This window comes from Oncorhynchus tshawytscha, linkage group LG05 (genome assembly GCF_018296145.1).
Source record: "Oncorhynchus tshawytscha isolate Ot180627B linkage group LG05, Otsh_v2.0, whole genome shotgun sequence".
NCBI lineage: Eukaryota > Metazoa > Chordata > Actinopteri > Salmoniformes > Salmonidae > Oncorhynchus > Oncorhynchus tshawytscha.
Window position 1 is genome coordinate 60,049,493 of NC_056433.1, and position 144,179 is coordinate 60,193,671.

Below are 144,179 nucleotides of genomic sequence, written 5' to 3' on the forward strand. Positions count from 1 at the left end.
TATCAGGGAAAGGTCAGGTCCTTGCCTCATCTTGAAGTAGATCGTCATATCTACTGGAGAGAACATTACAACAAATGGAAAGGCCTTTCCTCTCACTTTGTTCAACAACCTTTTTTGTTCTCAGGTGAGAGCTCACGATCGGTGAGTTAACTGGTGCATACGGTCATTTCTGTTGTGACACCTTCTTCCCCATTGGCTGACTGACACGGAACAATTCACGTCACTGCCTGAGAAATACCCCATTGATGTAGTGTGAAATGAGAGAGGAGAGTTGTTTTAAAACAGTGTCTGTGACAACCAATGTCTGCTTCAGATCCCTACACACCTACCACTGTGTCATGATCAATAAAGATCTGATAACTGAGAACTTCTTATCTTACAGGAGGAAAAGAACACAATTTCAATACATTCCTGATACTTCAGTGCCACATACTATTTTTCTGCTACACACTGTACTGAACACATGTTTCATAGGTCTAAGAAGTGAGGAAACATCCTTTACATCTTGAGTTATTCAACTTTGTTATTAATCAAAATGCAACTGGTGAACGTTTGCACTGTACGCCAGCAGTCCCCATATCTTCCTTGTCTTGTTGATTTGGCAAACATATTGCACTCCTACAAACACACACTCTTAGAAAAGAAGGTGCTATCTAGAACCTTTAAAGAACCCTTTTTGGTTCCAGGTAGAATGCTTTTGGGTTCCATGTAGAACCCTTTCCACAGAGGGTTTTACATGGAACCCAAAAGGATTCTACCTGGAACCCAAAAGGGTTCCCCCCCTGGGACTAAAAAGGGTTATCCTATTGAACCTTTATTTAACTAGGCAAGTCAGTTAAGAACAAATTCTTATTTACAATGACAGCTTACCCCGGCCACATCCTCCAGGACGGCGCTGGGCCAATTGTGCGCCGCCCTATGGGACTCCCGATCACGGCCGGTTGTGATACAGCCCGGGATCAAACCAGGATCAAACAAGGGTCTGTAGTGACGCCTCTAGCACTGAGATGCAATGCCTTAGGCTGCTGCGCCACTCGGGAGCCAGCTGAAGAACTCATTTGGAACCCTTTTTTCTAAGAGTGCAGATACACACACGTACAGATGCACACTCAGTACACGACCTGACAGTGTGCTTCAAACTGAGGACCCCTGTCTTTCTGATACCCAGTTTTGCTGTCCATCTTCCTGCTCTTCTTCTACAAGTCCCGGCCCTAACAGCGGTCATCCTCGTCCGTGTCACTCAAGAGCTCACAGGCAACCACAGAGCTGGCCTGACCCAGGCGTTTATGGAAGTGTCCGTTGGGGACCTGCCAGTTGTGTCTGAGCTGGGGGGCAGAGCTGATGGTGTTGGCCCGGCCCAGACTGGTTGCAATGGCCGCCTCGAAGGTCAGAGTCTCATCCAGGCCTGAGGAGTCTGGGCTGTGTAACTCCTCGTGCAGGGTCAGGTACGGCTCCGAGATGTACCGGTGAGGTGAGTGGTGCGGGTGACTGACCCCTAACCCTGGGCCACCCACCCCTATTACCACCCCCACCCCCGCTCCTGACTCTGGGGCTAGCCTCTCCCCCTCCTCCCGCAACGAGGGATCCTCCGTCTCTCCGGGGGCCTCCTGGGTCCGGGCTCTGCCCTCACTGGCAGCAGGGGGGGAGAGGTGGGCTCGGCACACCAGGGGGGAGTAGGAGATGTGAGGGCGTGGCCGCAAGGGCGTCTGGGGGAGTTGGCGCCGGCCGCGGGGTGTGCTGGACAGGTCTGGGCTGCCTGAAGTGTTGCCCTGCAGAGAGTAGAGACCTCACACATAAACCAAGCTTCAATGGTAGTAGGGACAGTGTTTGATAGATAAAGCCAGGAATTGAATAATAATAGGCTCAGGGCCTACACTCACCTGTCTGTGGAGGGCATGTGTGCGTCCCTCGCTGGGGGAACGGGACTGCTTGCGTTCTTGTGACGGGTCCTGGCTCCGCTCCTCAGAGTTGCAGCGGGACACGTCGGGAGACAGCAGGTGACGCCTCTCTTTGGAGCGCCCCCGCTCATGATCCACTGGTTCCCTGAGGTTGCACCTGATTCCTGAGAGGTAGGGGGAGAGAAGGGAGCTATGAAGAGGAACACAGTATAGTAAATACACAGCCATCAGGGGGCATCTGAAACTGATAGCTTCTACTATTCTTCAATGGTTTTAAAGTATGAAAGGGGTCAGGATCAGTGAATGGACCCTAAGCAGAGGCATATTGAAAACATTCCAGCTTTAACCAGAGTGAAGGAAAAGATGCCACTTAAACTCAGTGGCTGACTGTTACTGTGTGTAGTATACCTCTGATGCTCCTCTGTCGTGGTCTGTTCAGACGGTCAGGACTGACCCTCTTCAGAGAGTACTCCTCCTGCCACAGGCCATTCACACATTGATCCCCAATAGTGGAGAAGGAGCGCTTCATTGATTTGCTGCTGTCTGTCCCCACCTAGACACACACAGATAAACACATACACACATACAGTAGACACACACACATATAGATATACAGACATATACACACATATACATTTGGTTGAGAGAATGTGAGAGGGTAGAAAGTGTGTGGAGTTCTAATCTGAGTTCTGAGCAGAAGACTTTCTCTCATCCACAACACACATTCCATGTTTAACACATGGTATTTATATTGTGCTTTTCAAGGACCCAAAGCCACTATCCATATTACCATGGACTAAAAATACAACGTTTGGGAAACATGGCACACTGACATGTTTGCCACGCAAGGATTAACTAGAAACCATCAAAGTACGCCATCCACACTGTCAACAACCATTGAAGGTAGCAGCTGAAATCAGATGTATATACTGTAGCAACCTAGTTAACACCCAATCCTCCTCCACTTCATGGCTGATTGCTGTATATATGTGGCTGCACTGCTCCAGTGTTCAGTCCCTCTGAAGCCCCCACAGAGGCTGTCTGCCTCGGTCCTGTTCTCTCTGAGGCCCCATGGGTAGAGGAGGGGAGGTGAGGGGCTATACAGTAACAGGTACCTGTGTGTCTACAGCCAGCCGAGGCATAGAGGAGGCTCGGATAGAGACTGCCCGCCCGGGCACCCTGAGTGGGTCATCCTGCCTGTTAGTGGGGCAAAGGTTGCGGTTAAACTCTTTGCGCTCCGGAACCTATATAGTCAGAGAAAGAAGGAGGAGAGAGAAACACAGCAGAGTTCTAATGTGTGAAAACAGAGTTGGCAGCAATGACGTCAGAGGACCAGCAGAGGGCTACTGTACCAACACGTCACAAGCAGATGTAGTATGCTGACTGAGATTTTGTACAGTATTGCTATCGAATAGCCGTACACCCTCTTTATTCAGATCAAAAGCACTGGCTGAGCACAACGGCAGCCAAAGCACTGTGTGTTGGCAGTGTAATGTATTCATTTTTCATTATTCATTGTGAATCTGTGTGAGTGGTGACTGTCTGGAGTGCTCAGAAGTACTGTGGGTAGGAGTACCACTGTCAACGAGGGGCTGACAACCAGGCGGGGCAGGGCAGATAGGAGGGGCTGAAGGAAAGAAGGGGGCAGTGTCTACATGCGCAACAACGGCTTAAAGCTTAAAATGGAGCTTGAATAACTGAAAGCCATGAAGCGGAGGCAAGAACCAGTCACAGGCATGCAGGAAACCAAAATGCCCCACTCTTCACTAAAGAGCTGAGAAGAGCTGAGAAACCATAACCACGAAATATGAGCAGTATCCTCCAACATAACTCGGTACAGCTGCTCAAAGAACAGAGAGATGGATGGAAGTGCCATATGGCATATAGCTCTGTTGATGACAAAGGTGCCAAATACCAACACAGCATAATTAAACCACAAAACCATGAGAAGAGTGCTGACACCAAACCACCAGAGACAAGCCGCCGTCTCTGTCCCTGTTCCATTCACACACTTACAGAAAGTCACACGCTTTCATGTCGTCAAAGTCACACTCCCCACAGTGCCAAAACTCAGCAGAATCACAACAATCTTGCAAAAATAAGCATAATACGCATGGTTCATCAAAGCCTATGGCGGAGAAATTATGATACCATTCAAAGAAATGGGTGAGTAGTGATAAATGCCTTAAACAAGGGACACTGTGTGGAGTGAACAGCATGGTGAGACATTGCCATGGTGAAGTTGAGAATGACACAGAAGGGGCCAGACAGCCGTATCATCGACTGCAATCCAGCTCTGCTAGATAGAACTGGCTTGGACTGTGTAGAGTTAACTAAAGTAGGTGTGTGTTTGAATGACTTTGAGTGTAAGGTAAGAGTGTGCATGACTCACAAATGAGTGACCAATCTGTTCTGGGTCTAATTGCTATGATGATTTGATGATGAATCAGAATATACTGGCACCATACATCAAATATTTCAACACAAATCACAAATCAACACCCTCCCACAACCACCCCCCACCCAACTAGTGTCAAAATACCGAATATTGATTGGGCCGGGCCTCTTGGGTAACAATTGGTGGATAGAGACAGCTAATTGGCTGGACAGTGACACAGAGATGGATGGGGGAGTAGATGAGTCAGAGTGAGTCCAGTCAGACGCTGCCTCTCCTGGGAGAGACAGCCTCAACCCCCACTCCTCTCCTCCCCATCTCTCTGGATCACAACCACAGCCTACCAGACCATAATGCAACCCTTCTCACTCCATCCTATCTCACTGGAGGTTTACCCATCAAAAGTCTACTCATGCATTATGTTTGTAATAATAACACAATTATTTCCCCATTAAGTGTGTAACACAGTAATACATACATTTAACATACAATGTGACATAATGTATTGTACTGCTTGGTTGAGGGAGCTTGCAAGTAAGCATTTCACTGCACCGTTTATACCTGCTGTAAACTGTGCACGTGATGAATCAACTTTGATTTGATTTTGATTATAGTGCGTTGGGTGAGTGTGTTCATGGGGGTGTTACAGTACTTGAGACCAAGTCCTTACCAGTGTGTGGAGCTGGTGGTGGAGCAGGTGGTGGTGGTGATAGTTGTGGTAGTCCTCCTCTCTGTCCTCTAAGTCCTGGGACATGGGCTGCATGAACATCTCCTGAGGGGATATGGGACTCAAGGCCACAAATCCTCCTCTGGTCCTGATGGAACAGATAGGAAGCCAGACAGACGCTCAGAGAGGCATGCCTATATAGGATGAACACATATCTATTAACTCCATCTACAGGCACGCACACACAGGATCGGGGACTTCAGGAGTAGGGCTGTGACGGTCATGACATTTTGTCAGACGGTTATTATCATGCAGCTGGTTATTGTGGCTCAGTTGGTAAAGCGTGGCACTTGAAACGCCAAGGTTGTGGGTTCATTTCCCATGAGGGACCAGTATGGGAAAAAAAGGTATGCACTCACTACTGTAAGTCTGCTAAATGACTAAAATGTCAATGTAAAAAGACAGTCGGTCTCACTGTAATTGACTGTTAATTAATGTAAACGTGTTTAGCATCTCCAGCCCTCCACGCATATGAGTGGCATACAAGCTGCCGATGAACACCTTTGGAACATCTACATTTAAAAAGTATAATAAATCAATTTAATATACACCTTCACAATAATTCCATTATATATTTTAGCCAAGTATAAAGAAACATTATGATATGAAGAAAATGTATTTCAGAAAACAGAATAGGAGTAGGCCGACTGTGTCACGCCCTGACCTTAGAGAGCCTTTTTATGTCTCTATTTGGTTTGGTCAGGGTGTGATTTGTGGTGGACATTTTATGTTTTGTTTTCTATGATTTTGTGTTTCTATGTTTTGGCCGGGTATGGTTCTCAATCAGAGACAGCTGTCTATCGTTGTCTCTGATTGGGAACCATACTTGGGTAGCCCTTTTTCCCTCCTTTCGTTGTGGGTAGTTAACTTTGTTTGTGGCACTAATGCCCTGTAAGCTTCACGGTTGTTTTTTCGTTTGTGGGTTTGTTGGCGACATTTTGAAATAAAAAGGAAAATGTACGCTCACCACGCTGCGCCTTGGTCTTCTTCCAGCAACGGCCGTGACAGACTGTATGTTTTCTGGCTGTGCGCCATAAGCTGTAGGCTTGTTCATTTAGCTTACAAGATATGCTTATAAGTCCTGTTCCATTATTTTATATGATTTTATAGTGAGAAGAATATAATTGAACTAGGAGAATAAAATAAGATATTTTGACCATTCCGGAGCATAAAAATCATTTGAAACAGGTCCTCCTATACACAAGAATTAGAGTTATTTGGCAACTTTAGATACAAACCTTAGAATGTCTTAGAAATGAAAACATATATAGGCTGCATGATGCGGCTATAAGCAATATAATCTTGTCTTTACTAATATGTAAAATGAGTTCGGATTTAGAATGGCCCATTATGAAATGGGCAGGAACAAGGACATGATAAAAATACATGTCATCTGTATGCACTGGAATAGCGAATGGAGGCCCTGTGCTTTCCCACTGGTCCGGTAGGCTACTTTGGTTTTATAGCGGAGCTATGCTTAATATGAGCAGCTGAGAAATACATATAAGTAAACTTATTTCACTCCATGCATCACTGTTTGAGGAGCATGCGCTTGCTGTGTGACAGGTGATATTCAGCCCAAACTCTGTATGCAATGGGCTATCCAACCCTATTCCTGCAGCTACCCAGTGCTTGATTTGGGATACCAAGTGAATGAAATCTGTTCGGGAACATCAATGGTAACATGTTTTTGCAAACAAAACATATTTCACTGAACTGTTGACAGCCCCTCTGCATGCTTGAGAAAGGAATAAAGGAGAGAGGAGGAGATGGAAACGCACGGTGGTGAGAGATTCTGTAGCTAAAAGGTCATGTGCCACCCAATTCATTATACAAATATTTTTTTTAAATCCCTATTACTAGGCTATTCAAAATCAAATACAAATTAACTTTAATTGTAGGCTACCTGTAAGCTGCCCTGCCCTGCACAATGAACCAACAGCATCGCCTAGGGCTCTCTACCAGAATCATGGATAGACATTTTGGAGCAGAGCATAAGGTAACCACTCTCAAAGGCGATTACTCTAATTTGTTTAATTTTAAAGTATAGGCCAGACAAATTATGCACCAGACATTTTAAATCAGATTTGTTTTATGTTTTTCTGCCATGGGTAATATGCGGTAGGCTATATATTGTATAACCGCACAATCATAATTTTATTCAGTTTTTTTCCCCAGGCTTGAGCACATAAATCTATGCACATGTATATGCTCTAATATGTGTATAGGTGTTTTGAATGAATCATCAACTTAGAAAGCACTGTCCATTTCATTATATTAGGCTTTGAAATAACATCCACAACTACCATGTTTTACACTTAATGCAACCTGCTGTTGAACTTCTGTCTTCAAACTGATCATCACAGTGAAGTCAGTTTTAAAAGCACTATACTGTTTTGATGATAAGTGTTTGTTGTGATTTTAAATTGCATTTGTGATGATGTTAGAGGGCCCTGAGTACCAGGCCAGTAGGATCTGATGGTAGTTAGCAAGTTGGGTACTGTCAAAGCATGTCCAGAGTGCATAAGAGGTGATTACCATAACTTGAAGCTAGGGGGCACTATTTTTATGTTTGGAAAAATAACTTTCCCAAAGTAAATGGCCTATTTCTCAGGACCAGATGCTAGAATATGCATATAATTGACAGATTAGAATAAAGTTTCCAAAACGGTCTAAATATTGTCTGTGAGTATAACAGAACTAATATTGCAGGCGAAACCCTGAGGAAAATCCAATCAGGAAGTGCCTCTTATTTTGAAACCCTTCTGTTCCTTTGCATGCCTATCCTCAATTTAAAGGGATATCAACCAGATTCCTTTTTCTCTGGCATCCCTAAGGTGTCAACAGTCTTTAGACATAGTTTCAGGCTTTTATTTTGAAAAATGAGTGTGAAAGATCACATTGCGTAAGTGGATAGGTGGGGGCTCTCAGAGTGAGTTTTTGCGCCACAGAGTTGTTCCATTGTTCCTCCCGCTGTTATTGAAAGACCTACACACTCGGTTGATATATTATCGAATATATATTTTAAAAACTACCCAAGGAATGATTATAAAAAACGTTTGACATGTTTCTGTGGACATTATGAAGACTATTTGGAATTTCCGTCTGCGTTGATGTGACCGCTCTTTCCTGTGGATTTCTGAACATAAAGCGACAAACAAACGTCGGTATTTTGGGTATAAAAATAATCTTTATGGAACAAAAGGAACATTTGTTGTGTAACTGGGAGTCTCGTGAGTGAAAACATCCGAAGATCATCAAAGGTAAACGGTTAATTTGATTGCTTTTCTGATTTTCGTGACCAAGCTTCCTGATGCTAAGTGTACATAATGCTATGCTAGGCTATCGATAAACTTACACAAAACGCTTGGATTGGTTTCGCTGTAAAGCATAATTTCAAAATCTGAGATGACAGGTGGATTAACAAAAGGCTAAGCTGTGTTTTGCAATATTGCACTTGTGATTTCATGAATATTCATATTTTTTTGTAATATTATTTGACTGTTGCGCTATGCTATTCAGCGGTTGCTGACGAAAATGATCCCGCGACAGGGATGGGTAGCGGTCACGTGGAATTTTACTGCGGTCATGACTCATGACTGCCGGTGTGGGGGTAATACGGTCAGCACAACAGCCCTACTCATGAGTAAAATAACATATTTACAGGGCAGATCCAGGGCTGTGGGGCAGGAAAGGGAGGGCTTTGGCACTGCAGAGGATCTCTTGAGGCAGAGAGGACGCGTCCATACGCTGGAACATGGGAGCGTGTTTCTATAGAGGGTGAAGATGAAACAGGTACAGCATGTGAGTATGCAAACTACTGTTAAGAGGAGGTGGTTTCCTAACTATACTATACATAGAGGTATATACCTGCTCCTCCAGCTGTTGCCTGAGCTTCTTGGCTTTGCTCTGCTTGTAGTAGTCCATGATCATCATGGCTGCATAGATCTTCCCAATGGTCATATGACTGGCTGGAAGACCAATGGCATAATGTCACTCATTTGGAATTCTTTGAAATTCATAACTCCTGGAGTAAATAGTCCAATTACATTGACTAATGCCAGTGGGACCATACATTCTGACTGTCACCTTTGTGGATGGGGACGAGCAGGTCCAGGGTCTTCTGTGAAAGGTGTGACCAAATGACACTTATCTCCTTCTGTAGATCTGAATCCATCTGACCTCGGTCCTCCCCTCCTGGAACCACCACAACAACAGCAGATCAAGCATGCAACTTATGGAGGAAATTGATCAACAGTGTGTGGAGAAAGTAGAGAAAAACAACAAGGTTATACTAAGTATATAGCATGATAGCTAGTGACCTCTGACCTCTGGCTATCTTCACCTCGAGGGCGGTTCGGATCAGGGCCATGAGGGTGGAGGTGAAGTGAACCGACATCTCTTCATCCACAGGCATGTTCATTAGCACCAGCCTCTGAGGGTGTCCATGGAAGGGACAGAGGGGGAAGCAGGAAATATATCTCATCAAACAGGAGACAAAATGATGCAAATGGGAGGAGCTAGCCATCTGCAGTCTTAATGTAGTACTCAAGTCTCTACTTGATAATATGTTTTCACTGTTTAAGCTAAACTTACAATATAAGGATAAAAACACATGTGATAAGACAATACTCTAATAAGAATGACATAGTAAGAACAGCCAAGAGACTCTCACAACACAGCATGCACAAAGAGGGTAGGTGCATCTCTGCCATTGCACATGCACACATATCACAAAATAAATGACAGGGAAATGATATGTGAAAAAAAGCAACAGAGTGCAAGGGCAGAAGGCACATGCATATACTTATAGGAAGTCATCAAGAAACACTGATTGAGGAAGATTGTATGACATTCTGACACTGTACAGTGTGGCTCTATGAAGTATATGTCAGGTTTATGCACCCGTTTCAAAACAGCTGCATTCTTACTGACTGTAAAAGCCATTTACTCCACAGACAGCTCTTAACACACAAAACATAAATTAATTACTCAGTCAGTTCTCTGCCAAGATGCAAACCAATAGAAAAAAAGAAAACACCAAAGCACAATGCTTATTTCTTTTTACAGTACGTATTGTCATCCACCAATCAAAAAACACCATTGTAGATTCTCTTACAGTTGAACAAGCGACACATTACGATACGATAGACAACAACAGCCATTTCCCACACTTCATTTGGAATTGGGATGATCCGGTATGACAGAGAGCAAGGTTTTAGTTTGCCGTCTCCATTGACCTAACATAGAAACTCTGCCTGTCTGTCTTTGGTCTACCTTATAAGCCACTTTGGATGGACATTTCTTGCCGAGGCCTAGAGGTGGCGACATGAGGGTCAGCATTTCATACATGTCAGTGTAATGAATACGCCCGCTGGGGAGGAGGCAGGGAGCAAGGCAGATGACGAGGAGGAAGTGCAAGGAAGGCATTCCCAAGGAATGGAGGAAGAAAGGAATATGTAAAAGGGAAGAGATATCAGAAAGAGGGTTATTCAATGGCATTACACAGAAAGAGGAAAATGATAAGATCAGGTTGTGGTCTTTCTATGCAGACCTGGCATAGAAAAGAGGGAGCAGAAGAAATCTAACATGACCAAAGGAATGACAGTAGGGTCCTCTGTGGATCTGGCAGATACTTACATCACATCCTAAACCTGTACTGCTGACACTTGTCAGGGGGGGACTTACAGTAGGCCATGAAGTCACCACCATAACACTTTTCGTCCTTCTAGGACCAGTCAGCTAACCCAGAGGTACCAGATCCAACCAGGCACAGAGAGCCAGGGTATCACAGAAAACTGATTTTGTGTAGTTGTTAACTTTACACTACATTTTCCAATAGCTCATTGCTCTGCATCTACAGAATGAAGTGCATAATGTTCTGTAGGTTAGAGGAACACCCATCTCTTTGTATCCTGAAGCCATAGCCCAGTCATTCTTTGGCCTGGAGCAGAGCCAGAGCTGGCCTCCTCCAGCAGTGCAAGCAGGCCATAGAGCAGTAGTAGTAACTGGTAGAGAGGAATGGAGGGGGCGGGGGGCAGAGCAAGGATCCCAACGTAGGAAGGGGTTGAGGGAGCGAGGGATAGTGGTGGGGGAGCCAAACCTTGTAGGCCACCCTGTAGGGGCAGTTCTTTCCAAAGCCCAGGGGAGGTGAAATGGTGCGTACTACTTTGTACATCTCCTTATAGTGAATCCTTCCACTGGAAAGAACATACATTTATGTAGTTAACAATGAACATAGAGATTCCGCTTTGCTGAAGTTTACCAGAGCCGAAGTGCCAGCATTGCCCTAAGATAAATAACCTGGAAAGCAAAGCATCAGGACACAATAGACAGCAATTAGCCAAATATGCAATACTTTTCATATCATGAGATGTTTTGGACATTAGGGCTATATGGTGGTCTTTGTAAGTAGGTGGGAGTAACATTAGAATAACTGTAAAATAGTAGATAATTCACATATGTGCTGCTACTTTGTATGTGTTCTGTTGCTGTTGGGCCTCTGACTTACCAAGCAGCTCGGTCATATTCACCCCAGATACGAACAAATTCATCCAGGTGGTGAGGCCCCAATATCGATGAATCCCGGGTGAGGTACTCAAAGTTGTCCATGATTACAGCCACAAACAGATTCAGCATCTGAACAGTGATTAGAGGAGGTCATAGACAAGGAACTACAGTATGTGTGTATGAAAGTGAAATATATATGCATGTAGGTGTCTCCTTCAACTTCTTCCGCTAATTTCTGGTAAGAGTAGAACTCTTAGAGTAGGACAGTAGGACTCTTCGACTAGGACAGTAGGACTCTTAGAGTAGGTCTCTTAGAGTAGGACAGTAAGACTCAGAGTAGGACAGTAAGACTCAGAGTAGGACAGTAAGACTCTTAGAGTTAGGACAGTATGACTTCTAAAGTAGAACAGTAGACCTCTTAGAGTAGGACAGTAGACTCTTAGAGTAGGATAGTAGGACTCTTAGAGTAGGACAGTAGGACTATTAGAGTAGGATAGTGGGACTTTTAGAGTAGTACAGTATACATCTTAGAGTAGAACAGTAGGACTTTTAGAGTAGGACAGTAGGACTCTTAGAGTAGGACAGTAGGACTCTTAGAGTAGGACAGTAGGACTCTTAGAGTAGGACAGTAGGACTTTTAGAGCAGGACAGTAGGAGTCAGAGTAGGACAGTAGGAGTCAGAGTAGGACAGTAGACTTAGAGTAGGATAGTAGGACTTTTAGAGTAGTACAGTATACATCTTAGAGTAGGACAGTAGGACTCTTAGAGTAGGACAGTAGGACTTTTAGAGCAGGACAGTAGGAGTCAGAGTAGGACAGTATGAGTCAGAGTAGGACTCTTACCAGAAATGAACTGAAGAAGATGAAGGAGACAAAGTAGAAGTAGGCAAACTCAGTTCCACAGCGCTCCTCGTGGTCTGATGTTAGAGCTAAGGGGTCTGGCTCACACTTCTGCCCCCCTAAACATGACAGCATGATCTCCTGCCACGACTCCCCCGTGGCACTCCTGCAGGCAGACAGCGGTGTGTCGTTCAGTGACTGAAAATGAGCCCCGGTTTGCCACTGTGTGACACATGAAGGATATCCAACTGTACCTGAATAACAACATCAGAGCACCAAAAAAGGTCTTGAAGTTGTTGTGTTGGTTGATGTGAGTCTCCTCATCCAGTCTGATGTTTCCAAAAACCTTGAGGAATATTCAGGCATATATCATGAGATATGTCCTGACTCAGTCTTGTATACAGACAGATTCATACCATGCAATGACAAACTTAGAAAGTGGCAGAATAGATAAAGAGTGTGAGCAACACCTTACCTGCATTCCGATGATTGCATATATGAAAAAGAGCATGGCAATGAGCAGACAAACGTAGGGGAGAGCCTGAAAGAGAAACCCTGTGTCATGACACAGTAACAGATGTTACACACACACACACACACACACACACACACACACACACACACACACACACACACACACACACACACACACACACACACACCTTCAGTGTTATGTGTCCCTATCCAGTGCTGTACTGTACTGTGCGTGGAGCTGACCTTAAAGGACTGGACAAAGGTCCAGAGCAGGATGCGAATGGTGTAACCCTGCCTCAACAGCTTGATCAGTCTGGCTGCACGGAACAGCTTCAGGAAACCCATGTTGAAGGTCTCAATTGACTTCAGGGAGATGAGAGAGTATGTTTACAGCTCAGTAGCAGTGCACTGTATAGAAATGTTGACACAATCAGCCATTCATTGATTGATATTCAGTAATGCTTTGTTACCTGCAAGTCTACCACTATTTCTGTGATGCTTCCCAAAACTGTGATGAAGTCAAATATATTCCAAGTGTCTCGAAAGTAGTTCTGAAGAAGAGGGGAACACATCCATTCTTCAGTCAGTAGATGTTAGTAGCATTGCAAACAGGATCAGATCATGATGTCATGGACAGTAAGGCATTAACTTGTTCCTCACCAGAAAGCCAAAGGCCATGATCTTGAGGACACACTCCACAGAGAAGAGCACAGTGAAAGCTGTGTTCAGGTGTTTCAGCACAGCCTCATATGCTGGTGGGGCAGAGTAATACTACCACCATATAGGAGATAAAGAGAGACACCATTAAACACCATTGGAATGACCCCAAATTACTGGGATGCACAGACAACCCAAAATAACACAATGAACCTAAACACAGACCATCTTGCTCAATCACCATACAACTGTAGATCTATGGCCACAGGTTCATAGCAGATTTCCTCTGATACATAAATAGCGTAACATTAAGCTGAGGCTATAAAAGGAGTCATTCCTCTGAGTTGTACAGACAGAGTTAACGAGGCCATGTTAAATACTAGCCGGTGGATATAGATCAATATTTAATAGAGGCTGAGTCATCCTCTCCTTCCGTCTGACTGAAGGCCTTTTCTTGGAATAAATTGAATGCTCACAAGGACGGGAATGGAAGAAAACCAGACCGTTAGCTAGAGAACAGCACAGAGCAGAGGGACATGCATCTTACAACCCCAATCAGCTACAGCTACAGGCGCCATAATACCTTCTGCACCACAGGGACTAGACTTCTGCTTTACAAATGGGATTAGTTCAGTGTATTGTTTGAATGTGATCATTATCCACACCTTCATCATCAGGACAATGGTGTTGAGTGCAATCATGGCCAGCACAGTGTATTCGAAGGAGGGGGAGACCACAAAGTGCCAGAGGCGGTACTGGAACGTCTGCCTGTTCTGAGGCATGTAGCGGGTCAGGGGTTTGGCACTTATGGCAAAGTCAATGCAAGCCCTCTGTAAGGGAAAACACACACGAAGGAAAGTTGAAGAACACTTTGTTGGGAATAAGCATGAAGCGGTTAGCTCTGGGAAAGTCCTTATATTTTCTCCTTGAAGTAGAGACACTGCTGTATGGACTGCTGGGAACATTCTGGTCAATATTGACTGAGGGATACCTGGTGGGAGAGACTATGTGAGTCTGGAGGGGAAATCTCACTATTCCTGTATATTTACCAGGCATTTTCCATGAGCCAGTGTGCTCCTCTGTGTAATAACCTGTCAAGACTGAGCGAGTTAAATCTAAAAGCGCAGACGGGGTAATTTTGATGTGTGTGCTACATTCCACCAGCAAACCATATCAATAACACATACACTGAGCTGGTGTGTTCTAGATTATCACTGGAAAGTCTACAGTTAAAAAGGAATGTCTAGGTTCCATTTAGCTTGTTTTATGATTCACTGTGTTTGTGTGTGTGTGTGTGTATGTGTGTTTGTGTATGTGTGTGACTCCATCACCTCGTTCTTCTCCAAGCTGCATTCCTCCATCATCTTGTCTCCCTGCTCCTGGAAGGTGATGATGATGAGAGCCACAAAGATGTTGACAAAGAAGAAGGGGAAGACCACAAAGTAGATGACATAGAATATGGACATCTCCATCCTGTTGCCCCTGCTGGGACCTCTGTCCTCCTCTGTCACGTCCACAGAGTGCTGCAGGACCCTGGACAGACACACAGACAGACCACAGTGTACTCAGCAATGGACTTTCTGAAAGATATTTCAGTCTAACTTATGTACAGTAGTGACATAGTAAAAGAAAGTAGTCTTGTGCGAGTCAGAACTGCTCATAGTGTTTCTGTAGTGTGAGGCACAAATACACCCCGTGGACAGAACGCTAGTCTATTGCAGTCTTTAGTATGACTCGGCTAGGGATCGAACTTCCAACCTTTCTATCTCAGGCAGGTCACTCTAACCACTAGTCCACAAGGTGTTGTTGTAACATAGTGGAAAGTGTGTATGGAGAGAGTGAGACTTACTGTGGCCAGCCCTCCCCAGTGGAGACAGTAAACAGAGTGAGTAGGGCCCAGACTATGTTGTCATAGTGGAAGTCATGTCTCCTCCAATCCCTTCTCTTCACTTCCTTTTTATCCTTCTCATAGTCAATGTAGAAGCCTCTGAAAGGAAGAGACAGACACACAGTGTACAATAGACATTCAGTGGACAAAGAAGCAGTAAAATACATAACCATACTGTAGGTCTCCAATAGGTCTCCATCCACCACAACTACAGTATGTTAGTGTTCTGTAAGGCCCAGTGTATGAGCGTATACAGGCAGCTCAGCAGACACCTACTGGCAGTCCTTCTCTGTGTCTTTGGATCCGTCTGTGCAGTAGAAGAACTTCCCTTTGAACAGCTGCACAGCGATGACAGCGAAGATGAACATGAAGAGCTTGTAGACGATGAGGATGTTGAAGACGTTCTTCAGAGAGGTCACCACACAGTCAAACACTGCCTACACACACAGGCAGAGGATGAAGCATGAGGGAAGGCAATTGAAAAAGAGAGTCAAAGAAAGTGATACGCTAAAACTGTGGGGGTTCAGCTTTCGTCCAGTTAGCCAGGGATTTGTTGAGGCTTACTTTTATTTTATATAAATATTTTAATTTTTTTTCCCAATTGGTAGTTACATTCTTGTTCCATCGCTGCAACTCCCATATGGACTCAGGAGAGGCAAAGGTCGAGAGCCGCGTGTCCTCCGAAACAGGACACCGCCAAGCTACACTGCCTCTTGACACAAAACTCACTTAACCCAGAAGCCAGCTGCACCAATGTGTCAGAGGAAACATTGTACACCTGGTGACCATGTCAGCGTGCATTGCACCCAGCCCACCACAGGAGTCGCTAGAGTGCAATGGGACAAGGACGACCCAGCCGGTCAAACCCTCCCCTAACCCAGATGATGCTGGGCCAATTGTGTGCCGCCTCATGGGTCTCCCGGTTGCTGCCAGCAGCGTCACTACAGATCCTGGTTCGATCCCAGGCTACACATGCGATGCAGTGCCTTAGATGTTCATCAAAGCTGGGACTGAGAGACTGAAAAGCAGCTTCTATCTCAAGGCCATCAGACTGTTAAACAGCCATCACTAACACAGAGAGGCTGCTGCCTACATACAGACTCAAATCATTGGCCACTTTAATAAATGGATCACTAGTCACTTTAAATAAGGCCACTTTAATAATGTTTACATATCTTACATTACTCATCTCATACTGTATGTATATACTGTATCTGATACCATCTATTGCACCTTGTCTATGCCACTTGCAATCGCTCATCCATATATGTATTCTAATTCCATTCCTTTATATTTCTGTGTATTAGGTAGTTGTGGTGTTATATTACTTGTTAGATATTACTGCACTGTCGGAACTAGAAGCACAAGCATTTCAGTACACTCACATTAACATCTGCTAACTATGTCTATGTGACCAATTAAATGTGATTTGATTAGACCTTTTCACCACTCGGGAGGCCCTTAACGCTGACTTCTAACTTATTTTTTATTTTTTATTTCACCTTTATTTAACCAGGTAGGCTAGTTGAGAACAAGTTCTCATTTACAACTGCGACCTGGCCAAGATAAAGCATAGCAGTGTGAGCAGACAACACAGAGTTACACATGGAATAAACAATTAACAAGTCAATAACACAGTAGAAAACAAAGGGGGAGTCTATATACAATGTGTGCAAAAGGCATGAGGAGGTAGACGAATAGTTACAATTTTGCAGATTAACACTGGAGTGATAAATGATCAGATGGTCATGTACAGGTAGAGATATTGGTGTGCAAAAGAGCAGAAAAGTAAATAAATAAAAACAGTATGGGGATGAGGTAGGTGAAAATGGGTGGGCTATTTACCAATAGACTATGTACAGCTGCAGCGATCGGTTAGCTGCTCAGATAGCTGATGTTTGAAGTTGGTGAGGGAGATAAAAGTCTCCAGCTTCAGCGATTTTTGCAATTCGTTCCAGTCACAGGCAGCAGAGTACTGGAACGAAAGGCGGCCAAATGAGGTGTTGGCTTTAGGGATGATCAGTGAGATACACCTGCTGGAGCGCGTGCTACGGATGGGTGTTGCCATCGTGACCAGTGAACTGAGATAAGGCGGAGCTTTACCTAGCATGGACTTGTAGATGACCTGGAGCCAGTGGGTCTGGCGACGAATATGTAGCGAGGGCCAGCCGACTAGAGCATACAAGTCGCAGTGGTGGGTGGTATAAGGTGCTTTAGTGACAAAACGGATGGCACTGTGATATACTGCATCCAGTTTGCTGAGTAGAGTGTTGGAAGCCATTTTGTAGATGACATCGCCGAAGTCGAGGATTGGTAGGATAGTCAGTTTTACTAGGGTAAGCTTGGCGGCGTGAGTGAAGGAGGCTTTGTTGCGGAATAGAAAGCCGACTCTTGATTTGATTTTTGATTGGAGATGTTTGATATGAGTCTGGAAGGAGAGTTTGCAGTCTAGCCAGACACCTAGGTACTTATAGATGTCCACATATTCAAGGTCGGAACCATCCAGGGTGGTGATGATGCTAGTCGGGCATGCGGGTGCAGGCAGCGATCGGTTGAAAAGCATGCATTTGGTTTTACTAGCGTTTAAGAGCAGTTGGAGGCCACGGAAGGAGTGTTGTATGGCATTGAAGCTTGTTTGGAGGTTAGATAGCACAGTGTCCAATGACGGGCCGAAAGTATATAGAATGGTGTCGTCTGCGTAGAGGTGGATCAGGGAATCGCCCGCAGCAAGAGCAACATCATTGATATACACAGAGAAAAGAGTCGGCCCGAGAATTGAACCCTGTGGCAGGGTTCAGTATAAATAGCATACACTTGTCCAATATGATCCCAAACTGTTGTTGCTACATGAGTGATTGGAAGAGGACTGTATTACCCTGTAGATCTTTATTTCACTTTCCATTCCCAGGACAATCAGGTCTATTGATTGCAGTGTGTCTGGTATCAGCTGACTGACTGACTCCCTGGTCCACTCACACAGATATCAGTCGGACTCATTTCCTCATTCCCCTTGACAGATACACCCCCCCAGCAGAAATGGAATGTGTGAGGTTTGGGAAATTCAGTCTTGACAAACTGTTTTCATGCTCGAACGCTCAGGTTTATCACCTCATCTATCAATCTTTTCTCTAGCTGATTCTCTGCTGCCTGGAAACCCTCATGTGGAAATAGGTGTGACAAAATGGATGTGTGGCAGTGGCTACTGACCTGATACCGTTATACCACACACATAGACAGTACTGCAGCCTTGATAAACCCTGAACAGCCTGATAGAGCTGCCCTGTATAGTCTATCCCTCCAACTGTTGACTGGGGCAGGCACTGTTAACATGGGAAGCAATTGCTGAGAAAGCAAATGGAAAAGGTTACCTTAAGTTTCGGTAGTCTCTTGATGGTCTTCAGGGGCCTCAGGACACGCAGAACCCGAAGAGACTTGATGGTTTTGATGTCCCGTCCTTTATTATTTCTACAAGTAAAAACACATCGAATGAAGACCTGATAAACTCACTCCAACACTAACCATATTACAGGAGATGTATTGCTGTACTTTACATCTCTGATTAGAAAGAGATACAGTGCCATAAAAAAAGTATTTTCTCCTTTTCTGATTTTCTCAGTTTTTCATATTTTTGATACTGAATGTTATCAGATCTTCAAACAAAACCTATATTAGATCAAGGGAACCTGAGTTCACAAATAACAAAAAAAAGTACACTTACTTTTATTTATTTAATTAGCAAAGTTATGCAACACCCAATTCCACTGTGTGAAAAAGTAATTGCCCCCTTACACTCAATAACTGGTTGTTCCACCTTTAGCCGCAATGAATGAAACCAAATGCTTCCTGTAGTTGTTGATCAGTCTCTCACATCGCTGTGGAGGAATTTTGGCCCACTCTTGTATGCAGAACTGCTTTAACTCTGCTGCTACTGCTAGTTTCAAGTCCTGCCACAATATCTCAATTAGGATTAGGTCTGGAATGACTAGGCCATTACAAAATCTCAATATTTGTTGCATTTGAACCATTTTCATGTAGACTTGATTGTGTGTTTGGGATCATTGACTTGCTGCGTGACCCAGCTGCAGATGGCCTGACATTCTCCTGTAGAATTCACTGATACAGAGCAGAATGTATCATTCCTTCTATTAAGGCAAGTCGTCGCTAGACATAAATGGGACCCACCTCGTCCAAAAAGTTGACTCAAGTTTGCCAAAAAGCACCTGGATGATCAGCAAGACCCTTGGAAGAAGGTGCTATCGACAGATGGGTCAAAAGTATAACTTATTGGAGGACATGGGTCCCATTATGCCTGGCAAAAACCAAACACTGCATTCCACAGTAAGAACCTTATACCAACGGTCAAGTATGGTGGTGGTAGAGTAGAATTCTGCTTTGTATTAGATATTTCTACAGGTGAATGTCAGGCCATCCATCTGTGAGCTGTTGCTGAAGCGCAGCTGGGTCAAGACAATGATCCAAAACGAACAATCAAGTCTATATGAAAATGGCTAAAAGGCAACAAATTTGAAGTTTTGGAATGGCCTAGTCAAAGTCCAGACCTAATCCCAAATGTTGTGGCAGAACTTGACACGAGCAGTTCATGTGAGCAGTTCAGAATTCCTCCACAGTGAAGTGAGACACTGATCAACAACTACAGGAAGTGTTTGGTTGGAGTCATTGCAGCTAAAGGTGGCACAACCAGTTATTGAGTGTAAGGGGGCAATTCTTTTTTCACACAGGGGCATTGGGTGTTGCATAACTTTGTTTATGAAATCAATTAAAGATGTATGTAATATTTGTGTCATTTGTTCAATCAGTTTCCTTTATTCTAATTTTAGGTTTAGGTTGAAGAACTTATAACATTGAGTATCAAAAATATTTAAAAGTAGAGAAAATTAGAAAGGGGGCAAATACTTTTCCATAGCACTAAAGAGGAAAGACAGGATGCTGTTGACAACTGTTAAGAAATGAGCAGAAAGAAAGGGAGTGAAGAAAGTGTTTTTACCCCAACACATTCCTGGCAGTCCCACAGCAACACAATCCACAGGAGCAGAGGACGACAGAGAGAAAGACATGATACTGAACATGTACATCTCAGGGTGGGAAAAACATGTATATCACAAAACAGAGTGAAAAACTATGCTATGTCCAATCCAGTCAAGCTACACTGGCAGTTTACAGTCTAGCACTGTACACTACACAAACCACTACACAGGAAGTTATAACATATGCAAGGTCACATGACTCACGTGAGGGCGAAGGCCACCAGAGCTCCGACCACCACGATAAAGTCTAGAATGTTCCACAGGTCCCGGAAATAGGAGCCGTCATGGAGAATCAAGCCCTGGTCTATCATCTGTCAAATACACATCTTATTAAGTCATTTGAAAACAGCACTAAATATTGGCATAGGGTGGCCTCACTGTTAATTAGCAAAATACTGTACATTCTGTCTATCTGACATTACATTTTCCCTGGACTACCCACTGGGCACAGACGTCATTCACTGAAATGACATGGAAACAACATTGATTCAACCAGTGTGTGCCCAGTGGGTAACAGCTTATGGCAAACATGTTCATGTACCATCTGTCAAATCCAACTGACACCACTACAGTATGGTATGTCCACTGTCATGTCAATATGACACCGTTTTAAAACAGGATTCCTGCTGATTGAATAACTCACCTTTATTATCATTTCAAATGTAAAGACACCTGTGAACACGTAGTCAAAGTAACGCAAAACCTGTGGGGTAAAAAGTAGACAAATATATTAATACATTAATCACAATATTGGACTCCAGGGGTTGATGAAGAACATTTAATTATTTGCCATTAGCTCATACATTACAGGAGAACAAAAAGCACTTATGACCAGAGAGAGACTCTGAGACACTATGTTTAATGTGCTGCATCTGTTCTTCACCACTGAACTAGGGACATATTTTGCTTTTAGGAAACCAACTTCTCTCTTTAATGGTCACATTGATTACGTTTACCCCGAAGGCCTTTTATTTCTAAGACGATGCTTTTAAGTGGTGCCCTTCTGATGAATATGTGCTTTGATTATCTTCCTTGCATATCACACAGGCCCATTTCACTTCCAACTCAATCTGCCTCAATCACCAACATCCAGAGAAGTCCCCCCATTAAGTCACCGTGGGAGACCCTCACAAAGCAGTTTAATTAATGCTTTCATTTAGTCTTTCAGCTAGTACAGGGCCAGATATGAGACCCCAGGCACACATTCCCAAGGATGAGTTTTTACTTGAAGGAACTTCTGTAACCACATACAAAACAATGGCATCAAAAAAAATGATGTGCTATCTGTTTGGTTTGTTGTCGTATGAAGAGGCTAAAGCAGAGGCAGCTGTAGGGAATGTGATGTGATGATTCTACACCCCACAACACCCTCCTCTCCTCAATCTGGCTCCTCAGTGTGAGCAGAGAGTGACAACTCTAATATAGATCAGATAGAGTGTCAGACGCAGACACAATCCCCGTCAGTGGGCGCACGTTCGCACCCCTCGTTATGCTGAGAGAAAGATAACACAGCAGAGGAAAACAAAGCAAAACAAAAGCAACCACACACCAAAGACAATAGCCTAGCCACCATTGTGGAGAAGGACAGTTAGAATAGTGAGGCTCAAGGTCAGCGAGGAAAACAGCCATCTGTTGAGTCCATGTAAAGCCCAGTGACCAGACTGGCTCTCACTTTGTTCCAGTTAGAGGTGGCTGACACGGGGTCCTCTGCAGCCAGGGCGATACTGCTGGCAGCGATCACCAGCAGGATGCATGTCTCAAAGTAACGCAGGTTCACCACATAGTGACAGGCCCGGCGGATCCTAGAGAAGGAACAGAGGACACAACCGCTCTGACTGAGAAACATCTGACAGAGCAAGACTGATTTGAGTGTGTTGTTTCTATATCTCTATCATGTCTCTGTTAGATTGTTTGGATGATGGTGTTAGGTTGATGGTGTTAGGATGATGGTGTTAGGTTGATGGTGTTAGGTTGATGGTGTTAGGATGATGATGTTAGGTTGATGGTGTTAGGTTGATGGTGTTAGGTTGATGGTGTTAGGTTGATGGTATTAGGTTGATGCTGTTAGGTTGATGATGTTAGGTTGATGGTGTTAGGTTGATGCTGTTAGGTTGATGCTGTTAGGTTGATGCTGTTAGGTTGATGCTATTAAGATGATGGAACTAGGATGATCAAATCAAATTGTATTTGTCACATGCGCCGAATACAATGCTTACTTACAAGCCCTTAACCAACAAAGTAGTTAAGGAAATAGAGTTAAGAAAAGATTTACTAAATAAACTAAAGTAAAAAAATGTAATCAAAAAGTTACACAAGAAAATGACATACCAATAACGAGGCTATATACAGGGTCAATGTGCAGGGGTAAAGGTTAGTCGAGGTAATTTGTACATGTAGGTAGGGGTAAAGTGATTATGCATAGATAATTGACAGCAAGTAGCAGCAGTGTAAAAACATAGGGGGGGTTCAATGTAAATAGTCTGGGTGGCCATTTGATTAGTTGTTCAGCAGTCTTATGGCTTGGGGGTAGAAGCTGTTAAGAAACATTTTGGACCTAGACTTGGTGCTCCGGTACCGCTTGCCGTGCGGTATTAGAGAGAACAGTCTATGAATGACTTCGGTGACTGCAGTCTGACAATTTTTGGGGCCTTCCTATGACACCGCCTAGTATTTAGGTCCTGGATGGCAGGAAGCTTGGTCCCAGTGATGTACTGGGCCGTACGCACTACCCTCTGTCGCGCCTTACGGTCAGATGCCGAGCAGTTGCCATACCAGGCGGTGATGCAACCAGTAAGGATGCTCTCGATGGTGCAGCTGTAAAACGTTTTGAGGATCTGGGGACCCATGCCAAATCTTTTCAGTCTCCTGAGGGGGAAAAGGTGATGTCGTGCCCTATCCCCACATGATGGCACTACGATGATGGTGTAAGGTTGATGGTACTATGATGATGGTGTTAGGATGATGGTTTAAAGTTGATGGTGTTAGATGATGGTACTAGAATGATGGTGTTAGGATGATGGTTTAAGGTTGATGGTACTATGATGATGGTGTTAGGATGATGGTGTAAGTTTGATGGTACTATGATGATGGTGTTAGGATGATGGTTTAAAGTTGATGGTGTTAGATGATGGTACTAGAATGATGGTGTTAGGATGATGGTGTAAGGTTAATGGTGTTAGGTTGATGGTACTATGATGATGGTGTTAGGACGATGGTACTATGATGATGGTGTTAGGATGATGGTACTATGATGATGGTGTTAGGATGATGGTACTATGATGATGGTGTTAGGATGATGGTGTAATGTTAATGGTGTTAGATGATGGTACTAGAATGATGGTACTATGATGACGGTGTTAGGATGATGGTGTTAGATGATGATACTAGGATAATGGTACTAGAATGAGGATGTTAGGATGGTGGTACTTGGATAATGGTACTAGAATGATGGTGTTGAGATGATGGTACTTGGATGATGGTGTTAGGATGATGTTGTTAGGTAGATGGTGTTAGGGTGATGGTGTTAGGATTATGGTGTTAGGTTGATGGTGTTAGGATGATGGTACTAGGATGATGGTGTTAGGGTGATGGTACTAGGATGATGGTACTAGGATGATGGTACTAGGATGATGGTGTTAGGTTGTTGGTGTTGAGATTATGGAACTTGGATGATGGTGTTAGGATGATGTTGTTAGGTTGATGGTGTGAGGATGATGGCTGTCTGTCATGGACACTCTTTTTTTGTCATTTCCAGTCACAATTTACAGACATGTTTACGTGCTGCTGTGCGTTTTGCTGCTAACCTTACTTTGCTACCTGACAACTTTACGGTTTTTACTTTTTAATTAACGTTTATATTTTTAGTTTTTCCCTTTTTCGCTCTACTTTTCTTCATTCAACTTTTTCACTCCGGAAGCTTTATCTGGACGTGGTTCGTCAGGACCTCCACCAGCCGAAGCTAAGTAGTAACATTAACATGAGGCCTTCTAATTGCAGTCGCTGTACTCATAATATACAGGAGAACGATTGCCTTATGTTGAGGATAGCCGTGCTGCAAGCCCAGCTTCAGACGCAATCGTTAGGCAAGGGTAATTTCAGTGTAGGAAAGGATGAAACAGTGTCTGTGCCACCAGTAAGTACAGATAGTAGTATAAATCCCCTCGCACGGTCCCCGCAGCCGGACAACCTTCTCACGGCTTCTGGAGGGAAATAATGTAGGAATGCTCAGCCGGTGTCGCTCATTCAGCCGACAGAAACTTTCAACCAGTTCTCCTCATTAAGCTGCGAGTTGGAGTCAGAGGCCAAGCCTTTTCTGGTCTCTACTCCTCCTGTTACGGGGTCTGAGACGTTGAAGCCTCCCACCATTAGCTCTGACAATTTGAAAACCCTAGTCATTTGGCGACTCCATTACCCACAGTATTAGACTTAAAACGAATCATCCAGCGATCATACACTGTTTACCAGGGGGCAGGGCTACCGATGTTAAGGCTAATCTGAAGATGGTGCTGGCTAAAACTGGCGAGTGTAGAGAGTATAGGGATATTGCTATCCACGTCGGCACCAACGATGTTAGGATGAAACAGTCAGAGGTCACCAAGCGCAACATAGCTTCAGCATGTAAATCAGCTAGAAAGATTGGTCGGCATTGAGTAATTGTCTCTGGCCCCCTCCCAGTTAGGGGGAGTGATGAGCTCTACAGTAGAGTCTCACAACTCAATCGCTGGTTGAAAACTGTTTTCTGCCCCTCCCAAAAGATAGAATTTGTAGATAATTGGCCCTCTTTCTGGGACTCACCCTCAAACAGGACCAAGCCTGGCCTGTTGAGGAGTGACGGACTCCATCCTAGGTGGAGGGGGGCTCTCATCTTATCTACGAACATAGACAGGGCTCTAACTCCCCTAGCTCCACAATGAGATAGGGTGCAGGCCAGGCAGCAGGCTGTTAGCCAGCCTGCCAGCTTAGTGGAGTCTGCCACTAGCACAGTCAGTGTAGTCAGCTCAGCTATCCCCATTGAGACTGTGGCTGTGCCTCGACCTAGGTTGGGCAAAACTAAACATGGCGGTGTTTGCCTTAGCAATCTCACTGGAATAAATACCTCCTCCATTCCTGCCATTATTGAAAGAGATTGTGATACTTCACATGTCAAAATAGGGCTACTTAATGTTAGATCCCTCACTTCCAAATCCAATCAAAATCCAATCAAATTTTATTTGTAACATACACATGGTTAGCAGATGTTAATGCGAGTGTAACGAAATGCTTATGCTTCTAGTTCTTATCTGTTCGGAAAGATATCAGTTTGTTTCTGTGGATGGTTTGTCCTCTGACAAATCAACTGTAAATTTCGGTGTCCCTCAAGGTTCCTTTTTGGGACCACTATCGTTTTCACTATATATTTTACCTCTTGGTGATGTCATTCGGAAACATAATGTTAACTTTCACTGCTATGCAGATGACACACAGCTGTACATTTCGATGAAACATGGTGAAGCCCCAAAATTGCCCTCGCTGGAAGCCTGTGTTTCAGACATAAGGAAGTGGATGGCGGCAAATGTTCTACTTTTACCCTCGGACAAAACAAAAAGATCTTCTGATAAATCTGACAATTAACCTTGATGGTTGTACAGTCGTCTCAAATAAAACTGTGAAGGACCTCGGTGTTACTCTGGATCCTGATCTCTCTCTCTGTTTCAAGGACAGCTTTTTTCCATCTACGTAACATTGCAGAAATCAGAAACTTTCTGTCCAACAATGATGCTGAAAAGCTAGTCCATGCTTTTGTCACTTCTAGGTTAGACTACTGCAATGCTCTACTTTCCGGCTATCCGGATATAGCACTAAATAAACTTCAGTTAGTGCTAAACACGGCTGCTAGATTCTTGACTAGAACCTGAAAATGTGACCATATTACTCCAGTGCTAGGCTCTCTACACTGGCCTCCTGTTAAGGAAAGGGCTGATTTCAAGGTTTTACTCCTACATATCTTTCCGATTTGGTCCTGCCGGACATACCTACAGGTACGCTACGGTCACAAGACACAGGCCTAGAATTTCTAAGCAAACAGCTGGAGGCAGGGCTTTCTCCTATAGAGCTCCATTTTTATGGAATGGTCTGCCTACCCATGTGAGAGACGCAGACTCGGTCTCAACCTTTAAGTCTTTCCTGAAGACTCATCTCTTCAGTAGGTCCTATGATTGAGTGTAGTCTGGCCCAGGAGCGTGAAGGTGAATGGAAAGGCACTGGAGCAACGAACCGCCTTTGCTGTCTCTGCCTGGCCGGTTCCCCTCTCTCCACTGGGATTCTCTGCCTCTAACCCTATTACAGGGGCTGAGTCACTGGCTTACTGGTGTTCTTCCATGCCGTCCCTAGGAAGGGTGCGTCACTTGAGTGGGTTGAGTCACTGACGTGATCTTCCTGTCTGGGTTGGCGCCCCCCCTTGGGTTGTGCCGTGGCGGAGATCTTTGTGTGCTATACTTGGCCTTGTCTCTTCAGTAGGCCCTATGATTGAGTGTAGTCTGGCCCAGGAGTGTGAAGGTGAATGGAAAGTCACTGGAGCAACGAACCGCCCTTGCTGTCTCTGCCTGGCCGGTTCCCCTCTCTCCACTGGGATTCTCTGCCTCTAACCCTATTACAGGGGCTGAGTCACTGGCTTACTGGTGTTCTTCCATGCTGTCCCTAGGAAGGGTGCGTCACTTGAGTGGGTTGAGTCACTGACGTGATCTTCCTGTCTGGGTTGGCGCCCTCCCTTGGGTTGTGCCGTGGCGGAGAACTTTGTGCGCTATACTCGGCCTTGTCTCAGGATGGTAAGTAGGTGGTTGAAGATATCCTTCTAGTGGTGTGGGGGCTGTGCTTTGGCAAAGTGGGTGGGGTTATATCCTGCCTGTTTGGCCCTGTCCGGGGTATCGTTGGATGGGGCCACAGTGTCTCCTGACCCCTCCTGTCTCAGCCTCCAGTATTTATGCTGCAGTAGTTTGTGTCGGGGGGCTAGGGTCAGTCTGTTATATATGGAGTATTTCTCCTGTCTTATCCGGTGTCCTGTGTGAATTTAAGTATGCTCTCTCTAATTCTCTCTCTCGCTTTCTTTCTTTCTTTCTTTCTCTCTCGGAGGACCTGAGCCCTAGGACCATGCCTCAGGACTACCTGGCCTGATAACTCCTTGCTCTCCCCAGTCCACCTGGCCTCTCTAGAGACAGCAGAAGAACTCTCTAGAGACAGCAGAAGCGGTAGAGATACTCTGAATGTGATCGGCTACGGCAAGCCAACTAACATTTACTCCTGAGGTGTTGAGCTGTTGCACCCTCGACAACCACTGTGCTTATTATTATTTGACCCTGTTGGTCGTCTATGAACACTTGAACATCTTAGCCATGTTCTGTTATAATCTCCACCCGGCACAGCCAGAAGAGAACTGGCCACCTCTCATAGCCTGGTTCCTCTCTAGGTTTCTTCCTAGGTTCTGGCCTTTCTAGGGAGTTTTTCCTAGCCACTGTTCTTCTACACCTGCATTGCTTGCTGTTTGGGGTTTTATGCTGGGTTTCTGTACAGCACTTTGAGATATCAGCTGATGTAAGAAGGCCTTAAAAATACATTTGATTTGATGTTAGGTTGATGGTTTTAGGATGATGGTGTTAGGTTGATGGTGTTAGGTTGATGGTAATATTATAATGTTGTTCGATTGATGGTCTTAGATTGATGGTGTTAGGTTGATGGTTTTAAGTTGATGGTGTTAGGTTGATGGTGTTGAGATGATGGTACTATGATGATGGTGTTAGGATGATGTTGTTAGGTAGATGGTGTTAGGATGATGGTACTCGGATGATGGTGTTAGGACAATCTAATAGGAGTAGCAGAGAGGAGCAGAGGGAGACTTACGGGTTGCCAGGTTTGAAGATGAACATGCTGTCAGGCGTGACAATATTGGCTGGGCTGGTCAACTGTTCCTCCTCTTTCTCAGGCTTGGATGCCTCCATGTCTTTACTGTTACCTGGAAGAGGTAGAGAATGGGGGTGTGCTGCTGTGCTCTGATTGTGGTACCATGCTGTGATATCAGAGATATCTCCAACCCCCAAGAGATGGAGGCTTTGATACACCAAGGCATTTAATATACCTCACAGCTGAACTATTTTTAATGTGAGTAGAGCACACTGAATGCACATATGTGATATAATAAGGACACACTTGAAGGTGTTACCTGTGATGGGGGTGAGCTCTAGTGAAGACTGAACATTGGTCACCTCTATGTAGATACTGGAGCTCAGAGGGGACTTATCCTGGATCAGAGTGGTGGCGTTGTTACCAGTATCACTGTCTCTTGTCTGGCCCTCTGGGAGCTCCGGTACTGCAGCCTGAAATGGCTGAATGGGGGGTGGTTCTGACTGTGGACCCTCCTCCCTGTTCTGCAGCTCAGGACCCCCAGCCTGGTTAGGGTCACCCTGTCTGTGGAGGAGCAGAGGGACAAGGGACAACATCTGGGCTTGGAGTCTGGATTCACTGGGGATTTGTTGCATTTTGGGCACCCTGAAGTCTGATACATTGAACATAGCAGAAAACTGACTACTGAGAGTTTACTATACCAACAGAGTCTACAGAATACTATACAAACAGTCTACTATTTATTGAACTAATAGAACTAGCTGTACGTCAGTGTCAGTTCCTCCTCACCTGTGTTCAGCTTCTCCGGTCTCAGAAGGCTGGCTGGTCTCTCCCGTGATACAGGCTCTCCTCTCCTTGTCCTGTCGTTCCTCTAGGGTCTTTCTCTCCTTGCTGACAGAGCGACTGCTCCCCTCCCCCTGGGGTGAGTCCAGGCCTCTAGCCCCAACCTGGGCTTCGTGGTGCCCTGTGCCCCTTGGCCTCCTGAGCCTCATCCCTGCCATGTCAGGGGTCAGGGTGTCACCAGCAGGAGGGCGGAACTTACGCACTGCTCTCTGCCTTCTCTCCCCATTTAACCTGGGGCTCCTGCGGCCATTGAGACCTGGGTGGCAGTGGTCGGTGTCATCAAGCTGGCCCTCTGGGCATGGCTCAGATTCAGTGGGCTCCGGAATGGACACAACTGCGGACGTGGGGGGGTCAAGCAGGGGACTGTCGATGGGTATGGGTGGCTCTGCTAAAGGGACGGACAAGGGGGGCTCAAGGACCCCCATGGACAGGGGTGGCTCCTCTAGAGTTTGGTCCATGGGCTTGGGGGGCTGAGCTGTGGAGGCCGTAGGATCAGCCGTGGGGTCAGCCAGCTTCAGGCTGCCTGTGGGTGTGCCTGTGGCTTTGAGGTTGTGGGGGCATCCAGGGGGCGCTTCCTGCTCCTCACTGGGGCTGCTGAAGAGGATCTCTCGGCTGGACATCTGCCGGTGCCTGCGCAGTTGGCTGGTTCTCTGCTCCCACACAGACATGGTCATCCGTCTTCTCCTCTCTCCCCTGGACATGAAAGAGTTAGAGGAATTCAATGGCGGGCAGGGGGGCCCCTCGGCGAGGCTCTCAGCCTCCTCCAGAGAGTAGGCAGGCCGGCTCCTGTGTATCGCTCTTTTCCTGTACAGGTAAGGTCTCCTCCTCCTGCTGAGAGAGAGGACAACAACACTGTCAGGATGAGCAGTAAGGGAGATAGCAACACAGTACTTGTCTAAAACAGTGATATACACTGAATGTTGTAAGCCCTACTTTTTATTTTAAACCAATTCCAAAATGTGTTAGAATTGTTTTTTAATTAATTTTACTTGCTTGTGTACAAATGTTTGTGAAATATACATTTATAAATAAAACATTTGTACAAAACCAGTGAGCAGTTGGAACACATTCAAGAAAAGGCAATCTAGTCTGATTTTCAAAGCTTGGTAAAACAAGATCCAGAATTTTAATTAAGCATTGATGAAAAACAATTCACTGGATCAATGAAGATGTTATGTAATAAATTAAGCAAAATGTAACTAGGAGGTTGTAATAACTATAATGAAAGTGGGAGATGTAGAAACCAGTGGAACTGATATTAAATGCAGAGCCAAGTACTGTAAGATTCTGGAAGTAAAACGAGGAATGTAATAAAATGAGAACAGAAGATTTACCCAGTTAAGAAAATCAGGCAGTTTGTTTTGAAATTGAAATGAACAGACAGTGTTAATACTTACTCGTACTTGTACTCTTGTGTGGTCCGTGTTATCAATAAGCGATTGGTTGAAAACAAGACATTAGTGCTTTTGTGAGCAGAGACAAAACAGGCCCTGAGACACAGTTCAAAACACATGACCAATTTCAATGGATCACTATTAGACTATAGTCTACTGCATTGTATTTCTGTATAGCCAAAATCATTATTTTCTGTATTACCAAGTAGGAAAATCCTCTTAAATTATTCAACCAAATGAATATTGCCTAAATGTTTTGTATTGTGCCTCTAGCCAGGCAAAGCGCCACATGACAAACAGGATGGCAGCAGTATTAGATCAGAACAACATTAACATCAACAGGTGCAACATATAAAATATTCAGGAAGTTTGAAATGTTTAAGACATTCAGAGATACAGTATGGCACAGGAATAAAACACAGAAATGGCCTTCATTGGCACAAACAGAACAGAGACGGAGATCGTTTAGGCAAAGCAACCATATCAGTTTGCATTATGTGTGCAGCGCTCCTCTCCAAAGTTGTGCCAGGGTAACATTCTCATTGGTCATGCTGGTCAGAGAGAGACATGCACCCACCGCTCTCTACATTATCAGGAGTCTCAGACATGCTTCAACCTTTTTCACTTAGTCAACATAATCATCATCATCATGCTCTGAAGGTCAGTTGTGCAAGAGCCCCCGGAAGGAAGACAGTTACAGCATTTCACCCCAAACATCACTGACATGATGCAATGCTACCAAAGTTCAAAGTTTTCTCCAAACACAGATGCTGGAAAACCCTATGGTATTCAAATCTCATCAATGTGATTCGACAAGTGCCTGACCCTGAATATGTCATAAGGTACACTGCAAAACCCTGCACGTATATCTATGCCTCAACCTGGGTGAACCTAGATGAAAAACCAACAACTTCAAGATACTGAGGCAAAAATCCTGCAGCTTGATCTTTCCGCATAAGCAATTCATAGAACTGTTTATATTTGTATCACCACAGCTCTGCCAGTCTTTACTCCTGCTGTACTAACGTATTGCCAACGAAAACTAATGCTGCACAGCATGAGACCAAAATGTTTCATTATGAAACATTTTTTATTATTTCCCCGTGCATGTGGTTTGAATGACCATGCAATATGCTGTTCATTTTCAACATGCGTACCATCTCTCTATGTTGCACCATGCCCAAGTACATGCACTTCCACCAGACAGACTGGGTGTCAGACCATTCATATAGGAAATCAATACCGTGGGCTTTGATGAAATAACATTATGACTCTTGTCTCTTATAACCCAACATGGCATGTCTAGATTACTTCCTGACACTTGGTAATTCTTCTACTTATTCCAAAAACATAATGATTACAAAAAAATCAGTATTATGAAAGTAAGGGTGACTAAGTACTGCAGTATATTTCTCTAAAGGGAATGATATATTAATTTGGATGCCAGTAATGCTGTCTCTATGACAACGGTATAGGCTCATCCCTGCAGATCCTGGGAAGACTGCCGGTAGCCATGGTGACACACGGTTGAATTTAGAGCAAATTATAGAGGTACAAGCTAAAGCAGACCTATAGACCTTATCAGGAAGGGCATATCAATACCTCTTTAGTTGTTCAGTTCAGTTGTTTCCAGTACATATTTTCAGCAATATAAACGTCATTATGAAGGGCACTACGACTGTCTGTGGCTCCATTACAAGGCTCCAATTACAGTAGCCTGTGCCTCGATCAAACTGACTAAATCAACTATAATTTACCAGTAACACAAACTACACTAGTAACACCTGCTCATCCATTACATAGACTGACCAGGTGAATCCAGGTAAAAGCTATGATCCCTTATTGATGTCACCTGTTATATCCACTTCAATCAGTGTAGATGAAGGGGAGGAGACAGGTTAAAGAAGGATTTTTAAGCCTCAAGACAATTGAGACGGATTGTGTATGTGTGCCATTCAGAGGATGAATGGGCAAGACAAAATATTTAAGGGCCTTTAAACAGGGTATGGTAGTAGGTGCCAGGTGCACTGGTTAGGGGTGGCAGGGTAGCCTAGTGGTTAGAGTGTTGGGCTAATAACCGAAAGGTTGCAAGTTCGAATCCCTGAGCTGGCAATGTTCAAGTCTGTCATTCTGTCAGCCTCAACAACTCCCTTCCTTTAGTGTTGTCTGTGCTGCAGCAATAGCCTCTGGTGGGATTACACAGTGTTAGTACAGTTAGTTAGCAGTCTATTAGAGTCCTGAGGGAGACAGAGAGGAAGGGGAACAGGCAGCAGGGGTACACACACCACTTACTGTGATGACATCAGGGAAGACATGGCCCCAACTTCCTTGGCTTTTTGGAGAGCATGTTTCTGATTGAAAGCAGCCTCTTCGTCCTCTTCGTCCTAGATATAAGATTGCATAGAACAGAATAAATAATCACAGATGCTTTTGAGAGCAGGTATCATCTTCAATTATGGGAAGACTAGTGAATTGTTGAAAGGATTTTTTACCTTGGTTAGTTCCTGGGCATTAGCCAGATTGTCCACAGCAATGGCCAAGAAGACATTCAGCAGTGTGTCTGGTCGCACTCATGTCAAGGACCTACATGTCTGATCTACAAAATCCACACATCAGACATGTAATCTAATCATACTGACAGTGTGAAAAGTGATTTGCTAGCTGAGAAAGGATACAGTTACCAAAGAGTGTGAGCACAATGAAGTATATGGAGGACCACATTCCTGACTTCACTCCTCCCTGGGAGCGGATCCCATTGTACATCACCTCATTCCAGTCTTCTCCTGTCAGGATCTAGATATACAGTGCCTAGTGAAAGTCTACACACCCCTTGCACAGTCTTCAGAGTTTTCTGCCTTAAAAACAGATTACATTTGGGTTTTTTCATACAGATCTACACAACCTACTCCACATTTTCAAAGTGAAAGAAGGTTACAAAACATTTGCCAAATTAATAAATAAACAAAAAAGCTAAGATGTCTTGATTGCGCATGTCTTGGCACCCCAGAGTTAATACTTGGTGGGAGCACCTTTGGCAGCCATTACAGTTGTTAATCATTTTGAATAAGATTCTACCAACCTCTTAGGAGAACATACTGTGCATTCGGAAAGTTGTCAGACCTCTTGACTTTTTCCACATTTTGTTATGTTACAGACTTATTCTAAAATTGATTAAATTAATATTTTTCCTCATCAATCTACACACAATACTGTCACACCCTGATCTGATTCACCTGTCACCTGATTGTCTCCACCCTACTCCAGGTGTCGCCCATCTTCCCCACTATCCCTTGTGTATTTATACTTGTGTTCTCTGTTTGTCTGTTGCCAGTTCGTTTTGTTTTGTCAAGCCTACCAGCGGTTTTCACTCTGCTCCTGTCTCTCGATTGTTCCCGTTTCCTAGTTTCCCCGCTGTTGACCATTCTGCCTGCCCTGACCCTGAGCATGCCTGTCCTGACCCTGAGCCTGCCTGCCGTCTTGTACCTTTTCCCTGCCCCTGTTGGATTAATAAACTGTTGTTACTTCGACGTTGTCTGCATCTAGGTCTTACCTGAAACATGATAGTACAAACTGGCCATGACTGAACCAGCAGACTTGGACCAGCTGCGCAAAGCCATCTTCTCCCAAGGAGCCACAATTGATAGGCACAAGGAATTGCTTCGTGGCCTTATGGAGGGGGTCCACACCTTGGCCGAACGTCATGACTTGGCGTTGGACATTTTGCTGGAGCAATTCCGCAGGTTGGCTGAGAGGCAGCCTACTATGACTGTAACCTCACAGCTCCTCAGTAACTCAGCTGTTAGCAGCGTCGCCTCACTGGTCACTCCGCCTTCCCGGGAGCCTATTCGGGCACCTGTCGGGCGTTTCTAGCTCAGTGTGCCCTCATCTTCGAGCTTCTGCCCTCCTCTTTACCCTCGGACCGCTCTAAGATAGCGTACCTTATCATGCTGATGTCCGGGACGGCGCTCACCTGGGCTAGAGCTGTATGGTGCAACAGCTGGCCATATGCATCAGTCTGGATGAATTTGTTTGGAGAGGTCAAGAAGGTGTTTGATGCCCCATTCTCCGGGAGAGAGGCGGCCCGGAAGCTACTCCAGCTTCGGCAGGACTCCCGCAGGACTCTAGCACTACTCTGCCCCGGGGATGACTGTACTCTCTGTCGGGACCAGAGACCAAGGCGATGGAGACCTACATTGGGGACTCCCTCGCTGTAGGATTCATCCGTCCTTCTTCCTCTCCCGCTGGCGAAGGGTTCTTCTTTGTGGAGAAGAAGGACAAGACCCTGTGCCCGTGCATTGACTACCAGGGTCACAATGACATAACGGTGAATACCCGCTACCCCTCATCTCCTTGGCCTTCGACCCGTTCCAGGGGGACACTGTGTTTTCCAAGTTGGATCTACGGAACGCCTACCATCTGGTGCAGATGTGGGAAGGGGACTAGTGGAAGACCGCCTTCAACATGGCCAGCAGTCACTACGAGTTTCTGGTCATGCCATTTGGCCTTACCAACGCCCCTGCTGTGTTCCAGACTCTAGTTAACTTCTTGGATATAGGGGGCGCTCTTTTAATTTATGGATAAAAAAAACGTGCCCGTTTTAAGCACAATATTTTGTCACGAAAAGATGCTCGACTATGCATATAATTGGCAGCTTTGGAAAGAAAACACTCTAACGTTTCCAAAACTGCAAAGATATTATCTGTCACAGAACTCATGCTACAGGCGAAACCAAGATATATATGGCTGTGAATGCGCCGGGAATGAGCCTGCCCTTTCTATCGTTTCTCCAAGGTGTCTGCAGCATTGTGACGTATTTGTAGGCATATCATTGGAAGATTGGCCATAAGAGACTACATTTACCAGGGGTCCGCCCGGTGTCCTTTGTCTAAATTGGTGCGTAATCTACAAGCTGCACGCAGTCATCCAGTGATTGAGAGGAGAGAGGAGGCTTTCAACGAACGATATATCATGAAGAGATATGTGAAAAACACCTTGAGGATTGATTCTAAACAACGTTTACCATGTTTCAGTCGATATTATGGAGTTAATTTGGAAAAAAGTTAGTCGTTTTGATGACTGGTTTTTCGTTTTTTTTTGGTAGCCAAACGTGACGCACCAAACGGAGCGATTTCTCCTAAACAAATAATCTTTCAGGAAAAACTGAGCATTTGCTATCTAACTGAGAGTCTCCTCATTGAAAACATCTGAAGTTCTTCAAAGGTAAATGATTTTATTTGAATTGATTTTCTGTTTTTTGTGAAAATGTTGCCTGCTGATGCTAACGCTAAATGCTACGCTAGCTGCGCTAGCTGTTACACAAATGCTTGTTTTGCTATGGTTGAGAAGCATATTTTGAAAATCTGAGATGACAGTGTTGTTAACAAAAGGCTAAGCTTGAGAGCTAGCATATTAATTTCATTTCATTTGCGATTTTCATGAATAGTTAACGTTGTGTTATGCTAATGAGCTGCGGGGATAATTACACTCCTGGATACAGGTTTTTTTCGTAGCTAAACGTGACGCACAAAACGGAGCAATTTCTCCTAAACAAATAATCTTTCAGGAAAAACTGAGCATTTGCTATCTAACTGAGAGTCTCCTCATTGAAAACATCTGAAGTTCTTCAAAGGTAAATGATTTTATTTGAATGATTTTCTGTTTTTTGTGAAAATGTTGCCTGCTGATGCTAACGCTAAATGCTACGCTAGCTGCGCTAGCTGTTACACAAGTGCTTGTTTTGCTATGGTTGAGAAGCATATTTTGAAAATCTGAGATGACAGTGTTGTTAACAAAAGGCTAAGCTTGAGAGCTAGCATATTAATTTCATTTGCGATTTTCATGAATAGTTAACGTTGCGTTTATGATTGCGTTTATGGTAATGAGCTTGAGGCTGTATTCACGATCCCGGATCCGGGATGGCTCGACGCAAGAAGTTAACGATGTTCTCCCGCTCCACCCAAGAACCAGTGCTCCATGTCCGACAGGTTTTCCAACGCCTCCTGGAGAACCAGCTGTTTTTAAAAGCAGAGAAGTGCGAGTTCCATCCTCCTTTTTCTGGGTTACATCATTGCTGCAGGGAATGTACAAATGGATCCCGGGAAGGTGAGAGCGGTGGTGGATTGGCCCCAGCCTACTTCTCCCCTGTCAGCACTCACCTCGCCCAAGGTTCTGTTCATGTGGTCTCCAGCTGCTGACCAGGCGTTCCGGAACCTCAAACATAACTTCACCACAGCTCCCATCTTGGTTCATCCTGACCCATTCCGTCAGTTCTTGGTGGAGGCCAATGCTTCGGATGTCGGTGTGGGGGATATAATGTCCCAGCGTTCTGCTCTGGACCTCAAGCTACATCCCTGCTCCTTCTTTTTCCATTGCCTCAATGCCATGGAGAAGAACTGCGATGTGGGGAATCGTGAGCTTCTCGCGGTGAAGATGGCATTGGAGGAATGGAGGAACCGGTTGGAGGGTGAGGGACGGCCGTTCATCGCGTGGACCGACCACAAGAACCTGGAGTATCTCCGCACCGCCAAGCGCCTCAATTCCAGCCAGGCTAGATGGGCCCTGCTGTTCACATGGTTCAACTTCTACCTCTCTTACCGGCCGGGATCCAAGAATGTCAAGCCGGATGCGCTGATAACTGGATGTTCATTCCTGACGCCGTCCTGGAGTGGGCCCACTCCTCCAGGCTTGCCTGCCACCTGGGCTCCCGTTGGACCCTGGCTTTTGTGCGACAACGCTTTTGGTGGCCTACCATGGTCCCTGATGTGTCTGCATAGAACAAGACTCCTCTGCAAGCTCCAGCTGGTCTCCTCCAACCTCTGCCTGTTCCTCACCGTCCCTGGTCTCACATCTCCCTGGACTTTGTCATGGTCTTCACCCATCTGATGGCAACACCGCCGTCCTGACCATGGTGCATCGGTTTTCCAAATCCACTCACTTCCTTCCTCTCTCCAAACTACCCTCTGCCAAAGAGATTGCCCAGCTCATGGTGCAGCACGTCTTCCGGACCTATTGTCTACCAGTAGACATGGTCTCTGACCGGGGTCCTCAGTTCTTGCCCCAGTTCTGGAAGGCATTCTGCACCCTCATTGGGTCATCGGCCAGCCTGTCCTCTGGGTTCCACCCCCGTCCAACAGCCAGTCGGAGCGAGCCAACCAGGAACTAGAGACTACTCTGTGCTGCCTGGTCTCCACCAACCCCATCACCTGGAGCCAGCAGCTTGTGTGGGTCGAATACGCCCGCAACACCCTTCCCTGCTCTCCCACTGGCCTATCACCTTTTGAATGTTCTCTGGGGTATCAGGCCCCGCTCTTCACTGAGCAGGAAGTAGAGGTCAGCATAAATTCTGCCCAGATGTTTGTCCACCGCTGTCGTCATACCTGGAGGAGAGCCCGGTCGGTCCTCCTCAAGACCACCTCCAGGTATCGACGACAAGTAAGATTGCCACTGGACCCTGGCTCCCCGGTATCGGCTAGGGCAGAAGGTATGGCTGTCCACATGGTTTATCGGCCAATTTCCCATCTCCAAAGTCATTAGCCCCTCTGCTGTTCATCTTCTGTTGCCCCTGTTGCCCCGTTTGTCGTGCCTTCTTCACGACTGTCTTGGTATGTTCGGACCATGATAGTTCGTTGGTGATCTGGACACCAAGGAACTTGAAACTCTCGACCCGCTCCACTACAGCCCCATCGATGTTTATGGGGGCCTGTCCGGACTGCCTTTTTCCTGTAGTCCACAATCATCTCCTTTGTCTTGCTCACATTGAGGCAGAGGTTATTGTCCTGGCACCACACTGCCAGTTCTCTGACCTCCTCCGTATAGGCCGTCTCATCATTGTCGGTGATCAGGCCTACCACTGTTGTGTCGTCAGCAAACTTGGAGTCGTGTTTGGCCACACAGTCGTGGGTGAACAGGGAATGCAGGAGGGGACTAAATACACACCCCTGAGGGGCCCCAGTGTTAAGGATCAGCGTGGCAGACGTGTTGTTGCCTACTCTTACCACCTGGGGGCGGCCCGTCAGGAAGTACAGGATCCAGGTGCAGAGGGAGGTGTTAAGTCCCAGAGTCCTTAGCTTAGTGATGAGCTTCATGGGCACTATGGTGTTGAACGCTGAGCTGTAGTTGATGAACAGTATTCTTACATAGGTGTTCCTTTTGTCCAGGTGAGAAAGGGCGGTGTGGAGTGCGTTTGAGATTGCGTCATCTGTGGATCTGTTGGGGCGGTATGCGTATTGGAGTGGGTCTAGGGTGTCCTGGAGGATGCTGTTGATGTGAGCCAGCCTTTCAAAGCACTTCATGGTTATCGACGTGAGTGCCACGGGGAAGTAATCATTTAGGCAGGTTACCTTCGCTTCCTTGGGCACAGGGACTATGGTGGTCTGCTTGAAACATGTAGGTATTACAGACTCGGTCAGGGAGAGGTTGAAAATGTCAGTGAAGACACTTGACAGTTGATCTGCGCATGCTTTGAGTACAAGTCCTGGTAATCCGTCTGGCCCAGTGGCTTTGTGAATGTTGACCTGTTTAAAGGTTTTGTTTATATTGGCTACCGAGAGCGTTATCACACAGTCATCCAGAACAGCTGGTGCTCTCGTGCATGCTTCAGTGTTGCTTGCCTCAAAGCGAGCATAAAAAGCATTTAGCTCGTCTGGTAGGCTCGCGTCATTGGGCAGCTTGTGTCTGGGTTTCCCTTTGTAGTCCGTAATAGTTTTCAAGCCCTGCCACATCCGACGAGCATCAGAGCAGGTGTAGTAGGATTCAATATTAATCCTATATTGACGCTTTGCTTGTTTGATGGTTTGTCTGAGGAAATAGCATTTCTTATTAGCGTCCAGATTAGTCTCCCGCTCCTTGAAAGCGGCAGCTCTAGCCTTTAGCTCGATGCGGATGTTACCTGTAGTCCATGGCTCTGGTTGGGAGTGTACGTACAGTCACTGTGGGGACGACGTCATCGATGCACTTATTGATGAAGCCGATGACTGAGGTGGTGTATTCCTCAATGCCATTGGATGAATCCCGGAACGTATGCTAGTCGGTGCTAGCAAAACAGTCCTGTAGTGTAGCATCCGCGACATCTGACCACATCCATATTGAGCGAGTCACTGGTACATCCTGCTTTAGTTTTTGCTTGAAAGCAGGAATCAGGAGGATAGAATTGTGGTCAGATTTGCCAAATGGAGGGCGGGGGAGAGCTTTGTATGCATCTCTGTGTGTGGAGTAAAGGTGGTCTAGGATTTTTTTTCCCACTGTTTGCACATATGACATGCTGGTAAAAATGTGGTAAAACTGATTTAAGTTTGCCTGCATTAAAGTCCCCGGCCACAAGGAGCGCCGCTTCTGGGTGAGCATTTTCTTCTTTGCTTATGGCCTTATAGAGTTGGCTAAGAGCGGTCTTAGTGCCAGCTTCGCTTTGTGGTGGTAAATAGGCGGCTATGAATAATAGAGATGAGAACTCTCTTGGTAGATAGTGTGGTCGACAGCTTATCATAAGGTACTCTACCTCAGGCGAGCAATACCTCGAGACTTCTTTAATATTAGACATCACGCACCAGCCGTTACTGACAAAAAGACACACACCCCCACCCCTCGTCTTCCTCGAGGTAGGGTCTCTGTTCTGCCGGTGCATGGAAAATCTCACCAGCTCTATATTGGCCGTTTCTTCTTTCAGGTACGTCTCGGTGAAACATAAGATGTTTCAGTTTTTAATGTCCCGTTGGTAGGATCATCTTAATAGTAGGTCATCAATTTTACTTTCTAACGATTGCATTGTGAGTTTACTCGCTCGTCTCCGGCTTCTCAGAACGATCCCCGATCTGCGTCCCCTTTTCCAGCGTCTTTTCTTTACGCAAAAGGCGTGGATCTGGGCCTATTCCAGTGAAAGCAGGATATCCCTCTCGAAGGACTCGTTAAAGGAAAAAGTTTCTTCCAGTCCGGTGAGCAATCGCTTTTTTCGTTATTTTCGGCCATAAGAGCGGTAGCAGCAACATTATGTACACAATAAGTGAAAAAATAAGTTACACAAAATGCAAAAAAAGAACAAAATTGCACAATTGTTTGGGAGAATGTAAAACGTCAGCTATGTTCTTCGGCGCCATCTTGTGCAAGGTTGGTAGAGTTGTGCAAGGTTGGTAGAATCTTATTAAAAATGATTCATAGCTGTAATGGCTGCCAAAGGTGCTTCCACCAAGTTTTAACTCTGGGGTGTGAAGACACACAATCAATACATGTACATTTTTTACATTTTAGGACAGCAAAATGTTAAGATTGTGCAAGGGGTGTGTAGAATTTCACTAGCGACTGGAAATACCACATACTGTATCACAGGATTCTCTCACAAGCTACAGAGTAGATCATCTGTAAATTCATGACAATCCAAATATTTATATGGACTCTAAGATTTCCACATGCAAAGCTTTGTTACCTTAATCAAAAACACAAAACTTTACTCAATCAAAACAATTGAATTGAGCCAGACCTGAAAGACAGTCATGATGGCAGCAGGAAATGTGTCAAAGTTTGTAGGAGTGTAGTCTTCAAAGATGAACCTGCATAGAAGGATGAGGACAGAGAGGACATCAAGTTGAGCCAGGATTTTTACATATTTATTTCCCAGAGAGAGAGAAAACATTTTCCTTTTCTCGGTAATAGAGGGGGGACTTTTTCCCCAAAGTCTGTTTTCTTTTCTGTACTCCAGTGACCAGGCAACATACGTCTCTGGCATGCACTGCATTCACTGAAGTGACAGTTTCACAGAAATTGTCCTTCATCCGTGGGAACATAGCGGCACAACAGCTAAGACTTGATGTGTGACAGAATCTTCTTGGGAAAGACTGAGCCCTGTCAGGGTGTTTTTACATTGCCACAGGGGATGAAAATGTCCTCTGTAATATCAAATGTCACAAGGAGAAGGTCATGGTGACACAAATCAAACAATCAGTTGTACTACATCCACTTTGATTACATTGACTGCCAGTGTCCATCATAGTTTGTGATGAGATCTGACAGATGGGCAGTAGTAGTTCGTCCTTGTGTCTATGTTACAGTACCTGCCACCGAATAGCTGCATGCCCAGCAGAGCAAAGACCAGGATGAAGAGGAAGAGGAGGAAGATGAGGCTGATGATGGACTTCATAGAATTCATCAGGGATACCACCAGGTTCCTCAGCGACGCCCAGTACCTGTCAATCACAACCAACCGGGGGCGTGATTGGGTGCATTTGAATTCCGTCGAAATAAGAGACAAATTGCTTAATTAACAGTGTCTAAATGTTGCTATTGTGAATGTTTTCAATTATTTGTAGCCAGCCTGGATATGAACATACGTATCTGCATATCCTATCCCTAGCAGGAGGCTACAAATATCACACTGACGTGACACCCAGCATCTTCATAATCTAGGACATTGATAGCTAGGTGCCAGTGCATTGCCTCATTGCATACTGCAGGAAGAATGTTAGAAACCAATGAGGAGGCCTTGGACTAACTTGGTGATCTTGAATATCCTCAGCAGACGGAGAGCGCGCAGCACACTGATGCCGAAGGACATGTCAGGCCTGAAGAACCCCCACATCACCTCAAAGATGCTGCCCACTATCACCTGTCAACAGAGCCATAAACAACATAGTCACCAGATGTACCAGCACACCAACAGCAGCCTTTAACATACAGTAAGTCTACAGAGAGACAAAGATGAAGGATGTCCGTTCACAGCTGAGTGCAGAGGTGACAGAAACAGTACAGGGACATTTACTGCACTTCATTAACTAAGTTACACCCATCAGTGTCACTTTCATTAAAAAGTCTTTAAAGGTGCAATTCGTTGTTGAAAAATTAACAAAGCAGACACCCCACATCGGTTTTGGCAAAAATTCTGAGGGATGGGTCTGGAGAAATGTAGCCACTCATTCAAAGACAGAGCGACTGATGCAAGGACTGACCATCCAAGATGTCAAAATTCTTGTTTTAAGCACATTTTGAGGATATACAGTGTTTGTTTATATGTACAATGTTTACAAACGGAGTAAAAAAAGTTGATATATTCGGTTCTGATGGGGTACAACAGTTGAACTAAGCTCATGTAGCATTTATATTCTTCAAGAATCAATGAGTATATATAATGAATTTATAAGTCTTAAAATGGAAGCAACAACTGCGGATTGCCCCTTTAAGTCACTGTCGAATGTTTTAAGTAAAGCATTTCCTCTCACTCCCTTGTACTGGGGGCAATGTTATAATCTATAGTATGTCCCTGTCTTTCCATCTGGCATGGTGTCTCCATGTTGGTTAGAGATGAGGCAGAAAAATAAAGGGACTCACGCCGCAGTCGAAGCGGTTGAAGGCGGAGTGGAAGTAGAGTCTGGGTCCCAGGCTGTACATCTTTAAACACATCTCAGTGAGAAACAGACCCAGGAAGAGAAACTCTGCATAGTCTGAAATGCAGACAACAACAGCAACACTCATAAACACAGCAGAAAACAATCATCTCAAAGATTAATGTCACTCGACTTGATTTATTTTGGATGGAGATGATGGTATGTACGTGTGTGTGTGTGTGTGTGTGTGTGTGTGTGTGTGTGTGTGTGTGTGTGTGTGTGTGTGTGTGTGTGTGTGTGTGTGTGTGTGTGTGTGTGTGTGTGTGTGTGTGTGTGTGTGTGTGTGTGTGTGTGTGTGTGTGTGTGTGTGTGTGTGTGTGTGTGTGTGTGTGTGTGTGTGTGTGTGTGTGTGTGTGTGTGTGTGTGTGTGACTTACAGAGGAACACAGACAGCCAGTGGGGCTGGTTGTGATGGACGATGGCCACACAGAGTGTGTTGAGGGCCACCAGGCCCAGTACGGTCCAGTAGAAGGTGTGTGTCTTCACCATGCGGCGGATAGAGATACGCAACAGACGCTCCTTCCGCTTGAAATAAGCCGTGGGTCCTCTCTTAGCACTCCTGATGCTGGCTCTGGTCATCGGGATGCCTGGAGGGGACAGCCCATTTAAGATCATTACTAAAATCCCCCTAGTAGTGCAATCACAAATAGACAGTATATTTTAGATCTCTCCTCTGTCAAATGTGCACAATAGATACGATTTCTCCAACAGGAAAACAAAGAGCCAAAGGCCTTCTCGTCCATTTAGCTTCGCAACTGACTGTAACATGTAATGATGGCTGGAACTGATGAGCTGCCATTTCCAGTCTTATTCCCAATACGACAATGACAATCTCCTCTGTAATTACAGAGTCTAATACGGAGGGGGTGCCTGTTGCCTGATGGCAGATCATTCAACCATTTGGGATGTTAGCTACAACATACTGCTTTTTTCAGTGGCTTCACACACACACACTCACCCACAGAAGAGATGTCACCGTACTGCTCCTCCTCTGGGCCCCGATGTACGGCATCCACCCCTCTCCTCTTGATGGTGGTCCTCTTCAGCACTGCAGCCAAAGGTTTCACATTGTCACCCCGCAGAAAGCCCACACAAAACACAACGTTTCTGACACTCCAAACATGTCATGAGACACACAAGATCATGAGGGCATTACTAACAAGAAAAGAATGGCGAAAATAATAAATGCATTTACATGCCACTGTGTTTGGTGCTTTGGGTATTGTAAAACAAGAGTACAAACATATACATTTAGTAGACATGTGCAACAGATTACAGCAACATGGTGTTATTAAAATATGCATCTATTGTTATTACTGTATGATGAACCCAACTTAACTTCAACTAATCGTTGTTGTTGTTGGTTCTATTATCTGGGCTATAACCCACACTCATATTAAGCTTGAGACAATATCATACCATAAGCATTCTAAAGAGGTGTATTGATACACACATATAATTGTATATGTGCCTGATGCGGAAATAACCATTAATTATCAGGGTAAGTTGAACTCTTCCTCCAGCCAACCCTCGTACACCCCCACCACCTTTTGGTTAGAATCTCATTTATTTATTAATATTTACCTAGACTTTCTCCCTTTTAATAAGCCAGTGAACCAATAGTGTTTGCAGGAGGCACACACTGGCTGACACCCAGACATTTAATTTTAGTTGCTATGGCAACACTGGCGCACTCTTTCAAAGCTATTACATCTTCTGAATTTGTTTCCACTGGAACAGCTGGAACGTTTTACGGCTACTTTTGGTTCGCTTGTGCCAAATTAAATGTTTGAAGTTCAGAATGGCTCGTGGTTTATTTGTAAGTGTGGTTTGTGGAACAATAGCTGGCTTTATTTAAATGTTCATGTCAGACTGAGTTGTTGAAAAGGAACAAAAGGTGGCAAGTAAGTGTAGAATAGAAGTTGTTCCTCACCATGGTTACCGCCTGTATTCCATTCAGACAGCCTCTTGGGAGCTGTCAATCAACATTTAATAAAAACGATTTGTTTGTTTGTTTGTTGGGGTGGAAAAAATCATGCTTCACTTGATAGAGTCATAGCTTTGTGCAAGGGTTTAAAAGTCCATATTGATATTGAGGTAGCATAGATGATTATTTTGGGGGTACAGCATGCATGGTCCTCAATAATCCTAACCAAAGTTGTTTTTGAAGTGCACCACATCAGAAGCAACAACAATGGTATTTTAGACATAGCTATTCTTGTGAAGATTTGCTTCTAAATATGTCTTTGGAATAGATATACAGTACCAGTCAAAAGTTTGGACACACCTACTGATTCAATGGTTTTTATTTATTTTTACTATTTCCTACATTGCAGAATAATAGTGAAGACATCAAAATGATGAAATAACACATATGGAATCATGTAGTAACCAAAAAAGTGTTAAACAAATCAAAAGATATTTTATATTTGAGATTCTTCAAAGTAGCTACCCTTTGTCTTGATGCAGCTTTGCATAGTTTTGATGTCTTCAATATTATTATACAATGTATTTATAATCTTCAAGAATTGTGCAAACTCTTGGCATTCTCTCAACCGGCTTCACCTGGAATGCTTTTCCAACAGTCGTGCTTTTCCAACAGTCGTGAAGGAGTTCCCACATAAGCTGAGCACTTGTTGGTTGCTTTTCCTTCACTCTGCGCTCCAACTAATCCCAAACCATCTCAACTGAGTTGAGGTTGGGTGATTGTGGAGGCCAGGTCATCTGATGCAGCACTCCATCACTCTCCTTCTCGGTAAAATAGCCCTTACACAGCCTGAAGGTGTGTTAGGTCATTGTCCTGTTGAAAAACAAATGATTGTTCCACTAAGTGCAAACCAGTTGGGATGGTGTATCACTGAAGAATGCTGTGGTAGCCATGCTGGTGTGCCTTGAATTATAGACAAATCACAGACAGTGTCACCAGCAAATCACCCCCACACCATCACACCTCCTCCTCCATGCTTCACGTTGGGAACCACACATGGGGAGATCATCCGTTCATCAACTCTGCGTTTCACAAAGAACCAAAAATCGCAAAATTTGACTCATCAGACCAAAGGACAGATTTCCATCGGTCTTATGTCCATTGCTCATGTTTCTTGGTCCAAGCAATTATCTTCCTCTTATCGGTTTCCTTTAGTAGTGGTTTCCTTGCAGCAATTTGACCATGAAGGCCTGATTCACGCTGTCTCCTCTGAACAGTTGATGTTGAGATGTGTCTGTTCCTTGAACTCTGTGAAGCATTTATTTGGGCTGCAATTTCTGAGGCTGGTAACTCTAATGAACGTATCCTCTGCAGCAGATGTAACTCTGGGTCTTCCTTTCCTGTGTCGGTCCTCATGAGAGCCAGTTTCATCATAGCACTTGATGGTTTTTGTGACTGCACTTGAAGAAACTTTCAAAATTCTTGACATTTTCCAGATTGTCTTAAAGTAATTATGGACTGTTGTTTCTCTTTGCTTATTTAAGCTGTTCTTACCATAATATGGACTTGTTCTTTTACCAAATAGGGCTATCTTCTGTATACCACCCCAACCTTGTCACAACACAACTGATTGGCTCAAACGCATTAAGAAGGAAATAAATTCCACAGATAAACTTTTAAGAAGGCACACCTGTTAAAACCTCTTCATCCTACTTGAGACGCAGACGTCCCAACTAGAGCTCTGGAAATGCAAATGCGCTACGCTAAACGCTAATAGTATTAGTTAAAACCCAAACGTTCATTAAAATACACATGCTTGGTATTGAATTAAAACTACACTCGTTGTGAATCCAGGCACCAAGTCAGATTTTTAAAATGCTTTTCGGCGAAAGCATGAGAAGCTATTATCTGATAGCATGTAACACCCCAAAAGACCCGTAGGGGATGTAAACAAAAGAATTAGCATAGTCGGCGCTACACAAACCGCACAATAAAATATAAAACATTCATTACCTTTGACCATCTTCTTTGTTGGCACTCCTTGATGTCCCATAATCAATACTGGGTCTTTTTTCGATTAAATCGGTCCATATATAGCCTAGATATCGATCTATGAAAACTGTGTGATAAACGGAAAAAATAGCGTTTCATAACGTAACGTCATTTTTAAAAGTTAAAAAGTCGACGATAAACTTTCACAAAACACTTCGAAATACCTTTCTAATGCAACTTTAGGTATTACTACACGTTAATAAGCTATAAAAATCATCAGGAGGCGATGTAAATTCGATAGCTGGTCGTCTGGAAAAAATGTCCGGAAAAACACCGAGACGATGCATCAAGTTGGTGGTCGGAGGGAATCGGTTCCCTTTGGTCGGATCTACCAAGAATCAAATCAGAATCAAATGAGAAGACTCTATACATCCTGTGGAAGCTGTAGGTGCACCTTTAACAATGGGTTGAAGTGGCGCATGGATATTTTTTTCCATCTCCAGTGATCAGATTTTCCTGCGCTTTTCGATGAAACAGACGTTCTGTTATAGTCACAGCCGTGATGTAACCAGTTTTAGAAACGTTAGAGTGTTTTCTATACACACATACTAATCATATGCATATACTATATTCCTGGCATGAGTAGCAGGACGCCAAAATGTTGAGCGATTTTTAACAGAATGTTCGAAAAAGTAGGGGGTCGGCTTAAGAGGTTTTAATTGAAATGCATTCCAAGTGACTATCTCATGAAGCTGGTTGAGAGAATTGCACATATGGAATCAGCAAGGCAAATGGTGGCTACCAATACGTTTTTGGTTACTACATGATTCCATATGTGTTATTTCACAGTTTTGATGTCTTCACTATTATTCTACAATGTAGAAAATAGTAAAAATAAAGAAAAACCCTTGAATGAGTTGGTTAGTCCAAACTTTTGACTGGTACTGTATATCGTGAGTACACACAAGCCCAGATATATTACAAAAACAGGATAGCACACACGTTTAAGAGTATTGCGAGACAAAACTGCTCAAAGTAGTTACACTGTCATGAGAAAGTGTTAGTAAATTACTTTCACAGAGTCAACCAAACTGATTGTACTGTAAGTTCCAATACTCAATGAGACATAATGTATACATATCAGGCCTCAGGAGAGACTGAAATTAACAGTGAGAATCAACACACCCACCTACCTAGCACTTACCTAAGTAAAATAATGTGTGGTTATCCACAGTGGGGCAAAAAAGTATTTAGTCAGCCACCAATTGTGCAGGTTTTCCCACTTAAAAAGATGAGAGAGGCCTGTAATTTTCATCATAGGTACACTTCAACTATGACAGACAAAATGAGGGAAAAAAATCCAGAAAATCACATCTACAAACAAGCAAGATTTCTGGCTCTCACAGACCTGTAACTTCTTCTTTAAGAGGCTCCTCTGTCCTCCACTCACTACCTGTATTAATGGCACCTGTTTGAACATGTTATCAGTATAAAAGACACCTGTCCACAACCTCAAACAGTCACACTCCAAACTCCACTATGGCCAAGACCAAAGAGCTGTCAAAGGACGCCAGAAACAAAATTGTAGACCTGCACCAGGCTGGGAAGACTGAATCTGCAATAGGTAAGCAGCTTGGTTTGAAGAAATCAACTATGGGAGCAATTATTAGGAAATGGAAGACATACAAGACCACTGATAATTTCCCTCGATCTGGGGCTCCATGCAAGATCTCACCCTGTGGGGTCAAAATCATCACAAGAACGGTGAGCAAAAATCCCAGAACAAAGCCTACCATCAGTAACACACTACGCCGCCAGGGACTCAAATCCTGCAGTGCCAGACGTGTCCCCCTGCTTAAGCCAGTACATGTCCAGGCCCGTCTGAAGTTTGCTAGAGAGCATTTGGATGATCCAGAAGAAGATTGGGAGAATGTCAGATGAAACCAAAATATAACTTTTTGGTAAAAACTCAACTCGTCGTGTTTGGAGGACAAAGAATACTGAGTTGCATCCAAAGAACACCATACCTACTGTGAAGCATGGGGGTGGAAACATGCTTTGGGACTGTTTTTCTGCAAAGGGACCAGGACGACTGATCCGTGTAAAAGAAAAAATGAATGGGGCCATGTATCGTGAGATTTTGAGTGAAAACCTTCCATCAGCAAGGGCATTGAAGATGAAACGTGGCTGGGTCTTTCAGCATGACAATGTTTCATTTCAAGGTCCTGGAGTGGCCTAACCAGTGTCCAGATCTCAACCCCATAGAAAATCTTTGGAGGGAGTTGAAAGTCTGTGTTGCCCAGCAACAGCCCCAAAACATCACTGCTCTAGAGGAGATCTGCATGGAGGAATGGGCCAAAATACCAGCAACAGTGTGTGAAAACCTTGTGAAGACTTACAGAAAACGTTTGACCTCTGCCATTGCCAACAAAGGGTATATAACAAAGTATTGAGATACATTTTATTTATTGACCAAATACTTATTTTCCACCATAATTTGCAAATAAATTCATAAAAAATCCTACAATGTGATTTTCTGGATTTGTTTTTCTCATTTTGTCTGTCATTGAAAATTACAGGCCTCTCTCATCTTTTTAAGTGGGAGAACATGCACAATTGCTGGCTGACTAAATACTTTTTTGCCCCACTGTATGTATCATGCACAGCGCATGATACATACAGGGTAATACAGTATATAGGGTAATATGATATTACAAATAACAATTACAATTTTCTACAATTATATGTTTCAGTCTCGGCCAATGTTTTAGTTATGCTTGCAGTGTGTGTTTGTCTTAGAGGACAGGCAGATGAGAAATATTCTCATGGTAGACAGTCATGTGTACAAAACAGAATGCCAATAATCCAGTACAGACAGATAAACTGTAAACTAATGCAGGGGTCTAAAGACAATATAACCAATGGGGCCATCTTTCCATTCTTACCATCAAGAGCAGAAGGTCCTAAATTCTTATTCTCCTCCGCAAGCATCACCTCTTCTGCAAAGCAGACCCAACAATGAAGTCTGATTCATACAGTATGAAAGTAAATATCAAGGACATTTCTGAGGTAACCTTTTAAAAGCATGACATGTATTGGGTCTATAGTGTAATACAGACAGTGGTTTCAGTACCTGCTCTGTCGATCCAGGCTCGGTAGCCATTGAGTTCCCGCTCAATTTGCTGTTGCCTCCGGAGCTTCATGAATGCCCTGCGGTTTTCCACCCGCTCCCTCTCCTTGGCAAACTCCCTGCAAGCCAAACACAACAGCAGATAATGACTGTTCTGGGACCTGCTGTTCAGCGCTTATTCTTCTCTGCATCATTCAGACACCATGGGAGAGAAGTAGTGTGGAGGGGGGAGACTCTAACCTTGTCTCCTTCCCATGCAGTTAATTAGAGCATATTGTGCATTCACCTTTTGAAAAAAAAAAACATGAACTTGTACAGACGGTAACAGAGTGTATAACATACATGTCAGCCACCCCGGCACAATGTGGTAGTGCCACAGTGCTGCTGTAATGTTAAGTTGGACTCACCCTGAGAGAACTCCCAAAACCAGGTTCAGCACGAAGAAGGAGCCGATGATTATCAGAGGGATGAAGTACATGCAGTTCCACGTGGGGCCTAAGGCATCGTTGGTCTGTAGAGATAAAAAAAAAACAGCAGACAATAACCAGGAGCTATTGAATCCAGGAGAAAGCACTGTGTTGTTATACTACATACCAACACAAAAAATGGAGCCCCACATTGTTGTACTGCACCTGAGACCCATGATTATAAATCATGTTTTGACATCATCATCAATGCATGATTTGTGCAAAGTGCAAGTTACAGTCCTGTCTCAAGACAGGATTGAGCCCAATATGGACATGCATGTCTCTGGCTCTGTTCCATCCTACAGTCAGAGTTTATTCATCCATTAGTGAGAGTGGGACGCCATGAGAGAGGAGCCAGAGGGAATCCCCCTGAAGCGTTGAGGCAGTGCAGAGCTGCAGACGGAGCCGTAAACAGTCTGGGCTCCAGATACCTTCCACACACACAAAAATGTATAATATCGGCACAAATACCACAAAGTCATGGTACCAATATTATATTTTTTGTATGAACCATGTTCAAATCATCTATGACTTTGTTGCTCTTCACAATCAAGTTTAGATATTTTTGGATGATTTGGACATGATGTGTGAAAAATGCTAATATCGGTGCTAGGACCTGGTTGGGATTGGTGCCACAAATGCTTAAACATTAGCATTTGGAAACAGTCCCAGGGAATTAAGACCAAAGCATGGCATGGATTAGCTTGTCCATAGACTGCTTACAGGTTAAGGAAACCAATGTGTCCTTTGGTAATTTGGATGAGCTATCCCTTAATTATCTAAAAGGTGGTGTTACCACGATCCCAAGCAATTCTTAACAAGTAAACATGGCTATGACTAGCTCCTGACAAAAAACAGTGTAAAGTGTACTGGCTTGCGTTCCATTGACCTGCTGTGCACTGTCTGCATGCTGTTGCACCTTGGGTATTTGTGCCTTAGCAGACAGCAAATTAATTCATGCTTTTGTCACTTCTAGGTTAGACTACTGCAATGCTCTACTTTCCGGCTACCCAGATAAAGAACTAAATACACTTCAGTTAGTGCTAAATACGGCTGCTAGAATCCTGACTAGAACCAAAAAATTTGATCATATTACTCCAGTGCTAGCCTCCCTCCACTGGCTTCCTGTCAAAGCAAGGGCTGATTTCAAGGTTTTACTGCTAACCTACAAAGCATTACATGGGCTTGCTCCTACCTATCTCTCTGATTTGGTCCTGCCGTACATACCTACATGTACGCTACGGTCACAAGACGCAGGCCTCCTAATTGTCCCTAGAATTTCTAAGCAAACAGCCGGAGGCAGGGCTTTCTCCTATAGAGCTCCATTTTTATGGAACGGTCTGTCTACCCATGTCAGAGACGCAAACTCGGTCTCAACCTTTAAGTCTTTACTTAAGACTCATCTCTTCAGTGGGTAATATGATTGAGGGTAGTCTGGCCCAGGAGTGGGAAGGTGAACGGAAAGGCTCTGGAGCAACGAACCGCCCTTGCTGTCTCTGCCTGGCCGGTTCCCCTCTTTCCACTGGGATTCTCTGCCTCTAACCCTATTACAGTGGCTGAATCACTGGCTTTACTGGGGCTCTCTCATACCGTCGCTGGGAGGAGTGTGTCACCTGAGTGGGTTGAGTCACTGATGTGATCATCCTGTCTGGGTTGGCGCCCCCTCCTTGGGTTGTGCCGTGGCGGAGATCTTTGTGGGCTATTCTCAGCCTTGTCTCAGGATGATAAGTTGGTGGTTGAAGATATCCTTCTAGTGGTGTGGGGGCTGTGCTTTGGCAAAGTGCGTGGGGTTATATCCTTCCTGTTTGGCCCTGTCTGGGGGTGTCCTCGGATGGGGCCACAGTGTCTCCTGACCCCTCCTGTCTCAGGCTCCAGTATTTATGCTGCAGTAGTTTATGTGTCAGGGGGCTAGAGTCAGTTTGTTATATCTGGAGTACTTCTCCTGTCCTATTCGGTGTCCTGTGTGAATTTAAGTGTGCTCTCTCTAATTCTCTCTTTCTCTCTTTCTTTCGCTCTCTCGGAGGACCTGAGCCCTAGGACCATGCCTCAGGACTACCTGACATGATGACTCCTTGCTGTCCCCAGTCCACCTGGCTGTGCTGCTGCTCCAGTTTCAACTGTTCTGCCTTATTATTATTGGACCATGCTGGTCATTTATGAACATTTGAACATCTTGGCCATGTTCTGTTATAATCTCCACCCGGCACAGCCAGAAGAGGACTGGCCACCCCACATAGCCTGGTTCCTCTCTAGGTTTCTTCCTAGGTTTTGGCCTTTCTAGGGAGTTTTTCCTAGCCACCGTGCTTCTACACCTGCATTGCTTGCTGTTTGGGGTTTTAGGCTGGGTTTCTGTACAGCACTTTGAGATATCAGCTGATGTACGAAGGGCTATATAAATACATTTGATTTGATTTGGATTTGATTTGATTTGAGCAGCATTCAGAGTCAGAGAGTGGTAGTCTTTAACAAGCTATTAGGCTGTACCCCAAATCCTCAGTTTCACAGTTATACAGAGCTCTCAATAACTTAATGAGGGGGCCTATTCTGTTCTCTACCTCCATGTGACAATTCCCTTTGTCCACAATTCACAAACAGTTTTCACTGTATAAATGGTTTTCACTGTATAAATGGTTTTCACTGTATAAACGGTTTTCACTGAATGTGGACTTTAGGGAACATAATGGATATATATGAAACTGAAAACCAATTTGATCTGTGTTAAATAAAACAGAAGGATATAGTGTGCAGCAGGGAGGATGAGGCAGGAACTGCCTGCTGGTGTCTCAATCCTAGAGAGAACAGAAGTATTGATTAGCTCTGGGCCAACATGAGAGGGGAGGTTGGATCCTGTATGGCAGTAAGTGGATTCTGTATCAGAGAATGCAATGAAAACAATAAAGAGCAGCATCTGTACTCAACCTTGTTTTAGCAGACTGCAATTAAGTGGATGGATTGGTTTGTTTGTGAGTGACTTACTGACTGACTAAGAGTCTGTGTAAGTGTACATATGAAGAGTTTCACTCCAAAACACTATATACTGTTTCCACTTTCAGAAATGTTGGTAAATTAGTTTTTATTGTTTAAAGAAATTATGAAAGAGATTGGTGTGTTTTTTCACTATCTTATCAAGGCATGGGGTTGTTCAATGACAGACACACATTTGTTTAATTTAAAATCTATCACATGATGGTTTCATTTCGGAGAGGCAAATAATCATGTTTTTTTGCACTTCACTCTTAGACAAATAAGTAGTACTGCTAGCTTTTACACAGTAGGTTTTACACAGTCAATTGTAACAAATAGCTAAACATTTTATAAAGAAATGTACAAATTATACATTTGTGACATCATTATTATTATTATTATTATTTTAAATAATTCAATACAGTAATATGAGCTCTGTATGTAAAAAAAGAAAGAAAAGTTTGGCATGGGCCCTCAAATCCTAAAAAGGTTCTACAGCTGTACCACTGAGAGCATATAGACTGGCTGCATCACTGCTTGGTATGACAATAGCACCGCCCTCGATTGCATGGCACTGCAGAGGGTTGTGCGGACAGCCCAGTACATCACTGGAGCCGAGCTCCCTGCCATCCAGGACCTCTATATCAGGCACTATGAAAAGAAGGCCCAGGAAAATTGCATAAGACCCCAACCACCCAAGCCATAGACTATTTTCTCTGCTACAGCACAGCAAGAGGTACTGGTGCATCAAGTCCAACACCAACAGGTTCATGAACAGCTTTCATCCCAGAGAAATACGAAAGATAAATAGCTAACACTATAGCTACATGGACTATCTGAGTGTACCTAGTATCTTTATTGACCTTTTATTTCAATATTTGCACTGTCTCTTTGCACACTAACATGGCCCTACACACACACACACACACACACACACACACTCCATCATTTGCTCACTCACACATAATATGCAGATACATTTATATTGACTCTACACACCCGCACACCCACTCACATACAACCTGCTGCTACTCTGTTAATCTTATATCCTGTTGCCTAGTCCTCTTACCCCTATACTGTACATATCCACCTCCATCACTCCAGTATTCCTGCACATGTAAATATGTTATTGGAACTGACTTTGTAAATATTTTATGTATATAGTATGCTTACTTACGTAATTACTTTATTGTGTATTTCATATTTCCTATTCTTACTTTGCATGTGTTTTTTCTAGTAATACATTGTTATTGATTATTACATTGTTGGGTTTGGAGTTCGCAAGACAGGCATTTCACTGTACTTGAAAACATTTACATTTGACATTTGTCATTCAGCAGATGCTCATCCAGGGCGACTTAATGTAAGTACATTCATCTTAAGATAGCTAGGTGAGACAACCACATATCAGAGTCAAATATTTTGGATAAGAACATTTAATTCCAGTTAAACAATGGATATATAGCGTTTTGCAGAAAAACACATTTTCATACATAAATGTCTAATTACAAATCGAAGAAAGCAGTAATATTTTACACACACACAGGAAGGAACCCATAAGCAATCATTACTGATGAAAAAAACTAAATCTGAAAAATTGGTGGATGTAGCATTTTGGAAATAAACTCTTCATGTGCACATGTGTGTTTGGCTGAGTGTGTGTGTGTGTACGTGCATGCAGTGTTTGCATTCCTGTAGAAAGGAATATAAAACAGCAAACAGTATTAGAGACTATCTTTTCTGCTAGCCCTTTTACCCACCAGAGCAGACTCTCATTCTCTACCCTCCACTGTCTCTCTTCATTCCTTAATAAATTACATTCACCATAATGTCAGTCAACATAATATAATCACAGCAGAAAATCATCTGCTTCCATCAATTTAAATAAAGAGCCGTGAAAGCAGTGAGCAGAAAGTATGGCCTGGCATCTATGCTCTGTGGGTAGGCCTATCATACACTGTGCTACACTGGTAGTCAAGCAGTGAAAATGACATCTTTAATCAAAATCAATTCAATGTATTTTCCACTACCTTACAGAAGATGTGTTAGGATAATCTTTCCGTGAATCTCAATCCCAGGGTATCTATGATCTAAACTGTATGATTACCCTGGTGAGGACAGTGGTTTTCAGAGGTTGTGGAGCATATGGCAAGCATGTTATCCAGAGGAAAGCCACAGGCATTTTCATTTTCAAATGAGCATTTTGATAAAATGCTGAAATCAGATAAAAGATTATGTTCTTGTGTCCAGGCCCTTTTCACTATATTGACTCATTTTGTCAACACAAAAAGGCAAGAGGGCTTCAACAGTCTTCAATTGGCAACTCATTGATTCTTGCTCTGAAACCAGTGCCATCACCATGTCTAGAAAAGAAAATAATTAGATACAAGCTGACAAAATGCTATTGCTATCACGTTCAAAATGTTACACTTGTGGTAGATGCTATCCAACACAGTAGAAGTTTGTCATTTCTAAATAAAGCTATTCATCAGCATACATTGGCACATGCTGATGTTACTAATATCCCTAGGCATGCCATGAATGAAGTTGTATTGCATTGTATTGCATCACCATCATTAACAAACAACAGAGGGTTCAATAGGCTGCTACTCCACTGTGATATTAGCATGAGAGCGAAATGAATGGGGAAAGAGGAAGAGGCATTAAAGTTGGAATCCTTAATGGTGAAACAGCCACGTTCGTTTGTGATATTATATCAACAATGAAGTTACTGCAAACAACGAACACAGTTTTTTCCCTTCGGAGATAACCCTGCAACGTGTGACAGAAGAGCACAATATGTACTGAACTTTTTTTTTTTACCATGTCGCACCACCAGTGATGACCAGTCATTCAGGGGGGTTTTGAGCCCCACCTGTTTAGCTAAAAACATAATCATATAATTTCCCCCCTGTTTTGGCCTGTTTTGAATGTTATTTTGGCATCAATATGTGTCACATATCAGTTTGCAAACAATGAAAAAATATATAAATATCATTAAGTTAATAAGGCTGAATGCAAACATGGTCTCTTTTTTGCTTTCTTGAATAAGGCAGCTCCAAAATGCAGGTGGTTCAGCCTGGCTCAGTGCTTTCTGTGGTGGTGGGGCAGCCAGCGGAGAATATGGAGCGTAGAGGTTCGTGATGTTCTCTTGTTGCACCGTGATTGGCTCAGTGTTCTGTTGCTCATGGGGACACTATGTCACCACAACATCTATGAAGTGCATCTTAGAAGTGCCCATCTGAGGCGGCTCAAGGTCATTGGCCACAGATAAAATTACGTTAAATCACGTTATATCTACAGTAGCTTTGATTGGACTTTCAAAATCTTAGCTATCAAGCTAGCAGTCATCATAATGAATCAAGTCGACAATCTACTGGAAAATCATTTCAATCCTTGTCATATGAAGAGAAGTAATGAAGAGAAATTATAGATAAAACATATTGGTGCTCATCGGCCATTGGATATAAACATTACACAACAAGTTTGAAATCGCAAATTCAACAATGAATGGTTTCGAAGACATCAGATTGCATTGCAAAGCAATCACTAGCCTGCTATTCAGTGGAGTGGGTGTGTGGTCCCAAGTCTGGGTTTAAGGGTCCAAGCTTAAAAGGATAAACATTCAACATTGGCCATGCTGTCAATCCAGCATGACCTCTGCTGCGCTCAAAACAACTGGAAACTCGGAACTGCGAAATCTGACTTCTGAGTTAAAGACAACTGGGAACTCCGAAAAAAAGAGCTCTGACAGTCATCCAACTCAGAATTGCAAGTCGGGAACTCAGGCCTCTTTCTAGAGCTCTGACCTGAATTTCACTGACGTCATCATGATTCGACCTTGTTTTTTTTCAGAGTTTATAGAGAATGGCAGACTTTGATGACAAAATTAGCCTACGAAGGACTGCAGCGCCACCTTCCAGTTCAAGTGAGCATAGCACAAGGCAAAGGGGAAAACCTAGTCAGTTGTCCAACTGAATGTATTCAACTGAAATGTGTCTTCTGAATCAGAGAGGTGCGGGGGGCTACCTTAATCGACATCCACATCTTCGTCGCCCAGAAAACAGGGGGTTCTTCGGTGCACCCTGCCTTGCTCAGTGGCAGGACAACAGATTTTTTACTTTGTCAGCTCGGGGATTCAATCCAGCAACCTTTTGGTTACTGGCCCGACACTCCAACCACTAGGCTACCTGCCGCCTTGAATGGAAAAATGTATTGTATGCTGTTGAACAAATTATGTAATATGCCAGGGAGATATGTTCAGTGCCTTCGGAAATATCCAGACCCCTTGACTTTTTCCACATTTTGTTATGTTACGGCCTTATTCTAAAATGTATTAAATCGTTTTTCCCTCTTCAATCTACACACAATACCCCATAATGAGAAACAAAAACAGGTTTTTAGACATTTTTGCGAATTAAACCCCCCCCCAGAAATATCACATTACATAAGTATTCAGACCCTTTACTCAGTACTTTGTTGAAGCTCTTTTGGCAGCGATTACAGCACCAAGTCTTCTTGGGTATGACGTTACAAGCTTGGCACACCTATATTTGGGGAGTTTCTCCCATTCTTCTCTGCAGATCCTCTCAAGCTCTGTCAGGTGTGTGCTGATCCATATTGACGTGTGTGCCGTTCCAAATCATGTCCAATCAATTGAATTTCCCACATGTGGACTCCAGTCAAGTTGTAGAAACATCTCAAGGATGATCAATGGAAACAGAATGCACCTGAGCTCAATTTTGAGTCTCATAGCAAATGCTTAAGTAAATAAGGGTTATGATTTGATAGCTGTTTTTTTATTTGTAATACATTTGAAAGAAATTCTGAAAACCTGTATTTACTTTGTCATTATGGGTTATTGTGTGTCAATTGCTAAAATATTTTTAAAATCCATTTTAGAATAAGGCTACAATGTAACAAAATGTGGAAAGAGTCAAGGGGTCTGAATACTTTTTGAAGGCACTGTATACTGTAGCTAAGAAAGTAATACTAAGTGTATGTTGTGTGGTAAGCTGTTAGGAGCCAATGTGCCTCACCCTAATAATTTGTTCCCTTTTCCACTCATAATTTTGCCTACTGTTCTGACTTGATGGTGCACATGTAGCCTACAGCCTGTTTTAGAGAAATGTAATCATAAAATATTGTAAGGGCTTTCGTTGTCTGCTTATATGCACTCTTTATTTATCCTACGGTTCTGACTTGGTGTACAGGGAGAATACTGTAAGGATGGCCCATGTTCTGAATTCTGTTGCTCTGCTGAACAAATAGTTATATTGACAACTGTATGTCCATCCTAGTTAGCTCATTAATGTCTTTATCAAAATTACGGATTGCCTCTTATCTACTCGTCGTCCCCTTATGTCATAGTTTGTCCATCTCAGTTGACAGTAGAAACCACATTTGTTTAAGCAGGTCAGCCATATCAGCTATGTTTTTTAAAAGGCAATAAATGAACTTTTTCGCTGCCAGACATGGCTCTGCCGATAGCCAGGTGTAGCAATAGGAAGGTGTTTGGACTGCTGTTGGGATTCTGCTGTTGGGACAGCTTTATGTAGGCCCTAACAGTTTGTGGGCACCGTTCGTCACCATTATAGTGTAATTCATGTACTGTTTATTGTTGTGTTGTGTAGTGTAGTGGCTTTTTGCTGGCATGCATCAAACATTTTGGGTGGGAGTTTGCCCCACCAAGATTTACAGGCTAAAATCACCACTCCACACAACGCTCCTCAGCTCGGCAACAAAGACAATAACAATGCTTGTGGGGCTGACAGCGGTGCTGTTTCCCCCTACTGCGGATCCCATCTTTAATGATGAGAACTGATTCAGCTTGCCGAGGGAGAAGAGTGAACATGATTGAGTTTGCTTGAACTGGGCAGGCAGATGATCAGATTAGGGAATTCCTACACTGTCTTTCTGCACCCCTCCAGAAATAGACGTTGCCTGCCGCAACATAACACCAGCCAGCCAGTCAGGCACTGGTGGTTTGGACATGGGGGACGTTCTAAGAAAACGCTCAGTGACATGATCTTCGTCAGACAGAATGTTATTATTATTTCTTTTTTTAACCCTTATTTTACCTGGTAAGATTGTCTGTGAACACATTCTTACTTACAGCAACGACCTGTGGATTCGTTACAGGGAAGAGGAGTGGGGGATGAATGAGCTAATTGGATGCTGGGGATGATTAGGTGGCCATGATGGTATGAGGGCCAAGTTGAGAATTTAGCCAAGACATCAGGGTTAACACCCCTACTCTTACGATTAGTGTCAAGTGATCTTTAGTGACCACAGAGAGTCAGGGCACTCGTTTAACGTCGCATCCGAAAAATGGCCCCCTACACTGGGAAATGTCCACAATCCCTGCCCTGAGGTATTGGGATGTACAAAAAATACACCAGAGGAAAGAGTGCCTCCTATTGGCCCTCCGACATCACTTTCCGCAGCATCTGGTGTGCCATCCAGGGACCAACCAGGACCAACCCTGCTTAGTTTCAGAAGCAAGCCAACAGTGGGATGCAGGGTGGTATGCTGCTGACGAATCTATGGATGGAGGACAGGGGGAGTTAACCATTAAACTAAACACACTAATAAAACTGCTCCTCCTAGTCCAGCGGCTGTACCCTTTTCATATTGAATCCAGGTATAGTATATTATCGAGGAAGTGTTATGTTATGTACACTGTAATATGGATAACTGTTGGCTGTAACTTGGCAGCAACAGATGGGGAGAGTAACAGTGTGCTATATATAGGAGAGTATTCTTATCCCTCAGAGTCCCAAGATAATCAGTAATGAAATGGAAATCAAAAGCTGTGAAGCAGCAGTCAGACATGTAAGAATCATCACAACTCTCTGCAGTGTCAACAACATCATCTCAGTCATTTCATATTGCTAGTTGAATCTGAAGGAGAAAAATCATGGAATCAGAATTTCATATTAGCTTCCAGGACACTAATCAGAAATCAATCAGCTGCACTGAACAGAAAGCCCAGATCATTGAGTAAGTCACGACTTCTGCTGAAGTCAGCCCCTCTCCTTGTTCGGGCGACGTTCGGCGATCTAGCCATCGCTGCTCCATTTTTCGTATATCCATTTGTCTTGTCTTGTTTCCATACACACCTGGTTTTCATTTCCCCAATCAATCTACTTGTATTTAACCCTCTGTTTCCCATCATGTTTTGTGTGTAATTGTTTTCATGTTAGGTGGTGTTAGTTTACTCGCTCTACTTTTATGTTCTGTTTTTTGAGCGTGTTTGTTTCATGTGGTGCTCTCGTTTTTGGAACTATAATAAAAGTTCCCCTGTTCATTGTATCTGCTCTCCTACACTTGACTTTGTCTCCAATACACCATCCTGACAGAGTAAAACTCAAGGTTATTTTCGTTACCCCGGTTCTCTAATATTATGAAGTGAAGGGCGGTGGGTGGAAAGTCACAAGCTCAATTGTAATAGTCGCTGACCATTGGCATAAAAGGAGGGTTGGGCAACAAGGAAACCTGGGAAAAACCTGGGGCAAACCTTAGGCACGAATGATGAACTGACAGTTCATGCAGCTCACTCACTCCCTTTGCGGTCCTACAAAAAGCATAAAACCTCAGATACAGAGCATTGGTAATGAATTATCTGTTTTTGGGCATGCAGTAGCCCTGAGACAAGCCCTGTGTATTTTTTTTCAAAAGTCTCATGGAATGTAGGCCTATTTTGAACACCACACATTGGCTGCTACTGTAGGCTAAATGACAGAACAGCTATTTCCATATTAACATTTTATTTTCTCCATTGTCTTTGATGGTAGGCCACAATGTTAAGCCTACATGATGATCAAATAGCTACAGTAGCGTACTTGGCCACTGTTAAAACTGTACCTTAAAGTGGGTACAGCCTCAGTGCTCACAGTAAACGCACCCAGGAAGTTGCATAGAATTTTCACAATGTTCAAGTTTGCGCTCAGCAAACCTGAAATTTGCTCAGTGCCCCAATTTTTTTGAGGTAACATTGGCTGGCACTCTGGATAGTCTCAATGACTCCAAGAGGCAATCCTGTCATATCCAGATTTAACCTCTCACGGACCAGGCCCAGAGGGTTATGGTGTCCAGGTGAGGGTGGAAAGTATGGCAGGGCAGTCTGTGGCAGGGTCTACAGGAAATCACGGACTACAAAAAGAAAACCAGCCACGTTACAGACACCAACTTCTCGCTTCCAGACAAATCGCTTGCCCACTTTGAGGAAAATACAAAGCCACCGTCGCGGCCCGCTAACAAGGACTGCGCCCCCTCCCCTTTCCTTCTCCGTGGCTGACATGAGTAAGACATTTAAATGTGTTAACCCACACAAGGCTGCTGGTCCAGACGGCATCACTAGCCGCGTCCTCAGAGCATGTGCAGACAAGCTGGCTGGTGTGTTTACGGACATATTCAATATACAATCGCAATCACACTGCACACTGCCCTATCCCATCTGGACATAAGGAATATGTAAGAATGCTGTTCATTAACTACAGTTCATCATTAAACACCAAAGTACTCTCCAAGATCAAAATTAAGCTGGAGACCCTGGGTCTCAACCCCGCCCTGTGCAATTGGGTCCTGGACTTTCTGACGGGCCGTCCCCAGATGTTGAAGGTAGGAAACAACATCTCCACTTCGCTGACCCTCAACATTGGGGCCCCACAAGGGTGCGTGCTCAGCCCCCTCCTGTTCTCCCTGTTCATCCATGACTGCGTGGCCATGCACGCCTCCAACTCAATCATCAAGTTTGGTGATAACACAACAGTAGTGGACTTGATTACCAACAACTACAGAGCCTACAGAGAAGAGGTGAGGGCACTCGGAGTGTGATGTCAGGAAAACAACCTCTCACTCAATGTCAACAAAACAAAGGAGATGATTGTGTACTTCAGGAAACAGCCGTGGGAGCACCCCCCTATCCACATCAAAGGGACAGTAGTGGAGAAGGTGAAACGTTTTAAAGTTCTTCGGCGTACACATCACAGACTAACTGAAATGGTCCACACAGACACACAGGAGACTGAAGAAATTTGGCTTGTCACCTAAAACCCTGACAAACTTTTACTGATGGACAATCGAGAGCATCCTGTTGCGCTGTATCACCGCCTGGTATGGCAACTGCACCGCACTCAACTGCAAGGCTCTCCAGACTGTGCCGTAGTCTGCACAATGCATCACCGGGGGCAATCTACCTGCCCTCAAAGACACCTACAGCACCCGATGTCACATCAAGGCTCAAAAAATCATCAAGGACAACTACCATCCGAGCCACTACCTGTTCACCCCGCTACCATCCAGAAGGCATGGTCAGTACATGTGCATCAAAGCTGCGACCGAGAGACTGAAAAACAGCTTCTATGTCAAGGCCATCAGACTGCTAAACAGCCATCACTAACTCAGAGAGGCTACTGCCTATATAGAGACTCATATCATTGGCCACTTTAATAAATGGATCACTCGTCACTTTAAACAATGTCACTTTAATAATGTTTACATGTCTTACATTACTCATCTCATATGTATATATACTGTACCTTATACCATCTATGCCACTCATCCATATATTTACATGTACATATTCTTATTCTTCCCTTTAGATTTGTGTGTATTAGGTAGTTGTTGGGAAATTGTTAGATTACTTGTTAGATATTACTGCACTGTCGGAACTAGAAGCACAAGCATTTTGCTACACTCACATTAACATCTGCTAACCAGTACAATTTGATTTGATTTGATTCCAAGTCATCATCTAATTTCTATAGAGCTGCAGCCTATGCTATTTGGCAAAATCACTATTTTAGTAGTTCCTCAAAGTAAATAAGGCATACTTTTATGACGGCTGAATACCAACTATCAATCACTTAGATCATGTATTTTCAGGTAGAAGCAACTGCTCTCTATCCCTCTCGATCACACATTCTTCTGTCTCTTCTCTTTGTCTTCATGTCTGCTCCACTGTAACCAAATGTAGCAGGTGTGAAAGAAACACACAGACCGACCGAACAAGTAGGCGCACAATGGATTATGGTCATTGTGGTTAATTACCATGTTGTCTGCACTAAACTATGCAGAATATTGGCCTGTTGAAAACTACAACTCCCTACTGCATCGCACAGTTCAGGCTTGATCTGACTCTGCTCTCTAGAGAAACTGAGCAATGTGCGCATTGAGCAAATAATAAACAAATAAATGGAAATCAAATAATTGAACAGACTGTGGTCAATTAGTTCTTAAAAAAAAGAAAAATAACCTACATTTTGTTAATTGCTCAGCACTACGGTCTAGTCAACGTGGCACGGTAGTGGCTTGTGATAAACGAGAGAGCAAGCTTGTAATTCTACCCTTCCAGGTAGAAAAGCTAGTTGCTAGGGTAGCTAGCTTTGCGGCGGGCTAGCCAGGTTAGCTAAGCCTTGCATAGCCAAGTCTCAGTAGCCCCCATGTGATGTTACTGAGACTAAGGGAAGAAAAAGATGAAAAGCTCATTCTTATTCAAAGTGAAAACTTTCCTTTTGGTAAAGTCACCCAACACAAAAGACAAGATGAAAAATCTGCACTCGGAAGTGTAACCTCGCAGCACACCTGTGAACAGTTAAGCATGAAAACAGGGATCAAGTCATGCTGAGGAGAGCTTATATACTGTAGGTACTCTTTGTCAGGAACAAAGGTGAGAATGACCATACGGAGGGCGAGTGGCTCCTTATCATGAGGGGAGGGGCTCATCTAATTCGTCACGTGTCCAGTCTGTCTCCGACAGACATGTTTAATTGGTTCATCAAGCTTCTGAGACTCAGGTGTATCCCACATGTGAGATATTGAAATTAATAATTGAAAGAGAACCAGTTTGAACTCAGTAATATCCTAACATGCTTATAATGTCCTCACACGATTATTATCATGACACAATGGTCAATCTGTAAGCAACTGATCTAACATACAGATAATGAGTGTAATTGATAATTCAAAAAATGGTGTCAGCATTAAATGTCTAGCAACATTCCAGCCCGGCCCAATCATGCCCATGTGCTTAGGATGTAATTTAGTGGGATTAGATGAAGTGGGTCCGTGGGCAGGCAGATGTTAGTAGTGAGTCAGTGGAGGGAGGTTGGCTGGGAGATTAGGAGAATGAATGACCACCCTAATGCTCTAGCCCATTCACTGAATTCAATTCCCCTACTCACTTGACACAGATACACTTCTCTATGGCTGCGTTTAGCCAGGCAGCCCAATTATTATATTTTTTAAACAAATACAGTACCGGTCAAAAGGTTGGACACACCTCCTCATTCAAGGGTTTTTCTTAATTTCACTATTTTCTACATTTTAAAATAATATTGAAGACAAAACTATGCAAAGCTGTCATCAAGGTAAAGGGTGGTTACTATAAAGAATCTAAAATCTAAAATCTATTTTGATTTGTTTCACAATTTTTTGGTTACTATATGATTCGATATGTGTTATTTCATAGTTTTGATGTAGAAAATAGTAAAGATAAAGAAAAGCCCTCTTCAACCGATCACTGCCCACTCGCGCCTGCCCGTCTAGCATCACGACTCTGGACGGTTCTGATTTGTTGAGTAGAGTGTTGGAGGAGTGTCCACATATTCAAGTGGACAACTACAAATACCTAGGTGTCTGGTTAGACTGTAAACTCTCCTTTCAGACTCACATTAAGCATCTCCGATCCAAAATTAAATCTAGAATCGGCTTCCTATTTCGCAACAAAGCATCCTTCACACATGCTGCCAAACATACCCTCGTAAAACTGACTATCCTACTGATCCTTGACTTCGGCGATGTCATTTACAAAATAGCCTCCAATACCCTACTCAGCAAACTGGGTGCAGTCTATCACAGTGCCATCCGTTTTGTCACCAAAGCCCCATATACTACCCACTACTGCGACCTGTATGCTCTCGATGGCTGGCCCTCGCTTCACATTCGTCGCCAAACCCACTGGCTCCAGGTCATCTATAAGTCTTTGCTAGGTAAAGCCCCGCCTTATCTCAGCTCACTGGTCACCATAACAGCACCCACACGTAGCACGCGCTCCAGTAGGTATATTTCAGTGGTCATCCCCAAAGCCAACTCTTTCTTTGGCCGCCTTTCCTTCCAGTTCTCTGCTGCCAATGACTGGAACTAATTGCAAAAATCACTGAAGCTTGAGTCTTATATCTCCCTCACTATCTTTAAGCATCAGCTGTCAGAGCAGCTTACCGATCATTGCACCTGTACACAGCCCCTCTGTAAATAGCCTACCCAACGACCTCATCCCCATATTGTTATTAATTTTTTTGCTCCTTTGCTCCCCAGTATCTCTTCTTGCACATTCATCTTCTGCACATCTATCACTCCAGTGTTTAATTGCTCAATTGTAATTATTTCGCCACTATGGCCTATTTATTGCCTTTACCTCCCTGATCTTACTACATTTGCCCACACTGTATATAGATTTTTATATTGTGTTATTGACTGCACGTTTGTTTATCCCATGTGTAACTCTGTGTTGTTTGTGTCGCACTGCTTCACTTTATCTTGGCCACGTCGCAATTGTAAATGAACTTATTCTCAACTGGCCTACCTGGTTAAATAAAGGTGAAATAAATAAAAAAAAATTAAAAAAAATGATTCTGTCAAAACTTTTGACTGGTACTGTATGTCTTTCGAACAATCAGATCAGCTCTTGAACACTTGCTTTGGTACTGCCCATATGTAGCTTGTTTTGGTCGCAGGTACAGGAATGGCTAAAGATTTACATCATTTATCTGGAGCTAACTCTGAAAATAGCACTGCTGGGTGATTTGAAAAGTTATAGTCAATTCATCAATAATATAATTCTACTCTTAGCAAAATATTTGATCTTTAATTTACAATCTGTAGAAATTACGAGAATAGAAAGGTTCAGGACTTGTTTTTTTCACAGCACAGTTGAAAAAAAATATGTCTAATAGAAATCTAAACTGGATGGTGTTCAGACAAAGATGGGAGGTGTGAAGGGAGCTGAAAGGTGGGACTAAAAATAACAAAAAACAAGATAACTAATATAAAATATACTGTGTCCCCAAAATGTACAGTTGAAGACAGAAGTTTACATACACCTTAGCCAAATACATTTAAACTCAGTTTTTCACAATTCCTGACATTTAATCCTAGTAAAAAATTCCCTGTCTTAGGTCAGTTAAGATCACCACTTCAAAATAAGAATGTGAAATGTCAGAATAATAATAGAATAATAATAGAGAGAATGATTTTTTTCAGCTTTGATTTCTTTCATCACATTCCCAGTGGGTCAGAAGTTTACATACACTCAATTAGTATTTGGTAGCATTGCCTTTAAATTGTTTCACTTTGGTGAAACGTTTCAGGTAGCCTTCCAAAAGCTTCCCACAATAAATTGGGTGAATTTTGGCCCATTCCTCCTGACAGAGCTGGTGTAACTGAGTCAGGTTTGTAGGCCTCCTAGCTCGCACACGCTTTTTCAGTTCTGCCCACAAATGTTCTATAGGATTGAGATCAGGGCTTTGTGATGGCCACTCTAACACCTTGACTTTGTTGTCCTTAAGCCATTTTGCCACAACTTTGGAAGTATGCTTGGGGTCATTGTCCATTTGGAAGACCCATTTGTGACCAAGCTTTAACTTCCTGACTGATGTCTTCAGATGTTGCTTCAATATATCCACATAATCTATTTTTGAAGAGCACGAGTCCCTCCTGCAGCAAAGCACCCCCACACCATGATGCTGCTACCCCCGTGCTTCATGGTTGGGATGGTGTTCTTCAGCTTGCAAGCCTCCCCCTTTTTCCTCCAAACATAACAATGGTCATTATGGCCAAACAGTTCTATTTTTGTTTCATCAGACCAGAGGACATTTCTCCAAAAAGTACGATCTTTGTCCCCATGTGTAGTTGCAAACCGGAGTCTGGCTTTTTTATGGCGGTTTTGGAGCAGGCTTCTTCCTTGCTGAGTGGCCTTTCAGGTTATGTCAATATAGGACTCGTTTTTACTGTGGATATAGATACTTTTGTACCCGTTTCCTCCAGCATCTTCACAAGGTCCTTTGCAGTTTTGGGATTGATTTTGCACTTTTGTTTGCACCAAAGTATGTTCATCTCTAGGAGACAGAACGAATCTCCTTCCTGAGCGGTGTGACGGCTGCATGGTCCCATGGTGTTTATACTTCTGTACTATTGTTTGTACAGATGAACATAGTACCTTCAGGCATTTGGAAATTGCTCCCAAGGACAAACCACACTTGTGGACGTCTACAATATTCTTTATGAGGTCTTGGCTGATTTCTTTTGATTTTCCCATGATGTCAAGCAAAGAGGCACTGAGTTTGAAGGTAGGCCTTGAAATACAAACACAGGTACACCTCCAATTGACTCAAATGATGTCAATTAGTCTATCAGAAGCTTCTAAAGCCATGACATCATTTTCTGGAATTTCCCAATCTGTTTAAAGGCACAGTCAACTTAGTGTATGTAAACTTCTGACCCACTGGAATTGTGATACAGTGAATTATAAGTGAAATAATCTGCCTGTAAACAGTTGTTGGAAAAATGATGCACAAGGTAGATGTCCTAACCGACTTGCCAAAACTATAGTTTGTTAAAACCTCTTAAGCCTCCCCCCTACTTTTTCGAACATTCTGTTAAAAATCGCGCAACATTTTGGCGTCCTGCTACTCATGCCAGGAATATAGTATATGCATATGATTAGTATGTGTGGATAGAAAACACTCAGACGTTTCTAAAACTGTTTAAATCACGGCTGTGACTATAACAGAACGTCTGTTTCATCGAAAAGCGCAGGAAAATCTGATCACTGGAGATGGAAAAAAATATCCATGCGCCACTTCAACCCATTGTTAAAGGTGAACCGTATTAAATGAGGCCGAGGTTGCAGTACCTACAGCTTCCACAGGATGTATAGAGTCTTCTCATTTGATTCTGATTTGATTCTTGGTAGATCCGACCAAAGGGAACCGATTCCCTCCGACCACCAACTTGATGCATCGTCTCTGTGTTTTTCCGGACATTTTTTCCACACGACCAGCTATCGAATTTACATCGCCTCCTGATGATTTTTATAGCTTATTAACGTGTAGTAATACCTAAAGTTGCATTAGAAAGGTATTTCGAAGTGTTTTGTGAAAGTTTATCGTCGACTTTTTAACTTTTAAAAAATGACGTTACGTTATGAAACGCTATTTTTTTCCGTTTATCACACAGTCTTCATAGATCAATATCTAGACTATATATGGACCGATTTAATCGAAAAAAGACCCAGTATTGATTATGGGACATCAAGGAGTGCCAAGAAAGAAGATGGTCAAAGGTAATGAATGTTTTATATTTTATTGTGCGGTTTGTGTAGCGCCGACTATGCTAATTCTTTTGTTTACATCCCCTACGGGTCTTTTGGGGTGTTATCATGCTATCAGATAATAGCTTCTCATGCTTTCGCCGAAAAGCATTTTAAAAATTTGACTCGGTGCCTGGATTCACAACGAGTGTAGCTTTATTTCAATACCAAGCATGTGTATTTTAATGAACGTTTGCGTTTTAACTAATACTATTAGCGTTTAGCGTAGCGCATTTGCATTTCCAGAGCTCTAGTTGGGACGTCTGCGTCTCAAGTAGGATCAAGAGGTTTTAACAAGAAATTTGTGGAGTGGTTGAAAAACAAGTTTTAATGACTCCAACCTAAGTGTAACTTCCGACTTCAACTGTATATAGTATGTATAAGCTGGAAGTAGAAACCTAAGTATTGTTGGTGTCGTATTGGATGGCCGCCGTTTTGCAAGCTCCAACACAACTTTGCTATTTTGTCATTGTTTTGTTGTTTATTTTTACTCTATTTTCACAAAATGTTTCCGCTGTTATTTCTTACAACTGACAAGAAATCTTGAACATCAGAATGGCAGTTACTGACCCCAAATCCGGCTTCTACTTCGACTCATCTGCCCTGGTTTCTCTAAGTAATTCCAAACTACACAATAGGGAACACCGGTGTGTTACAGAGGCAAGAGGGGGGGTCCTTGTAGGATTAAGGTGAAGTGAAAACCGGCCACTTCTTCCCTCCCTTCTATTGGGTAATGTACAGTCACTTAATAATAAGATGAATGACTTACGATCACGGATTTACTAAAAACGGGACTCTTGAAACGTCAATAGTCTTTGCTTTTCAGAAACATGGCTCTCGGACAAGATACCCCCCACAGCTATCCAACTCGATGGATTCTTCATTCACCGTGTGGCCAGGGAAATTGACAGGGGGAGGGGTTTGCTTCTTCATCAACAACAACTGGTGTTCTAATTCCAGCGCGGTGGAAGTGTCGACCCACTGTTTACCCATCTTGGAATACCTGATGGTCAAATGCCGACCCTTCTGCCTCCTGAGGGAGTTTTCAGCTGTTATCGTGACTGCTGTATACATTCCACCTCAGGACAATAAAAATAACAAGCTGGCACTTAATGAACTGTACAAGGCTATAAACAAGCAGGATTACCTACACCAAGTGGCTGCCTTTCTGGTTGTCGGCGATTGGCGTCCCTAAGAGACTCCAACACGAAGAGATCTCCAACACCACTAAGGGCGATAAAGTCCTGGACCACTGCTATTCTAAACACAAGCAAGCATACAAGGCCCTCTCTCACCTGCCATTCGGCAAATCAGATCATGACTCCGTACTCTTGCTTCCTCTTTACTAGCAGAAGCTGAACCAACGATTCGCTCCGTTTATAAATGGTCATCAGAATCTGAGGTTATGCTACAGGACTGCGCTAATTGGATTATGTAACGAGACTCCGCCGAAAACATGGACAAGTTAACCACCTCCGTCACCGGCTACATTAGAAAATGCATTGGTGACATTGTACCCAGGGTGAAAGGGCTGAAAATAGCCCATATTAATATATGTAGCCTTAGCAATAAGGTTAATGAAATCAATAACTTGCTAACATCAGATAACATTCGTAATTAGCCATTTCTGAGACTCACTTAGATAATTCATTTGATGATACAGCAGTAGCAATACAAGCATATAACATCTATAGAAGAGACAGAAATGCTTATGGGGGAGGTGTTGCTGTATATATTCAGAGCCAAATCACTGTAATGCTTAGAGAAGATCTTATGTCAAGTGTTATTGAAGTGTGGTTGCAGGTTCACTTGGCACATCTAAAGCCTTTTCTTTTGGAGTGTTGTTATAGGCCACCAAGTGCTAACAGTCAGTATCTAAATAATATGTGTGAAATGCTTGATAGTGTATGTGATGTAAACCGAGAGGTCTACTTTCTTGGGGACCTGAATATTGACTGGTTTTCATCAAGCTGTCCGCTCAAGAGGAAGCTTCTCACTGTAACCAGTGCCTGTATTCTGGTTCAGGTTATTAATCAACCTACCAGGGTGTTTACAAACACTACAGGGACAAGATCATCCACATGTGTTGATCACATTTTTACTAATACTGTAGAACTTTGTTCTAATGCTGTATCTGTACCCATTGGATGCAGTGATCACAGTATAGTGGCTATATCCAGGAAAGCCAAAGTTCCAACAGCTGGGCCTAAAATAATGTATAAGAGATCATACAAAATATTTTGCTGTGACTCTTGTGTGGATGATGTTAAACATATTTGTTGGTCTGATGTGATTAATGAGGAGCATCCACACGCTGCACTTTATGAATTTATGAAATTGCTTCTTCCAATTATTGATAAACATGCACCAGTAAATAAACTGACTGTTAGAACTGTTAAGGCTCCATGGATTGATGAGCAATTGAAAAACATTATGGTTGAAAAAGATGGGACAAAAGGAGTGGCAAATAAGTCTGGCTGCACATCTGACTGGCTTACTTACTGCAAATTGAGAAATTATGTGACTAAACTCAACAAAAGAAGAACAAACTGTACTATGAAGCCAAGATCAATGATATAAAGAAAGATGGATAAAAAACTTTGGAGTACTTTAAATGAAATTATTGGCAGAAAGACAAATTCAACTCCATCTTTCATCAAATCAGATGGCTTATTCGTCACAAAACCATTTGATGTTGCCAATTACTTTAATGATTATTTAATTGGCAAAGTGGGCAAACTTAGGCAGGAAATTCCAACAACAAAATGTGAGCAATTGTATTCATGCATAAAAAAAGAAATAATGAAAGAAAAGCATTGCAAGCTTGAATTTTGTAAAGTTAGTGTGTGAGAGGTGGAAAAATGATTGTTATCGATCAGTAATGACAAACCTCTTGCATAGACAACTTAGATGGAAAGCTACTGAGGATGGTAGCTGACTCTATGGCCACTCCTATCTGTCATATATTTCATCTGAGTCTAGAGGAAGGTGTTTGTCCTCAGGCCTGGAGTGAAGCCAAAGTAATTTTGCTACCCAAGAGTGGTAAAGCAGCCTTTACTGGTTCTAACAGCAGACTTATGAGCTTGCTGACAGCTCTTAGCAAACTGTTGGAAAAAATGGTGTTTGACTATGTGTTATGGCTTTTAAACCTCTGCCATATCGTGGATTCAGAGCTATCTATATAATACAACTTTAGTTTAATGGATTCTTCTCTAATGTCAGACATGTAAAGTGTGGTTTACCACAGGGCAGCTCTCTAGGCCCTCTACTCTTTCTATTTTTACCAATGACTTGGTAAAATGGTGTGGCTGTTGAACAAGTTGAGGAGAATAAATTACTTGGCGTTACCTTAGATTGTAAACTGTCATGTTCAAAACATATAGATTCAATGGTTGTAAAGACAGGGATAGGTCTGTCCGTAATAAAGAGATGCTCTGATTTTTTGACACCACACTCCAAAAATGAAGTTCTGCAGGCTCTAGTTTGTCTAATCTTGATTATTGTCCAGTCGTGTGGTCCAGTGCTGCAAGGAAAGACCCAGTGAAGTTGCAGCTGGCCCAGAACAGAGCAGCTCTTCATTGTAATCAGAGGACTGATATTAATACTATGCATGCCAGTCTCTCTTGGCTAAGAGTTGAGGAGAGACTGACTGCATCACTTTTTCTTTTTATTAGAAACATTAATGTGTTGGAAATCCCAAATCATTTGCAAAAACAACAACACACCTCTGACACACACACTTATCCCACCAGACATGCCACCAGGGGTCTTTTCACAGTCCCCAAATCCAGAACAAATTCAAGAAAGAGCACAGTATTATATAGAGCCCTTATTGCATGGAACTTCGTTCTTTCTCATATTGCTCAAATAAAGAGCAAACCTGTTTAAAAAAAATTGATTAAGCAACACATCACAGCACAACACCTCTCCCCTATATGACCTAGATAGTTTGTGTGTATGCATTGATATGTAGGCTACATGTGCCTTTACATTTTTGTATGTAGTTCTTTCCTTGAGCTGTTCTTGTCTATTGATGTTCTGTATTATGTCATTCTGTATTATGTTTCATGTTTTGTGTAGACCCCAGGAAGAGTAGTTGCTGCTTTTGCAACAGCTAATCGGGATCCTAATAAAATACTAAATGCCAAATACCAGACAAACTCAATGCATTTTATGCATGCTTTGACAACAACAACATCGAGCCAGGTGTGAGGCCGTCACCGACCCAGAGGATTAGGCGATCTCGCTCTCTAAGGTCAACGTGAGAAGGGTTGTTAATCAGGTCAACACCCGCAAGGCCGTGGGCCCCAACGGTATTCCAGGGCACATTTTCAGAGCGCATTGACGTGGGTGGCAGTGGAGCAGGTAGACAGCTTCACGTTTCTCTGTGTCCAAATCACTACAGACTTCAAATTGTCCAAACACACACACACAGTTGTGAAGAAGGCATGACAGTGCCTCTTCCCCCTCAGGAGGTTGAAAAAGTTTGGCATGGGCCCTTGACTGGCTGCATCACTGCTTGGTATGGCAATACCACCACCCTCAAACGCATGGACCTACAGATGGTTGTGCGGACAGCCCAGTACATCACTGGGACCAACCTTCCTGCCATCAAGGACCTCTATATCAGGCGGTGTGAAAAAAAGGCGCGTAAAAGCATCAGACTCCAACCACCCAAGCCATAGACTATTTACTCTGCTGCCGTAGAGGTACCGGTGCATCAAGTCTGACACCAACAGGATCTTCAACAGCTTCTATCCCCAAGCAATACGACTGATAAATAGCTAACAAAATAGCTACATGGACTATCTAAGTTTACCTTCTCTCTTTGCACACTCACAGGGCCCGACACACACACACACGCACACACACACACACACACACATACACACACACACACACACAGCCACTCCAACACACACACAAACACTCACTCCATCATTTGCTCACTCACACATAATATGCAGATACATTTATATTGACTCTACACACCCGCACACCCACTCACATACAACCTGCTGCTACTCTGTTAATCTTATATCCTGTTGCCTAGTCCTCTTACCCCTATACTGTACATATCCACCTCCATCACTCCAGTATTCCTGCACATGTAAATATGTTATTGGAACTGACTTTTTAAATATTTCCTGTATATAGTAAGCTTACTTACTTACTTTCTTTTCTTTTCTAGTAATACTTGTTATTGAATATTGCATTGTTGGGTTTTGAGTTTGCAAGAAAGGCAATTCACTGCACTTGTACATGAGACATTAGAACTTGAAACATTATTATACTCCAATTAGGGAAGGGATGAAAGGGTCAAGGGAAAATATTAGAGAAGGAAAATATTTGTAAAAATATACAGTACCAGTCAAAAGCTCGAACACACCTACTCATTCAAGGGTTTTCTTAATTTTTACTATTTTCTACATTATAGAATAATAGTGTAGACATCAAAACTATGAAATAACACATATGGAATCATGTAGTAACCAAAAAAGTGTTAAATGAATCCAAATATATTTTAGATTCTTCAAAGTAGCCACCCTTTGCCTTGATGACAGCTTTGCACACTCTTGGCATTCTCTCAACCAGCTTCACGAGGAAGTCACCTGGAATGCATTTCAATTAACAGGTTAAAGTTATATTGTGGAATTTCTTTCCTTCTTAATGCGTTTCAGCCAATCAGTTGTGTTGTGACAAGGTAGGGGTGGTATACAGAAGATAGCCCGAAAAGACCAAGTCCATATCATGGCAAGAACAGCTCAAATAAGCAAAGGGAAACGACAATCCATCATTACTTTAAGACATGAAGGTCAGCCAATCCGGAAATTTAAAAAAACATTGAAAGTTCCTTCAAGTGCTGCCTCAAAAACCATCAAGCGCTATGATGAAACTGGCTCTCACGATGACCGCCACAGGAAAGAAAGACCTCTGCTGCAGAGGATATGTTCATTAGAGTTACCATCCTCAGAAATTGCAGCCCAAATAAATGCTTCACAGAGTTGAAGTAACAGACACATCTCAACATCAAATGTTCAGAGGAGACTGCATGAATCAGGCCTTCATGGTCGAATTGCTGCAAAGAAACCACTACTAAAGGACACCAATAATAAGAAGAGACTTGCTTGGGCCAAGAAATACGAGCAATGGACATTAGACCAGTGGAAATCTGTCCTTTGGTCTGATGAGGCTAAATTTGAGATTTTTGTTTAGGTGAGAGTAGGTTAACATGTGTGGTTCCCACCGTGAAGCATGGAGGAGCAGGTGTGATGGTGTGGGGGTACTTTAATGGTGACACTGTCAGTGATTTATTTAGAATTCAAGGCACACTTAACCAGCATGGCTACCACAGCATTTTTCAGTGATACACCATCCCATCTGGTTTGCACTTAGTGGGACTATCATTTGTTTTTCAACAGGGCAATGACCCAACACACCTCCAGGTGTTTGGAAATGATTCAGACATTGATAGAAACCACAATCTATCTTCAATATTAAAGCTGATCTACCCTCTAAAAAACAGAAACAAAAAAACTAATCAGATCAGCTGCTTTGCCAATAATTCGGCAAAAGATCCGAATTGGGCTTTCTTTGTAAACGCAGCCTAAATGGTGTGTTTGTTTATCGTTGTGCAATGCTTCAATCATTTCTCAGGTATGGTGTGTAATCAATCGTGTTCACAATCACAGAACAGGGAAGCTACTGTAAGGGATGTTTGAGTGCATCTTGCAACAAATATCCGATAGCTTTAGTAATGACAGATAAAAACAGCTATCTAGGATTCTGAGAGGTATATCAAAGAAATATATTACCGGGTCAAATAATAGGCTTATTTTTCCCTCATCTATGGCAGAAGCAGGTGTGACTCACATTGTAGAGCACGGTGGTCCAGCCCTCCATGGTGATGCACTGGAAGACAGTGAGCACAGCAAACAGGATGTTGTCAAACTGGGTGATGCCATCGTTGGGGCCGATCCAGGTTTCACTGCAGGCGTACTTGTCAGGGCACTTCCTCACCCCACACGGGAACTCTGACTCCGACTTGTCCACCGTCTCATTCTCTGACAGAGGGACAAGAGAGAATAAAGTTCCTCAACTTGTTCTTATTGTCCTGAGTCAGAGTCCACTGTAGGATGTGTAGGTTAGGCTAAAGATTTTTTTTAAACGATGCAATACTGAAATCAATCTAACTGAACGTGATTTTTCCCATGAGAGATATGATGACTTCAGAGAAATGTCTCAATTCTGAGAAATGACTTGCATCTACTGGAGATGCATGAATAAGTAGCACAATATGATGATTGTAATGTGATGCATGACTCGATCAATGAACTGAGCAGCAGCAGCTCTCTGTGTGAAAGTCCTTTCCTGAACCCTTGTGAAAGATGACACTAATAATACGCTATTTGATTTGTGCAATGTGTGATTATCATAAATAATCTCTCTAAAGCCAATAGGGGGTAAATAAGGTTAACTCGTACAGTGTGGTCCCCACATAACCTTTATGATGATGTCATCTTAAAAATGACAGTATGTTGTTTGATACAATTGGGTACTGTATTAAATCGGATATATTTGAAATGTAGTAAAGGAATACTAAAATATATATGATATATAACTCTTTACTGTATTAAACCACCGAGACAGAGTGTAGGGTGTTCACCCATGAAATGATTAATTCCTTCAAGGTTTATACAAATATTTATACAAATATGTAGCATGTTTATGTAGCATGTGAATGGAAGGTCATCACAGGCATGATCAAATAAGTCGTCACTGCTCAATAAAACCCTGTGGTGCTGCTCCGCGGCAGAACATCGCTAACTTCGAACATCAGCTAACAAGCTAACTAGTGGCTGCAGGTTCGTGAGTGAAAATATGGGCTTTTTCTAAATTAAATCCGCTCAATATAAAACTAAATAGCGACTAAAATATATATATATATATATATCGCCAATATAGGCAATAAAAAGGCAATAAAAGCCAAGGATCTGGAGATGAAAATGACAAAGGTATCAAGTTGATTTTGATTGGTCCAACCAGCAGAAACACCTCCAAATGGTACAACATCACAACATTAAATATAGAAGCGGCGCAGTCTAAACGAGCAATGGTCACAGTAAATTAACACTTTATTTCATCAACACTGTCAAGTACTAGTCTATTAAGGTTATAATATTATAGAAAACAATCTAAGGATGTATTCTATGTAATTTATAATGACATAGGGCGAAGACAACTACGTTTTGACATTCATTTCGTAGCACCCTCTTAAATTGCCAAATTTTATTCCACATTGTACAGCAGTGAGTGAACACCCTACAGTCTGTCAATGGCAGACCAAGGAACATTTTTATAACCAAGTCAAGCTGTGAGTGATATTGAACCCTTGACAAAAGATAAGCTGAAGGTAAGGACAACTTTTTTGAGAAGGAAAGATAACTTCATCATCTTCTCTATCTGTGACAACTAAGTTCCTATAATCTAAAAAAAACGAAGGAACAAATCCCCAGTAAGCTTGTTAAAAGACCACACTACCTGAATAACAAATTATGTTCAGGAGATAAACATGTGTGTGAATAGAACTGTGTAACCCACTTTATTATAACATGATTCATGCATCTATGACTTTACAATTAGTCGAGGTACTGTATTGAGCTGCTATATTATGGGGTTTAATTACATAGGCAGTCATGTTGGCTGTGGTTACATTTACACGTGCAGTCAGGATTGGTACTGTGTGTTTCAGGTCTGTTGGGTAACACAGCTAGTTTCATCCTGACCACTGACAATACATTACACTGGGCGGGTGGGAGGGAACAGCAGAGAGCACTCACAGGACATTTGTATGGCTTATCATTACAGCTGAGGAAGCCTCGTAGAAAATAATAATCCACTTGTTGTGTAGGCGCAGTATAACCTTGCTGATAAATGATCGGCTTGAAGGATGTTTACGATAACTTACCCTAAATGTATACATGTAACAGAGCGAAGGATCACAGCACGATACTAACGCATTGTTTAAAACAATTCTATGTAGCTAGGTGTTCAATGCAAGCATAGGCTATAAGCAAGATTCAACCTCATAAAGGGACACCAACAGCTACAGAACCAACCCGAATTGATATGCAGAGCAGTGTGCGTCCTGGATGACTGCAGCCTTGATGGCATCTCTCTAAGGCTTGGAGCTCAAAGTGCCCTTTCTCTGTCTGGGTGAGTCCCAAATGGTACTCTATAGCCTATATATTCCCTGGTCAAAAGTAGTGCACTACAAAAGGAATACAGTGGTTATTTGGGATGCATATTCTGTCTTACCCAGGATATTTGGCATGGGCAGACAGGTGTTGTGGAGCTTTCCGCTGTAGAACTCCAGGCCGATGATGGCAAACATGAGAATGGCAAAGAAGAGCAGCAGGCCGATCTGGAGCAGCGGCACCATGGCTTTCATGATGGATTTCAGGACTATCTGCAGGCCTGGTCACACACAGAAAGATAGAGAAAGAGACAACTGTCATGTGTTATAAGTGCCAACAATACAATGAGTAACAGCACAAAACATTTGTAAATGGTAAGTGTGGGAACCACTTCAAGCAGATACTGTCAGCACTCTCACTTTGGCTAGCACAACAATCTCCCTAAGACATCGTTGCCTTTTGGGTGTGGGAAACTACTGCATCTGCTAGTTGTTAGTCGGACTCAGATGTGTTCTGCCAACAGAAGAACTCATTAGGACTAACTTTACGGACTCAAAATTGAGGTTAGTCAGGGGTCCAGAAAACACCAGTAGAACCAGTGCAGATACCTATATGTGTACTGTATACATCAGTGGAGGTTGGTGGGGAGAGCTATAGGAGGATGGGCTCATTGCTATGGCTGGAATGGAATAAATGTAACGGTATCAAACACATCAAACAAATATGGAAACCACATGTTTGACTCAATCCATTTATTCCATTCCAGCCATTATAATGAGCCTGTCCTCCTATAGCTCCTCCCACCAGCCTCCACTAGTATAGATTTAGATAGGCAGAGCAGATCCATGGACACCCAGTACATCTGGTGGTGTAAGCTACTCACTGGGGATTCCAGAGACCAGTTTGAGGGGTCTGAGCACGCGTACGGCCCGCAGGGTCCGCAGGTCCACTGGGATGTTCATGTGAGCTCCCGCTGTGGCCAGAATCCTGCATACACCCACACAACACACACACAACACAGGGAATTATTAAATCATTTATACACCGTTAATATTCCATTCATATTTCAAAGAGGGGTCTGAATGTAATGTCAAACATGATCTGAATCAGGCATTGTGTGATACATTTCTTTGTGCAGGTCCAGGACCGGTCATGACTGAACCTATACCACAGTTGGGGGAGAGGGTAATGTATTGGCACTGGTGCCCCCAAATAAAGTACTTGTTGGCGGTGTATTCATCACATCAGCTCCCCAGGAAAACATGACACTTCTTCATTACACAGTCTGATTAGCTCTAATTAAACTATGTACCTACGCAATTAGAACCATGTGTCCCCTTCATGCTATTAGAACAAAATTGGCTCAAAACAACACGACACAGTCTATCAAGGCTGTTATCTTTTACAAATTGGTCTACACTTAAGACTATTTGTGGCTATTACTCATGGATAATACTAGAATCTTAGAAAATTCCTGATTGTAAACAATAAAATAGCATTGGTCAAGACTCAACACACATGATTGACAGATCAATATGCAGTGAAATGGTCCATTAGTGTAATTCTGCTCCTACTCTGTTTAGCTAACATTCAGCAGCTATCCTAGCAGTTCATCTCTGGGTCTTATCATCTGAGTCATCTGTCACATGTGTGCAGCTAACCACATTAGTTATGTTTTCCCATCAGACTGGAGTAAAATGACACCAGCCATTATAGATGTGTCCCACTCAGAAGGTTCAGGAGGAGCAGGGAGGGGAAGGGGGTACTGTTGTTCAAGCAATCTGGTTTCACTGGTTCTTGTTTGTGAAAGGCACACAGGTGTGCCTGCACGCAGACACAAATAATAGGGAGTGTGAGGGTCAGTGAATGCAGGAGGCAGTGAATGCAGGTGAAAACAAGTCTTCTTTTTGGCTGCACTGTGTAGGAGGAAGGCACTGACAAATTCTATTAAGGAAATGAAGGCTGCAGCTCTATCAAGGCAATGCACATTCCGGCTAATATGCTGTAAACTGTTAAATAGATACATATATTATTGAATCGTATTCTTGCTGTGGCTTACATACTAAAACACTGAATGAAAACAAGACCGAGTTTCAATACAATACTTCAATACTTTGAGTTTCAGCCCCCTGGATAAAATGGTGCAGTCCACAGACAGCAGCTACCTGGAGCACATGTGAAGCAGCTCATTATAAAATGCAAATGTTGTCCTTTCTCTGATGTGCCTCTTAATAGGAGGGTACACATTGTAGATACAGCACAGAAGGTAGAAGAGAGATATGTAAGGGAGGCCTATGTGTTTACTGTGTACTCCCAATCTCCTCCATTACTCCTTCCCTCCTCTCCTTCACGTGTTAGTGGCACTAGGCTGCTGTGCATACTCGGGGGGATTCAGATCACCCTCTCCCGTTTTCTCCTCATCCCTCTCTCTCTAAATACACTTCCAGCGCGGCTCACTTTACACCATAATGGGAATGATAGACAACCCGTGGTCACTCCTCTCACTGTTTTCGCCCTCATTCATTTTTGCCTTTCACCTCTCTCTGTCCAGATCCGACAGGACGCCAGTGTTGTGTAGTCTGGGACCCCTCTGAACACAGCAAGCAGGACTTACTAGAGAGAGATGCTAAGGCTTAGTTCCAGGAACAAATGTCAAAGTAACAACCTGAGGTCTGAATTCAGAGATACAGAGATTGAATGATGTGCGATGATGTCTTCAAACAACAAAGAAGGGGGTACTTTTTTCAACATTAGTAAATTGCTATTTCCCTGTTTTGTCATTTTCTGTTAACACAGTGTTACACATGAATAATACAGAGTACATTGAATATGGCATAGATCCAATTATAGCCTGAAGATTAGTCACATCTGGGGTGTCAGGACACTGGGGTGTCAGCCATTTTAATTAAGACTGGAGAGAGATCTTAAAATAGCACGTCCATACAGAGACAGAAATTATATTATTCCATCTAGGATGAGCTGAGAACAGACAGAGCCTCCTCCACTTCTCCAAATCATTACCAAGTCTGGCCTGCTCTTTAGTTGTTATGGAGACTGGGGGATCTAGGAGCTAAAAATGTAATCCCCATTTATTCTGCTGATGGACTTCCTGCTCAGGCCGACACCCTTGTGATTTGTGAGGAGCCAGCCAGGTGAGCTGTACTCTGGTCTGGTCTATATTAGTGGAGAGAGAGAGTGGCCACTGGGCAGACACACGTGTAGGCTAGGTACATGAGCTTGATGATACATAGTTACAGTACATGTGTAGCCGTTAAGTCCCATTCAACAGAAGGCATAAATAAAGTACAAAGAGAACATTACATTAGGCTTTGGTAATATACCGTTTACACTGTATACCAGGGTATTTTGAAAAACTGAAGGTATGATTTCAATACCGTTTGCTAAGCAACCATTTTTTGTTTGTACAGACGAAACCATTCTGTCAAAAGTTGCTTATAATAATAATTATTATTATTTACAGATAGCTAGGGGCACACTACAACACACAGATATAATTTACAAATGAAGCATTTGTGTTTAGTGAGTCCTCCAGATCAGAGGCAGTAGGGATGACCAGGGATGTTCTCTTGATAAGTGAGTGAATTAGACTACTTTCCTGTCCTGCTAAGCATTGAAAATGTAACTTGAGTACTTTTGGGTGTCAGGGAAAATGTATAGAGTAATAAGTACATTATTTTCTTTAGGGATGTAGTGAAATAAAAGTAAAAGTAGTCAAAAATATAAATAGTAAAGTACAAATACCTAAAAAAAAAGCAACTTAAGTAGTACTTTAAAGTATTTTTACTTAAGTATTTTAAACCACTGCGAAACGAAGGTCTCTTTGGTAATGACATGGAGTGGCAATGAGGTTAATGTTAGCTAAAGAGACTGGTACCCAGACTAGAGACATTCAATCCCCTCCTGGATCAAGATCCCTGTTGCCTAAATTGTTTTGTGTGTCAAAAATAATATTGATTAAAAAATGATGTGTGCAAGTGGCTCTATAATAATGTATATTATAATACCGTATTACCCGGTATGATACAGTAACGGTATGACAGTATGAAAATCTGGATACCGGACAAACCTTATCCATGTGGATGGTGCACATTCCTACAATTTAATATTTCATTCAGCAAATACAATTTACGCAACAAAATTCAGAGGCAACAGTGTTTGGTTTTTAAGTTTTCAACCTAGGAGCATAATCCAGCATGTTAAAACCCTGTGAGGAGTGAAGACACTGTGGGAGGCTCCAGAAGGAATGGATGCTATCTCTTTGTGCCAGAAAGCAGAGCAGTGTGGGAGTACCTCAGCAGCACAAAGCCTGGGTAAGGACGATCCACTGTCACTGGTACCACTGCATGCAAGGGAACAATGTATTGTCACTGATTTTACTGCATCATGCCAGGAAACAAAAGCTGTTCACTTTTAACACCACTTGGACCCTCAGCTGCAGAATTCACACTCATTACTGATCCTATTTATCTCCGTTTCTGATAATGATCCGCTGGTGTCATTTTCAACTGTAAATCCACACACAAGAAACAACAATAATAAGTCACTTGACAGTGACATACTGTAAGTCATAATACTATCAATATCATGACATGATTGACACCTGTCATTAACATTATGTCAAATGACAGACAGCTGTCATTTCTTGAGGGCAAATCTAGGTTAGGAAGTTATCTAACTGACTACTTTGATAGGGAGGACATGGAGAGTTCAGCTGCGTCATTGAAGTCTTTGCTTTTGACAGATTGCTGTAACCAAGGCCTACCTTTGTGCCTTCACCGTTTCTACAAGACACCTTTTATGTGTTTGCCCATGATGGTGTGTCTGTGGTAAGTGTGATGGGGCCCTTTTATAGCCTGAGAGACAGACAACAAACACTGTCTGTCTCAATCAGTCACCCTGACCCCGGGCTGTTGTCATGGTAACACACTACCCACACCAGTCACAACAGGCCTGCATCACTCCTCAGTATATATTACAATATTCAAATACAATGACAAATACAATGACTCACATGGCAAGACTATGGTGACCATGGTGATTAAATAAGGTGGTGGGGACCTTCAATGACATAAGCCATCACCAGTAATACATATGGACCAGTAAGACACATGGCCAAATGTTAGCCAGCACTCTGTGTATTTACACCTATATATAACTGCTCCATAACCTGTCTACTCTACAGTACTCAGAGAGAGAGCCTTGTGTTTTGATGAGGGCTCGTCTCACACCAACCCTGCTCTGATCCTCTGTGTCTTATGAATCATTCACTCACCACCAGATCTATTATTCAACTTGTGCAAAGAGCAAACACTTAGCTAATTGTCACAAGGTGTAATATAGAGAACCAGTGATAGACACTCAAGGATAGAGAGACAACAGAGAGAGACACAGAAATGTCAATGACGACACCTCGATTTTCATATGAATAACTGGAGCTTGCAGATTATTTCCAAACATTGCGCTAAGCCTTGAGCATTGATTCACTGGGGATTTCAGAAGACCTCATTACCATGTACTTTATGAAGACAAAGTGCATTATCTGCTTGTTCACATGTTCATCACTTAGTTTTGCGGAAAAGATTTGGCTCCTATTAAATCAAATCAAAGTTTATTTGTCACGTGTGCCGAATACAACAGGAATACAACAACAACCTTACTGTGAAATACTTACTTACAGGCCCTAACCAACAGTGCAATTTTTAAGTAAAAAATGGATATTAGGTGAACAATAGATAAGCAAAGAAATAAAAACTACAGTAAAAAGACAGTGAAAAATAACAGTAGCGAGGCTATATACAGGCACCACCGGTTAATTAGGCAAATTGAGGTAGTATGTACATGTAGGTATGGTTAAAGTGACTATGCATATATGATAAACAGAGAGTAGCAGTAGCGTAAAAAAAGTGTTGGCGGGTGGTGGGACACAATGCAGATTGTCAGGGTAGCCAATGTGCGGGGACACCGGTTAGTCGGGCTAATTGATGTAGTATGTACATGAATGTATAGTTAAAGTGACTATGCATATATGATAAACAAAGAGCAGCAGCAGTGTAGAAGAGGGGTTTGGGTGGACACACAATGCAAAGAGTCCGGGTAGCCATTTGATTACCTGTTCATGAGTCTTATGGCTTGGGGGTAAAAACTGTTGAGAAGCCTTTTGGTCCTAGACTTGGCGCTCCGGTACCGCTTGCCATGCTGTAGTAGAGAGAAAAGTCTATGACTGGGGTGGCTGGGGTCTTTGACAATTTTTAGGGCCTTCCTCTGACACTACCTGGTGTAGAGGTCCTGAATGGCAGGCAGCTTAGCCCCAGTGATGTACCCGGCCGTACGCACTACCCTCTGTAGTGCCTTGCGGTTGGAGGCCGAGCAGTTGCCGTACAAGGCAGTGATGCAACCAGTCAGGATGCAACCAACCAGGATGCTCTCGATGTTGCAGCTGTAGAACCTTTTGAGGATCTGAGTACCCATACCAAATCTTTTTAGTTTCCTGAGGGGTCTTCCACACCAATCTCGACAAACTTCTGTATGAACCACTCTTTGTGCACGGGGGCATTGTCATGCTGAAACATGACAATGCTAACCAAGGTTGCCACGCTAACCAAGGTTGCCAGGTGCACAGTGTTTCCTCTGACACATTGGTGCGGCTGGCTTTCGTGTTGGATGCGCGCTGTCTTAAGAATCAGTGCGGCTTGGTTGGGTTGTGTATCGGAGGACGCATGACCTTCAACCTTCGTCCCTCCCGAGCCCGTACGGGAGTTGTAGCGATGAGACAAGATAGTAGCTACTAAAACAATTGGATACCACGAAATTGGGGAGAAAAAGGGGTAAAAATGTTGTTGGTTTTTATTTTTTTTTAAATTGTCCTGTTGGACTGCCAGATTGTGAGGCGGGATTCATCACTCCAGAGAACGCGTTTCTATTCCTCTAGAGTCCAATGGCGGCGAGCTTTACACTAGCGGACGCTTGACATTGCGCATAGTGATATTTGGCTTGTGTGGGGCTGCTCGGCCATGGAAACCCATTTCATGAAGCTCCCGACGATCAGTTATTGTGCTGAAGTAGCTCCCAGAGGCAGTTTGGAACTCGGTTCTGCACTCGGCGGTCCTGTTCTGTGAGCTTGTGTGGCCTACCACTTCGTGGCTGAGCCGTTGTTGCTCCTAGACGTTTTGACCGGGCAGCTCTAGTAGGGCAGACAGTTGACGAACTGACTTGTTGGAAAGGAGGCATCCTATGACGGTGCCACGTTCAAAGTCACTGAGCTCCTCAGTAAGGCCATTCAACTGTCAATGTTTGTCTATGGTGATTGCATGGCTGTGTTCTGGATTGTATACACCTGTCAGAAATGGGTGTGGCTGAAATAGCCGAATCCACTCATTTGAATGGGGTGTCCACATACTTTTGTAGATATTGTGTATTTATTACTGCATTGTTGGGAAAGAGCTTGCAAGAAAGGCATTTCACCCTACTTGTGCACATGACAATAAAAATTGAAACTGAAACATAATATGCTAAATGAATTATGTTGCTCTATATGTTTATAGTGTACCAGAGAACCTTGACACATGACAGTTTCTAAGCAAAATACTGTATTTGGAAGAGCATTCTCTCGCTGGCAGCCATCTGCTGTGAAAAATTGCTTATGTTACACGAGGATGCCAGGATGAAATCATGTTTTCTCAAAAATTGTACTCTCAGGCATTTGACATCAATGGTTACTGTATCACCTAGTAGCCTACAATACTAAACTGAAAGTCTCTACTATATTACACTCCATATTGACCCAGCAGGGTGAGTTAATGCCTAGTCTCTTCCTCCATTACATAACTACCACATGCAGACTTCAAAGAGCCTTTTATTTCATTCATAATCTCTGTCTGTATCTCCATGCATCCCAGGAATGCCCTTGCCCAGCCTCACCCCTGAATCTCCCACTGGACCAGAGGGCCTGAGCTAACTGTATACTACAACTACAGGCCCTAAAGCCACTACATTAAAAACAAAAGTTGAAGCTGAGTTCAGTCATTTTTTTTGCATTGACCCAGTCTGTGGGCACTTTTTATATGTGTGGGAACTGGATCCACACCCAGGGATACCAGCCCTTTCAGACAGTCCAGTAGTGGGCAGCTATCAAAGGCCATGATGTGTGTGTAGCAGGAGGAAGCCTGTACCTCCCTGTGCTGAGGAAGGCCCATTTGATTTCAGTGTCCCCAAACCAAACACTTTGGTCAAACACAGTCAAAACACCCTAACTATATCTAAGGTATCCTGTAGAACATGGATATCAATACAGCCAATAATGAAAACATGTACTCTTCGTAGAGAGGAGTTAGAAAAGGCATCCTACAGAAGTGAAAACGCAATTTCACCTAAATGGGCCATTTGAAGCTCCCTGAGGACAATTTCAGCAAATACCTTGTGTCCCAGTGAAACAATGTGACTCCAAAACAATTACAAAACACATTTCTACAGGAAAAGGGAGAATGGTGAGTTACCTTAACATTGCTTGCCCCACAAACCCACACCACGGGGAATAAAACCACAGGTTGATCATTTGTGCTGCTGTAGATATTAATTATCCTTAGCAGATGCCAGGTGTCTTTGTTTGTCTGATCAAGAGGTAAATAGAAAGACAAACAGTAGAAGAACTATACAATAGAGCCATCTGGTTTCTTTACAGCAGGATACAAATGTAATAACCCACATAGAAAAAATATATTCCATGTCTTGTAGGATTTGGTTGGAAATTGCATCCTCAAATTCATATACCAACCAAAGCCCAAAGGGTGTTAACATTGCAGAAGTTAACACTGCATGATCCCAGTGTTGTCACTTGAAAGCACAGGCTATATTTAAGCAATAAGGCCCAAGGGGTTGTGGTATATGGTCAAGTTGCATTATGCCTAAGAACAGCACTTAACCCTGGTTGTAACGTGTACACTAATAATCAGCAAGCAAGTACAGGGAGTGAATTTGATAAATAAACGAACATGGAACAAAACAAGAGTAGCGTACAGACATGAAACATATAAACAGAAACAATAACATCTGAGGAAAGAACCAAAGGGAGTGACAGTTATAGGGGAGGTAATCAGGAAGGTGATGGAGTCCAGGTGAGTCTCATGAGGCGCAGGTGCGCGTAACGATGGTGACAGGTGTGCGTAATGATAAGAAAACTAGCGACAACGAACGCCAGAGAGGAGGAGCGGGAGTAGACGTGACACTGGTATATTGGCCATAAACCCCAAACCCCTGAGGTGCCTTATTGCTCCTACAAACTGGTTACCAACATAATTAGAACAGTAAAAATGTCAAATGTGTCATACCCGTGGTATATGTTCTGATATACCACGGCTTTCAGCCAATCAGCATTCAGGGCTCGAACCACCCGTTTTATAATAGCCTATAAGTCCTCTGAGAGTTACGACATGGCTGGAAATTTTTTTGTACAATATGTTGACCATTGAGACCAGAAATTTTGATCAAATTCAATATACTGGTCATATCTATTATAGTTCAGGGTACTACATCCTTTAGAGGGGACCATAGAGACACTGAGCAAAGACAAGAGGAGTATAATTCAGTTCTGTATGTGGTTAATCTGCCTTCACCTTTCTCTCTGAGGATACAGTATAAACTGATTTAGTTCATTACCAATACACGGTGACAAAGAGCAGAGGACAGAAACGGGGACCTTTAACATCCAGATCATTTTCAAATATCTGTAAGGGGGATTGTTTGTATCATGCTGTGATATAGAGAAGCAGTACAGAGAACCAGCCCCTTTCTTCCTAGAGAAGTAAATGTTCTCTCCATCTTACAAAACTTGAACAATGCCTCAAGTTTGTATCTCTCTCACAAATATAACAAACTGTGACACTTTAACAACAATTTACCAAACCTTTAACAAGTAATAATGTACACTACCCTAAAAATCATAACTGTTTTGTCTGATTTCAAAAGCTTTCCAGTGCGCTTGTGTAGAGAGGAGCAGACAGCTCTCTAAAATCTCTCCCTGTGTCTCTCCCACTCATCCTCTCTTTGAAGCACAGCAACAAGTGCTCACCGTGGGTACTTGACCAATCCGATTATCATTCACTAGACAAATCCTAAATAAGAGATAAAACATGTTCACTCCATTGCATACTCTAACACAATTCATAATGTTGTTGAATGAAGTGAAAACAGTCCACACAAAAACATAAAGGGGTCGATAATACTCTTTCTGTCCAGAAATAATGATTTACTCCTTGAACCAGTTGGATGTCCCAAAGCATTATGTGAAACCTCCAAACAGAGTCTATTGACATGCTGTTCCTGGTGGTCAGACCAGACCAGAGGGACATAGTGGAGGGTCACCATGGTCACTGCTCCAGGAGACACAAACTCCCCTGCCCTGTCCATACTCATCAATGGATCACACAGCAGATGGATTCTTGAGACTGTGTGTGTGTGTGTGTGTGCGTGTTTGAGTGTGTATGTGGGTGTGTGTGTGTGTGTGAGTATGTGTGAGCATATGTGGGCATGGGCGTGTGTGCGTGACGGCTGAATGATAGAAGCCTACACTGTCAGGGATCCTCCCTTAGGTTCAGTAAAGCATTGCCTCTGGCCAGCCCATTCCAGAGCCACATTGTCACGGAACACCCTCTCTTACGTCAGCCTGAGATAATAATAGTGTGTGAACAGATCAGCACAGCACCCGAATCACATGGTGAAGAGAACCAACAGACTGAATGTCTGATTAACACAGTCACTCCTTCATGGAGCTGTGACCAGACCCACGGCACACTCAAAGTACAGTCAGCCCTCATCTGTGAACTCCTCCTGCTCACTCCTAAATGTGACACTAACCATGGGCTCCCAATACTTACTCCTCTTCCCCTCATTATGGCTCTGTCGGCTCTGCCAGTGCTAGTTTCTTTGCTGATGCTGTGACAAGACGGAAACTGAAAAACTCTCCCATTAGGAGTCTTTTTAAAATAGCTGCCTGGCTATAAAGCCCAGGAAGAACAATGGGCATGCTAGCTGTGATAGCTGTCTGTCCTGTCTGTCTGTCCTGTCTGTGTGGACACCCCTGCACCGTCCCGCTCCGTCACATCCGTCTCTCCTCTACTCTCAGACACAGCTGTAAATCCTGCCTAGAGTCAGGGATTGAATTGCCCCACTTTTCAAAGCTCTGCCATATACATGTCTCAGTCTGCAGCACGGGTCATAAGTCAGCGCTGATACACAGCCAGATCTGGATGGAGGTGAAGAGGTCCAAATCATTCATGTCACAATGTCCCTGAAGACAGAGGAACAAAGCGCAGACTAGAGTTTAAAACAAACAAGTTAGCAGGGATTTCTTGAGGGCTAGAAAGCAGCCCGTGATACGGTTAGCCATTGTGGCTGGGACCGTGGATTGTCCCGGGCTTGTGGCTGTCTAGAGCCCTGCTGTTTGTTGTTGTTTTCAATCTTCCCTGCAACCTGCCCTGTCTGGAACTGCGGGGAGTAAGAGCGTAACCTACTTTGCTACCATGACAAAGACCAAAGCCGGCAGGAGCACCGTTGAGGACAGTGGTGTCTCTCTATTACAGGTGAAGGATAATTTAAACGAACAAAAATAATTATACAAGCAGTTGTTACAACAACAACAATATAGCTTCAAGTGTTTTGTCCAAATACTGGTGGAGTCAACTAATAAAAGAATGGACGACCTGACCAGAGAGGTCCAGGACCTGAAGAACAGTTTGCAGATCTCCCAGGGTCAGCTCGATGAGTTTAAACAGGAGAAGAGCAAAATGAACACAATCTGTAAATCATTGGGAGAGGACATCAGTTCTGTATGTGAATCCATGATAACAATGACAGAGAAATCAGATTATCTCGAGGGATAATCAAGGTAGAACAACATGGTTGTGGACAGATTGAGGTGGAGCACACCCACAGAAATGGAAAACCCACCACCGGCCTAGGTGACAGGCCCAGGCCGAAAGAGGTCACGTTCCTGAGGTTCAAGGACAAGGTAGCTGTTCTGGAAAGAGCCAAGAACTTGAGAGGAGCATACAGTGCCTTTGGAAAGTATTCAGACCACTTTACTTTTTCAAAATTTTGATGATTAAATAAAAAAAAATCCTCTGCAATCTACACACAACACCCCATAATGAGAAAGCGAAAACAGATTTTTTGAAATGTATGCAAATATATTAAAAATAAAAAACAGAAATACCTTATTTACATAAGTATTCAGACCCTTTGCTACAGTGCCTTGCGAAAGTATTCGGCCCCCTTGAACTTTGCGACCTTTTGCCACATTTCAGGCTTCAAACATAAAGATATGAAACTGTATTTTTTTGTTTAGAATCAACAACAAGTGGGACACAATCATGAAGTGGAACGACATTTATTGGATATTTCAAACTTTTTAAACAAATCAAAAACTGATAAATTGGGCGTGCAAAATTATTCAGCCCCCTTAAGTTAACACATTGTAGCGCCACCTTTTGCTGCGATTACAGCTGTAAGTCGCTTGGGGTATGTCTCTATCAGTTTTGCACATCGAGAGACTGAAATTTTTTCCCATTCCTCCTTGCAAAACAGCTCGAGCTCAGTGAGGTTGGATGGAGAGCATTTGTGAACAGCAGTTTTCAGTTCTTTCCACAGATTCTCGATTGGATTCAGGTCTGGACTTTGACTTGGCCATTCTAACACCTGGATATGTTTATTTTTGAACCATTCCATTGTAGATTTTGCTTTATGTTTTGGATCATTGTCTTGTTGGAAGACAAATCTCCGTCCCAGTCTCAGGTCTTTTGCAGACTCCATCAGGTTTTCTTCCAGAATGGTCCTGTATTTGGCTCCATCCATCTTCCCATCAATTTTAACCATCTTCCCTGTCCCTGCTGAAGAAAAGCAGGCCCAAACCATGATGCTGCCACCACCATGTTTGACAGTGGGGATGGTGTGTTCAGGGTGATGAGCTGTGTTGCTTTTATGCCAAACATAACGTTTTGCATTGTTGCCAAAAAGTTCAATTTTGGTTTCATCTGACCAGAGCACCTTCTTCCACATGTGTCTCCCAGGTGTGTCTCCCAGGTGGCTTGTGGCAAACTTTAAACAACACTTTTTATGGATATCTTTAAGAAATGGCTTTCTTCTTGCCACTCTTCCATAAAGGCCAGATTTGTGCAATATACGACTGATTGTTGTCCTATGGACAGAGTCTCCCACCTCAGCTGTAGATCTCTGCAGTTCATCCAGAGTGATCATGGGCCTCTTGGCTGCATCTCTGATCAGTCTTCTCCTTGTATGAGCTGAAAGTTTAGAGGGACGGCCAGGTCTTGGTAGATTTGCAGTGGTCTGATACTCCTTCCATTTCAATATTATCGCTTGCACAGTGCTCCTTGGGATGTTTAAAGCTTGGGATATCTTTTTGTATCCAAATCCGGCTTTAAACTTCTTCACAACAGTATCTCGGACCTGCCTGGTGTGTTCCTTGTTCTTCATGATGCTCTCTGCGCTTTTAACGGACCTCTGAGACTATCACAGTGCAGGTGCATTTATACGGAGACTTGATTACACACAGGTGGATTGTATTTATCATCATTAGTCATTTAGGTCAACATTGGATCATTCAGAGATCCTCACTGAACTTCTGGAGAGAGTTTGCTGCACTGAAAGTAAAGGGGCTGAATAATTTTGCACGCCCAATTTTTCAGTTTTTGATTTGTTAAAAAAGTTTGAAATATCCAATAAATGTCGTTCCACTTCATGATTGTGTCCCACTTGTTGTTGATTCTTCACAAAAAATAGAGTTTTATATCTTTATGTTTGAAGCCTGAAATGTGGCAAAAGGTCGCAAAGTTCAAGGGGGCCGAATACTTTCGCAAGGCACTGTATGAGACTCAAAATTGAGCTCAGGTACATTCTGTTTCCATTGATCATCCTTGAGATGCTTCCACAAATTACCTGTGGTAAATTCAATTGCTTGGACATGATGGAAAGGCACACACCTGTCTATATAAGGGCCCACAGTTGACAGTGCATGTCAGAGCAAAAACCAAGCCATGAGGTTGGAGGAATTGTCCGTACAGCTCCGAGACAGGATTGTGTCGGGGCACAGATCCCCCCCGGAAGGGTACCAAGACATTTGTGCAGCATTGGTCCCCAAAAACACAGTGGCCTCCATCATTCCTAAATGGAAGAAGTTTGGAACCACCATGACTCTTCCTAGAGCTGGACGCCTGGCCAAACTGAGCAATCGGGGGAGAAGGGCGTTGGTCAAGGGGATGGCCAAGAACCTGATGGTCACTCTGACAGAGCTCTAGAGTTCCTCTGTGGAGATGGGAGAACTCTCCAGAAGGACAACCATCTCTGCAGTACACCACCAATCAGGCCTTTATGGTAGAGTGGCCAGAAGGAAGTCACTCCTCAGTAAAAGGTACATGACAGCCTGGTTGGAGTTTGCCAAGAAGAACCTAAAGACTCTCAGACCATGAGAAACAAGATTCTCTGGCCTGAATGCCAAGTGTCACGTCTGGAGGAAACCTGGCACCATCCCTACGGTGAAGCATGGTGGTGGCAGCATCATGCTGTGCTGTGGGGATGTTTTTCAGCGGCAGAGACTGGGAGACAGGATCGAGGTAAAGATGAACAAAGCAAAGTACAGAGAGATCCATGATGAAAACCTGCTCCAGAGAGCTCAGGACCTCAGACTGGTGCGAAGGTTCACCTTCCAATAGGACAACGACCCTAAGCACACAGCCTAGACAACGTAGGAGTGGCTTCAGGACAAGTCTGAATGTCCTTGAGCGGCCCAGCCAGATGCCGGACATGAACCTGATTGAACATCTCTGGAGAGACCTAATAATAGCTGTGCAGCAACACTCCCCATCTAACCTGGCAGAGCTTGAAAGGATCTGCTGAAAATAATAGGAGAAACTTTCCAAATACAGGTGTTCAAAGCTTGTAGCGTCATACCCAAGAATACTCAAGGCTGTAATCGTTGCCAAAGGTGCTTCAACAAAGTACTGAGTAAAGGGTCTGAATACTTATGTAAATGTGATATTTCAGTTTTACATTTTTTATAAATAGCGAAAAATGGGTATTGTGTGTACATTGATGAGAGGAAAAAACTATTCATGAATTTTAGAATTTGGCTGTAATTGGAAAAAAAATGGAAAAGACAAGGGGTCTGAATACTTTTCTGAATGCACAGTATATCTTCCTCAATGAGGACTATCACGAAGCTCTGCGCCAGAAGAGGAAAGAACTTATCCCAGCCATGAAAGCTGCCAGAGCGCGTGGGGACATTGCTTACATCCGCTATGACAGGCTCATTGTCTACCCTCCCTCCCAAAAGCCTGGAAGGGATGAGAGAGCCAAGCCAATGGATTTGTAGTTTCAACCCTGCAGCACACACACATACTTATTTACACACACCAACTGATTAATGGACTGCTGAATGTATATTTCTTTCTCTTGCTTTGTTTGCTCTTTTCCATATTATGATAAGCTACCCAGGAAAGGGCTGAAAATAGCCCATTTTAATATATGTAGCCTTAGAAATTAGGTTCATGAAATCAATAACTTGCTAACATCAGATAACATTCATAATTAGCCATTTCTGAGACTCACTTAGATAATTCATTTGATGATACATCAGTAGCAGTACAGGGAAATAATGCCTATCGAAGAGAAAGGAATGCTTATGGGGGAAGTGTTGCTGTATATATTCAGAGCCAAATCCCTGTAATGCTTCAAAAAAATATTATGTTAAGTTTTATTGAAGTGTTGTGGTTGCATGTTCACTTGGAACATCAAAAACATTCTCTTTTGGGGTGTTGGTATAGGCCACAAAGTGCTAACAGTCAGTATCTAAATAATATGTGTGAAATGCTTGATAGTATCACATTTCAGGTAAGACTCAGGTAAGACCGTGTTGAAGTAACAATGTTCATTACAACAACAGGGGCAGGCAAACGACAGGTCAAGGCAGGCAGGGGTTGGTAATCCAGAGTAGGGGCAAAGGCACCAGACGGCAGGCAGGCTCAGAGTCAGGACAGGCAATGGTCAAAACTAGGAGGGCGAGAAAAGAGAGACTGGGGAAAAGCAGGAGCTGAGAAACAAAACGTTGGTTGACTTGACAAACCATACGAACTGGCAACAGACAAACAGATAGTGTATGTGAGAGGTCTACTTTCTTGGGATCTGAATATTGACTGGTTTCATCAAGCTGTCCACTTAAGAGGAAGCTTATCATTGTAACCACTGCCTGTAATCTGTTTCAGGTTATTAATCAACCTACCAGGGTGTCTACAAACACTACAAGAACAAGATCCTCCACATGTATTGATCACATTTTTACTAATACTGTAGAACTTTGATCTAAAGCTGTATCCATACCCATTGGATGCAGTGACCACAGTATAGTGGCTATATCCAAGAAAGACAAAGTTCCAAAACCTGAGCCTAAAAGAGTGTATAAAGCTAAAATAGTGTATAAGAGATCATACAAAAGATTTTGCAGTGACTCTTATGTGGATGATGTCAAAAATGTGATTGATGTGATTAATAATGAGCATCCAGACATTGCACTTGATGAATTTATGAAATTGCTTCTTCCAATTATTTATAAACTTGCACCTGTTAAGAAACTGACTGTAAGACCTTCTTAAGGCTAGGGGGCAGTATTCGGAAGTTCGGATGACTGACGTGCCTAAAGTAAACTGCCTGTTACTCAGGCCCAGAAGCTAGGATATGCATATAATTGGTAGCATTGGATAGAAAACACTCTGAAGTTTCTAAAACTGTTAGAGACACAGTCAACTTAGTGTATGTAAACTTCTGACCCACTGGAATTGTGAAACAGTGAATTATAAGTGAAATAATCTGTCTGTAAACAATTGTTGTAAAAATTACTTGTGTCATGCACAAAGTAGATATCCTAACCGACTTGCAAAAACTATAGTTTGTTAACAAGACATTTGTGGAGTGGTTGAAAAACGAGTTTTAATGGCTCCAACCTAAGTGTATGCAAATTTCCGACTTCAACTATATGTTATGGTTTTTCAACTTCTGCCATATCGTAGATTCAGAGCTATCTTTCTAATATAACTTTTCTTTAATGGAAGCTTCTCTAATGTCACACATGTAAAGTGTGGTGTACTGCAGGGCAGCTCTCTAGACCCTCTACCATTTTCTATTTTGATCAATGAACTGCTACTGGCATTAAACAAAGTATGTGTGTCCATGTATACTGATCATTCAACCATATACAGTGGGGAGAACAAGTATTTGATACACTTCTGATTTTGCAAGTTTTCCTACTTACAAAGCATGTAGAGGTCTGTAATTTTTATCATATGTACACTTCAACTGTGAGAGACGGAATCTAAAAACAAAAATCCGGAAAATCACATTGTATGATTTTACATTTTCATGTCGAAACAACCTTAGACTTTATTCTGTAGCAGATGGTGCAGAAAAATACTTTATGCACAAATTTGTGAAGGGTCTATTCAAAGAAATACTTGAAGACGACATTGACCTGGGAATCAAGAGACCACACCGAGCTCTGGCTTCAAAACCTTCCAGCGACGTCCCACCAAGATCCATAGTACTACGGTTCCTAAAATTCTCCATCAAAGAGAAAGTCTTATGTGCAGCCAGGAAAAAGCCTGTTAACTTCCAAGGCCAACGAGTGATCTTTGATCATGACTACGCGATCCCTGTACAGGGATCAATATCAGGGGAAATTTCAGAGTGACAACTAAAAATACAACGTTGTAACATTAAACATTCTTGAAAATGCAAGTGTCCTACATCCTTCAAAAGAAGAGAATCTTGGTAATCAAACTACGTTTTCCGATTTAAAATAGCTATTACAGAGAACAAATACCATGCTTTTGTTGGAGAAGAGCAATCAACAACAGAAACATTTTCTGCCATGACAGTTTTTACACATTCACATCTTAAGGTAAAATTATGACTTACATTCTGATATCTTGCTCTTATTTCTCTTCCTGAGGGTCCCAGTGATCAAATGAAGTGCCGTTTTCTTTGATAAAAACCATTTTTATAGCCTAAATCGAAACATTTTGTAACCAGTTTGTGCTGTGAATTCCATCTCTATCAAATTATTACGGAGCATTCAACGTAATTACACACGGAAAACAATCGTTTATCTAGTCATGGTTTGTTTCAGTGCATTCCTCTGGATGTTTGCAACACAGCCAAACATCATAGTTTGTTTTGCGGGGAGTATTGACCGAAGTGAACTGATTTGAAGACAACGAGCAATTACTTCCTTGCGCACCAATAATTTTAGTGAAGCTTCATTGATTGACTGTATTTCTGCCCAATGACCACTGATCTTCTTGAAATCTAGCTGGGTAGGTAGCCAATGAGCTGAGGTAAATGCCAGTATGTAATGGTTTTGGGTTGGACCACCATTCCTTGTTTGTAAATGCACGTGTAAGGAACTCCATTCTCACCTTGACTATCAGAGGAGTTGCTGTGAGGCTTGTTACGCGCAGCAGTATTTCGGAAAGTTGTATTTTCAAAGATTTCATTGAAGATATCATGGGCGAATAAATCAGGAAAAGCAAAGTCTAAAGTGAAAGTGAAAAAGTGAGAGTGAGACAGATTTTTTGTTTGAGGAATCTTTGAGTGTTATGATTCAAACAGGAACTGAGGAGCTGTTTCTGCAAGGACAGGACGTACTTCTGGACGGGTAAGTGCTAATGCCGTTTTATGAAGAAAATAAATAAATATATATATATATATATATATATATATATATATATATATATATATATATGTATATACACTGCTCAAAAAATAAAGGGAACCCTAAAATAACACATCCTAGATCTGAATGAATGAAATATTCTTATTATATACTTTTTTATTTACATAGTTGAATGTGCTGACAACAAAACCACACAAAAATGATCAATGGAAATCCAATTTATCAACCCATGGAGGTCTGGATTTGGAGTCACACTCAAAATTAAAGTGGAAAACCACACTACAGACTGATCCAACTTTGATGTAATGTCCTTAAAACAAGTCAAAATGAGGCTCAGTAGTGTGTGTGGCCTCCACGTGCCTGTATGACCTCCCTACAACGCCTGGGCATGCTCCTGATGAGGTGGCGGATGGTCTCCTGAGGGATCTCCTCCCAGACCTGGACTAAAGCATCCGCCAACTCCTGAACAGTCTGTGGTGCAACGTGGTGTTGGTGGATAGAGCGAGACATGATGTCCCAGATGTGCTCAATTGGATTCAGGTCTGGGGAATGGGCAGGCCAGTCCATAGCATCAATGCCTTCCTCTTGCAGGAACTGCTGACACACTCCAGTCACATGAGGTCTAGCATTGTCTTGCATTAGGAGGAACCCGGGGCCAACCGCACCAGCATATGGTCTCACAAGGGGTCTGAGGATCTCATCTCGGTACCTAATGGCAGTCAGGCTACCTCTGGCGAGCACATGAAGGGCTGTGCGGCCCCCCAAAGAATGCCACCCCACACCATCACTGACCCACCGCCAAACCGGTCATGCTGGAGTATGTTGCAGGCAGCAGAACATTCTTCACGGCTTCTCCAGACTCTGTCACGTCTGTCACGTGCATCTACACTTCCGGCGCCGACAGAGATGGCCGCCTCGCTTCGCGTTCCTAGGAAACTATGCAGTTTTTTGTTTTTTTACGTGTTATTTCTTACATTAGTACCCCAGGTCATCTTAGGTTTCATTACATACAGTCGAGAAGAACTACTGAATATAAGATCAGCGTCAACTCACCATCAGTACGACCAAGAATATGTTTTTCGCGACGCGGATCCTGTGTTCTGCCTTACAAACAGGACAACGGAGTGGATTGCATGCAGCGACCCAAAAAGACGACTCCGAAAAAGAGGGAAACGAGGCGGTCTTCTGGTCAGACTCCGGAGACGGGCACATCGTGCACCACTCCCTTGCATTCTTCTTGCCAATGTCCAGTCTCTTGACAACAAGGTTGATGAAATCCGAGCAAGGGTAGCATTCCAGAGGGACATCAGAGACTGTAACGTTCTTTGCTTCACGGAAACATGGCTCACTGGAGAGACGCTATCCGAGGCGGTGCAGCCAACGGGTTTCTCCACGCGCCGACAGAAACAAACATCTTTCTGGTAAGAAGAGGGGCGGGGGCGTATGCCTTATGGCTAACGTGACATGGTGTGATGAAAGAAACATACAGGAACTCAAATCCTTCTGTTCACCTGATTTAGAATTCCTCACAATCAAATGTAGACCGCATTATCTACCAAGAGAATTCTCTTCGATTATATTCACAGCCGTATATATCCCCCCCAAGCAGACACATCGATGGCTCTGAACAAACTTTATTTAACTCTCTGCAAACTGGAAACCATTTATCCGGAGGCTGCATTCATTGTAGCTGGGGATTTTAACAAGGCTAATCTGAAAACAACACTCCCTAAATTTTATCAGCATATCGATTGCGCAACCAGGGGTGGAAAGACCTTGGATCATTGTTACTCTAACTTCCGCGACGCATATAAGGCCCTGCCCCGCCCCCCTTTCGGAAAAGCTGACCACGACTCCATTTTGTTGATCCCTGCCTACAGACAGAAACTAAAACATGAGGCTCCCACGCTGAGGTCTGTCCAACGCTGGTCCGACCAAGCTGACTCCACACTCCAAGACTGCTTCCATCACGTGGACTGGGAGATGTTTCGTATTGCGTCAGATAACAATATTGACGAATACGCTGATTCGGTGAGCGAGTTCATTAGAACGTGCGTTGAAGATGTCGTTCCCATAGCAACGATTAAAACATTCCCTAACCAGAAACCGTGGATTGATGGCAGCATTCGTGTGAAACTGAAAGCGCGAACCACTGCTTTTAATCAGGGCAAGGTGTCTGGTAACATGACCGAATACAAACAGTGCAGCTATTCCCTCCGCAAGGCTATCAAACAAGCTAAGCGTCAGTACAGAGACAAAGTAGAATCTCAATTCAACGGCTCAGACACAAGAGGCATGTGGCAGGGTCTACAGTCAATCACGGACTACAGGAAGAAATCCAGCCCAGTCACGGACCAGGATGTCTTGCTCCCAGGCAGACTAAATAACTTTTTTGCCCGCTTTGAGGACAATACAGTGCCACTGACACGGCCTGCAACGAAAACATGCGGACTCTCCTTCACTGCAGCCGAGGTGAGTAAGACATTTAAACGTGTTAACCCTCGCAAGGCTGCAGGCCCAGACGGCATCCCCAGCCGCGCCCTCAGAGCATGCGCAGACCAGCTGGCCGGTGTGTTTACGGACATATTCAATCAATCCTTATACCAGTCTGCTGTTCCCACATGCTTCAAGAGGGCCACCATTGTTCCTGTTCCCAAGAAAGCTAAGGTAACTGAGCTAAACGACTACCGCCCCGTAGCACTCACTTCCGTCATCATGAAGTGCTTTGAGAGACTAGTCAAGGACTATATCACCTCCACCCTACCTGACACCCTAGACCCACTCCAATTTGCTTACCGCCCAAAAAGGTCCACAGACGATGCAATCTCAACCACACTGCACACTGCCCTAACCCATCTGGACAAGAGGAATACCTATGTGAGAATGCTGTTCATCGACTACAGCTTGGCATTCAACACCATAGTACCCTCCAAGCTCGTCATCAAGCTCGAGACCCTGGGTCTCGACCCCGCCCTGTGCAACTGGGTACTGGACTTCCTGACGGGCCGCCCCCAGGTGGTGAGGGTAGGCAACAACATCTCCTCCCCGCTGATCCTCAACACTGGGGCCCCACAAGGGTGCGTTCTGAGCCCTCTCCTGTACTCCCTGTTCACCCACGACTGCGTGGCCACGCACGCCTCCAACTCAATCATCAAGTTTGCGGACGACACAACAGTGGTAGGCTTGATTACCAATAACGACGAGACGGCCTACAGGGAGGAGGTGAGGGCCCTCGGAGTGTGGTGTCAGGAAAATAACCTCACACTCAACGTCAACAAAACTAAGGAGATGATTGTGGACTTCAGGAAACAGCAGAGGGAACACCCCCTATCCACATCGATGGAACAGTAGTGGAGAGGGTAGCAAGTTTTAAGTTCCTCGGCATACACATCACAGACAAACTGAATTGGTCCACTCACACAGACAGCATCGTGAAGAAGGTGCAGCAGCGCCTCTTCAACCTCAGGAGGCTGAAGAAATTCGGCTTGTCACCAAAAGCACTCACAAACTTCTACAGATGCACAATCGAGAGCATCCTGGCGGGCTGTATCACCGCCTGGTACGGCAACTGCTCCGCCCTCGACCGTAAGGCTCTCCAGAGGGTAGTGAGGTCTGCACAACGGATCACTGGGGGCAAACTACCTGCCCTCCAGGACACCTACACCACCCGATGTTACAGGAAGGCCATAAAGATCATCAAGGACATCAACCACCCGAGCCACTGCCTGTTCACCCCGCTATCATCCAGAAGGCGAGGTCAGTACAGGTGCATCAAAGCTGGGACCGAGAGACTGAAAAACAGCTTCTATCTCAAGGCCATCAGACTGTTAAACAGCCACCACTAACATTGAGTGGCTGCTGCCAACACACTGACACTGACTCAACTCCAGCCACTTTAATAATGGGAATTGATGGGAAATTATGTAAATATATCACTAGCCACTTTAAACAATGCTACCTTATATAATGTTACTTACCCTACATTATTCATCTCATATGCATACGTATATACTGTACTCTATATCATCGACTGTATCCTTATGTAATACATGTATCACTAGCCACTTTAACTATGCTACTTTGTTTACATACTCATCTCATATGTATATACTGCACTCGATACCATCTACTGTATCTTGCCTATGCTGCTCTGTACCATCACTCATTCATATATCCTTATGTACATATTCTTTATCCCCTTACACTGTGTATAAGACAGTAGTTTTGGAATTGTTAGTTAGATTACTTGTTGGTTATTACTGCATTGTCGGAACTAGAAGCACAAGCATTTCGCTACACTCGCATTAACATCTGCTAACCATGTGTATGTGACAAATAAAATTTGATTTGATTTGATTTGATTTTGCTCAGTGTGAACCTGCTTTCATCTGTGAAGAGCACAGGGCGCCAGTGGCGAATTTGCCAATCTTGGTGTTCTCTGGCAAATGCCAAACGTCCTGCACGGTGTTGGGCTGTAAGCACAACCCCCACCTGTGGACGTCGGGCCCTCATACCACCCTCATGGAGTCTGTTTCTGACCTTTTGAGCAGACACGTGCACATTTGTGGCCTGCTAGAGGTCATTTTGCAGGGCTCTGGCAGTGCTCATCCTGCTCCTCCTTGCACAAAGGCGGAGGTAGCGGTCCTGCTGCTGGGTTGTTGCCCTCCTACGGCCTCCTCCACGTCTCCTGATGTACTGGCCTGTCTCCTGGTAGGGCCTCCATGCTCTGGACACTACGCTGACAGACACAGCAAACCTTCTTGCCACAGCTCACATTGATGTACCATCCTGGATGAGCTGCACTACCTGAGCCACTTGTGTGGGTTGTAGACTCCGTCTCATGCTACCACTAGAGTGAAGGCACCGCCAGCATTCAAAAGTGACCAAAACATCAGCCAGGAAGCATAGGAACTGAGAAGTGGTCTGTGGTTATCACCTGCAGAACTACTCCTTTATTGGGGGTGTCTTGCTAATTGCCTATAATTTCCACCTGTTGTCTATTCCATTTGCACAACAGCATGTGAAATGTATTGTCAATCAGTGTTGCTTCCTAAGTGGACAGTTTGATTTCACAGAAGTGTGATTGACTAGGAGTTACATTGTGTTGTTTAAGTGTTCCCTTTATTTTTTTGAGCAGTGTATATATATTTTCCACGTCAGATATATATATTTTCCATTTTTTTATTCAAATGGAATGTAGTAGAACAGCAAACACACACATGGCCCTGCTACTCCTCTCCATTTCCATATGAAATAGCCATTGGGTGCTGTTCAGGGGAGGGCAGGCCCACAACAATGGCCGGAGTTGAATGGAACAGCACTTCACCTTAGTGACTGTTCCCTCTGCTCTATACAATACATATCTGTTTATTTTATGTGATGATAAAAGGCTCATACAATACAAATATTTTTTTAATGTTTTCTTTCACAGTGATAGCGACTCCGACTGGGAGCCCCCGGTGCCAAGCTGCCCGCTCTACCTCTGCCCCCAGTGGTGTTCATATGCCACAGTTCATTACTGCAGGCATGAATGTGCCTCAGGGCCAAAAGGGCACAGCATGGAGGCGTCGTTGTGTTCTGTGTCACATGAACTGCACCACTTGTTCAGTTTGCCTCTGCTTTACATCAGAAATAGACTGCTATGGGACATGGCACAGGCAGCAAAATATTGTGTAGAGGACTTCCAAAGGGTGTACTGTTTTTAAAAAATATTTGTTTTTGTGTGTGTTAGAATTGCTTTTTGATATGTTGTATATAGTTATTTGCACTGTTGTATATAGTTCATTTCACCAATTCGGCCACTTGGGTACATTTGGGCAACTTGTGTGGGACACCTGGGTGACTTCATGCTAAATGTCATGTAGCTCACCCATTCCTGAAGTTATAAGTCTGAAACTTTGCACACTTACAGTTGCCCTCTTGTGTTATCCATCAAAGTTATCTCCAGCATCCTATCTGACTGTGTGGCTATTCTAGTACATGTGAAAGATGATGCTACAAACAATTTTCTTCCACCAGATCTACTGTGTGTTATATTCTTCCACATTCAATTAACATTTCCACAAACCTCAGAATGTTTCCATTCAAATGATACCAAGAATATGCATATCCTTGCCTCTGGGGCTGAGCTACAGGCAGTTAGATTAGGGTATGTCTTCAGGCGGAAATTGAGAACAAGGGAAGCAGCCAAAAGAGGTTAAAGAGAAAGGTATTCGCTTCCAAAAACCATTCCCGGCAAAAATGTGGGTATTTCTGGATAATGACCAGGTTACATACGAGCATGCAGACGAGGCGGCTGAGGACCTGAAGTCAAGGGCATCCCAGTGGAGTATACCACAAGAAGAAAGGCACCTTCACCAGCGGAAAGACTAGAGCAGGCCATCCCATAGATCGTTGTCGGCGAGCAGAGTCACAGAAAGAGAAGGAAATCACCTCATTGAGAGGACGTTCACATCCGAGAGAGACTCAGGCATTTCCAACAAGAAGGTGGAAGACACTAATCGGATTTAACAGACTTAATAGTTACTGCGAGCTGTTAGGACATATTGATTGGGTTGTTATGGTTGACATTGCAATAGGTAAAATGTCTTCCATATTTTCCCCCAATGCTGAGCAAGGGTGAGTAGCCAAAAGTATGTGTTCTTTATGGACACATTATGTATGGTCACGTTAATAACATTTCTTTTAGCTAATGATTAATAACACATTGACAACGAGGTGACAGAAGGGCATATCAAGGGTAGGATTCATGATATGCACGCATGACCTATATAGTTTTCACTTGTAATTAACCGAAGTGTATATGTGACGAAATAGGCACCCTTGTTTGCGAATGCATTACGCGTTTTCATATCTGAGTGAGGGGCCCCTACAGCGGACAGGCTCATCCCCTCAAACTCCAGAGGCAAGAGACAGTCCTCTGACATGGGAGTCCATTAAATCCCTTTTGTGGGGAAAAAAATAATTCTGATTGGATCCCGTGGGTTTATTTATTTAAATTGACTGATTTCCTTATACGAACTGTAACTAAGCTAAATGTTTGAAATTGTTGCGTGTTGTGTTCATAATTTTGTTCAGTATAGATTCAATGGTTGTAAAGATGGGGAGTGGGTTGTCCGTAACAAAGACATGCTCCAAAAAGCAAGACACATTTGTATTATCTTGATTATTGTCCAGTCGTGTGGTCGAGTGCTGCAAGGAAAGACCTAGTAAAGCTGCAGCTGGCCCCGAACAGAGCGGCACGTCTTGCTCTTCATTGTAATTATAAGGCTGATATAAATACTATGCATGATGGTCTCTCTTGGCTAAGAGTTGAGGAAAGACTGACTGCATCACGTCTTCTTTTTATAAAAACATTAGTGTTGAAAATTCAAAATTGTTTGCATAGTCAACTTACACCAGTGGGGCCTCCCCAGAAGAGGAAGAGGAGGATCATGCTTCTCAGTGAATTTCATAAAAATAAAAATAGTTAAACATTAAAAAGTTTTAGATAAAACTATACTTATACAGTGGAGCAAAAAAAGGTTTTAGTCAGCTACCAATTGTGCAAGTTCTCCCATTTAAAAAGATGAGAGAGGCCTGTAATTTTCATCATAGGTACACTTCAACTATGACAGACAAAATGAGAAAAGAAAATCCAGAAAATCACATTGTAGGATTTTTAATGAATTTATTTGCAAATTATGGTGGAAAATACGTATTTGGTCACCTACAAACAAGCAAGATTTCTGGCTCTCACAGACCTGTAACTTCTTCTTTAAGAGGCTCCTCTGTCCTCCACTCGTTACCTGTATGAATGGCACCTGTTTGAACTTGTTATCAGTATAAAAGACACCTGTCCACAACCTTCAAACAGTCACACTCCAAACTCCACAAGGACGGCCGGGGTGTTAAGCATGTCCCAGTTTAGGTCACCTAACAGTACGAGGCCTGAAGATAGATGGGGGGAAATCAATTCACATATGGTGTCCAGGGCACAGCTGGGGGCAGAAGGTGGTCTTTAACAAGGGGCAACGGTGAGAGACTTGTTTCTGGAAAGGTGGATTTTTTGAAGTAGAAGCTTGAATTCTTTGTGCACAGACCTGGATAGTATGACAGAACTCTGCAGGCTCTCTCTGCAGTAGATTGCAACTTCGCCCCCTTTGGAAGTTCTATCTTGTCGGAAAATGTTATAGTTACGGATGGAAATTTCAGCATTTTTGGTGGCCTTCCTAAGCCCGGATTCAGACACGGCTAGGACATCCGGGTTGGCAGAGTGTGCTAAAGCAGTGAATAAAACAAACTTAGGGAGGAGGCTTCTAATGTTAACATGCATGAAACCAAGGCTTTTACGGTTACAGAAGTCAACAAATGAGAGCGCCTAGGGAATGGGAGTGGAGATAGACGCTGCAGGGCCTGGATTAACCTCCACATCACCAGAGGAACAGAGGAGGAGTGGGATAAGGGTACGGCTAAAGGCTATAAGAACTGGTCGTCTAGTGCGTTCGGAACAGAGAGTAAAAGGAGCAGGTTTCCTTGCGTGGAAGAATAGATTCAAGGCATAATTTTCCGACAAGGGTATGGTAAAATGTGAATACAGTGGAGGTAAACCTAGGGATTGAGTGACGATGAGAGAGGTTTTGTCTCTAGAGACAACATTTAAACCAGGTGAGGTCACTGCATGTGTGGGAGGTAGAACAAAATGGCTAGGTAAGGCATAGAGAGCAATGTGTTCTGCACTGAAGTCCACAAGCGAAGGGAAAAGGTCAGAGGAGGAGAGTGCATAGATTTTTTAATTTTACCTTTATTTAACTAGGCAAGTCAGTTAAAAACTAATTCTTATTTTCAATGACAGCCTAGGAACAGTGGGTTAACTGCCTGTTCAGGGGGAGAATGACAGATTTGTACCTTGGCAGCTTGGGGATTTGAACTTGCAACTTTCCGGTCACTAGTTCAACACTCTAACCACTAGGCCACCCTGCCTTCCAGATAGATGCAGGAAGGAATTATAAATACAACAAGCTGTTTGTATGTGTCTCGTATGAAAGTGAACTGTGTTTGCATGTGATCAGGTGTGTATTCATAGCACCGATTCGGCTGAAAAACACAACGGGGATAAACATACCTAAATTTGTCCAATAGAAACTCTTGGACTAATGTTGTTGGACTAATGATTATACCCTAGGTCAGCTAGATTCAGGCAAGAGTGTGCAATGTGGTATTGAATGTGTCACTGTCTGTCATCTTGATTACTCAAAATTCTCTCGACCTGTGCATCTACTTTTGTAAATTTTCCTTTGTAGGCTAGGTTGTAGCAACCTCATGATGGGTACAAGAAAAATTTGAGTATCATGTAGTAGCCTAACCGATGTTGAGGTAGCCTAACCGAGGTGAATGGAATATGAATGACAGTCATCCAATATGCTGTAATAGAAATAAGGCCATGTTCATAAAAACATTTAGCATCTTCCCTCATCTTAAACGGCACCGACCGCCACTGACTTACACACAGCTCTGACACACACACTTACCCCACCAGAAATGCCACCAGGGGTCTTTTCACAGTCCCCAAATGCAGAAAAAAATCAAGAAAGCATACAGTATTATATCCTGTAGAGCCATTATTGCATGGAACTCCCTTCCATCTCATATTGCTCAAATGAACAGCAAACCTGGCTTAAAAAAAAGGATAAAGCAACACCTCAAAGCACAATGACTCTCCCCTATTTGACCTAGATAGTTTGTGTGTATGTACTGATATGTAGGCTACTTGTGCCTTTTTAAATGGATGTAGTTCTGTCCTTGAGTTGTTCTTGTCTATTAATGTATTGTGTCATGTTTTATGTTTTGTGTGGACCCCAGGAAAAGTAGCTGCTGCTTTCGCAAAATATTGTCAGTGTATTCTGGCATCTGTAGATCTTAAATCTAGCAATTATTCTAGTAATCTGAAGCTCAAATCAAGGCTACAGAAATGGATGTAATCAGACACAATTAAATACTGTGAATTATATGGATGAACTCACTCTTTCCAGTGTGAGTGTGGCACGGCACTGTGACACAGAGCAGTGGCACACTCAGAGCAGTGCCATTGTCACAGTGTGGCCTATGAGGGAGGAGCTCAGTGTCTTGTGTTCTCAGTCTAATAGAGGGGCTGCGTGCCACCAGGACCAAGGTGCCAATTAATACCATTACACATGGGGGGATTCTTGTCTTCTCTTCTACATGGTGCTGGGGACGTTTCCACTTGTAACCAGGCCTAAGATTAGCAACATTGTATTTGCATTTAAATCACTACAGTCCACAGCTGGCCGATAACAGACGTTAGGCTTGATTGGCAATCCATTTACCCTCCCACTCACATTCACTGCACTAATCAGGTCTTTTTTAATCTACTGCTATAGTGTGGTAGGCAAATCTGCACTTCCTGTGTTTACCTTGTATTAAGCTTACACAAACACACAACCCACTGGGTACAAACTGGTTGAATCAACGTTGTTTCAATGTAATTTGCAACATATTGTGACGTGGAATCTACAGTATGTGGAAAATACACTATATATGCAAAAGTATGTGAACATACCAAATTAGTGGATTTGGCTATTTCAGCCACATCCATTGCTGACAGGTGTATAAAATCGAGCACACAGCCATGCAATCTCCATAGACAAACAATGACTGTAAAATGGCCTTACTGAAGAGGTCAGTGACTTTTAACGTGGCACTGTCCTTAAGATGCTACCTTTCCAACAAGTCATTCCATCAAATTTTTACCCAGCTAGAGCTGTCGCGGTCAACTGGAAGTTCTGTTATTGTGAAGTGGAAACATTTCGGAGCAACAACGACTCTGCCGCAAAGTGATAGGCCACACACGCTTACAGAATGGGAGTGCTGAAGCGCGTAGCGCTCCATTCGTCAGGAGCTTCTTAAAATGGGTTTCCATGGCTGAGCAGCCGCACAGAAGCCTAAGATCACCATGGAAGTCTACGCAGCGATGTTCCAACATCTAATGGAAAGCCTTCCCAGAGGAGTGGAGACTGTTATAGCAGCAAAGGGGGACCAACTCCATATTAATGCCCATGATTTTGGAATGAGATGTTCGAGGAACACACCTCAATTGTTGTTTTCAGGGGGAAATTTCAACCACATAATTGTATCATCATGGTAACCAATATTCATCATAGACAAACCTTGTATAAAATATGTTGAATTTGTACCTTTAAAACAACGTCAGATCTTCAAAATTATATCCACTATCAGCAGGATTTAAACCAAAACCAGCGATGCTTAGCTTTGATATGTGTCAATGACTATAACCAATGTGCTATTGTCAGAACTATTATTGAGAGATCTCTTAATAGATTCACTGTTGCTATTGAATTCATTTCAAAGGATAGGTTTAACATTGCAAATGAAATGTAACCATATTCTCTCTACAAGTGTCACACCCTGACCATAGTTTGCTTTGTATGTTTCTATGTTTTGGTTGGTCAGGGTGTGATCTGAGTGGGCATTCTATGTTGGATGTCTTGTTTGTCTATTTCTATGTCTGGCCTGATATGGTTCTCAATCAGAGGCAGGTGTTAGTCATTGTCTCTGATTGGGAACCATATTTAGGTAGCCTGGGTTTCACTGTGTGTTTGTGGGTGATTGTTCCTGTCTTTGTGTTTGCACCAGATAGGGCTGTTTTGAGTTCTCACGTTTTTGTTAGTTTATTCATGTATAGTGTCTTCATTAAAAAACCATGAATAACCACCACGCTGCGTTTTGGTCTGCCTCTCTTTCACCTAAGGAAAACCGTTACAATAAGTTATATATCACTCATAATACTATTTAGGCCTATGTAGCATTTGCGAAGTTATCAACCAACAGCTATTGTTTAATTTCAACTAAAAATAGACAATACATATAAGCCTAAGGTTTCAATCTTTGGTTAATGTCAAATGTAATCTTAAAGATAATACTGAATATGTTGGATTCACATCTCCATTTCAACCAAAATTCGAAGTTAAAGAATAAGACTAAATCAAATCAAACTTTATTTAAAGTGCATTTAAAGTTAGATTTTAGTCCCTTTAACTTCGTTAAATTCTTTAACTTTTTGTAGTAACTAAAAAAGTGTTAATCAAATCCAAATATTTTATATTTGAGATTCTTCAAATAGCCACCCTTTGTCTTGATGACAGCTTTGCACACTCTTGGCATTCTCTCAACCAGCTTCATGAAGTAGTCACCTGGAATGCATTTAAATTAACAGGTGTGCCTTCTTATGCATTTGAGCCAATCAGTTCATTAGAGTTCATTAGAGTTACCAGCCTCAGAAATTGCAGCCCAAATAAATGCTTGACAGAGTTCAAGTAACAGAAACATCTCAACATCAACTGTTCAGAGGAGACTGTGTGAATCAGGTCTTCATGGTCGAATTGCGGCAAAGAAGTCACTACTACAGACATCAATAAGAAGAAGAGACTTTCTTGTGCCAAGAAGCATGAGCAATGGACATTAGACCGGTGGAAGTCTGTCCTCTGGTCTGATGAGTTCAGATTTGAGATTTTTGGCTCCAACCGCCGTGTCTTTGTGAGAGGCAGAGTAGGTGAACGGATGGTCTCAGTGTGGTTCCCACCATGAAGCACGGAGGAGGTGTGATAGTGTGGGGGTGCATTGCTGGTGCCACTGTCTGTGACTTGTTAATAAGAATTCAAGGCACACTTAACCAGCATGGTTACCACAGCATTCTGCAGCGATACGCCATGCCATCTTGTTTGGCCCGCTCATTTGTTTTTCAACAGGACAATGACCCAACACACCTTCAGGCTGTGTAAGGGCTATTTTCCGAAGAAGGAGAGGGATGGAGTGCTGCATCAGATGACCTGGTCTCCACAATCCCCCGACCTCAACCTAATTGATATGGTTTTGGATGAGTTGGACTGCAGTGTGAAGGAAAAGCAGCCAATAAGTGCTCAGCATATGTGGGAACTCCTTGGAAAAGCATTCCAGGTGAAACTGGAATGTGTGGCTATTTGAAGAATCTCATATACAAAATATATTTAGATTTGTTTAGCACTTTGTTGGTTACTACATGATTCCATATGTGTTATTTCATAGTTTTAATGTCTTCACTATTATTCTATAATGTAGAAAATATCAAAAATAAAGAGAAGCCCTTGAATGAGTAGGTGTTCTAAAACTTTTGACCAGTAGTGTATATCTCCTTCACATGTCGATATTTGGTTGCATTGACAACCAAACACAATTCAATATCACTTTTGCGATACAGTAAATAGCCTATTAGTCTTAACTAAACCAAAAATAAAGTTAAAGAATAGGATTAAGCCAGTGGCTCAGATGAAACTATCCAAGCATTAGATACATCTCTAAATGTTGATATTTGGTTGCATTGTCAACATGAACACTATTCAATATGACTTTTGTAATACAGTAAATAGCCTAAAGTTAAGGCTATCTTACAAACTAATGTAACAGTTTTTAGTCAACCTTAAAATGTGTATCTCATCCATGGCCACATAGAGGTTACTGCAACTTCTTATGTAATCATAGAAAGCATACATGTTCAAGATAGCATGCAAAGGTTGCAGGTCTGTGGAGATCTTCACAATATAAATATCTGTGCAGTATCTCAAACAGCCTTGATCATGTGCACTATGTACTTTTAATGTAATCCCAACTACAATCCAGGTCATTTAGTTGTGCAATTAGATGAAGCACAGTGATAACATAAATACAAAATATCTCACATTGTATTCTCATTTGAACTTTGGGGTGCTTTTAAATGGTTGAAAGTGCAGTGATAACACTTTGGGAATTCAATACACTTCTGTCTGTCTTGTTGAGTGGGTGAATAAAGGTTGAAATCCCATTTATCAACCTCTCAACCAAAAATTCCCCACATTTCCACGTTGAAATTACGTGGTGTGCCCAGTGGAAAGACATTTGAGTACAGTTGGAGAAATCTCTCACATAAACACAAGTGAATGCACAAAATCCCTTTCTCTTTCTCTTCACTTGTAGTGAAATACATTTAGGCTACAGCAGAGAATAGCAATACTGTAAAATCCTTTAAAAGTTGCAGAGAAATATAATGTTGACTCCTTAGACCGTTCCTTTTCCCTCTAACTGCTGTCTGCACATCTGTTAATTAATAACGAATGGATACTGATGACTCATCCCATATTACCACCAAATCTCATAATCTTCACTCATTTCTTAACAAGGTTGCAAACCCCTGCCGGAATTGTGAGTGTAATTGTCTGTGAGAGAGAACAACAGCGGGAGCAAAATTCATTGCATTACATTACGGTTGCCGTGGACAGAACAATAATAAAGAAAGAAAACATCTCAACCTCACTTCATTATACTCAAAATGAATCCAATGAAACCTACAAGCAAATTACCTCCAGACTACATCAAATCCCCCACAGAGGGGGATGTTTTCAAGATGAGATCGGGGCATACTGTATTCATGCTGTGGACCATTTCATGTGAAATATACTGATCATGCTGTATGCCAGACCTGATGACTTCCTTGACTGATGTCATGCTTGACTGGAAGCTGATATGTGCCCAGATTTACTATCAGTCAGAAAGCAGATGTCTTCTACCATCCAGGTCCATGAATCATTCAACTCTCTCTGTACAATGAAAGTGGAGAAAATATGACACAGATGTCAACCTGTCTAGTGGTCAGTGCTGGAAAGTGGAAAGGGTTCACCAGGAGTAATAAAATCAAAAGAAACGCAAGAATGTCACATCTGGAAGCTGAGATCAGTTGGCAAGAGCCAGTCACTGACAGGTGAGGTAAGAAACTACTGCCAAATACAGTCATCTAACAACACATACTGTACGCCTGGTAAGCCAAGCAACTTGAGGAATTTGGCGAAATGATCTGAGAAGCAGACTGCTCCCCCCACACTATATGAATTTTATATTCAATTTACATTACTATTGTCTGACATTAAAAGTACAAGATATTGGTCTATCAAGTATCAAGAGTCTGGAATGCACTCATTCGGCACATACAGTTGAAGTCGGAAGTTTATATGCACTTAGGTTGGAGTCATTAAAACTCGTTTTCAACCACTCCGCAAACCTCTTGTTAACAAACTATAGTTTTGGCAAGTCGGTTAGGACATCTACTTTGTGCATGACACAAGTAATTTTTCCAACAATTGTTTACAGACAGATTATTTCACTGAATTGCAATTCCAGTGGGTCAGGGGACAAAGATCGTACTTTTTGGGGAAATGTCCTCTGGTCTGATGAAACAAAAATAGAACTGTTTGGCCATAATGACCATTGTTATGTTTGGAGGAAAAATGGGGAGGCTTGCAAGCCGAAGAACACCATCCCAACTGTGAAGCACGGAGGTAGCAGGATCATGTTGTGAGGGTGCTTTGCTGCAGGAGGGACTGGTGCACTTCACAAAATAGATGGGAAGAAATCATGAGGAAGGAAAAGCTTGGTCGCAAATGGGTCATCCAAATTAACAATGACCCCAAGCATACTTCCAAAGTTGTTGCAAAATGGCTTAAGGACAACAAAGTCAAGGTATTGGAGTGGCCATCACAAAGCCCTGACCTTAATCCCATAGAAAATTTGTGGGCAGAACTGAAAAAAACATGTGCGAGTAAGGAGGCCTACAAACCTGACTGAGTTACACCAGCTCTGTCAGGAGGAATGGGCCAAAATTCACCCAATTTATTGTGGGAAGCTTGTGGAAGGCTACCCAAAACGTTTGACCTAAATTCAACAATTTAAAGGCAATGCTACCAAATACTAATTGAGTGTATGTCAACTTCTGACCCACTGGGAATGTGATGAAAGAAATAAAAGCTGAAATAAATAATTCTCTCTACTATTATTCTGACATTTCACATTCTTAAAATAAAGTGGTGATCCTCACTGACCTAAGATAGGGAATTTTTACTAGGATTAAATGTCAGGAATTGTGAAAAACTGAGTTTAAATGTATTTGGCTAAGGTGTATGTAAATTTCCGACTTCAACTGTATCCCTGAAAATAATGTAATGTTCAGTAAAGCCTGAAAAGGAAGATGTAAGACTATCAATATATGCAGTGTGAGAAGACAAATGTCTGAGTAGAGTGTTAATCATGTATCTCAAAGGTTAGACACGACAGGTCATTTAAGGGGGAAATGAGGCCAGATGAGATGGAGTCTACAGAGAAAGTGAACCGGAGTAAACCAATCAATTTGAATTATCTGCTCCTTGCTGTGTTTTAATTCAATCTTTAATTTGGGCTGTGGTGCGGTAATTAATGCAGAAGAGAGAATAGCTATAGCCAGACCACCCTCCTCTCACCTGGCTGGGATTATCTGACAAGTCTAACATCTCCACTCACAACCATCTACACACACATCACGACACACAGCCAGAGAGGAGGGGTGAGTGGAGGAGGGGTGAGGAGGGGGTCAAGGGCAGTGTGGTTGAGGAGACATTATCAGAGCTTTAAGGACACGGCATCACAGAAATGAGCCACCTAACATCTGATCACTATAACACTGTTACTCTCTGCCCCGTGGATATGAGAAAATCATAAAAGCGTATTTCACTGATCTTCGAAGCCAGAGAGCATATTTCAAGCCTCATCAGAAAGATCCAGAGTTTCCCGCTGAGTGATTACTCTGAATCCTGCTGTAGGCCAAACACAACACTGTTATGTTTAATACCTTAAAGGCCATGACCGGTTCAAATGACCACAGAGCACCAGTTTGGCTCAGGGGATGACTTTCCAGTGGCGAGGAGGCCTATTTTCAAAAATGGCCGCGGGAGGCTCCAGACTACATTGACTATGGCAGGGAAGTCCTCTCCCGAGAGCCGGCTGGGACCTGTTTTCTGGTGTTCTACTAATGTTGGGCTGCTGGATCTTCCAATGGGGCACAGAGGGAAGGAGGCAAGGAACATTTCATGTTAAGAGTGTGATTTTAGCCATATGTGGAGTGTGTGAGAGCACAAGCCTGTCATATTAGGCAGTAGCAGATGGGCTCTGCTCACAGTGTGTCACGACTCCCACCGAAGGGGGCTCCCCTGCCTGTTCGGACGGCGCTCGGCAGTAGTCGTCGTCGGTCTACTAGCTGCCACCGATCTCTTTTTCATTTTCTGCTCGTTTGGTCTTATTGGTTGCACCTGTCTCTTATTTTGTTTCTTGATTTATGTCTATTTAAGCCTGTTAGGCCCGCCTATGTTTGTGCGGGATTGTTCCTCTGTTCGTTTGTGGATGTGCATTTGTATTCTATTTTTTCCGGACTGTTTGGGTCCTGTGTTTGGGCCGGTCAGTGTTATGCGCCTAGTGTTTTGGCGTGACCTTTTGTACCAGAAAAAAATACGGTTGTCCGAACCCTCTGCTCTCTGCACCTGACTCCAAACCCACTACTCCGAGAAGACCAAACCCACTACTCCTAGGAGACGTGACACTGTTACAATACATACTTTGATTCTTTTGATTCTAGTACTGTACATACGCTCCAACATTAGAGCCAATTTACATTTTTACTGACCATAATAGAGTGCTGGTTATATGCTCTGGTTATTCTGAAAATTACTCATAGGACTTATTCATTGGACCTATAGTGTGCTACAAATTCATTCTGAGTTACAAGCCTTTTGTTAAATATGCCAAAATGAGCTCCACAGCCCCAGTCTGACACCCCTCTCTCACCACCTCATCCCTCTCTCCTCTCCTTATTTTCCTCTCCTCCTTTCAGCAAACGGCTGGGCCTCATTCAGCACTGTGAGCCTGCACCCATTAATAAGGAAACATGAGAAACATGTACAATTCTGTAAGAGCCTTGCCACACTTTGTACTTTTGCACTTTGGAATGGATTAATATTTCATCTGTGAACGTATGTGTGTATTTCTATTTGATTTGGAGCAGAAGGTAACCAGCGTTTCCCCCCCTGTTTTTAACAGGCAGTGCTGTTACGAACATAAACTGTCTTTATCCTCCATACCTCAGCCTTTCAAGAGAATCCCTTACACCTTTTAGGTATTGTATTGTAAATCAAAGGCCACTCTGCAAATAACCTGCAGTAACCTTTCCATTGACCACTGCAATAATTTGCTCCAGGAGTCGAGACAGTTCATTCCTTTCCTTGTTTGTAAAAGGTAAACTGCAATCTTGTGTGTTATTTTAGTGGACGACACCAAGAGCCCTAAAGCTATGCCTCCGCAAAATCGGATTATTCCATGGACAGTGTTTTTTGTGCTTGGCATCAGAACTGAGAAGATGTGCCACGATATTTGCCTCAGAAATGTATTCAACTCCTTCCAGGAAATTAACAACAGATAACCGTCCATCTGATAAAGTCTAATTCATATAAAATAGTTGATTAAACACACCAGTAACATCGACGAACATTCAATAAATAAATAAAAAAACGTCTATTTTATGAACTAGGCTAGAGCAAGTGCAATACAACTGTCTTATTTGAGGAAGCAGCCATAAACAGGGTGTCAAAACAGGAGAATGTAATACAGAATGCAATACAGAATGCAATACAGAATGCAATACAGAATGTAATACAGAATGTAATACAGAATGCAATACAGAATGCAATACAGAATGCAATACAGAATGTAATACAGAATGTAATACAGAATGCAATACAGAATGTAATACAGAATGCAATACAGAATGTAATACAGAATGTAATACAGAATGTAGTAGTCCTGTAGTGTCTCAGTGGCCAGGGTACTCACCCACTCAGAACCACAATGAAGTCCATGACGTTCCAGCCGTTCCTCAAGTAGGATCCTTTATGGAATACAAATCCCAACGCCACAACCTTAATCCCAGCTTCAAAGCAGAACATCCCAATGAAGTAAGGCTCTGTCTTTTCCTGTGAATTCAAAACGGACACATCAGACAAATAGAGCACAAAATGGCCATGTTAAGATGAAAGGTCACAGAACAGAGGCTTATACAATAACAACGTTGTGTGTGTGAACATATTTATCGCACTTTGGGAAAAAACTGAAATCTGTGTAAAAGGAGATGCATATACTATAACACTATTGAATATAGGTACTACATAACAAACAATAATATTCTAATCATTGCTGTTTGCCCTTGCCAAGAGCTTCTCTCTAACCCTTACACATGCTCAGGAAAGGATTAATTACACTTTCTCCCAGTGGGTAGGTAAGCACTCTCATGCGCTCAGATGCACTTAGCATGATAATATAGAGGAGGGCTGTGGCTCTAATAACTATAGAATGAGAACCAATTAATCCAGCTAGTTTCTTACTCTACTGGAGGAAGCTGTAAAACACAACTGTAAAACTAACAAGCTACTAACAAGCTAGAGGTGATAACTGTGACTTGCCAAAACACCCATATAATAGCAGGCTATATTTAAGCAATAAGGCCCAAGGGGTGTGTGTTATATTGGCCATATACCACAAACCCCAGAGGTGCCTTATAGCTATTATCAACTGGTTACCAACATAAATAAAACAGTAAACAAGTATTTTTGCATCATACCAATGACATATTGTCAAATATACACACGCCTGAAAGCTATTTCAGCAAATCACCATCCAGGACCCAAACTACCCGGTTTATAATAAATGTCACAGTAGTACACAGTTATTTGTACTCTTCTGTGTTGGGCATTCACAGACAGTAGGGAACTGAGAGGATACAGCCCGGTTGGGACCTGGTTTAATGGGTATACTGAAATCAGAATTCATGAATAAACAATGCAGCAACAGCGCACAGTAACTCAGAAATATGGGACATGCCTTCCACAAAATACTAATTTCTAAGCTAACAATGTACTATAAAGAAATAAAACAAGATTTTGTGTTCTCGTTTTGCTGCAACTATCCACTTAATCTTTGGAGAACATTTCAGGTTTTAAATAAATATCAAGCTTCATGAAGAAGACATTTTGAAGTAATTAGTGTTTTTTAAATAAGACTCCGTAAGGTTAGAGAATCCCACTGATAATAACTGAATAAAGACACAGTGCATTAGTAGATGGTTGACTCACCAGTCTCTTGGACATGGGAGTCTTGTCCTCTCCAGGCAGGTGCTGCTCCAAAGCCAGTACGATACAGTTGGCGATGATGGTGGCTAAGATCATGTACTCAAACGGAGTGAAGCAACAAGTTAAGGAAGAATCCTTTGTCACAATATACCTCACATAAATACTGTTCTTCTATCTAATTTCAAAGGCACAGTTTTCCAAATACAGTAACCTGTGATATTCAAAAACATAATGCAGTATTTCAGTCCCACCATGAGAGAGATATATCATAGAGTGCTGAGGCCTAATAATCCCCATACAGAATGACAAGGAGGACAGTATCATCAGCCCTATCTAAAACACCACCCTCCTAAGACATCTGATGACAATCCCTCTCATTGATTGAATGTCAGGATGTATCTATTTTTCTGACTTCTCCATTGGCAGGCACACCAGTGTGAATCTAGCCTGCTGCTGAGCACCTGGCAGAGTGCTGCTGCCTCCTCCTCTCCTCCATACAGCTGGCTGGCATACAGAGGCCCTGGCTGTCAGCTCCTCACAATGCCCTGAGGCTGTCCAACCAGCCAGCCAGCCAGCCAGCCATGGAGAGGGGCAGGAGACTGCTGTGCACAATAGCTGGGGACAGTAGCAGGAGACAGGCCATAACCCTGAAAGCTGTAGGAGAGCTGGAGGAGAGGTGAGTATAGGCACACTGGGGATGTGTGGGAAGATCAGGAGTCTGATCCTACAAATAAGGGCACTTTACTACAAGCGTACAACTTGTACCAAGGGACCCCTGGTGGTTGGAGGTTTAAATGGAGCACATAGATGACACCAAGGATGTGTATTTCTCAAATGTTGTGCATGGGCACTGGATTTATTTTGGCTGTTTGGAAAAAAGAGGTAGAGAACGAGGGAGCCTAAATCTCTTCAGTGGAGAGAGAGGGGGAGAGAGGGAGGAAGAGAAAGAGATCAATGCTAACAGAGCTGGCAGCTGGAGCTGCTGCCTGGAGGGTCACACAGGGACGCCCCTCATCGTCTGAGCATTGAAGAACTAAATAAACAGAAGCTCCCATACGTCACACCTTTACCATTCTGCTGGGTTTAAATACTTCCTGGCCTGCTCTAATGGGAGCACTGAACAAACTATATTCAACCAGGACTTATAGAAAACTGTGCTACTGTAGCTATTACTGTCTCACAAAATGGGACCCAAACTCCCATGGTTCTCTCTGTTATGGGCACTCCTCCACAACCACACCCTACCTCCATCCCCTCAAACAAAAGAGCACTGACACTGCACTCAGAGAGAGGGGAGGAGAGAAGAGAGAGATAGAGAGAGAGGTATCCACGGCAACAGGCTCCTCTCGGCCAAAAGTCAGCGCTCACATTTAATGGGCGTCAGTCAGAGCTATTGCGACGGCCCACATGTTGCAACCACCCTCCTGACAATCCAAACCTGCCTTATTCATTTCATTTGCGTTTAAAATCTCTTCTCCACTCAGAGTCATTTACACACTATATTAAATACATACACAAAGCCATGTGTTTTTATATCATCCAATGAGAGAAGTGAGATTTCTCCAGGGACAGGTGTAGCTACAGTATCATCTTATAATCAGCCTATATTGAGGAGGCATGGGGCTGCGGAGAAACCTCAAGGTTTTCTATCTCAATATGTATAATTCAGTTGTATCATTCATGAACTGTCTTCTGAGGAAACTGTGTCATTTATCCACGAAGGGACTTTGTAATGAGGGCTCGTGGGGACGTGTGAGTCATATTGACAAGTTTGTGCTGGCTCCCGCTTCTCAAACAGGTTAAAAATAGCAGTGGATATGGAATGTGATACAGGGTGCATCTGTATTTTTAGACTGGATTCAAACCTTATTACACATACGGAGGAAAATAACCAATCACTGTGACTGAGTCTGGGTTACTGAAGAGGGGAACATGATTTTAAACAAACATGAGAAAATGCCAAATAGTGCTTGTAGATGGATTATAATAGTAAACAAAGACATTGAAACACAACAGGTAGCCTTTCCAGTACCTTTCTGATTGAAAGTATATTACCATTATCTTATGAATGTAAAGGTTACTGGATTGATGGAAGACAACTTGTTGGGGGAATTTGATCTAGAATAGCAAGGCTGTCTTAAGAAATTAGCGAATATAATTTTGAATGATCGCAATAAAATGATGCATAGATCAACCAAGAATACAGGAACCAAGAGAAAAGGCAAATGTAGTGACGTGCCAATGCCAGATCAATTGTGATTTGCCAGTCTTGCTGCTGTCAGTGAATGTGACGCTAAAGGTGGGGTGTGGCTACAGAGGGTGGCGTCAGCTCCACGCCCCTCAGACCTCCTCTGCAATGGGCAGGATCAATTATTAAAGGAGTATCTACACCCCGGGGCACTTCCCGTAGCAGCCTCCCAGTGGGCATCAGGCAGAGAGAGCAGCTGCTCATCCTCCCCAGGCCACCTGCACCAGAGTGGGCCACATTTCATTAGGCCTGCCTCGCTCCTCCACCCAGTCCCTGCCAGCCTCCACATCGACCCTGACACAACCCTGCTGCTCCTGCATCAAGCCAGTTACGGAAGCCTGGAAATAAACCCCTCATCAATCACTGGTTTTAATTGAGCACTCAAAAATAAAGAACTGCTTATGCCATGGAGCATGTTGTTCTGCACACAGCCATGACCTTCTGATAAGTCATGCAGAGTGTGTGTGTGTGTGTGTGTGTGTGTGTGTGTGTGTGTGTGTGTGTGTGTGTGTGTGTGTGTGTGTGTGTGTGTGTGTGTGTGTGTGTGTGTGTGTGTGTGTGTGTGTGTGTGTGTGTGTGTGTGTGTGTGTGTGTGTGTGAACAAGTGAGGATGTCTTACAAGGTTCATGTTGGATATTTGCCAGCACTCTCTAAATGCTGAATCTAAAGCTCACCAACATCAGCCTGTGCTGTGCCACATCATGATAGGAAACTACTCTGAATGAGATCCTCAGTTACAGTTTTAATCACTTTATACCACATGATACAGCAGACTGATCAGATGTCATTAGATGTAATGGTTGTTAATTAAATTGGCAAAGTCAATTAGATAATAAGAGACACTCCCCACACAATGCCACATTAACCTTGGGGTTAGTTTCTACAATTTCCACCCAACAAAACATCAAGATAGCCACAAACTGCAGAGAACCAGAACTGCATAAACAGCGATATGCTTGCAGTCACAATAATATATGGATTGAACTCCTCCGCATGTTGGCTACCCTCACCACATACTACAATCTCATTTGATATGTTCAATGGGTAAACAGTGGGTTCGATGTTGAATTAATAATGGGAAATCAGACCACAAATATGAACTCCCATGAAAATGATAGCGTAAGGACTATTTTGCTATAATAGTCTATCAAAAAGCCATTCAGCAGGGCAGCACAATAACAACACAACTGGGACACCTGTTGTACTGTAGATTAACAGTAGCTGACCAACAGAAGGGAATTGTTTTGCTTCCTTTTCACTAAGAAATGGCCATCCATTTGGTTTGGTGTTTTGCCAAGTCATTTCCAGGCTATTAGTGACCGTCTCCGCTTTCCATCCCTCCATCCCTCTATCTCTCCATCTTCCCATCCCTCCATCTCTCCATCTTCCCATCCCTCCATCTCTCCATCTCTCGTTCCCTCCATCTCTCCATTTTTCCATCCCTCCATCTTCCCATCCCTCCATCTCTCCATCCCTTCATCTCTCCATCCCGCCATCTCTCCATCCCTCCATCGCCTCTCCTCAGTGACATGTGGTAATGTGGTGATATTCCTCAAATATACAGCCAGTGATCATCACGCTCAACAACACCTGCATCTTGTTGACAGACAGTGCTGCATGGAGCAGAATGGAGGTCTACGTGTGTAATTCACTTTCCACTGACTGACATGTGAGTCACGCTCTCCCACTGAGAGACAAAGGCAAAGACAACCATGCATGTTAAGCCTTACATACTCTACGGCAGTCTTCCAATGATAACACACATTATTTTGTTCATGCATTTTGATCATCATACACACCTTAAAATCTGATGCAAATCCTCTATGATATTTTGAAAAATGCTTAGACCATATTACATTATTTTCATAGTCAAATCAACCATTGTAAATAACCTTAGAATAGTGGAAAATGGTGACATTAAATGATATTCAAGAGTGCCTTCGGATATTGATCCAATTTAGGTAAATCAATTTATCTCAACACAGTGAATTAACCATAAAATGATGGACAGACCAGAGGTAGAGGGGTGGTAATGAAGCCCATCAGCTATAATGCAAAGGTAAAGGTAGAATTACAAGGAATCTGAAATCCACTGATAATAAAGATCTATACCCAGAGCCGTATTGCTATAAGAATTACGACTGAGTAAAACACTGTCAACTAACAAGACTTCAGTCTCAAACACTTCATCATGGTTTATGTTCATTCCTGGCAGTCAATTACAGTGCCAGACCTATCCTGCATCCTGCTGCCTGCCTCTATGACAGCCTGTCCTGTCGTGCTCCATGATGCTAATTCACCACCAGGAGACTGAGGCTTGAATCCCAACAGGTTAACAAGGGCTGTGTTAGTAGCACCACAAAGAAGGGGCCACTGACAGTGTTATACTGTTGTCTGTGCTCTGCCCAGACACATCTCTTGACTCTGACTCATCACATGCATTTCCATTTGGTTGTGTCCTTTTATTCCGTTGGGGATATCAATACCTGTAGGACTTTTGATCAATGACACACAGCAGAACCCTGAAGTCTACTCCCGTGGAAATCGTTCAGCATCATAAACAGCAATTTTACTCAGTGGGAAGTTATCATGGTTTAAAACATGTCTGCCTTAACCTTGAGTTGATTGTGAGTGGTCAGTGAAGTGGACCTGTTAGGTGTTACATTTTGGAACTTAATTTGTAAAAAAGATGGTACATTAGGTAAAATATTTGTATTCACCTCATTTTGAGTGGAATTATAATAAGTTTAACAACCACTGCTGGTGCTGTCCAGGGTGCTGAATTCTACTGTCCACGGTATTCATTATTATAAGAGAAACGTTAACATAATAGATAGACAGTTCAATATAGTTAAGAATTTTTGTCGAATGTGTGTGTGTGTGTGTTTACACTTAAACACAAAGGATATGGCCACTCTATGACCTTCTTTGCGTACTTCCGAACAATGTTGTCCTCTCCGAAAATGAAGAGTGATCTATTTACGGTGAAACAGTTCTGTCTGACAGGGATGGGGTTGTACAGGGCCATGGTGCGGGCTCTCTGCGCCTTGGTCTGTTTGAAGGCTGGGGACACTCCACCACCTGTAGACAGAGCCGGTCCCTCCCGGGTCCTGTTGCGCTCAGAGCCCCCATCCCCAGAGCCCAACAAGCCGGGGACGTCGTCTCCGAACCGGGCCATTCTGCGAGGAGTAAGGAAAACAGAATAGAGGGGAAAGGGTTAGCCCCTGGGAAGCAGGGCGGGGTAGGAAACAGCAACAGATCTGACAGAAGAAATACTTGTTTTAGTCCATCATAATGTCCTTAGCCAAGGCATCAAGTGATGATAAATATTAATATCCCCATGTCGAGTTGTTCACAAATAAATATTCCTCCGTTTTGAAGTTGGAATTCAAGCCTTGACTTCTTTGACCGTGGGCTATAGCACTTCTTGTGAATAAATGTCGACGCACGTCTACATCGAGTGGGTAGGTTATAAAGCAACACAACAATTGTCCGCATAAAATTCAAACCCAATAAGCAAAAAAAAAAAAATATCATTCGAGACTCAAAATGTCCAATTCTAACTTAAATCTGTTCACAAAAACAAATCTTAATAAAATCAAGCCAGATCCCACTGGAACGGTTCTCAACACAAAACCACCGTAAGTCACGTCTCCCGAAGGTTTGTCCTCATGAGAGATAAGAACAAGAGTATTTTGTATGGGTCCATGGATAAACCGACATCCCTGTCCTCACTCTCTCATTTTCTCTTGCACATCTGTCATAAACATATTCCCACTGCAAAAAAATAAGCACCGAGCAAACTTTTTGCATTTTCTAAAATCTTGCTTCGCTTTTCGTTGCCACAAGGACCCCACCACTTCTCAAAGAGTAGATGGCATGCGATGATGCGCAACAAGCTAAACTGGAAGTCACACAGGTACAAGGTACAGGCACCATGTCCGCGCAGTTTTTTTACAGGGTTTCTCCGCAATGAGGTGTCAACTGGTTATGCAAAGCACGAGGCTCTAGGGCTAGGCTACACTACTCACAGAAAATGCGTCTCCCTACAATATGCTTTGCCTTATTTTTGCCTTTTATCTCCAGTCCATACATTTCAAATAGGCTATGTGTCTCAAATTCAATACCATGAGAATAAAACAAGATTTGTAATAGCCATGATGATAATTCAAAAGGTTATTAATAATTGTTTATATTAGCTGCCCTTAAATAAGGCCTTCAAAGCCTAGGAATAAAGGGTATTTAATGCAAGTTACATTCATGCATAGCCTATATATTTAATGTAAATATTATTCAGGTAACACTTTCATAATGTGGAAGTCAACGCACCAAAATGTAGAGCAAACATCTGCTAGAAATTCATTACAGGGGAGGCGGGATATTTTTTTCGAGTAGGTTCTCCACTATGAGACAGTCTGCGCGAAGATTAAAGGTAATTTCTGGGTAAAAGTCACTGTTTCAGGACATGATCTCCTAGTGAGTGGGAGTATTGCTGCTGCTGTATTTTCTGAACGGGAAATGGATGTGTGGAGTGTGCACAAGTCAGGGGAGGCTGCTAGCATATTTCACAGAAACAATGGCAGTTCCAAAAAAACTAAAATATCTATCAACTATTTAATTTATATTTTGATGTGTGGAGCAAACAGGCAGTCTTATTTAAAACAAGCATTGAAACTCATTGAGAGCTAAGAAAAAAAACTTAAAATATTTCATACTGAGAAGAGAAATTAAGCTAAAACTTTCTAGACTAACCCACAGAAACCCGCGTGCGAGAACTTGGAAATCATTATGCATGGCCTTATAATATCGTCAACGGAGAGATTAAAATGATGATGATGTGGGGCGAAAGGTAAGAGGCTAATAAGCATATTTTGCAGAGTTAAACTAGCACAGTTTGGCCAATAGGCTCTGGTTTAATGAATTATTATGTCGAGGGCAGTGATCCAGTAACAGACCCAGTATTGTCTCATATCAAGGTCATTAAAAAGACAGCTGCAGAGCATGGAGGGCAGAAATAGAACACGTGGGAAATCATGCTTTACTTTGTCCAAGGTAAAGAGTGTCATTGTGAAGCTACATTTATGTTTTTTTAAGTCAAAATCCACAAGGAGAAGGGAAAATCTATAGCTGTCCATCAAATATGTAGTGCAAATACATTGAGTGTACTAAACATTAGGAACACCTGCTCTTTCCATGACAGACTGACCAGGTGAATCCAGGTGAAAGCTATGATCCCTTATTGATGTCACTTGTTAAATCCACTTCCATCAATGTAGATGAAGGGTAGGAGACAGGTTAAAGAGAGAGGGTGTGTTAAATGTTAAAGATTAAAGACACATTGGATTTGTGTTATCTGTCCTATGTGATTAGTTTTCAGTATTGGTCCTGACATATCCATTAGTTAAGATCAAAGGATCACAAACCTACAGCTACAGAACAAATTCATATACATGAGACCATTCAGAGAATGAAAGCACCTGTCATTGAAGGATCAGACCCCTTTTTTCAATTGTTGTAACATGACATACCCAATTCTAACTGCCTGTAGCTCAGGACCTGAAGCAAGGATATGCATATTCTTGATACCATTTCAAATCAAATCAAATCAAATTTTATTTGTCACATACACATGGTTAGCAGATGTTAATGCGAGCAGCGAAATGCTTGTGCATCTAGTTGCGACAATGCAGTAATAACCAACAAGTAATCTAGCTAACAATTCCAAAACTACTACCTTATAGACACAAGTGTAAGGGGATAAAGAATATGTACATAAAGATATATGAATGAGTGATGGTACAGAGCAGCATAGGCAAGATACAGTAGATGGTATTGAGTACAGTATATACATATGAGATGAGTATGTAAACAAAGTGGCATAGTTAAAGTGGCTAGTGATACATGTATTACATGTATGATGCAGTAGATGATATAGAGTACAGTATATACGTATACATATGAGATGAATAATGTAGGGTATGTAAACATTATATTAGGTAGCATTGTTTAAAGTGACGAGTGATATATTTGACATCATTTCCCATCAATTCCCATTATTAAAGTGGCTGGAGTTGAGTCAGTGTGTTGGCAGCAGCCACTCAATGTTAGTGGTGGCTGTTTAAACGTCTGATGGCCTTGAGATAGAAGCTGTTTTTCAGTCTCTCGGTCCCAGCTTTGATGCACCTGTACTGACCTTGCCTTCTGGATGATAGCGGGGTGAACAGGCAGTGGCTCGGGTGGTTGTTGTCCTTGATGATCTTTATGGCCTTCCTGTAACATCGGGTGGTGTAGGTGTCCTGGAGGGCAGGTAGTTTGCCCCCGGTGATGCGTTGTGCAGACCTCACTACCCTCTGGAGAGCCTTACGATTGTGGGCGGAGCAGTTGCCGTACCAGGCGGTGATGCAGCCCGCCAGGATGCTCTCGATTGTGCATCTGTAGAAGTTTGTGAGTGCTTTTGGTGACAAGCCGAATTTCTTCAGCCTCCTGAGGTTGAAGAGGCGCTGCTGCACCTTCTTCACGATGCTGTCTGTGTGAGTGGACCAATTCAGTTTGTCTGTGATGTGTATGCCGAGGAACTTAAAACTTACTACCCTCTCCACTACTGTTCCATCGATGTGGATAGGGGGGTGTTCCCTCTGCTGTTTCCTGAAGTCCACAATCATCTCCTTAGTTTTGTTGACGTTTAGCGTGAGGTTATTTTCCTGACACCACACTCCGAGGGCCCTCACCTCCTCCCTGTAGGCCGTCTCGTCGTTGTTGGTAATCAAGCCTACCACAGTTGTGTCGTCCGCAAACTTGATGATTGAGTTGGAGGCGTGCGTGGCCATACAGTTGTGGGTGAACAGGGAGTACAGGAGAGGGCTCAGAACGCACCCTTGTGGGGCCCCAGTGTTGAGGATCAGCGGGGTGGAGATGTTGTTGCCTACCCTCACCACCTGGGGGCGGCCCATCAGGAAGTCCAGTACCCAGTTGCACAGGGCGGGGTCGAGACCCAGGGTCTCGAGCTTGATGACAAGCTTGGAGGGCACTATGGTGTTGAATGCCGAGCTGTAGTCGATGAACAGCATTCTCACATAGGTATTCCTCTTGTCCAAATGGGTTAGGGCAGTGTGCAGTGTGGTTGAGATTGCATCGTCTGTGGACCTATTTGAGCGGTAAGCAAATTGGAGTGGGTCTAGGGTGTCAGGTAGGGTGGAGGTGATATGGTCCTTGACTAGTCTCTCAAAGCACTTCATGATGACGGAAGTGAGTGCTACGGGGCGGTAGTCATTTAGCTTAGTTACCTTAGCTTTCTTGGGAACAGGAACAATGGTGGCCCTCTTGAAGCATGTGGGAACAACAGACTGGGATAGGGATTGATTGAATATGTCCGTAAACACACCAGCCAGCTGGTATGCCCATGCTCTGAGGGCGCGGCTGGGGGTGCCATCTGGGCCTGCAGCCTTGCGAGGGTTAACACGTTTAAATGTTTTCCTCACGTCGGCTGCAGTGAAGGAGAATCCGCATGTTTTGGTTGCGGGCCGAGTCAGTGGCACTGTATTGTCCTCAAAGTGGGCAAAAAAGTTATTTAGTCTGCCTGGGAGCAAGACATCCTGGTCCGTGACAGGGCTGGTTTTCTTTTTGTAATCCGTGATTGACTGTAGACCCTGCCACATACCTCTTGTGTCTGAGCCGTTGAATTGAGATTCTACTTTGTCTCCATACTGACGCTTAGCTTGTTTGATTGACTTGCGGAGGGAATAGCTACACTGTTTGTATTTGGTCATGTTTCCAGTCACCTTGCCCTGATTAAAAGCAGTGGTTCGCGCTTTCAGTTTCACGCGAATGCTGCCATCAATCCACGGTTTCTGGTTTGGGAATGTTTTAATCGTTGCTATGGGAACGACATCTTCAACGCACGTTCTAATGAACTCGCTCACCGAATCAGCGTATTCGTCAATGTTGTTGTTTGATGCAATACGAAACATATCCCAGTCCACGTGATGGAAGCAGTCTTGGAGTGTGGAATCAGATTGGTCGGACCAGCGTTGAACAGACCTCGGGCGCGGGAGCTTCTTGTTTTAGTTTCTGTCTGTAGGCAGGGATCAACAAAATGGAGTCGTGGTCAGCTTTTCCGAAAGGAGAGCGGGGCAGGGCCTTATATGCGTCGCGGAAGTTAGAATAGCAATGATCCAAGGTTTTTCCAGCCCTGGTTGCGCAATCGATATGCTGATACAATTTAGGGAGTCTTGTTTTCAGATTAGCCTTGTTAAAATCCCCAGCTACAATGAATGCAGCCTCAGGATATATGGATTCCAGTTTGCAAAGAGTCAAATAAAGTTCGTTCAGAGCCATCGATGTGTCTGCTTGGGGGGGAATATATACGGCTGTGATTATAATCGAAGAGAATTCCCTTGGTAGATAATGAGGTCGACATTTGATTGTGAGGAATTCTAAATCAGGTGAACAGAAGGACTTGAGTTCCTGTATGTTGTTGTGACCACACCACGTCTCGTTAACCATGAAGCATACGCCCCCGCCCCTCTTCTTACCAGAAAGATGTTTGTTTCTGTCGGCGCGATGCGTGGAGAAACCAGCTGGCTGCACCGACTCCGATAGCGTCTCTCCAGTGAGCCATGTTTCCGTGAAGCAAAGAATGTTACAGTCTCTGATGTCCCTCTGGAATGCTACCCTTGCTCGGATTTCATCAACCTTGTTGTCAAGAGACTGGACATTGGCGAGTAGAATGCTAGGGAGTGGCGCGCGATGTGCCCGTCTCCGGAGCCTGACCAGAAGACCGCTTCGTTTCCCCCTTTTACGAAGTCGTTTTTTTGGGTCGCCGGCTGGGATCCATTCCGTTGTCCTGGGTGAAAGGCAGAACACAGGATCCGCTTCGCAAAAGTCATATTCTTGGTCGTACTGATGGTGAGTTGACGCTGCTCTTATATTCAGTAGTTCTTCTCGACTGTATGTAATGAAACCTAAGATGACCTGGGGTACCAATGTAAGAAATAACACGTAAAAAAACAAAAAACTGCATAGTTTCCTAGGAACGCGAAGCGAGGTGGCCATCTCTGTCGGCGCCGGAAGTAGTCCCCTCGAGGAAACACTTGACATTTGTGGAAATGAGAAATTAATGTAGGAGAATATAACACATTCTATCTGGTAAAAGATAATACAAAGAAAAAAACAGTATTTGTTTGTTTGTACCATCATCTTTGAAATGCAAGAGAAAGGCCATAATGTGTTATTCCAGCCCAGGCGCAATTTAGATTTTGTCCACTAAATGACAGCAGTGTATGTGCAACGTTTTAGACTGATCCAATGAACCATTGCATATCTGTTCAAAATGTTGTATAAAGACTGCCCAAATGTGCCTAATTGGTTTATTAATACATTTTCAAGTTCATAACTGTGCACTATCCTCAAACAATGTCATGGTAAATTGTGTGCTTCTACACCTGCATTGCTTGCTGTTTGGGGTTTCAGGCTGGGTATCTGTACAGCACTTTGTGGCATCAGCTGATTTAAGAAGGGCTATATAAATACATTTGATTTGATTTGATTTCACTGTAATAGCTACTGTAAATTGGACAGTGCAGTTAGATTAACAAGAATTTAAGCTTTCTGCCCATATCAGACATGTCTATGTCCTGGGAATTGTTTTTGTTACTTACAACCTCATGCTAATCACATTATCCTACGTTAGCTCAACTGTCCCACGGGGGGGACACCGATCCCATTGAGGTCAAAACTGGTTCTTCTCTCAAACCTGATTATGAGACTGATGTTTGTCAAAATAAGTCTTGAACTAATCAAGTCTCTGTTGGGGACAGAACCTTGCAGATCCTGACGCTGACAGGCTCTGTGGATAGAATAGACCTGCTCTGTAAATAAGGTATTCTCAATATAACCACAGAGCTCTCCTCACACAAAGACCCCAGCCTCCCCAAGCTGTCAAAGCCTTTTCTGAAAGGCCAATTATTAAATAAAACGGTAAAGTACATCTCTGTAAAACAAAAGTGTGTGTGTGTGTGTGTGTGTGTGTGTGTGTGTGTGTGTGTGTGTGTGTGTGTGTGTGTGTGTGTGTGTGTGTGTGTGTGTGTGTGTGTGTGTGTGTGTGTGTGTGTGTGTGTGCGTGAGCGTGTCTATGAGCATGTGTGTTTGTGTACAACATGTCAACAGTTTTTCATAATGTACTGAATGCATGTGATGAAAAGCATGGGAGACGCAGTCAATAACACAAAATCGAGAGAAAAAAATGCTCAGACACCGGCTTGAAAATATTGTCATGACATGGTTACATTAAAGTAGCAAACACACTTTTCCAACTGATCTATACACTCTCAAAACAACTTACAAACTGTTGCATTTGGAGTTTTTAAGGAAATGTTAAATTGGACTTTGTGAGCCAAGCAGCTCTGTTAGACAGAAAGAGAGAGTATTACCACAGACGAGTCAGGCCAGTGTCAGGATACCTGATGTTAATCATCTCCAGGTGGATCAAAGTTATGATTAAACCCAACTGTCTCTGCTTCCCTACACAAGCCTTTTTAATTAAGCAGCTAGCCAAGGAGTATCAGCTTGAAAGATTTCCCGCTACTGCATAATGCTGCCTCCTTGTCATCTTAACAGTAGTTTCCATAGCGACAGTACACCCATGAATGTCTGATTTGTCATCCTACTTGCCAACACTGGGATTCTTCTCTCTCCCAAACCTCCACCACAAAGGCCTGCTTCTCACACAGAGCCATTATTGTTTGCAGCACAGTCACAATGCTTCATACTCCAAAGGATGTGATTATCAAATATTTGTATGACATGTATTTAGACTAGTAGACTAGTAGCCTCTGTAAACGTAGCACAATAAACAAAGAATAGATTGATCATTTTCAGTCTTATGTTTACCATTCATGGGGCGGCAAGTAACCTAGTGGTTAGAGCGTTGGGACAAAACCTGGAAGGTTGCTCGATCGAATCCCCGAGTTGACAAGGTAAAAATCTATCAAATCTATCAAAATCTATTCTGCCCCTGTACAAGGCAGTTACTGCTCCTTGGTTATCATTGCAAATAAGAATTTGTTCTTAACTGACTTGCCTAGTTAAATAAAGGTAAACTAATAATTTCAGTTGGGAATAGTTTGGAAATAACAGTTTCAGGCACATTAATGCTTTATATTAGGTTAAAAAACATGATGATGTATCATATGTCCACAGCCCTTGGCACCTGACTGACAGCATATTGGTAGAACCAGGGACTCCAGAGGGTTCTATGCCAATTGTTCAATTGCATACATTATGTCACCTTTTGCATTAAAATCATTCATGAAACCTTGAATCAGCCATTCAGTGTGTAACTGTAGGCGACACATTTTCATTCAAGACACATACATGACACCTGTTGTGTGTCAAACTACTCTTCCATTTTCAAGCAAATTATAGTGATACTGTCATTGTAAGCACCAAAAGGACAGTGGAGGACAGTAAATGGCATAATGTCAAATCTGGCAACAAAGTAATTGATTGCGAGATTATTTTTAGCACCATTGAGATGTTAATGATTGGACCATCAAAAGAGTTAACCTTCATTCAGCTTGAGTGTTTTCAACAGAACTTTATAGAGCAATATGTTTGGAATTGCTGCAGGATTTCAATCCCAGCCTGGATTTGAGCGGTTTAGTGTTTCCTTTACACTGTTACCTAGCAACTTGTCCCATTCTCAGCCCGTTACTAGCAAGGCAGTAACAATAACCCCCATCTTATATATATATATATATATATATATATATATATACAAAAAACATATCAATCTTAATTCCTCTTCAACATTATTTGTGCTCTCCATGAAACAGCAAATGTGTTTTCTGTTCAAATCTGAATCACATTGTGACACATCAATCGATAGAAGCTAAAATGGATTTCCAGCAGGGGTGAAAATAAATTGACTGTTTCCAATTCAGAAAACTAATACATTTTAATACAAAAACAAATCTGATTTTTTTGACATGCATTGCTTTCATTTATAAAATTCAACATACATTTTAAATCATCACTGTACTGCTTTTCTTTTTACAAACAGGTTTAATATTTCATAAACATCCCTCTCAGTCTCACAGGTATTGCAAGGTTGGTTGGGACAACAACCTTGTCAGGCATTCTCAACTCAAACCATCTGATCTGATAGCATACTTCCTGCCTGCAAGACACAAAGTATGGCCTAAATTCTCACATTCAAAAACCATTGTTGACCAAATGAAGCACAAAATCAAGCACTTATCTATAGAACAGCCTAGAAGCATCTCTTTAAAAAAACTTTTTTTTCTTTTATCATTTGAATAAGACCTTGGGATATTTCTCCACAGCTGATCCTTGAGTTCATTAAAGACAACCTCACTATGCAACATATTTTTATTTTTAACTAGGCAAGTCTGTTAAGAACAAATTCTTATTAACAATAACGTCCTAGGAACAGTGGGTTAACTGCCTGTTCAGGAGCAGAATGACAGATTTGTACCTTGTCAGCTCGGAGGTTTGAACTTGCAACCTTCCGGTTACTAGTCCAACGCTCTAACCACTAGGCTACCCTGCCGCCCCAATATAGGCAAAGGTCATGCAAAACATGACACAATTTCTTGAGCTCATGCATCAATATTATGAAAATCACAACATCATCAGTGTGCATGGCAAGTACCTCACCCTAAACACAATGAATATTGTAATTCAGGCTTGAAATATTCAAACTGAACATAAGCAAGTGATTTTCCTTCTCAACCATCTTCCATAACGAAGGCTGACTAAAATCTCTAACCCTTTTCTTAAATAGTTGATTTACTGAATTAATTCAATGGCTGAGTAGCCTAGGTGTGGATAATTGACACACGGCATCAGATCAGCCTTCTTACATGAGATTATAGGCAGTTAAATGTGGCAATATTAGCATTTGTGTTGTGGCTGTCTTTGATTGTGGCTGTAATTCTTGGGATAAGGTGTTCTCTGAGTTTTTACCTCCCTCTGGTGGAGTACTGTAAGTACTGTCTCTAAAATGGTCAACACAAACATTTATTCATACCAGAGATTAAATGTAATTAGTAGTCAGCATTTTTTGCCATATGGATAGATCCATTGCACAAGTTATACACATTGCTGTGGCCTATAGACAAAGGCAGTATCCAAAGCTATGCAATCTCTCTATTTGGAGAAGGAATGAATCCGTGGGAAATGGTTGTGGCAACAAGAAGGAGGCTTCTTTACACTCAAAAGTAGGAGGGTAAGTTTACGACTGTGAAGAAATAGTTTTAAAAAACTGCTGAGAGAAATGATGTATGATTTGGGGAGTAATCAAAACTGCCAAGAATATGCTATGTTTAATCTGAAGAGTGAGTAAATTCTCACTGCAGTTAACCTTTTTAATGAAAAAATCATATCTCTATCTGACTAAATATTAAAAGAATGAAAGGAATGTTATATTAATTTTCATGCTGGCAGCACATCAGATCAATATTGTCCAGAGTGGACTGTACATTTCCCTCCCGGCACAGTAGTCTGCTAATCAGAAGCTGTTCCCCTGAGCCCTCCCTGCCAGGCCACTGCACCAGAACCAGGGCAGGAGGCAACCTACTGGTGGCCCCCACCTTGAACCTGCCTGGCTCCCTCCCTCCACCAGCGAAGGGCAGCTCCACAGTTGAGACCCGGGGGCTAGGCAGCAGATGGCTTGATAGACAGAGCTGGTACCTAACTGAAGACAGGAAGATTGGCCTGGCAGAAAGAGAGAGAAAGAGAGAGAGAGACTACTGTGTGTCTTTGCCAGAGTTAAGGGTCTCTCCCTCTCCCCCACTCCACCCACCTCACAAATCTACTAGCACCCATAAATAAACTCACATAACTCTTTTCATCTCCCAGCGTGATTGACATCCTTGAGCAGGGGAGATAGGCATTATGTGCATGAGCCCTGCGTTAATGAAAGACTGATGTGGGATTAGGCATGTTCTGTCCATGCAACTACTATCTTCAATAGAGAGGTGGACTGCACCCCCACCTTAAGGACATCAAATCACAAAGTCATCAGAGAGTTTTGGAGTTGATAAAACAGCATAAACTCTGAAAGTTTCTCCCACATTGTACGGGGATTGTATGTGTCATCAGTCCAGGAGAAGTGGCAAATACCACAAATGGATTTTCAAGTGCTGCCATTCCTTTCTGATGAATGTGCCCAACCTGTTGTGTTGTGAATCATCATGACAATGGCTTATTATGACTGCTGTCAGAATCTATTACAGCAGTGCTCTCCCTCTCATCCTGTTTAGTAAGGACAGGGGAGGGATAAACGTGTTTGCTCTTTGATTATAGACCTACTCACTGTGTGTGTGTGTGTCAAATACAGCATTTTATCAGTTGATTGGGGGTATATAAAATCACCTCGACTGCTGGTGCTGCATGCAACAAGATTCATTGAAAAAATAAACTCCAATGGAAAACAAATCAACCTGTGCTCTTGTAAGCAGTTCCCCATAGCTCCACAAGAGGGAGTAGGGATATATAGATATATAGAGATGTCTGTGGATTGATAAAGACATGGTGGGATTGATGCTTTATGTGCGTCAGCTATTTGTCAAACAGTTCCCAAGAGCAACATTAGTCACCACACTAGAGCATTTAGATTTGTTTGTTAGTGATTTGGGGAGTCTAAATGATAGATTACCCACATTCAGAGAGGGAGAGAGAGAGGGAGTAGGGGAGAGAGAGAGAGAGCGAGAGATGTAGAAGGAGAGAGAGATAAAGGAGAGAGAAAGAGAGAGAGAGACTGTGAAAGAGAGAGTGATGGGGGAGAGGGAGGAGAGTGAGAGTGAGGAGAAAGAGAAAGAAAGAGAGAGAGAGGGAGAGAGTACTCAAATGGGGCATTAGGACTAAGCTACAGTTGTCTTGTTCACTACGTAGCCTACTGTACCTTACACGAGAGCCCAGATGTTGAGACCATGAGACTAGGAAAGCAAGCCAAGATAGGCTAGGAATTACTGCACTGTTGGAGCTAGAAACACAAGCATTGAGCTACACCCACTATAACATCTGCTAAATATGTGTATGTGACCAATAAAATCCAATTTGACAGACCCTCTAGCAAATGGCATCAGGACCTAGTACTGCTTCTGGAGAACACACCAATAGTTATCCACTAAGCCCTCACTTATCTATTATGTGATTTACATTATTTAAAAGACACTCTTATCCAGAGCAAATAGGGTTAAGTGCCTTGCTCAAGGGAAAATTGACAAGTTTTCACCAAATTGGCTCAGAGATTTGAACCTGCAACCTTGTGGTTATCAGCCCAATGCTCTTAACCACTAGGCTATCTTATTTCACATCTTTACAGTTAGTATACCCACAGGTGAAGCAAGCTGCATATCTGTAATTGAAACAATATTGTCAGTTGTGGAGTAAGTTGTGTGTCTAATGTGGCCTTTGACTGTGTTGGATGGTTTAATATCACCCAGCAAGATGAGGTCATTAGATGGGAAAAAAAATCACTTGTCGCTGCCTGCTCATATCTAGGGTGTATTTCAATCACACTAAAAACATATTAATGTCTATTCTCTGTGCAAAGGAGTCTGTAGCAGTTGTGATGTTTGTGAGTGTATTGTTTTAAAGACTGTGACTAATAAAGCTACTGAAATAAAATCAGATTAAGTGGTTATAGTAAGCTATGAATGAACTCATCTGAGAAGATTCTTAAAGACAAAATGTGTCTGAGAGTAGTCAGCTGCTCAACACATAGATATTAAGAAACTGATGAAATTACAACTGAAATATCCCCATCAAACAGTGGCTGACAGGTTATTTCAAGATATTGCCTGCAGCCAGCGAGATATCAATAAATTGGTACCCTTTAATAATGAAACACAGACAACGATGTGGGCGCAGTATAGTAGGGCGGCAGGGTAGCCTCGTGGTTAGAGCATTGGACTAGTAACCGAAAGGTTGCAAGTTCAAATCCCCGAGCTGACAAGGTACAAATCTGTTGTTCTGCCCCTGAACAGGCAGTTAACCCGCTGTTCCTCGGCCATCAATGAAAATAAGAATTTGTTCTCAACTGACTTGCCTAGTAAAATAGTGCACATGACTGTGTTGTCACATTGAATGTGAGGGCCATGGACATACTTCACAGGTTTCTCTCTAGAGATGCTGTGTTGGTGGGGCAGAGGCCTGAGATGTATGGTGACAAGGTTTTGCTATAGAAGAGTAAAAACACAAAGTGAAAATGGACCTGCTATTAGGTCATATAGGTTTGTCTTAATTTCCTTTAGATTAGTCTGTAAGATTTGATCCATAGAACGAATAATTACAGCCCAGTCTAAATCCGTTTTCAATTTCCGAACCTCTCTTTATTAATACAGCTAAAAATGACAAATTAGTCAGACTCTTCCAACAAATGGGCCTATAATTAAGCCCTCTTCACATTGCCATTATGCCTGACATTGACAAGCTATAGGACCTGGAGTGTGTTACGTCTTCACTCACTACTATTGTTAAAGGCCTTGCCAATGCCATGCAGCGGTAGCTAATGAATGTGCCTTTCAAAAAACTTTATTTTTCTGGGCCCCTTTTGGTTCTTCAATTTGATCACTTCTGAATAGAGAAAGGTCAGTCATGATGCGAAGCATATTCAAGAAATCTAACACTTCCTGTATTCAAGGCTAAATGTGAACTGAATTCAGATTCAGCTGTTATAAACATCTAAAGCAGGTTTTCCCAAACTGGGTATGCGCAATGCCGTCGGGGGTACACCCAATTAAAAATGTGATTCAAATTTTTTTAAATTTAAAACATAATAATAAATTCTTCACATTTTCAACAGTCCATTTATATTTTTCAAAGGGGCTATACATTTGGGTGAGTTTTTTTCTCTCGCCTGAGTAGCCTTGTTTCACTGCCAAAAATAAAATTAAACCATCTAGTGTTCAGCGAAATAACAAGACAATGTCAAATACAGATAGCCTAGTCAAACAATTAACATCCAATCACATGAACCGTTACTCTCTTGCGGGAATTCCACTAATGTAGCCAAACGTAGCTGCTGCTCATGTTTGTGTCTGTACTGATTGCGCAAAAGCCATGACAGGGAGACATAGCGGAGTGGTAACACACTCCCAACGGCACTTGGGTACACTGCAGCATCCACCGCGAGGCTCTTGCTATCAAGGGAATGCCTGATAGCTTATTACAGTGAAAATGGTTAAATTTGTTAAAGCAAGGCCCCTGAACTCTCGTGTATTTTCTGCACTCTGCAATGATATGGGCAGCGACCATGTAACGCTTTTACAACATACAGAAGTGCTCTGGTTATCAAGGGGCATAGTATTAACATGTTTTTTGTTATTGAGAGACGAGCTTAAAGATTTCTTTACTGACCAAAGTTTTCAAAGTCTGACCACTTGCATGACAACGAGCTTCTCACACGACTGGCCTATCTGGGTGATGTTTTTTCTCGCCTGAATGATCTGAATCTAGGATTACAGGGACTCTCCGCAACTATATTCAACGTGCAAGACAAAATTGAGGCTATGATTAAGAAATTGGAGCTCTTCTCTGTCTGAATTAACAAGGACAACACACAGGTCTTTCCGTCATTGTATGATTTTTTGTGTGCAAATGAACTCAAGCTGACAGACAATGTCAAATGTGATATAGTGAAGCACCTGAGTTGGGTGCGCAATTACGCAGGTACTTTCCCAAACCGAATGACATAAACAACTGGATTCGTTATCCCTTTCTTGCCCTGCTTCCAGCCCACTTAACAATATCTGAACAAGAGAGCCTCATCGAAATTGCAACAATTTCTGGATTGGGATGTGCTCAGAGTATCCTTCCTTGGCAAATTGCGCTGTTAAAGCACTGATGCCCTTTGCAACCTCGTACCTATGTGAGAGTGGATTCTCGGCCCTCACAAGAATGAAAACGAAATACAGGCACAGTAATATGGCGCCGGAGAAGAAAGCATTTTACGTGCTCCCAATCGATTATGTTTTTTTGTTAATTTATTTGCGTTGTTTGTAACTTATTGTTTTACTTATTTTCTACATAATGTTACCGCTACCGTTACTTATGACCGAAAATAACTTCTGGACATCAGGACTGCGATTAAGGACTTGCAGAATCCTTTTTTTCCCTTAACGAGTCTGACAAGGCCGACGTGAACGATACGCTGCTTTCTCGGGAACAGGCCCAGATCCCCGTGATTGGCGTGAAGAGGACGTGGAGAAAAAGCCCGGAGGGCGGTCTGCCTACTGAGAATTCGTAGGCCATCGAATAAACCACCGCTTCCTTCCATTTTGCTAGCAAACGTGCAATCAATAAAATAGATGACCTATGTGGAAGATTAAACTACCAACAGGACATTCAAAACTGTTATATCTTATGCTTCACGGAGTCGTGGCTGAAAGACGACACTATCAACATACAGCTGGCTGGTTATATGCTGCACTGGCAGGATAGAACAGTGGTGTCTGGTAAGACAAGGGGCAGCGGACTATTTATTTTTGTAAATAACAGCTGGTGCACGATATCTAAGGAAGTCTCGCGCTATTTCTCGCCTGAGGTAGAGTATCTCATGATAAACTGTGAACCACACTACCTACCTAGAGAGTTTTATCTGTATTTTTCGTAGCTGTTTACATACCACCACAGTCAGAGGCTGGCACTAAAACAGCATTGAATAAGCTGTATTCCGCCATAAGCAAACAAGAAAATGAGGTGGCCCTCCTAGTAGCCAGAGACTTCAAAGCAGGGAAACTTAAATCTGTTTTACCTCATTTCTATCAGCATGTTAAATGTGCGAACAGAGGAAAAAAAACTCTGGACCAGCTTTACTCCACACACAGAGAAGCATTCAAAGCTCTCACTCGCCCTCCATTTGGCAAATTCTATCCTCCTGATTCCTGCGTACAAGCAAAATTTTAAGCAGGAAGCACCAGTGACTAGATCAATAAAAAAAGGTCAGATGAAGCAGATGCTAAGCTACAGGACTGTTTTGCTAGCACAAACTGGAATATGTTCTGGGATTCCTTCGTTGACATTGAGGAGTACACCACATCAGTCATTGGTTTCATCAATAAGGGCATTTGATGACGTCGTCCCCACAGTGACCGTACATACATACCCTAACCAGAAGCCATGGATTACAGGCAACATCCGCACTGAGCTAAAGGCTAGTGCTGCCGCTTTTAAGGAGCGGGACTCTAACCCGGAGGCTTATAAGAAAGCCCGCTATGCCCTCCGACGAACCAAACAGGCAAAGCGTCAACACAGGACTAAGATCAAATCGTACTACACCGGCTCTGACGCTCGTCGAATGTGGCAGGGCTGGCAAAACATTACAGACTACAAAGGGAAGCACAGCCGAGAGCTGCCGAGTGACACAAGCCTACCAGACAAACTAAACTACTTCTATGCTCGCTTTGAGGCAAATAACACTGAAACATGCATGGGAACACCATCTGTTCTGGAAGACTGTGTGATCACGCTCTCCGCAGCCGATGTGAGTAAGACCTTTAAACAGGTCAACATTCACAAGGCCGCAGGGCCAGACGGATTACCAGGACGTGTACTGCGAGCATGCGCTGACCAACTGCCAAGTGTCTTCACTGACATTTTCAACCTCTCCCTGTCCGATTCTGTAATACCAACATGTTTTAAGCAGACCACCATAGTGTCTGTGCCCAAGAACACTAAGGTAACCTACCTAAACGACTACCGACCTGTAGCACTCACGTCTGTAGCCATGAAGGGCTTCGAAAGGCTGGTAATGGCTCACATCAACACCATTATCCCAGAAACCCTAGACCCACTCCAATTTGCATACTGCCCCAACAGATCTACAGATGATGCAATCTCTATTGCAATCCACATTGCCCTTTCCCACCTGGACAAAAGGAACACCTATGTGAGAATGCCTTTCATTGACTACAGCTCAGCATTCAACACCATAGTGCTCTCAAAGCTCATCAATAAGCCTCATCAAGGACCCTGGGACTAAACACCTCCATCTGCAACTGGATCCTGGACTTCCTGACTGGCCGCCCCCAGGTGGTAAGGGTAGGTAACAACACATCCGCCACACTGATCCTCAACACAGGGGCCCCTCAGGGGTGCGTGCTCTGTCCTCTCCTGTACTCCCTGTTCACTAATGACTGCATGGCCAGGCACGACTCCAACACCATCAATAAGTTTGCCGATGACACAACAGTGGTAGGCCTGATCACCGAAAATGACAAGACAGCCTATAGGGAGGAGGTCAGAGACATGTCCGTGTGGTGGCAGGACAACAACCTCTTCCTCAACATGATCAAGACAAAGGAGATGATTGTGGACTACAGGAAAAAGATGTCCGAGCACGCCCCCATCTCATTGACGGGGCTGCAGTGGAGCAGTTTGAGAGCTTCAAGTTCCTTGATGTCCACATCACCAACAAACTAACATGGTCCAAGCACACCAAGACAGTCGTGAAGAGGGCACAACAAAACCTATTCCCCCTCAGGAGGCTGCAAAGATTTGGCATGGATTTGGCAAAGATTTGGCATGGTCCTCGGATCATCAAAAGGTTCTACAGTTGCAGCATCACTGCCTGGTATGGCAACTGTTCGGCGTCCGACCACAAGTCACTACAGAGGATAGTGTGAACGGCCCAGTACATCACCCGGGCAAAGCTTCCTGCCATTCAGGACCTCTATACCAGGTGGTATCAGAGGAAGGCCCGAAAATTTGTCAAAGACTCCAGCCACCCTAGTCATTGACTGTCCTCTCTGCTGCCGCATGGCAGGCAGTACGAAAGCCTAGTCTAGGTCAAAGAGGCTTCTAAACAGCTTCTACCCCCTAGCCATAAGACTCCTGAACACCTAATCAAATGGCTACCCAGACTATTTGCATTGCCCCCCTTTACACCACTGCTACTCTCGGTTGTCATCATCTATGCATAGTCACTTCAAGACAACTGGGAACTAAAAAAAAACAAGGTCGATTTATGACGTCAGTGGTCCTCAGGTCGGAGCTCTAGAAAGACGCCAGAGTTCCCGACTTGGAATTCCAAGTTGTTGTTTTTTCTTTCTTAGTTCCCAGTTGTCTTGAAAGCACCATACATCCAGAGAACTCACTGAAGTCTGAGATATCCCCGTTCCGGGTTTCCAATGGTTTTGAACGTGACAGAAGTCATGTTGGATTGACAGAACGGCCAATGTATTCAACCTTCTCTGGCCCATGGTGTTGAATGTTTATCCCTTTAAGCTTGGAAAAGAGACCCTTAAACCCAGACTTGGATCACACCCACTCCACTGAATAGCAGGCTAGAGATTGCTTTGCAACACTTGCAGTTAGCCACTGATTCCTTCCAAACCACATTGTTGAATTTGCGATTCACAACTTGTTGTGTAATGTTTGTCCAATGGCCGATGAGCACTGATATGTTTTATCTATAATTTCTGTTCATATGACAAGGATTGAAAAGAATTTGCCAGTAGATTCTTGATGTGATTCATGATGATGACTGCTTGTCTAGCTTGCTAGCTAAGCTTTTGAAAGTTGACATGATCAGTCCAATCAAAGCTACGGGAGATATTGCGAGATTTCAGCACCCAAGAAGCTTACATTTTCGAGCTGTCCCCGTAGATTTTGCGGTGACATAGTGTCTCCATGAGTGACAGAACACTGAGCCAATCACGACGCAACAAGAGAACATTACCAACCCCCACACTCCATATTTACCCCTGGCAGAAAGCACTAAGCTAGGCTGAAACACCTGCATTTTGGAGTGACCCCAAGCATACTTCCAAAGTTGTGGAAAAATTGTTTAAGGGCCACAAAGTCAAGGTATTGGAGTGGCCATCACAAAGCCCTGACCTTAATCCTATGGAAATTTGTGGACAGAACTGAAAAAGTGGGTGCGAGCAAGGAGGCCTACAAACCTGCTCAGTTACACCAGCACTGTCAGGAGGAATGGGCCAAAATTCACCCAATTTATTGTGGAAAGCTTGTGGAAGGCTACCCGAAACATTTGGCCCAAGTTAAACAATTTAAAGGCAATGCTACCAAATACTAATTGAGTGTATGTAAACTTCTGACCCACTGGAAATGTGATGAAAGAAATACAAGCTGAAATAAATCATTCTTTCTGCTATTATTCTGACATTTCACATTCTTAAAATAAAGTGACCTAAGACAGGGAATCTTTACTAGGATTAAATGTCAGGAATTGTGAAAACCTGAGTTTAAATGCATTTGGCTAGGGTGTATGTAAACTTCCAACTTCAACTGTATATATACACTGTAGTAGACATGTATACTGTTCATATCAACAGTCATGTCATGTTTTTAAAGCATGCGGCATAGACTGTTTATGACCTGGTCTACTGTGTTTCATGATTTGGGCTCAGATCATCAATTCTTAGACACTCTGCAGCTTGCCTGAACACAACACCACTGCACCACCACCACAGCCACAGAGATGAATGCAGATAATGAGTGTAGTCCATCACTCAGACAGTCTTCTCCGGCCTGCTCAAACAGTCCGTATGTCATAAATGAAGACGTTAAACCATATAAATGAAAACATTACTGTGATACATCCAGTGGCAATGCGTTCCTGCACTTTTCTATTACATATTTTCTGTTTTACCCTTATGCTGTATGCCAGATACATCAGATAGGACTGATGAATAGGCTTCTCAATATGTCAACATAAATAATGCAGCTGTGACAAACCACTGACATTTACACTTTGCTGCTTTTCTGAGGCTGATGACAACAATTGAGAAATAAGTTATTTCAGCTGTGTATCAGATGCAGTCGTATAAAGGCCAAATCTATTGCACTATTGGCCCACTCTTCACCTTAGAGCTCCAAACGCTGATGAAAGACGTTTTAAAGCTTATCTATGACTTCTCTTGATCTAGAGGGGCCAGGGGAATCATTGAAAGCAATGGAGTAGTCTGTGTAGAAGTTGGATTAATATGTCGAGTCTTACATATTGTTCACAGGTTTACAGATGACCTCTGAGCCCAACCTTCAGGGTCTGCTGTTGACTGGTGTAATCAAGCTTATACGACCGCCTCAAAACAAAGTGATCTGAGGATAACCTAAACAGAGAGTTTCATTCACAGATACAAAGTGCAGCCATTTCTATAAGCATGGTCAATGGGCAGAGACATACTGAGAAACCATGACAGAAAACAAGCTTGGGGTTTCAATTTCCCTGTGTCGGGACCTGGTCAACCCAAATCATGTGCACACAGGAACACCTCCACCTTGCAGCACACCTACTGCACACTACGCTCATGCCTGGCACTGTGAGAGCCCTGGGGGTAACTCTAATCCCCTTCATACCATCACCACAATCAACCAGAACCCTGTGTTTGAGTGCAACCTCCATGTGCCATTCCCAATCACAATCTCATGGTCACATGGTAGCAGTCTCACAAATCTGTTGTTTCTTAATCTCTTAGTCGACCGATTTGAGGAAGGCATTAGAATAGTGGACTTGTTGTGTTCACTAGAACAGACACCTCACCTTTCTACCTGTCCCAGGTAACCATAGCTACAGGTTCTGAGGCAAGTTATTACGTTTGACTGCGTTTCAGAACCAATATTCTTAGAAACATTTTTCTAAACACATGGTGGTTTCTTTGGAGATATAGTTATGGACAGGACCAGGATCATTTGTAGCAAGGTCAAGAACAGAATTGAACATGGTGTGCTATGTTAACTGATGCAGATCTGATGTTTCTTACTTTCATGTCCGGTGGCAGAGTCTTCCTGCTCCTCTGTAGAGTACATCAACTGTATATTGTTGATTTAACTTCCCCAAAAATGTCTACTCTGCAGATACCAACCTACGCATGTCTAGCACTGTAACCTGAAGACAATGACAACAGGAAGCATATTTTGTTGTAGTAGAAAATTTGATCAATTATCTTTATGACACATACAGATGTAGGATCTTAATTTGAGCCAGTTTGCTAGGGCAGGGAAATAATCCTCCAGCAACAGGAAATGTGAATTATAATGTGGACTATAATCAATGGATATTTTTTAGGGGTTGATACAATTTTGTTACCGCAAATCAAGTCTGAAATGTCTAAGTGGAAATGACAAACTTTAGAAGCCTTTTTGAAACTCAAATACGTGACAAGTTTGTATTTCCTGCAGTGCAGGAAAATGATCTGCAACAAAAGAGTGATCAAATGAAGATCCTATATCTGTAAGAGGGACAGTGGCTAATTCATATTATCCACCTCTTATGTCTCTAATTTCTTTGCTCTGTTCTTCTGCATGTTGTACATGAGGAGCCGCAAGTTGGCAAACCTATTCATGACACAACATGCCCAGTAAACTGAAAAATAACACACATACATATTGCAGTTATCCTATGAGAAGAATAACCTCTAGGGGTAGTTGTTTGAAGCTATAATTATCTTTACCTGTGTTTGTGTGGAGGAGAAAGGGAACTAGGAAGGTAAATCACATACTTTCTGGGTATGGAGATAACTTGAGAGGTGCACAGCAAACATAATGACAGAGTAGAAATGGTATGCTTGAGTTCCTGTCTGAAAGGATACTTTATGAGTGTTTTCAGGCATTAGGCAGCATATTGGTAGAGCTAAAACACATTCATTCCTTTCCTTGCCTTTCTTTTTTGTTTGGGTTTGATGATAAATGTGCATTTCCACCCCAGTGAGCAGCCACTCAGTGTTATAGTCCCACCATAAAAGTCATTACAGATAAGTGATGATGGTGTGAGATTATTAGGTAGTAGCGCACTGCATCCCTCAGCTACACTTGGCTGACAGAAAACAACAGATCCATAACTTGATGTTGTATTACACATATTGCTATGGGAGCCTCTGGGAGCTATCAAACTATTTAAACTATTCCTCATCCACTCAACAGACCCAGTCAATTAGTAATTACATCTACAAGGTGAATTCCTTACCCTGCCCTCAAAGTCAACATTCCACTGAAATGTACACATCCATGAATACAAAACTCAATCTTCCACGGATGAATAAGTAAAGAGTAAAGTAAAGTAAATAATTACTTAGATGACTGTTACGCACCACCATTTAAGTAAAATATTACAGTGTCAGTAGTATTTTACAGTAGTATTCTACAGTGTCAGGAGTTAAACTAGGGGGAAAAACATAACACGCATGCATATTCCTCCTCCATTAAAAGTTATACAGACTATATACACAAAAGTATTCAAATTAG

The 144,179-nt window shown here is 42.9% G+C and overlaps 1 protein-coding gene across 8 annotated transcripts; it reads right to left on the reverse strand.

Moving 5' to 3' along the window:
- Nucleotides 1-1,008: 1,008 nt before the first annotated feature.
- On the reverse strand, nucleotides 1,009-116,808 carry LOC112251023 (voltage-dependent R-type calcium channel subunit alpha-1E). Of its 8 annotated transcripts, none has more exons than XM_042322181.1 (47): nucleotides 116,708-116,808; nucleotides 115,413-115,552; nucleotides 78,837-78,940; nucleotides 78,075-78,233; nucleotides 75,630-75,820; nucleotides 50,363-50,466; nucleotides 49,959-50,074; nucleotides 49,771-49,824; nucleotides 44,840-44,881; nucleotides 43,865-43,954; nucleotides 43,284-43,493; nucleotides 42,852-42,964; nucleotides 42,020-42,132; nucleotides 41,582-41,713; nucleotides 41,011-41,080; nucleotides 33,218-33,335; nucleotides 33,035-33,102; nucleotides 32,835-32,926; nucleotides 29,095-29,841; nucleotides 28,625-28,869; nucleotides 28,306-28,417; nucleotides 22,106-22,235; nucleotides 21,077-21,136; nucleotides 20,638-20,744; nucleotides 20,394-20,405; nucleotides 18,757-18,853; nucleotides 15,665-15,825; nucleotides 15,350-15,487; nucleotides 14,832-15,033; nucleotides 14,166-14,330; nucleotides 13,504-13,614; nucleotides 13,314-13,394; nucleotides 13,087-13,206; nucleotides 12,845-12,910; nucleotides 12,624-12,715; nucleotides 12,373-12,535; nucleotides 11,532-11,659; nucleotides 10,298-10,394; nucleotides 9,350-9,455; nucleotides 9,110-9,217; nucleotides 8,891-8,991; nucleotides 8,685-8,791; nucleotides 4,964-5,108; nucleotides 3,014-3,142; nucleotides 2,307-2,451; nucleotides 1,881-2,062; nucleotides 1,009-1,769 (listed from the first exon to the last, which is right to left on the reverse strand). In XM_042322181.1, exons 1-47 carry the CDS (start codon nucleotides 116,798-116,800, stop codon nucleotides 1,212-1,214), a joined length of 6,624 nt encoding a protein of 2,207 aa, XP_042178115.1. In that variant the 5' UTR covers nucleotides 116,801-116,808; the 3' UTR covers nucleotides 1,009-1,211. The 8 variants fall into 8 exon arrangements, with proteins under 8 accessions (XP_042178115.1, XP_042178111.1, XP_042178112.1 ...); XM_042322177.1 differs by having other exon boundaries at nucleotides 29,095-29,979; XM_042322178.1 differs by lacking the exon at nucleotides 10,298-10,394 and adding an exon at nucleotides 11,124-11,220 and having other exon boundaries at nucleotides 29,095-29,979.
- Nucleotides 116,809-144,179: the final 27,371 nt, after the last annotated feature.

Coding starts and splice junctions, on each gene's coding strand:
- LOC112251023 (XM_042322177.1), bottom strand. CDS start 116,800: ATGATCTTAGCCACCATCATCGCCAACTGTATCGTACTGGCTTTGGAG. Junction 15,488..15,664: donor GACACAGAGAAGGACTGCCA/GTAGGTGTCTGC, acceptor TCTTCCTTTCAG/AGGCTTCTACATTGACTATG. Junction 2,452..3,013: donor GGCTGGCTGTAGACACACAG/GTACCTGTTACT, acceptor GTGTGTGTCTAG/GTGGGGACAGACAGCAGCAA.